The following is a 106978-nucleotide window of genomic DNA, read 5'->3' as shown; positions in this document are numbered from 1 at the left end:
AAGGCAAGATAAAAAGGAAAGGATGGCATGGGATGTCTCAACATAATGAAAGACCCATCTGGGCAATGACAAGTTTATCCAAAGTCATACAAACAAGAGTATCGAGAAAGTAAATGGTAACTGTTGACATAGAATAAATGGATGAACTATTTAGGCAGGGAACTGGGTTGCATCTAACTGGAAAGGCACCGAGAGACAGAGTCTGTTCAGTTTGCTCGCTTCTGATTTTGCCAAGCATGAAACACACCTGCGAGGTGGAATCTTGAGGTGACTGTGTGACAAGCAGGGGCAGGTGGTCTGAGCCAAGTAATGGCATGTGGCTCTCAGCACAAACCCTGAAGAGGAAGATGCATTCTAGCACAGAGCCCCTGGCCCCCACCCATGGCACTTAGTTACCAAATTCCCAAAAGGGCCTCTAATCAGGCGAGGTCTGCCGTAGTGCCACCCCAAAGATCCTGTATCAGCAGGGCCTGTTACAGCTTTCATTGGGAAACTAAACTGCTTCCCAAATGATTGGTGTCTAGAAAGAATCAACGACCACAACCATTATGGTGTTTGGCTCACAGAAAGCACTGAATACTCATCGAATGAACGAATGGTTGACTACAACCTCCCATGACCTGCATTGAGATCTAGTTATGCTGATGGTTTTATAAAGTGTCTTAGAACTAGCACGATCTTCCTTCATCATTCTACAAGCTATGACATAGCTACTATATGTTCAGTGTCACAAAACAAAAGAGAAAAGGCAGGGAGGAAGGAAGGAAATTTTCTTCAAAGTTGTTGAACAAAACACTGTTTAATTCCTCTGGTTAGAGAAGGGAGAGGGGAGCCTCCCCTGGCGGTCATTCCAGTGAGCTGGGCCACCAGCTTTCTGACTCATATTCCAAGCACTTCGGAGGCCAAGGCGGGCAGATCACCTCATCAGGTGTAGCCTAGGGGGCAGCTCCAGCCCAAGGCACCAGAGGCCGTGTATTAAGACTTAGACATAAACCTACACAGAAACCAGGACACAAAGGAGCAGAGAAATGGTGGGAGTTGGGGTCCTGGGCATAGGAGAAGTAAGTCAAGGTATGAAGACCCAGAGGAGTTCTGAAGGAAAGCTGAGGAAAGAAGAGCAATGGGCAAAACCAAGTCCTCAGGACAGACATGCTGTGAATTTCAAAAATAGTTTAAAAAGTAATGGCCTTTTTTCCTCCCTAAACCTATTTTCTCCCAACATTATTAATGTCTTCAAGTATACAGAGAAGTTGAAAATTTTAGTGAATTTACTCATCGCCTTCCTAGATTTCCCAGTGATCATTCCAGCATACTTGCCTTCTCACATGCTCTTTCATCTATCCATTCTTCTCCCCTTTTATCAATCCATTCTATTTTTTTATTTTATTTTTTATTTTTTGGAGATACGATTTCATTATGTTGGTCAGGCTGGTCTTGAACTTCTGACCTCAAGTGACTCCTGACACCTGCCTCGACCTCTCAAAGTGCTGGGATTACAGGTGTGAGCCACCATGCTGAGCCAAACATACTCCAAGATTTTTTTTTTCTTTTTTCTTTTTCCTTTTTTTTTTTTTAATAAAGACAGGGTTTCACCATATTGGTCAGGCTGGTCTTGAACTCCTGACCTAAGGTGATCTGCCTGCCTTGGCCTCCAAAGTGCTTGGATTACAGGTGTGAGCCACCATGCCTGGCCTATTTTTTGATATTTTTTTTTACAGTATTTTCTTATGAAACACAGCCTTATTGTTAAGGCTCATGATTTTTGTTATTTATATCAAGGTGAGTGTAGCTGGGGTGGCTAACTGTCCCACAATATATAGCTTCCCCTTTATCCATAGTAATTGAATTTAAAAATATGTACATAGAAATTCAGTATAAAGACTACATTTCCCAGCTCCTTTGCAGCTAGGTGTAGCTATGTGACTAAGTTCTGGCCAATTAAATAAGAGAAAGTATTATAAGACATCTTCCTGGACCCTTGTCTAAGAAGAAGCATGCCAGGGCCTGTACCCAATTTGCCTTCTTTTTCCTCTCTTCCTCCACTCTGCTGCCTGGAACACAACACATGATGGACATGTAAACACACAATTACAGTGCTCTGTGTGAGTTCTAGATCGGAGGTTACAGGGCCACAGACAAATTCAAGCACCTAAGTTGGGATTTGGTGCGGCTGAGCAAAGCCTCCCACATTCTGGCATTTCAGGGTGCTCTCCGCTCACTCTATCGTGAAACTGTCAGCCAAAGGACGTGTGTGCCAGCAACACTGACTGTGTAAACATAAAAACTACAGACTGAGCTGACAGAAGACAGAGGAGTTGAAGTAGAAAGAATTGAAGGTATGTGGCCTGATGACCTCATCTCACAAAGCAGGGAGACAAGAGATTTCATCTTTAGTTGATGGAAAAAGAAATGATAGAGTAAATAAAACCACATTTGCCAACAGGAACAATAGAGAGCCTAAAAGGGCGATAGACCTTTATTGGCAGAAGAATTCAAGAAAAGTAGAGGAGAGGCTCAAGGGAGCTGAAGTTGTTGCCATCTTGAGGATGAGGATAACAGCCTAAGGATGGCACTGTGGAGCCCTGAACTGGGGGAAGCCGGGGGCCCTAGGGCTCTGTACAACAAAGCCACCATAGCAGTCCTGAACTGCTTACCCCTGAGCTAAATTTACATGAGAAGACAATAAACATCTTTCTCATTTAAGCTATAATTTGCAGCATTCTGTCACTTGCTACTAAACTTAATTCTAACCAACGCAACAAGACTTAAAAATCTCCATAAGTGCAAAGAGCTTAGAAAGAAGAGCAATGAACAAATCCCAAAGCCTCCCCAGCCCTGCTCCAGAGGCAAACCCTTTTAAGTGGTTATTTCCACATCTCTAAACAATATGTTTCTATTTTTATTTCTCCATTTACCCATTTTAGGCACTGTCTATTGACTTCAGCTCCCTTGAGCCTCTCCCCTACTTCTTAATTCTTCTGCCAATAAAGTCTATCGCCCTTTTAGGCTCTCTATTGTTCCCCTTGGCAAATGTGGTTTTATTTACTCTATTATTTCTTTTTCCATCAACTAAAGATGAAATCTCTTGTCTCCCTGCTTTGTGAGATGAGGTCATTGGGCCACATACCTTCAATTCTTTCTACTTTGACTCCTCTGTCTTCTGTCATCTCAATCTCTATAGTTTCTATGTTCACACAGTCAATGTTGCTGGCACACACGTCCTTTGACAGTTTCACGATAGAGTGAGCGGAGAGCACCCTGAAATGCCAGAACGTGGGAGGCTTTGCTCAGCCGCACCAAATCCCAACTTAGGTGCTTGAATTTGTCTGTGGCCCTGTAACCTCCGATCTAGAACTCACACAGAGCACTGTAATTGTGTGTTTACGTGTCTATCACATCTGGGCCCTTTATTTTCAGCAACACACAGGTGTTCACACACGGAGCTGTAATGACCTAACAAAGTTTTCTGAGTGACAAGACTGAGCCAGAACCCAGGTAACTTACTTCATATTCATTGCTACTGAAAATTTCTTAATAATTCAGTGCTTGAGATCAATATGGCAGGCCACATTCTCCTGTAACATAATAAGTTATGTCACCTCTCAGCAGATTAAAGCTGAGTTTTTACAGGCACACTTGACACGCTGCATTTCCTCCAGGTTGTGGAGGCTCTGACAACCCTGCAGACCCACTGTTAACATCATCCATGTCTGAGCTGAAGAATTGTGGCTTGGCAGAGTTAGATTCAGGCTGAGAGCAGAGTGCCCACCGTGAGTATCTATTTGGTGGATCACAGAGGGAAGCTGTTGAAATCATAAGATACTGCTCCAGACGTGCTGTTGGTTCAATGCATGTCTTCTCTACAGAGAAACAGATGAGAATGCAGAAACACGTGTTCAGATGCATTTGGCTGAGAAGAATGGCAGCCCTGTCATGCATATTTTTGGCACAAAAATCTGAAACCATAATAAACACAAGAAGCACATGTTTATAGGAATCATTTTTAGCTTGGGGCTATCAAATTGAGGATAGAGATGAAAACTCTGAAAGTGTATTTTAAGTGTACTGATATGCCTTTCCTACATTGTTTCATGTCAGTTTAAATCTGTCTGACTTTATATTGCAGTTTTCAGTAGGAGGTTTTCGGATGATAAATTTGGAGATTTGGGAAGGTGATCGCATCCATTCTTTTTAACCAGGTCAAGGTCACATCTGAACCACCTCAGAAAGTCCGTAGCCCAGTGGTACTTCTTGGTAATACGGTTATACTGAAACCATTGGTAGTAGAGATTAGTGAGAAGAACTCATATAGGAAAATAGAAACAAGAGTCAAAAATCAATGAAGTGACGCCATATTGAATGAGCAAGGAATTCACATAGCAGAGAAAAATCCCAGACAGAACCAGGTTTTCCCAGAAAAGACACTAAGGTGCTAATGTGCCAGCCCCCAAACCATACTTTCCCCTACAATCCCACAGTCAGTGTGCCCACCATGCTGCAGCCCCCGCACCATGCCCCAGCGAACCCCAGGTCCCTGTCTTTGCTGGCCTCTTGTCACACTGCCCTCTTTACCATCCAGATGACAGGGGCCTCAGTGGTCAGCAGCTTTGTCTCCACTGCCATCAGCTAGCTGTCATTCCTGCCTTCACCTTACCCTCTCTCCCTTATGTGGCCAACACTGTCTTCCTCTGCTGTGTGGATGACAACATTGCTGTCCCTCCTAACCCACCCCTTAGATTGCCTTATTGTGCCCCTAACATTCTCTCTTTCTGCCTTTAATAATGGAATCCCCACATTTTTGCTGGTCACATGATAATGTAGCATTAAGACTACATTTCCCAGCCTCCTTTGCTAGCTGGGGTTACATCACTCAGTTAGGGTAGGAAGCTGGGTAAGTTTCAGGCCATGTCCTTCAAGAGAGCGGTTGTGCCTTCCCTCACTCTTTTCTCCTTCCTGCCTGCTAGACTGTAAAGCCATCGTTCACATCGGGGAGCCACCTGGACCAGAGGGATCCCCTAGGAGAAGGTGGGGTAACAAGGTGAAGAGCCTGGCTCCCTGCCACCATCAAGCCATGGCTGTAGTGCTGGATCACCTGCTCTTCCCTTGAATAAGAGAAAGAAGCTTGTTTCTCAGCCACCGCATTGAGTCTCTTTGCTATTGCAGTCCCTCCTGTATCTGAATGCAGCACTACTCCCATCTCTTTTCACCATGCAGGCTACCTGCTCCAAATGCCAAGGCTCTGCTCCCATATCCCTAGCACCCCGCAGAACCACTCCTCTGCGACCCTCCACAAAGTCCCAGCTTTCCCTGTGTTCACTTTCTTTTTGTGCACTGCAGGTGGAGTTCTCCATACGAGAGCAGTGGGTAGGACTTGGTGAGGCGGCTGCTACATTAAAGTAAACCAAAAGGCATTCTGCATCTTGTAGGGGAAAGGTAACTCCCAGTAGCTTCTTAGTCGGAATGAACCCCTGTTACAAAGGACAGATAAACAAGAGAAAAACAAACAGAAGTTGATTAACACTCATATTTTATGTATACATGGGAGATACGCAGAGAACTACCCTGAATTATTCTAGCACTTTATGGTGAATAAATGCTCTTACGAGCATCAGCCTAATCACAGAACTGTCTTGTAAGACAGTTGGGCCTGGCATATTATTCCGTTCTCCAGAGGGGGACACTGAGGCCCACAAAGCTTGTGACTGTGCTGGACAGAGGCCGAACAGGGCCTAGAACGCAGGACGTGCACTTCCTTCCTGCCACCTTGTCTTGGTTAGCATGTCACCGTTCCTTTGTCCCTTACTCACCCCCTTCCGCAAAGCAAGCTATGGAGAGACTATGGTAGATTCGCCTTTACAGAGAAAAAAACAAATCATGCTAGGTTTCAAAACATTATTTTGAAATGTTTTTTTAAAGGCATCCAGTCCTGTTAGCTAAGAAAGCTGTAAAAAAAATAAACCACAAAAGTTTAGTGGTTTGAATTCAGCTGAGGCTGGGAAAAATGCCATCAATGGCTTTTACTTAGGTGACCAAGCTGCCTACATTTTTCTAGCAACTTCGGGAGTTGGCCAATGTCCACATCTGAAAAACCATCCTGGGCCCCGAGAAACCTCCTGCTTGCCCAGCTCCACAGACAGAGAGACTGTGATGGGGCCCAAAACAGGATCAGCTGAGATCAAGGTCGCAGGAGCTGGCAGAGCAGGTGGGCTGCGCGTTGTGACGCCAGCAGGAACCCACACCAGGCACCCACAGGATGTGGGTTTCTGCAGGTGCCAGCCCATGTCCAACACCCTGTCCTTTATTCCTCTCTCTTCAAACCAGCTGGATCTCAAGCCTACCGACCTGGATGCCGAACTTTTTAGTTGAAAATGTACCGGCTACGAACAGGGAGTTTTTGTGCTGGATGTTTTTTTCCTGGATCATGGGTACAGGGGGCTGGGGATGGAAGGAGGACTCCAGTGAAGGCTTGAGTTGCTGAGGATTACTGAGAGGCCTAGGGCTGGCCTGGGAGCTAGCTGGAGAGGGAGAGAGTGGAGTGCTGGGTGCAGTGGGCGGAGGCTGGGAAGAGCTATCTGGGGCTGTTTTCGGGACCAGCTGCTCAGCTTCTGCGGCCTGTTGCCTGGGCTGGCCACAGGCGTTGAAAACCGGCCTAGCCCAACCTTGGCCAGCCAAACAGCCCTCGTAAAACCACAGACTCCTTTTAAAAAGCAATAAAAGGAGCCATGCCCGGAACACCAGATCAGGGCAGGACATGGAGCGAAGATGTGTGAGGGATAGAACTGGGGGAAGCAGTTCCAGGAACCTGCATCTGTGCACGTGATGGGGGAGTGCACGGGGTGTGTGTGTATGTGTATGTGTGTGTGTGTGTGTGTACGTGTAGAGAGAGAAAGAGAGTTCTTGTAGGGGGAAAACCAAGTGAGAGGATAGACCCTGGAGAATGGCAGACAATAATTCTACTGTCACCTCCCCTTCCTGTGGCCTAGTGTCCAGCCCAGGCCCGTGGGCCTTGTAAAGCCCCCCTCGTCCTGGACCCTCTCCTCCTTCCTCCCCAGCCCTGAACACCCAGGACTGCTCAGGCCCTCATCTCTACTTGCAGGCAGCAGCAGCCACCTGGCACTGTCGGGGAAGGCTGGGACACTCTAGACAGTCTTTTGGGTACCTTCCAAAACTATGCATGTAAGAAGAAACAGGGCTTATAAAAGAAGCCTTTAAGAATGAAGGCTCCCTCACCTTCCCTGAATAGGAACAGACTAAGACGTCTCTTCTGCAGCTTCCCTGGGTTTCTCTTTGGAGAGATGTATTTCCCCTGGCTGTCTGTCGGCAGGAGGGAGGTTTGGAAAGCCTGCAGGATAAGCAGCAGTGGGAACACAGCGCATTCACCCGCAGGAGGCCACCCACGGAGACGGCAGGGAACACACACACACTCACACACACAAATACACGCAAACACAAAGAAACCTCCATTCAGCCCATCTCTCAACATGAAGCAAACGCATGGCAAACATTGCAAAATCTCGGCTTTGCTGGGCTGGCCGCCGGGTCTTTAGTTGGGTATTAACGCAATTGGTAGTCATTAACCCATTGTGTGCTGCCTGCTGGTTTATTCTCCAGCTGAGAATGGAGGGAGAAACTGGGTTTTAAGAAAGTCTCAGAAGCAAACGATGTGATGGTGGATACTGTATGCAATTCAGGGAGAGAGGCAGCACACCAAACTGAGTACTGAATAATACTAAAATAAAGTTAATATCGCATTTTTAATGATGGTAATTGCAACATTGATTATTCAATGTTAATCCCAACTTTAATAAAAGTATAAGATGCTGTAAGGAAAGATACTAAGATGCAGTTGGGGAATTACTAGCTCGGGGCTTCTCAAACCTGAAGACCCACACAACCCTCTGGGGGTCTGGGAAAAATGCAGATTCGGATCCTGAGGTCTGGAGGGGGGCACTCCTAACAAGTGCCTAGGTGGCGATGACGCTGAGACTAGCAAGGTGTGGGTAGACATCTTCCTTCCTTATATCATAGCTTTTGGTATCTTACAATCTTCTGTAATGACCATGTTACTACTTAGGCAATCACGAAAATATTTTCCTTTTGAAGATAAGGTATTTGTAGCATAAGTCCCATGCCTCATCTGACCAGGGCCTGGAGGACTAGGGTATGAGGCTTATCAACAGGAAGGGCGATTCAGAGCTTTGATTCTCAGCCTAGAGTGGGGGTCGCTGGGGAATCCCCGGGAAGCTTTACAAAGCATTTGCCCCCTGAGGACTTGTCAGAATCTGGGGGAGGAGGAGGGCTGTGTAATTGGAGAGCTCCCTGGACCACACACCGCGCCAGTTGTCCAGGCCTGCGCCCCACCACTGCAGACTTCCCACTTCGCTGTCCTGTGCTGCATACCTCAGCCTGTTCTGATCCAGGCCTGGTCTGTAGCTGTCACTGGAGTGGCTGAGTGCAGGGTGAGAAACACAATTTGGTGTTTCAGCCAAAAGATCTAATGTTTCAGATGTTTATCTGGAGTAAAAAGGGTCATTTGCTGCTCAGACCCTTAGTATTTGTGCTAAAGAAACTATCACACAACTCACCTGTAGATCAGTGACTAAGAAGCAAAAGAATGGTGAGGACCTTGTTGCTGTCTTTAAGACGTTGTGCAAATGGGGACAGGTGAGCAGACAGTCCTCTCCGCTGTGGCTCTTAAGGTTTATGAAGTACCTCAGTGGCCCCAAGGGTCTGACAGTTGTAACAACAGACAAACTGGCAGCTTGGTGGGTCCTTCTGCCAGTGGGACAATAGTCAGGGAATGTCGCTGTGTAAAATGTTCCTTTTCTGTGGCACTGTGCCATTCAGAATGCCGTCGGAGATAATGTAATGTCAACTTAATCATCAGTGACATGTGGATAGACATCTTTTTGTTGGCTTGCATCAAGGAAAAGGGCCACGAGATGGGCTGCTTTGTAAGCTATATCCTCTGTGGATTATTGGATTAGAACTCTTCCTATTGCAACTGGCATAAGCAAGAAAATGGAAACTACTGTCTTACGTAACTGAAAATCCTACCTTCAGGCAGAGCTGGATCCAGGCACTCAGATGATGTCATCAGAACATTGCCTCAATTTTTCCATGTCTTCATTCAGCTTTCCTTCATGCAGGCTCTTTTATTAGGCAGCCTCATGATCCAGAGACAGATGCTGGAGGTTCAGGTTTATTCTCTAGCCTTGCAGAAAGTGCAGTAAAAGAAGAAAGCTTTTGTCACAACAATTCAAAGGAGCATCCCTAAATGGAGTCTTATCAGCTGGACTTGGATCACCTACAGGAATCTGGACCAATTGCTGTGACCTGGGGAATCCATGTGTCCAGTCCTGGCTCAGGTGCCCCTCCCTGAGCCAACTGGCAAGGTTATGGAGAATCCATCCTCTGAGTGGCCAGGCCTGGATCAGGTGTCCATCATGAACCAATCACTGAGGCAATGAAGAGTCCATGCCATGATTGGCCAGGCTGGAGTCAGGTGCCCAGTCCTGACCCGAATGTCCTTAGAGATTCAGGAGCAAGAAGTAAGAGCTCTTCTAGAAAAATATAGATTCTGTGACTAACAGAAGAGTAGTAAAGCCCAGGCAGGAAAAAGAATAAGTGTCCAAATCAGTATATAATTATCAACAGACAACACTCACAAGTGGTCTGTTTTGAACATTATAATTAAGGTTGATTAGCTGTGCCAATGCAGGTTTCCTGGGTCACATAGAAAGGTGTAATGTGTGGGAAGCATGCAAAAATGGGAAGGGGGGGTTGGGATTCTTTTTTTTTTTTAGATGGAGTTTTGCTCTTGTCACCCAGGCTGGGGCACAGTGGCTCAATCTCAGCTCACTACAATCTCTGCCTCCCAGGTTCAAGCGATTCTCCTGCCTCAGCCTCCAGAGAAGCTGAGATTACAGGCACCTGAGTAGAGACGAGGTTTCGCCATGTTATCCAGGCTGTTCTCGAACTCCTGACCCCAGGTGATCCACCCACCTCTGTCTCCCCAAGGGCTGGGATTACAGGCGTAAGCCATTGCGCCCAGCCAGGGGTTTGGGATACTAATAGAGGCTGTCTTAGTCTTTTTGGGCTGCTATAATGGAATGCCAAAGACTGGGTTGCTTATAAACAACAAATCTATTTTCCAGAATTCTGGAGTCTGGGAAGTCCAAGATCAAGATGCCACGTCTGGTGAAGGCCCACTTCCTGGTTCACAGACCTTAGTCTCATTGGAACATCACATGATGGAAGGGGCAAGGGAGGTCTGTTGGGCTTGTATAGGGGTACTAATCCCATTTGTGAGGGCTCTGCCCTCATGATCTAATCACTCCTCAAAGTCCTCACTTCCTAATACCATCACTTTGGGGGTCAGGATTTCAACACATGAATTTTTGGGGGACACAAACATTCTATCTATAGCAGGCTTCTCTGAGATTTATTGGTCAAGGACTCCAGACATTCCAAGGGCTGAGGGAGCAATAACTTGTACTGAGTCAGCTCTTAAGAAAGCTCTGTGTTAAGGCATAATACTGGTACTAACAATCCAGTGTGGGCATTTAAAAAAAAATTTTTTTTGAGAGGGAGTCTCACTCTGTTGCCCAGGCTGGAGTGCAGTGGCACCATTTCCACTGACCACAACCTCTGCCTCCTGGGTTCAAGGGATTCTCCTGCCTCAATCTTCTGAGTAGCTGGGATCACAGGTGCCTGCCACTGTGCCTGGCTAATTTTTGTATTTTAGTAGAGATGGTGTTTCACCATCTTAGCCAGGCTTGTCTTGAGCTCCTGGCCTCAGGTGATTTGCCTGCCTCAGCTTCCCAAAGTGCTAGGATTACAGGAGTGAGCCACCACACGCTTAATAAAAAATGTTCAATGCAGCACAGTTCAAACTTTATCGTATCCTAATACCTTTCCCCCCTTACCACACCCTACCTTGCCTCCCAAAAGACAATCGTTTATTGAGCAATTATTTATTGAGCACATGCTGTGCTCCAAACACTATTTTAGCTGCTTGGAACACATCAGTAAATCAGACAGACAAGGATTATTGCCTGGCAGAATTTCTTTTGAGTACATGTGGGTGGGTTGAGACAGACAATGTGCAATGAACATAATAAATCAGCAAATAATAAATCCCATTAGATGGTGGAAATGTTAGAGAAAAAATAGAACAAGGCAGGGAGGCTATCTGAAGAAGAGCTCAAGAGGCCGGGTGCGGTGGCTCACACCTGTTATCCCAACACTTTGGAAAGCCAAGGCGGGCAGATCACATGAGGTAAGGAGTTCTAGACCAGCCTGGCCAACGTGGTGAAACCCTGTCTCTACTTAATTAATTAATTAATTTTAAAAAATACAAAATTAGCTGGGCGTGGTGGCAGGTGCCTATAATTCCAGCTACTCGGGAGGCTGAGGCAGGAGAATCACTTGAACCTGGGAGGAGGAGGTTGCATTGAGCCAAGATTGCACCACTGCACTCCAGCCTGATCAAAAATAGTAAAACTCCTCCTCAAAAAAAAAAAAATCAGGAAATGCTTTTGCTTTTGTAGTTTCAGAGCTACCCCTGGTCCACAAATGTTAGGCAACTTAAGATTGGCTCATCTTGTTTTACAAAGGGTTTCAGTGCCCACTTCTGGGCATTAAGGCATATCTGAAATCTCTGACCTTGGGTCTACAGTGGCAAGAAAGGGTAAGGCTTTTGTGCAGGAGAACAGCTCTTTCCACGTAAGGCCAGCAGGCGTGTAGCGCTCTAGGTCTGGAAGGGACTGGGGTGCACCCTCTTGTGTTGCAGATGAGGGCTCACACTGCCACAGCAGCACAGCAGTAGCACCAGGCTGGCCTCTGACTCAGGGTCAGGGGTGAGAGGACAGAAGTCTCAGCTGGGCCTGTACTGTTATCTATCACTGCATAGCAAGTTACTTCAAAATTTAGTAGCTTAAAAGAATCCCATGTTTTGGACTCACAGTTCCTGTGGGTTAGGAATCTGGGTGTGTTTAGAGGACCCCCTCCCTCAGAGTCACTTGTAGGCTCCTGGTGTCCCATCCCACATGGCTGTCATAGAGACTCAGCTGGGGCAGGATCCACTTCCAGGCTTGCTCCAAAGTCAGCCTGCCAGTGGTGGCAGGACCTGGCCAGCTGTTGGCCAGAGGACACTCTCCGTCGGTTGCCATGTGGACCTCTCCAGTGTGGCAGCTGGCTCCATCAAAGCCCACAAGGGAGAAAGAATGTGGATGCTAGCAAGGTGGAAGTCACAGTCATTTGTAATTCATCCACAGGAGCAAGTTACTGGGTCTAGCCCATACCAGGTCAAGGGTGACATCGGGTGCATCTACCAGAAGGTGGTGATTGCAGGCCATCTTCAAAGTCAGTGTACCACGAGTTTCCGTAGCTCCTCTCACTCCATTTTCTACTAAGGGACAACACAGCCTGCCCTCATCACTTCTCCTTTTGTTCGAAACACTGGCGCACTCTTTCATTCTCACCCTGCCCTCCACCCTCCCAGGTTTCTCTGAGAGCAGAAACCATCCCCCACCCTCTTGCAGAAATGGACTGTATGTAGGCCAGGACCACACGGGCAATCCACAATCACTTACTCAGATGGTTTTAATTTCTCTTCAACCTTCTAGACCCAGCCAGACTCAACACCCACCACACCCTCTGAGATATTTGGGGAGAGGGAGTTTTCACCACAGGGAATTTGGAATAGGCAGCAGTTATCAGATTGAGAGGGGAGCCCCCGCAGGGAGGGTCAGTGGAAACAGTCGCTGGCACTGGCGGCTGCTACTGAGGCATTTGCTGAGAGGGAATGGTTTTTGGGTTTTTTTCCCTCCCTCCCTCCCTCCTTTCTTTCTTTTCTTTTCTTTCTTGAGACAGGCAATCTCAGCTCATTGCAACTTCAGCCTCCCAGGTTCAAGCGATTCTCCTGCCTCAGCCTCCTGAGTAGCTGGGACTAGAGGTGTATACCACCACATCTGGCTAATTTCTATATTTTTTAGTAGAGACAGGGTTTCAACATGTTGGCCAGGCTGGTCTCAAACTCCTGATCTCAAGTCATCACTCACCTCGGCCTTCCAAAGTGCTGGGATTACAGGTGTGAGCCGCCATGCCTGGCTGAGGGAATGGTTTCTAACAAGCTGTCAGATCAAGTGATGATAATGGAAGATTCTAAATTAAAGAAAATTCTAACGGCCTCACTCCAGTCCTGTCTATACAGGTCAGATTGCACTGCAAAGAAAAAGATACAATTGAGCTTTCTGAGATTCAAACAAGACAATTCCTCCATTCCACAATTAATAGGGCACAGTTTGGGAGGATGACTGCAGTCTGTGTCATATTCCATTCATAAGGGGATATTTACAACCATTGCAGTTTGTCTGCGGTGTACAAACCAACAGCACTCTGAATACATCCAAGTGCAAAGTAATCTGGGCTAACGCAGGCTGCCTTGGCCCCTCTGCTTTACCCCATCGTACAGGTTTTATTACGTATTTTCTTCACAGCTCCCCTTCTTACTTCGACATCCACCCACAGTGGCCATTTGAAACTGTCTGCTGAATGTTCGAGTTGCTTATTTTCCTCCCTCCTTTCCTCCTTCCCTCCTTCCCTTCTTCCCTCCTTCCCTCCTTCCCTTCCTTCCTTCTTGTCTTTTCTTTCTTTATCCTCTATGGTGCCATCCCTCTTGTAACCTTGAATGCCCTTTGTAAACTTCACTGCCTTTTCCAAAGCAGCTTCAGAACTCATCAGGAGGCCAGTGGTGGCTACAGTAGGAATGCATCTGCCGCAGCCCTGCGTGCCTCTCTCCAGCCTGAACCCTCCAAAGGCTGGTTGTGCTGAGCACAGTCAGCCTTCACAGCGAGATGTGTGCCTGTCTGGCCTTGTCAGGCCAGACACACTGCAATGTCCTAGGTGTATTCCTCTTGGGGGCTCCATGTTTCTTGAGAACGATTTCTCCTCGAATCCTTACAGCTAGTTTGTAAGGACAGTTTTCATTTCTGCATGGAGTCTCCAGGGCCTTGACCGCATCTCCTTTGCCTCATCCTTTTCAAGCACTTTTACTGGTTGTGGTGGTGGTTGTAGTTTTCTGTAACTACACGGCTGTGTACATGTATGTCTCTCCTTATTGAACAGCCATTGTATGAGTTTTCCAGGGCTGCCATAACAAAGTACCACAGACCAAGTGGTGTAGACAGCAGGCATGCATTTTCCTATAATTCTAAAGGACAGGGGTGTGAGATGACGGTGTGGGAGGGGCTGTTTTCTCCCGAGGCCTCTCTCCTTGGCTTGAGACAACCGTCTTCTCCTCCCTGTGTCTCCACGGCGTCTACCCTGTGTGCTAACGTGTCTGTGTCCTCATTTCTTTTTCTAAGGACACTGGTCATAGTGGATTAGGAGGGTCCACCCTCATTACCTCACTAAATTACCTTGTAAAGACCCTGTCTCCAAATATAGTCACATTCTGAGGCACCAGGGGTTAGGATTTCAACACATGAGTTGTGCAGGGGACGCAATTCAGCCCACACCAGTCATAATACAGAAATAAGTAAAGTAACAATAAAAAGTCATCTATGTCTCAGAGTATGTGACCTTCTAGTGGCTTCCAGTGATGCTTAGGGTCAATGCCAGCTCCTTGAGGTCAGCCACAACTCCCCACTCTCCCCGATTCTCCCCCTCCGACACCTCCTCCTGGATGTGCTCCGTGCACAGGCCCATGCTCATCCTATGGGGGCCTTTGCCCCTGCTGTGCCCAAACAGCTGCGTGCCCGTGGATGCAGCCAGATCTGAAAGGGCACAGAGTCCTCCCCCAGGCCCTCTCCCCAGGCATTTGAGAGCTACCTAGCACTCCGGCCATTTGCGGCTGGAGAATTCTTCGTTGCTGGGCTGTCCTGTGCATTGTAGGATGTTTTGCACCATCTCTGGCCTCTGCCCACTAGAAAGCGACAACACTTCCCCAGGTGTGACAACCTGAAGTACCCCCAGCATTGCCAGATGCCTCTAGAGTGATGGGCTAGGATAGTGCTGAAGAGCAGGGTGCCTCAACACCCTCATCGATAAAATGAGGATAAAATCATTCTAGTATGTTAGCTCATGCAATGTGAGTTAGCTTAGTTTAATAGGAGGTAGACTGTGGTGAGACTTCAATGAGAGAGAATATATTGAGCACGTGGAGGAGGGCCAGACCCAGAGGAGGTGTCCAGAGAGCTGGAGCCTTCTTATTCTTGCAGGACCCTGATATTTTATTTTTTTTTATTTATTTATTTATTGAGACATAGTCCCACTTTTTCACTCAGGCTGAGTGCAGTGGCACAATCTCAGCTCACTGCAACCTCTGCCTCCTGGGTTACAGCAATTGTCCTGCCTCAGCCTCCCGAGCAGCTGGAATTACAGGTACACACCACCTTGCTCAGCTAATTTTTGTGTTTTTAGTAGAGACGGAGTTTTACCATGTTGGCCAGGCTGGTCTTGAACTCCTGACCTCAGGAGATCCACCTGCCTTGGCTTCCCAAAGTGCTGGGATTATAGGCATGAGCCACCACACCCTGCTGACCCTGATAGTTTCCTGTACATATTTATTTATTTACAAATGTCACAAAGCAGGTGCCTAGAAGACTTCATGGCACATAGTAGGTGCTCGATATCCACATGCTGAATGAAGAAATGGAAGTGTGGCCCAACTATGGCAGAAGGCACTGTTTGTTCTGTTCCAGGATACAGCTTCAGTGCAGGTGACACACAGCACCTGGCACATAGTAGGTGTTCAACAAATGTGTTGATTGATGGCATATGACAAGTGAAGGAGATTGGTTGTAAACTCTGGCCCCTATAGCTTCATATTTCCTCTCCTTGGCTTTTATTATTGATGGCTCTTATTATTTTTCTTCTCTCCTATGAAGTTATGAAGAACTCAGAAAATAGATTTGGCCTTTTTTCTCCTGTGATGGGACCCCCAGATGCAGGTGACATTTAAGGTCTCTGACCAGCTTGTGAGTCCAAGTCCTTGTTTGACTTGTCTGACGTCCCCTTCCCCAAACCTTTTCCCGCACACAGGACTAGTGTCCCATCTCTGTTCGTGCCCAGGAGTGGCCACCATCTTACCTGCTTCATCAAAATGAATATGGCCTCCCCATTTCCACAGCTCACAGGTGAGTCTGCGGCCACCCCACCTACTAGGAGGGGCACTCGTTATTCGGGGCCCAGAGGTCACAACTGTTACCACACAAGACAGACCAAATACCTGTTTTCCAAGCATCTCAGCCATCAACCACACAGTGAAGGAAGGCTCCAATGAACTCTTCACAATGTCCACAAGTGGTGTCCGTGGTCTGGTTCTGGTTGCATTCTGCCACCATATGGCACCAGCACTCCCATGCCGTTTGTAACATGTCAGGGGGGAGAATGGAGTGCTGCTGATGAAAAAGTGACACCAAACCCACAGGTGCCATGTGGCCAGGCCCATTCCAACTGCTTTAGGGCCGCACCTCCCGAGTCCTCCAACAGCCCCACGAAATAGCTTACTATGACTGGCAAGGCACACGACAGGTGAGGAAGCTCAAGCTGGAGCGGTGAAGTAACTTGATTAAAGTCCAGGATGACCAGCTGGCCCCAGTTCACTTGGGTTTTTCTTGGCTTTAGCACCAGAAGTTCCACATCCAGAAAAGTCCCTCAGTCCCTGGCAGGCCAGGATGGTTGGTGACCCAAGCCAGGTCATCCAGATGATAAGAAGCAGAGCTGGGATTTGAATCAGTCAGTGGGACTCCAGTATCCACACTCCACTGCTGTAAAAGCAGCCATGGAGACACTGTGATGTATGTAACCCAGGAAAAATCAGTCCATCGGTTAATCAAATTCAGGGAGATACTCTGAAATGAATCTTACATCCATAATGACAAAAATAGGGTGAGTGTACACCAAAACCATGGGCACTACAGAGAAAATAATGCTGGTATTTCTCTTTTGTTTAAAAGTAACCAGGCCGGGGAGGATGGCTCATGCCTGTAATCCCAGTGTTTTCAGAGGCCAAGATGGGCAGATTGCTTGAGCCCAGGAATTCGAGACCAGCCTGGGCAACTTAGGAAGACCTCAACTCCACAATAAAAATAAGAAAACTAGCCAGGTGTGGTGGCATGCACCTGTAGTCCCAGCTACTCAAGAGGCTGAGATAGAAAGATCACTTGGACCTGAGAGGTCAAGGCTGCAGTGAGCTACGATCTCACAAGAGTAAAACCTGGTGCAAAAGAGTAAGACCTTGTCTCAAAAATAAAACAATCCAGTGTGCTGTCTCAATTTCCCCCTTTGTCACTGGCCGCAAAGACCTAGAAATTTAACACGATCTTGATGCAGAGGATGTCTTTATTTCTAAAAGCATGGGTCCGTCATCTCACAGGTGGAGACCGGGTAAACATGAAATGTCACCTGCTTTTAGTTCTTTCACTGTATCACACGCCTAGCGAAGATGAGAGTAAACCTCTCCTTAAGTATTTCCTTCTGCCAACAGGATTACTTCCCATAACCAATAATGCTGGCTTAGAATAACAGGGAATCGAAGATCCGCTTCAGACTGAGTTTAAGTCAATCATTAGAGGGCGAAAAAATCCCCACGGAGTTGGGTAGTGCCATGTGTCTCGCTCAGCACACAGCGAACTTGTCATAAAAATGCTGACACATCCCTCAGCCTTACCTTTCCCTGAAATTAAGAATGGCATTCTTGGCCTCTTTCTGACTGCAAATGTCTTAGTTAAAAACCAACTCAGTGCTCTTGGGCTGAGGGTTACTCTCAGCCTCTGTTCACTCAGTGCTGAGTGCTCCTGGGCCTGCTCCTCTGCTGACAGGGAGCATTCCTGATGTTTAAGACAATATGCAACCCAGGAGATTAGAGAAGAGCCGTCCTCCTTGGGACTCAGCCAAACTGTAGGACAAGTATCTGAGGGTTTACTATGCCTGAGAATTAACTAGGAAGTTTATCTAAAATTCCCTGGAGATTCTGGATCTGTATTTTTTCATCAGTAAAATGCAGGATTTGGGACATAAACCGCAAGGGTCTTTCCTGTTCTCGAATTCTCTGTAACGATAGCCCCCTGCCCCATCAGCAGACCATGAACCTTGGCAGACCTTTGATTTGTATTTATTGATTAGAGTCAGGAGAACATGAAACCTGCAGATTCTGATTCCATAGGCCCAGGGTGGGCCCAGGCATCTTCATTTTTACCAAGCTCCCCAAGTGATTTCCATGAGGTTTGAGACGTGTTACCCCAAATCTGGCACCTTGGCATTTGAGAAAATAGCAGAAGCAGGAAAGCCTTTCTCCCTTAATGAGGGTCCTACAACCTAGGAAGGTCACTCTCTGACTTTCTCCTGCCCTTCTCTCCTGAAGCCAGTCATAAGGCCCTCATTTGAGAGGTTCCCCCTATACCCAGAGGAGAAGAGTATCCTTATCTCAAAAATGCAGGACACAGAGAAGACCCTGAACAAACGCCCTGCAAGTCCCCTGAGGCTAGCACCACTATCTCTCCCCTGTCCAATCACACTTCCACACGCCTGACCACTCTTCATCAAACCTAAGCATAAAAGTATGCAGTTTTCCCATTTTCTTTGGATCTTCATTTTTGCAAGCTCTCACATCAGGTAAAACTTACATGAAATTAATGTGTAGGCTTCTCACTTGTTAAGCTGTCTTTTGTTATAGGAGCCTCAGCCATGAACCAGCAGTGAATGCGGAAAGAAATCTTCCTTCCCTACAATTCTGATGGGTTTTGCAATCACACTGTGAGAAACTCAATCCTGAGATGTCAAACTGAGGTTTGTCTCACAAATGTTTCCTTAAAATTTCCCATTTAAGAAAAACTAGAAGTCTAAAATTTAAAGCTATTTCCACATTTTCTCTTGGGTATGTTTTGTTTAACTTTCTAACCATGGGTGTTTGGGTGGGCAGGAATGTCATCACACGAGGTGTGGATATCAAGTAATCGGCCTTACTTTTTTTTTTTTTTTTTAAAGAATGCTATTGGCTCCAAGGTGCACAGTTTGGAAGACAACTGATCTGTACTCCAACCTTAAGGTCGTCTTTGAGGATGCCTCTACCTGACATCTTTGGGTATTTTCATCAGCCACATTTTTCTGAATAGGTTTCAGTGGTGATGCATCTTCACTTCTGGGGGGGGGCAGGTGCAAATGTTAGAAATAGTTCAAATGTCATTCAGAGCTGAGCCTGGTGGAGGTTAAGGCGAAGTTCACTTGAGCCCAGGAGTTCAAGACCAGTCTGGGCAACATAGGGAGGCCCCAACTCTACAAACCATAAAAAATTAGCTGAGAGTTGTGTCATATGCCTCTAGTCCCAGATACTTGGGAAGCTGAGACAGGAGGATTGCATGAGCCCAGGAGGTTGAGGCTACAGTGAGCTGTGATTGTGCCACTGCACGCCAGCTAGGGTGACAGAGTGAGATCCTGTCTCAAAAAAAAAAGGGAAAGAGTACCTTTGTTTATAAGAGGAGGTAAGATTGATAAAATAATTCCAGTTAAATTTCATATTCTTTGAAAAACCCTGTATCATTATGCTTTTCTAGAGAAAAAAAATAGCTAAACATCTGTCATCATTTGATCATAATACAGCAAATCATATTCCATAAAAACAGTAGCCTGGGCAACAGTGGGACCCCATCTCTACAAAAAAGTTAAAAATAGTCTGGCGTGGTGCTGTTCACCTGTGGACCCAGCTACTCCAGAAGCTGAGGCGGAAGGATCACTTGAGCCTGGGAGGTCAACTGGATGATAAAGTGAGACCCTGACTTCAATAAACACATAAATTAAAGATATGCTGAGGTTCATGTTCGGCTCATGGGGTGGGGACTGTTGTTACAGTGAATTCTAGAGCAGGAAAGAACCTTAAGGCTTATGTGCAAACCCTCCATTTTATGGACGAAGAAATACAGATCCAGAAAAATGTAGTGACCTGTCCAAATTCTCTTAGCCAGCTTGTGCCAGTGCTGGAGCTAGAACTCGGGAGTAGCCTGATTTGTTAAGAAAGAAACCAAGCCCTACAGTTTCATTACCTGTTACTATAAGGACACATGCCTGAGCTAGAAATCCATGTGAAGAGAGGGTCAGATATTTCCCTTGTGCAAAACTGCCAATTCAGGAATTTTTGCCATTTCTCCATGCTACAATTTTAATTTTTCTTACTTTCCTTTTTGCTTTGCTAAAATAAGGCAGTTTGATCTCAGCCTCATGGATCTCACAGTCTAGTAGGAGAAAGAGATATAAACATCAATTGAGAGAAATGAGTGTCCACTGTGCGGCCTAAAGGTTACATATTCAGGATTGGAATATGTAATCACCTGGATTGGAATCCTGGCTCTGCCCAGCTGTGTAGCCTTGCACAGGATATGCAACCTCTCAGGGCTTCAGTCTTCTGCATTCACTAGTGAGGATTAGGGCTGCTGGGAGGAGTAAGGTGACAGGAAGAGCACAGAGCCTGGCACATGGTAAGGAATCAAGAAATTAACATGGGCTAGTATTTTCATCATCGCATGCAGGGTCATGGACATGGAAGGAAGTCGTCTCAACCCTCTCTCCCAAAGTCTCCTACAGGTTCAGGGCTTCTTCTGTAAGGTGTTGGACTATTATGACTCCAAGTAACTCTTCTGTGTTAAGGAAAAAGAAAAGACATCATGTGTAAATCCTAAAACTGTGTATATAGTGCCATGAAATATAATCTGAGCATTTGATGATGATTGTTACTGCTATTTTGAAATAGAGCATGCTTGCAGAAAAATTGAGCGTATTTTCTCTAGAGTTTAACAAATAGTTACAAAACGAATATCTGTGGAGCCTCTGCCTGGGTTAAGAAGTAGAACCTTCCCAGCACCCCGTAAGTCCTCTCAATATCCACAGTCTTGACATTTATGGCAATCATTTTCTTGCTTTCGCTTTTGCCTGTTTTTGAGTTTTATAAAACCAGAACCCAATGGCATGCATAGTTTCATGTCTGGCTCCTTGCAATCAATGTGGTAAAATTCATTCCCAAGGAAGTCGCCTCAGACCTCTCTCTCAATGTCTTATACAGGTTCAGGGCCTCCTCTGCAAGTTGTTGGACTATTATGACTCCAGGTAACTCTTCTGTATCAAGGGAATATTGTTTAAAACTCTTCTGTGTCATGTTCTGTATGTATATGTCACGTGTGTAAGTGGTACCTGCTCATTTTCATCTCTGTATAGTGTTGCAGAATAAGAATGTACCACAATGAACATCTGGGTTGGTTCAGTTCTGAGCAATTATGAACAATGCCTTGATAAACATTTTTCTGTATGTGAGCTTTCTTTATAAGGTCCCATGTAAAGTGGGAAACCATCATTAAAAGGCCATCTGCAGCGAGCATCAAGCTGAATGCCACAGACTGGTTAGAAACACTGGTGCAAACAAGGGGACCCACAGGGCCGAGCAGATTTCTCTCTGCAGAGAGATAGACATGTCTAAATCAATCACTTTTTTTTTTTTTTTTTTTTTTTGAGATGGCGTTTCACTTCTGTTACCCAGGCTGGAGTGCAATGGCGCAATCTGGGCTCACCGCAACCTCCGCCTCCTGGGTTCAAGCAATTCTCCTGCCTCAGCCTCCTGAGTAGCTGGGATTACAGGCACGCACCACCATGCCCAGCTAATTTTTGTATTTTTAGTAGGGACGGGGTTTCACCATGTTGACCAGGATGGTCTTGATCTCCTGACCTTGTGATCCGCTTGCCTTGGCCTCCCAAAGAATCATCACCTTTCTTTTATTTTAATTTTAATAAATTCAAATAGAATAGAAAATAATTTTTAAAAGACTAGATTCAGGGTCAAAGAATATCTGAGCTGAAAAGTTCTAGGTAATCAATTGCAATTGTCTGAATGTTTGTGCCCCCACCCCCACAAAATGCATATGTTGATACCCAACCCCCAGTTGATGGTATTCAGAGGTGGGGCCTTTGGGAGGCTCATTACTGTGATGAATGCCCTTATGGAACAGGCCCAAGGAAGCTTGTTTGTCTCTTTGGCCACACGAGAACACAGCGAGAAGGTGCCATCCATGTGGCAAACAGAACCCTCACGAGATACCAAATCAGCTGGCACCTTGATCTTGGACTTCTCAGCCTCCAGAACTGTGAGCAATACATTTCCATTGTTATTTATCAATTACTCAATCTGTGCTGTTTTCATTAAAGCAGTTCTAACAGACTAAGATATCAATGTTCTAATTTCACAGATGAGGCCTTGTGGAGCGCAGGAATAAGCTTGAAAGAAAAAAAAAGTCTAAGGTGTTTCATCAGAAAAGCATTATTTCTAAGAGGTTGTTAAAACTGTGAACAAGCTGCGGAAGTCAAACAGCTGCTTTCAGTTATTTCTTTTTGACTTTTGTGTTTCCACATCCCTACACTTGAAATAAGGAAGGACAACTGGTGTTTCCATGTATGTCTGTCCTTCTTTCTTTCTTTCCTTCCTTCCTTCCTTCCTTCCTTCCTTCCTTCCTTCCTTCCTTCCTTCCTTCCTTCCTTCTCTTTCTTTCTCTCTTTCTTTCCTTTCTTGCTTGCTTGCTCTGGACCCAGGCTGGAGTGCAGTGATGCAATCTCTGCTCACTGCAACCTCCACCTCCCAGGTTCAAGTGATTCTCCTGCCTCAGCCTCCCAAATAGCAGGAATTACAGGCATGCACCACTATGTCCAGTTAAGTTTTTTTTTTTTTTTTTTTTTTTTTTTTTTAGTACAGACCGTGTTTCACCATGTTGGCCAGACTTGTCTTGAACTCCTGACCTCAAATGATCTGCCCACCTCGGCCTCCCAAAGTGCTGGGATTACAGACGTAAGCCTCCATGCCCAGACTCCATGTTTTCTCAGTACTGTGTCTGAGCTCTGCAGGCTGGATAATGTCAGCCACATCAGCGATGGAGCAAGGGATCAGTAGCCCAGCCAGGCCACAGTTCCTGGGGCTGAGTCTGAAGTGCGCCCCAAGAGGAAGATGTCCCAGCTACAGCCCAGGTCCGTGGCCACGAGGTAAGTACAATCTAAGAACTACACAATTCCCTCATTTTGGAGGGACAGTCCCTTAGACACACTCTAATAAGATGTCCCTTTCTTCACACGTTTGATACACAGTCAACAAACACTGAGCAAGTGTGAAGTGTCCGCACTGGGGGCACAAGGAGGAAGAGACACAGCCCCAGCCACGGGGCGCTCGCGGTCCCTGGGGCAAGTGGACAGCAAAGGACAGAAAACCAGGGCGTGGGAAGAAGGTCAGGTGCACACAAAGAGATAAGACGAGGAAATGAAAACTCTCTGCTGCCTCACAGTAAATGCCTCCATTTCTCACTTTCAGAAACCAGACATCTCTCTGGGTGAATGGAGGTCAATGACATTCTTTTGTTAATGTTTCTGTATGTTTGAAATATCTCATAATTAAAATTTGTTTTCATAAGTTCTGTATTCTCTGATGAGGATAATCTCAGCAGCCCAATGCTGAGCTGCAACCAGTCATCTGCTTCCTTGGACGGTTTCTCCCATGCATTCTCTCATCTCTTAAAAACAACTAATACGCACACTGGGTCTTCTTGGAGTTCAATGACTAGGTCTTTCCTCAGGGCTTTCTGGCAAGGCGCCTCCACGTGGGTCCTAAGTTATGCGTCTTTGCAGTGACTGGCACTTTTGCAGGCCCAGAGGCACCCAGTAGCCTTGCTCTGAGAATCAATGCAAGCGCGGAGTCCCAGACACAGGCCAGTGTGGCGGTGCCGGCCTGCGCATGCTCAGTGCGCTGGTGTCCCCGTCCCTCGGGAGCCAAGCTTTTCAAAGTAGATTGGAGCAACAATTTCAATTCTTAATTTGTCTTCGTCTGGGAAACAATACATATTACTTTTACAGTGGGCTGCTATAGCTTAACATATAGGCTAAAAAAAAAAAGTCCCACAGCTTTTTCATTTTTCATTGATTTACCTTTGCTTTTTTTCCTTCCTCAGAGGCTTAAGGTTCTGTCTGTAATAACCATATAAAACAGTGTTATTATTTTCATTTAAAACTGAAATAAGACAAAAGAGGGAATTAATGTCTTTGCATTGCTTTCTTTCTTTTTCTTTTTTTAAGAAAGGGTCTTACTGTATTGCCCATGCAAGACTTGAACTCCTAGGCTCAAGGGATCCTGACAAGTAGCTGGGACTTCAGGCACCTGGCTCTGTCTCTCCATTTCCTTGCAGTTTAACTTAATTTGTTTCAGACCTCTGTGGACATATTGATCTTTATGACTGGGCTCCTGGGAGAAAAAGATCATTAATATAGAGAAAGTGGTTTCATCAAGCCAGCTACTGGCCCCTTGCCTAGGGTTTTCCTCTGGTGAACAGAAATTCCTTGGGTAAAAGAGCAAAGTGCATTGACAGAAAATGCTAATTCTCCAGTAAATGAATAGAGATTGTCCCTTTCTCTCCTGTCAATTGGCTGTGGAGGAAGGAACGCCTAGTCAGAGGAGAGACACATGGTAACATCCTCTCAGCACTGCTTTCTTCTCCAATACTATGTCCTGTGCCCGTGATCCAGAGTAAGGAGGAGAGGAGGAATGGTTGAAGCAAACGGATTATACAATAGAGAATCCCAGCTAAGGGCTCCAGGGGAAAGCTGAAAAAAAATGCAAAGTCTCTGCCAAAAGGCTCTGTAGGGAAATTCCTTTCAGAACCCAAATTTGGCAAAAACTTAAACGCTGTAAAAATCGCCGTAGCTGGGTTTCTGATTTCATTTTCCCCTGAAACTCTATGGGATGTAGCTTGTTGCTGGCATGAATTTAAGAATAAAGTGAATTACTAACTTTGACTTTTAGCTACTTTGAGACCTTGCATAATCTGTGTGTTTTCCTTTCTCAAATATGTAAATAATGTTTTAACATGTATAAGGATTAATTTCACCTGAGAGTTATCTGGAAGAGGGGCCCATAAGTTTTACTTTCAGAAAATGCATAAAGTTTTCCCAAAGAGTCCGTTATCAAAAACTTCTAAATACTTTCTAATAAAGACAAAGAGTACAATTATACTGTCTCTTGTCTTTCAAAATTCCCTTTGTTTTGCCAAATAAAACACAGTGTAATTTTTTAACTTGGTAAGAAATGATTAATTTGATGTCTCAAATTTGTATACTTTTAAGAAAAAGGCAAAAATTTTTGTTTTTTTTGTTTTACTTTTAAAATAGTGGGCTAATAACATCTGGATATTTGTTTGTAAGAAGTTTGGTAGCAGAAAAAAGGATTAATAATACACATGTGTCAAAAAACTGACCCAAGGCATTGTGTAAGTTGTACAGAAGCAAAAGCTTGATACGAAAGAATTCTTGCATAAAAAGGCCAAAAGGGGATGGGAAGGAGAAAGAGAAAGTAATGGCCTTTAGCATCAGCTAGACCTGAATTCAAGTCCCAATTCACCCACTTACAAGCTGTGTGATCTTGGATAAATGTTCTAACCTCTCTGATCCTCAGTTTCTGAACCTGAAAAATGGGCATAATGACTGTCATAATCCTGCTGTTGCAGGCCTGTGGCCTAACAAGAGCATGCCCTTGGAAAGTGACAGCTAATGATGTATTTCATGGTCAGTGTCCACTATAATGCTCATTCCATCCTGGGACATTCCAGTTGCCCTTGAAGTGCTAGCAATCTAGGTGGGACACAGAGAAGCAGAAACACTTTTCAGCTCTAGTTCTGCCTTTCCGACTACTAACTGGGCATTTCTATTTGAATGTTTTGCCCCAAATGCAAGGTATATGATATGAAGCCTTCCTTTGATTCTTCAGGCCTTGCTAGCTTCTGTGGAAGGTGCTGCACCTTCCCAGTTGCTCAGCATTGGGCCTGGTCTTGCTGATTCTCCTCACTGAGCCCCTTGGTTCTTTCTTGAGGGTCTTTGCAGTCCCTCAGGGGCCCCCTCTCTACTCCAGCTGCCTCTGAGCTGCTCACTCTCATGCCTGGACCAGCAGCAGCCTCTACCTTGAGCACCTTACCTTTACACCAGACCTAACTGCCTGGAATCACTGCTTTCCAGTACTTCCTCATAAGAGATGACAAAGAAAAGACTAAGATCCTCACCAAGGACTCAAGCCCCTCACAATCTGATCATGATCTGCTCCCCCCAAGGTTAATATGCACAACTCCTTCCTGTTCTTTAGGACAGATAAATGGACTGTCCCTTGGAAAGCCACTGTGAATACCTGCTGCTGAGCATCAGGCCATGACATTCACCTGTGGGTTACCACTCAAGGTGGCCTTTCTCAAGTCAAATTTCCTCCTTGAAGCCCTCACCATCTCTCCAGACCCCTGTCCCTCCCTTGACTAAACCCTGGCAGCGTTTATTCCCTATAGGACAGCTGGCCTTTCCTATGTGGCCTTGACTAGCAGATAATCTTGTCTGAGATAAGGTTTATCTTCAGGGCAAGGATGAATCCCTTGAGGGTGGTTTGTACACCAAACTTCTGTAGCTTCCAGCAGTGCCTTAAGCCATAAGCATCCCTGGTGTCAAATAAGGACGTGGTGACAGAGAGAAGTTCAGATTCTTGGTGAACGTCACACAACCTAGTAGGAGTGCAGTGAATCGGGAACCAGAGTCCTGCAGGCCCCTGCCTGGCACCATTCCCACACTCAGACACTGCCAGAAATTAGAGATCTCTGAACACAGCACTAGTCACTCAGAGGCACGAGAAAGTGGTCACACCCAGCTCCAAGCTTTGGCTTCCCTGGGAAGACAAAGGCAGAAATCCCTTCCCACTGGGACGCAGGGCTGGACCAGCTGCCCCTGCCTGCTCCCCACTAAGCTGGTGAGAGAACCAGTGTGGTATCACTTTTGTTGTTTAAATGACAAGGTCCTCCTTCCCTGTTTTGCACATCATTTTCATTTCCAAAATTCTCCTTTGAGCCTTTTAATCCAATAGTTGCCAACTCAAGGTCATAAAGCAGTTTGCCACCACGCTGAGTTCTGGACATGCTGCTTCTGAGCGCCCCAGCGATCACAATTCTGGGTCTGCAGTGGCCTCAGGCTGTCACTTAGTGGTTTAGATGTAGCATCCCTCTGCTCAGGCTGTCACTTAGTGGTTTAGATGTAGCATCCCTCTGCTCACCTTCTCTTTTTGCAGGAAAAAACACCTCCTCCCCATTGTAAACTGAGAAGTGCTGCACACAGAAACTCACTTTTTAATCAGCTCAGAGCCAAACACTCTGTCAATGCATTTCCCTCAAAATGGAGATTTGAGATTCCAAAGTACATGAAATACTTTAGGGGCCTCCTAGCTTTGGAATTTTCTTTTGACACCTAAGCAGAGCTAAGGAGAAAGATCTGATGCCATGGAAGGCTGAAAGTGTCCAAGGCAGCTCTCCTTATCTGTGATCTAGATCAAGACCACAGACACAGCCCTTCACCAGACACCCCTCCCCACAAACAGCCATTTGGACATCCTGTAACCTGAAACACATACTTGCAAGCAGTTGAGAGTGGGTGCAAATGACAGTCAGCTACACAAATAATTTGCCCCCAAATGTTTATCAGCTCGCTGCCATGGCCCCTTCCCTTTATAGCTTATAAACTGTTATTAACTGGCTCCTTCCCATCTGATAGCTGGGCCCCAGAACAGGTGGTGAGAGTGGTGGGTGATTTGAGGCCTCCCTTCGAGTTGCTGTGTGTTTGCCTGTGGGTGGTCTTCCTGCCTGATCCCAGTGCCCACATGAGAAGACACTGCAGAAAGCCTCCAATTTAGGAGATAACAGTCTGCGTTGTCTGTTTGTGTAAAGCCCTGTCCAAGTTACAGCTGGCTTTGCTTTCTGGCCAGCAAACATTGCCAAGAAGGGCTGAAAGGTCAGCATAATCAGCCCCCCAAACACAATCCCTTCCCCCTCTGGCCTTTGCAGACCGCACGCAGTGGTCACTGGGTTCTTTTGGAGGTTTGATTGTAACTGAAAATGTTGCGCTACCTGCGGCTTTACACAAACCCCACCAGGAGACGGACGCCAGAGGGGTACGCCCAGTCAGAAGGAGGGAGGGCTTCTAGAGCTTAGGTCCTCTGTGATTTTCTTCTGTGCTAAAAACAGCTTTACAGGGCCCCACAACTTGCTTTTCTCAGAAACAGCTGCCTATGCAATAGACCACAGAGACACCAGACCTTGGTTCCCTTGGTGTTTCTTTAGGAGAGACCGCAGGAGAAATCGCTTAGGGTAGAGTTTCTGAATCTCAGCACTACTGACATCTGGGTTAGATGCGCCTTTCCTGTGGTGGGCCATACTGCGCATTTTAAATTTCACACCACCCCTGACCATCACCCACCAGATGCCAGTAGCACCCCCTTCTCAGTTGTGACCAAAATGTCTCCAGATATTGTCTTAAGAGCCATTGTGTTGAGTCTTTATGTACATTAACCAAAAACAACGTGCTGAAGGAGCCTAATAGGACAGACGGCAGAGGTCTGACAACACTAGAGCAGTCTCCCAACACTATGCAGAATAGACCAGCAGTAAATATTTTTCATCGGCCAATGAAATCCAGATTAACTTATCTCATGGGGGAAAAATGGCAATCAATGATCATAAAATTTAAAAAAGATTTTTAAAAAATCACTTCATGATGAAATTTTTTTTTTTTTTTTTTGGAGATGGAGTTTCACTCTTATTACCCAGGCTGGAGTGCAATGGCTCGATCTCGGCTCATCGCAACTTCCCACTCCTGGGTTCAAGCAATTCTCCTGCCTCAGCCTCCTGAGTAACTGGGATTACAGGCATGCGCCACCATGCTCAGCTAATTTTTGTATTTTTAGTAGAGACGGGTTTCACCATGTTGACCAGGATGGTCTCGATCTCTTGACCTCGTGATCCACCCACCTCGGCTTCCCAAGGTGCTGGTATTACAGGTGTGAGCCACGGTGCCCGGCCCATGATGAAAAAATTTTAAAGGACTCTGGTGATGATGCTGTGATGACTATAATGAAGATAACATTCGTGAGCACTTTCTATGGGAAAGGCACTGTGCTAAAATCTGCATTTGTTTTCCTTAGACCGCAAACATAGGGGAGGTAGGTGCTGGTATTATCTCCATTTTACAAATGCAGGGTCTGGGCCTGGCCCAACAGGGGTTCCAAAGTACTCTCCAGAAGGTTCTCTGACTCCAAACCTTTCCCCACTCCCTACTCCCCGCTCCCTGAATCCAAAACTAAGTTGAAGAGATGGCATGTACTTGGATAGTGGGCATTATGGAATGGGTTTTTAAAATCCCGAACTCAAAATAATAATACTGCTGCTATGTAACCATCGCTTGGGGGCGGCAGGTGCATCCTCCCTTTCAACCCTCGTAGTGGTCGTGGGTGAGGGACTTGCTGGCGGTGGCCCAGAGGCCAGAGCAGGATTTCAGGCCAGGAGCCGCTGCCCCCTGCCTCCTCCTGAGCCGAACTTAGCGCCGAGGGCCTCCAGGTGGGACCCCGGCCCGCTCCACGCGGTCCCCGGCTGCCTCCCTCCCCGCTCTCTTGTCTCCGCCACTCCAGGGAGGGGCTGGAAGGAGTCGCCAGCCTTGGGCTGAGCCCCCGCGCCAGGCAGTCACCGCCCCGGGGTGTCCGCTCCGAGGTCGGGAAGACCATCCTTGGCAGAGCCTGATCCCCCCGCACCCGCCGAGGGCCCGCTGAGGGCGGACCTGGCCGCCTTCCTGAGCTCCCCGGGTCGGTTCCGCGGGTGTCCAGCCTCGCTGGGCTTCTCCCCGGCAGTGCCCGCCTTCCCCACAGTTCTGCAAGATGATCTCCCCAGAGGCGCCACTCGGCCTCCCAGGTGCCCCCGCAGGTGGCTCCTGCGCTCCCCTCGCCTGGGAGTGAGGGGGACCCAGGCTGGGGGCCTCCCGCACTGGCGCCGCTCCAGCAGCCCGCTGCCAACCCCGCGCCAGGAGGCTCCCGTCGGTAAGAGGGCGGGGTACTTAGAGGGCGGCGGGAGGGGGGGGATAGATCGTGCGTGACGCGCCCCAAGCATCTGAGAAGGGGGTGATGACCTCGGCACACCCGAAAGGATGAACAGGTTAGCTACATTTTTACAGTGTTTAATGCGGCTCCTCCCCAGCTACCTGGCTGTGCGCAAGCTGCGCCTCTCGCTGTGGGTTCCCCGCTCAGCGCCCTCCCGCCCTCCCTCCCGCAGCTCGGGCTCCGTCCCTGCCCTCCCTCCCCACTCTACCTCCCGAAGCACAGGCTCAGTCCCCGCTCTCTCCTTCCCTCCGCCTTCTCCTTCCCTCCCCGCTCTATCCCGCAGTTCAAGCTCTGTCCCTCCCCTCCCTCCATCCCTTCCATCCCGCAACTCAGGCTCCCTCCCCTCCCCGCTTCTCCTCGCTCCTCCCCTCCCCGCTCCTCCTCGCTCCTCCCCTCCCCTCCCCCCCCCTTCCTTTCCCTTCCCTCCTCTCTCCTCCCCTTTGGAGTTTGTTTTTTTGAGACAGGGTCTCATTCCGTCGCCCAGGCTGGAGTGCAGTGGCACAATCTCCTCCTCGGATTTAGGTGATCCTCCTGCTTTAGTATCCCTGGAGTAGCTGGGACTACAGGCAGGCAACACCACACTTGGCTAGTTTTTTTGTGTTTTTTGTGGAGAAGGGTCTCTCTATATTGCTCAGGCTATTCTTGAACTCCTGGGCCAAGCAATCCACCCGCCTCAGCCTCTCAAAGTGCTGAGATTATGAGTGAATCCCTGCACCCAGTCAAAAGTGTTTTTTACATTTTTAAATAGTTGACAAGAAGTCAAAACAGAGAAATATCTACATGAAAACGATGTGAAACTCAAACTTCAATGTCCATTTGCTTATTTATTATCTGTGGCTGTCTATGTGCTGCAAGGACAAAGCGGGTAACTGTAACAGAAACCACGAGGCTAGCGAAGCCTGAAATACAGACTATTATGTTGTGCGAAAATAACTGCACCAACCTGAAGTATCTGGCTCTTTACAGAGGAAGTTTACCAATCCCTTATTAGACCGTAGAGGGATGAGGGTGGGAGCAGGGAGACCAACAGGGGTCTTGCAACAGTCCAGGTGAGGGAAGATGCTGGCTTGGACCAGAGAATAGAAGAGGCCATGAAAAGTGGTTGGATTTTGGATATACAGATAGTTCCCGACTAACGATGGCTTGAGTGATGATTTCTTTAACTTTACGACGGTGCAAAACAGATACACTTTGAGTGAAATCACGGTACACATTTTGAATTCTGATCCTTTCTTGGACTAGCGATATGCGGTATGACACTCTAGACGCTGGCTGCGACAGCAAGCCACAGCTCCCAGTGAGCCACGCAACCGCAATCGCTGTCACTTTACAATCAAGTGTCATTTATTAAAGCAGAAAAATTCATTTTGACTGAAAGATATGATTTGCATTCAGTAAACTATTTCATGAATGAGATAAAGTCTATGCTTAATGAAAAGATATTACCCCTCACAGTTTGAGCTCTGTCTCACTGTTTTAAATTTTAAATCCAAGCAAGACTGGAGATCTTCCTGAAGAACTCCATGCTGGCTAATCCATCGACAAGTGTGGATGCCCCAGGGCCTGCTACCAGCTATTCTTGAGGCTCATCAGAAGACAGACATGGATGACCCTGGATGGCATCCCATCATCCAATTAACTGTAGTTCACTGTGTCACGTGTCCTTCAGGCCCGGTGTGAGTTCAGCTGTGGCTGTCAGGCCCCATACAGCCCTTCCATTTTCTACTTACAGAACAGTACTGAATAAATTGCATGAGATAGTCAACACTTTATTGTAAAAGAAAGCAATAAAGGCTTTGTGTTAGATGACTCTTCCCAACTGCAGGCTAACCTAGGTGTTCTGAGCATGTTTAAGGCAGGCCAGGCTAAGCTATGTTGTTGGGTAGGTTAAATGTAATACATACATTTTTGACTTAATGATGTTTTCAATTTATGATGGGTTTGTTGGGACATAATCCCATTGTAAATTGGGGAGCATTCACTGATAAATCCAGTAAAATATGTGACAGCCAGAAAGGCCAAGGGTGTAGCTTGTACAGTTGGATGCTGGGGGCTGCTGTTTACTCAGATGGGGAGCCTCCAGGAGGAGCAGGAATGTTTTTTTGGTGGGAAGAGGTGGAGGATCAAGAATTTAGCGAGATCTTATCATAGTCCTGTTGTAGCAGTGAGGGTTGGGTATTCTTTTTCCTATTCACCTAGGTCAGCTCTGGTAGCTGCCTGGACCTATAGTAAATGGCTGGGTATAATCCTGAGTTCCTCCTACTCACTGCTGTGGAATCTAATGCCAGTTGTATGAGACTCAGGCTAAGCTAAGGGACGCCAATGGGAAACGGTGTCAATAAAATTAAAAACAACAATGATTAAGCGACATTGCGGTAGGTTGGGTTCCTCCAGAAGCTCAGTTTGAGACACAGATCACGTGCAAGAAGGTCATTTGGGAGCTAATCTCAGGAACCACTGGCAGGACAGGTGGGTAAGTGAGACTGTGGGGAGAGCGCTGCCTACACTCAACAGGTCGCTGTTATGAATATGGGGCTCCATCCCGCTAAGTCCCCGCTAGGGACCTCTAGAGACCTTATCAAACACCCTTCTGAGTTGTCTTACCAAAGGTGAGGTTGCTAGGGTATTTATCCTTCAGTTTCTCTCTATTATTGGCAAAGGGGATGGTAACTGCCTGGCCTTTCCACTTCCCACGTGTGAGTTCAGCATGTTTTTGTAGCTAGAGAAAACTCTTTAGTAAAGCTGCAGGTGCCACTGGTGTCATTGAGAAGGGCAAGTGCCCAGGAATTTGTGTTCCCAGTGAGAGAACAAAAGCATCTGATCAAACACAATAATCACGAAGTGCAGACACCTACCACCAACACTCACCTGTGATGCCCAGAGGCCTTGGGAAAGCTCGATTAATCCCCAGTCTTGTTTCAAACTACAGCCAAGGAGCTTTCTCAAAACCAGAGAAAGTTTTTGAATACCCAAGGCATGGTTGCCATGTTTGGCCCCGTTAAGTCAATTCAAGACCTTTTCTTAACCAGAGCTAAAATGTTTTTATGTGATGTATTTCCTAAATTGCTATCAACATTTTCAAGTATGTAGCTTCAGCATCAATCTTATTAGAAACAACGTGGATTTTCTTTTCATCGCTAATGAAAAGAGAAAGCATTACTTTATTTACTGAGAACAGTGGCAACATCTTCTAGGATACTGATCAAAAGTTGGGCTGACTACCATTTGTGTTAGCCAGAAATAGAAGCTTCAAAAGGCAGCCCAGGGATAGGCTGAGTTCTGTGAAATGAGAAAAGGATTTAGCAGGCAAAAAATACCTGGAGATGCTGATGCAGCTTTCATGGATGGCAAGGCTGACTTTCAGCTTCGACTTATAGGTATCTGAAAGACTGAACAGATCCCATTCACTCATGCTTCCTGATCTCTTTAGAAAGTGTTGGCCAGGCAAGGTGGCTCACACCTGTAATCCCAGCACTTTGGGAGGCCGAGGTGGGCGGATCACAAGGTCAAGAGATTGAGACCATCCTGGCCAACATGGTAAAACCCCATTTCTACTAAAAATACAAAAAAATTAGCCAGGCATGGTGGCACGTGCATGTGGTCCCAGCTACTTGGGAGGCTGAGGTGGAAGAATCGCTTGAACCTAGAAGGCAGAGGTTGCAGCGAGCCGAGATTGCGCCACTGCACTCCAGCCTGGTGACAGAGCAAGACTCCGTCTCAAAAGAAAATAAAAAGAAATTGTTCCAGTCCACCTACCGTGAGATATAAGGGAAATAACAATCAAGCTGTCTGCCTAGAGGGGTAAACAAATAAATGCAAGCCTTAGTATCACACAGCAGATGCTCTTAATGCCAAATAAGTTGCTAAGTGTCTATGAAATTCATGGGCTTAGTGCTAACTACAAGTTGCTTAGATATTTTCTGTTAAATCACCTGGATTATTTAAGGATTTTCATAATTTTCATACCAGTTAAGAGTGTACAATGTGCAGTGATTTAAAAAAAAAAAAAAAAAAAACAGAGCTGGCCATCCTGATGGCTCATGCTTGTAATCCCAGCACTTTGGGAGGCCAAGGTGGGAAGATTTCCTGAGGTCAGGAGTTCAAGATCAGTCTGGCCAATATGGCGAAACTTCATCTCTACTAAAAAATACAAAAATTAGCTGGACTTGGTGACAGGCGCCTGTAATCCCAGCTACTTGGGAGGCTAAGGCAGGAGAATTGCTTGAACCTGGGAGGTGGAGGTTACACTGAGCCAAGATCACTGCACTCCAACCTGGGTGACAGAGAGAGACTCTGTCTCAAAACAAAACAAAAACAACAACAACAAAAATGAAAACAGAACTCCCAGGTCCATGAAATTATGATGTTGGCACTAAAAAGATAGTCAATGTATGGAGGCAGGAAGATTTTGTCATCACACATCTCAGAGGCCATGAGCAACAGACCTCCTTGCTGCCTCTACTGCCAGATTATGCCTGGCCTTCAAAGGCTGAACACTTATTTTTCAGTATTTATTAGCTTTTTAAATACATCCTTGAATTGCCTATTTACAATTTTGCCCATTTTCCTGTTAAAGCATTTGTCTTTTTCATATTGCTTTGTAAGAGCTGTTTAAACAATTGAAAATGAACATTTATCTGTTGCAACTATTGCAAATATTCCTTTAGTTTTTCATTTCTAGAACTTTCTGTGGCATGTTATGACATGTAGCATTGTATACTTTGATGAAGTGATAGCCAAGGTCTTTAGTTTTATGATTTTTTTTTCTTGACTTTTATGTGACTAGATGAATATCCACCTACATTTTTCTAATTCCTTTAGGTTTTTATTTTGCATAAAACTCTTCAAACCATATGGGATGTATTTAGACAGGGGAAGGAAATGTAATATTTCTTCCCAAATTGTGAACCAGTAGTAGTGTCAGCCATCAATTACTAAATAATCCTTCCTTACTGATTTGTTAACAAGGTGGAGAATTTTATTCCCCAAAATGCTCTGTGAGTTTTCTGATGAAGTGAGAAACAGCTTTGCTTCCTAGCACTCTCATGTGCTTTTGCCCACAGGGCACCAGGGATGATCAGGTGATGAGGTGGTTCTAGTTGCTCTGGCTATCCTGGAGAGGTCTGGCATAGGGGCAAATGGAAACAGAAGTCCTAGGGGCAAATTCTGTGGTCCACTGTGGCACAGAGAAGAAGGAAACAGAGCATCTGAAGGAGAAAGTCAGTGGGGAAGCTATGAGAAAGCTGTGTGGGTGAGAGAAAGGAGAGACAGCTGGTAGCTACTGTGAGTACTGAAGTTTGGGGAACAGAAATATTTCTAAAGAAGATCTTTGGGAATTTTTCTAAAGATAAATTTCTTTGAGAAAATCTGTACCAAAATTTCTATCATTCTTCAAGTTGTCTTAAATACAATATGTTTTCTTGGAATGAGACTGCAAAAGCTGGACCACATGGGACATATATTTGGGTTACATTTGGAATGCTGCCTCACCTGTAAAGAAATTTTATATAATCTCTACTTAGGATGTATTGCTAAATTCTTAAATATCATAGTCTCTTTCTGAGATTCAGATGACATTATGTTCTTGTACTAGATCCTACTTATTTAAATGCTCATCCTTTTAACTTTCTCTGTTACTCCCCGTAAGAGATCTACATCCATCACAAATGATGCATCTAGATTATAGTAGAGTCTAGCCCCAGCTGATGAGAAACACAGCTGAAAATGCATACCTGATTTGCCAGGTAAGAGCCAAGGAGAACTCTTTACTTGATCTGAGTAGAACACCATCGATGCTGCTGGTCCTAGGAAACTCCTGGCTGCCAGAACCAGTGGGCTGTATGGGCAGCATGTCTGGCTGGAGCAGGCCGAAGGGTGAAGTGAGCAGGGGCAGAATATGCGGACCACAGCATGGCAGAGGCAATTCAGATAAGAGGCCTCAGGGACAGCATCCCGGGACAGAAACTTGGGAAGGAAGAGGAAAAAGTTTTATGTTGCTATTACCATCACTACAAAGTTTAAGGAATGGCCCTAAGACTGTGATGAACTTAGAAGAAATTCTGATTATTACTATGATCTGGAGTTATTCTGATTTTACATTATGTTATTCTTTTATTTGAGACTCTTCTTTTGCACAGGACTTTTATTATGTGGTTTTTAAACACATTGAGACTCAAAGATGGAATTTTAAATCTGAGTTTAAAAGAAAGTATGACAGTAGTAAATGTGGTGAAACCATTTCAGTAACAGTGCAGCAAGGATTCTTTTGTGTAGATGAATATCAAACGTGCTGTCGTTTTTATTGGTCATGCGCTATTTTACCATATAGATACTCAGTGAACGACCAAATCTGTCCTCTGATTACGGACAGTTGTTTTCTTTTGCCTTATTGGTTGCTATTGCAAACAAAGCTGGATTGAACACTTGTTTATAAGTTGAATCATACCAATCAACTGCTCTAAAATGATTATTGGCTCCCTGTTGCCCTCAGGATAATCCATCCGTTTACATCTGGCACACAAAGCTCATTATAACACAGCCAGAGTCTGCATTAGAGGCTCCTCTCCAGCCAGCTCCATTTCCCAGCCCCTCAAGACCCAGCTCATGTCCCCTTCTTTGTAAAACCTTTTCCAGGCCTGGTGACATGTCCTTGCTCTGAGAAATCACAGCACTGCATTCCCACTTCGATGAAAACAAGTATCACATCACAGCACAATTACTTGGGGGTTGCTGTTTCTTGACCTGGCCTTAGCATTCTCTGTTTTACTTGCTATTGCCTATCTAGCCCGATACTTGGCACCTAGCATAGTGCCTCACACGGAAAAATAGTTGTTCAATAAATGTTTGTTGAGAGATACATGATTAAGCAACAGAATGGAATTACACAATGGATGAAATGTTGTTGAATCACTGCTCTTTTTAACTGAATTTAAAATTCTCTCTTGGGCTTGAAATGATAGGATTTCATGCATCCCTTAAAAAAGTTAGTAGACTATGACCAGGAATGAACCGAAAACACCAGGTTTTGCCATCCTCTGGAGAGTTCTCTGGCCGGGAAGTGGAGCCCCAGTGAGAGACCTCTTATAGCTGCTACTAGAGCTTCACGTGGTCATTTCGAAGACTTCCCAGCAGTGGTGTAGTTGGTCTGGGGCTAGGGGGTGAGAGAACGTGCAGGAAGGAAAAAGAAAGGACAAAAGTTAATCATGGAAAACCATGAGATTAACCCAGGTCCACCTTTTCAAGTTTTCTAGCCAGCAGAATTGGCTGCCCACTTTATAGCCACTCCCTGCTGAATGGGCCAGGGAGTGGTCCAAGCACTCCCTTTTCTGAGGCCTGGAATCTCAGCAGGGGTAGAGATCTGAGGAGGGGTCGTGGTGAACAGCCCTCTGGGGTATAAAATTGGAATTGGAAACGATCTTGAGAAATTGGAAACCTGGAGATACACAAGGACCTGATGGCCAGCAGGGCCCCTGGATACCACCCCACTGAGGCCAAGCCCTCATGGTAAAAACTTACCTGTGAATTGAGGACTTTGCCCTTCAATAACCTTTGTTTCAGTGGCTTCACATTTTTTCAGTGATCCACAATAAGAAATACAGTTTACACCACAAGCCAATACACACATTCAATAAATAGGCACAACTGAAAAAAAGGTCTCAGATTTATTAGAGTCTATGCAGCATAGTCCGATATTTTCAATTCTGTTCGATTTCATTGTTGTTTAAGTTCTGGTCATGACCTTGGATTAATTTCAGTTTTCACTCTGCTTTGTGGAAACCACTGCACAAGGATAACTGCAGAAAGAACAGCCTCCCAATTTCATGAGACCTGGGAGAGGAGTGCTTAGCTGTCAGGTGTGAGGTTAGCAGCCAAGGGCACTGCCATGGGTCTCAGCCACCATCAATCTTAAGTAGGTGAAGAAGGCTTGGAGTTCTCAGTTGTTAGAAAAATACCAAGCATAACCTGGTAAGTATTATTTATGTTTGTGGAGGGGGAGAGAGAGAGGGAGATGGTAAGATACAGAGAGCGAGAGAGACCATGACTGGGAAGAGGAAAGGCCTTCCAAAACGTCTGTGCCTTTGCCCTGGGGCTGTCATGAGTGGACTGGTGGATGCCTCAGCAGAAAGATGTAAAAGACACAGCAGAATGCCAAAAGAGCTATTCTGAAAGAGAAATCACTCATACGCAGCTTTTTGTTAACCATACAAAATCAGAATTTGTTAGCCTAATTGAATTAATCTGGATGTCGAAGCTCATTCTTGGTCCAGAGAACTGATGGGATTATAGGTAAGAGCTAAGCGGACAGACTGAACTTTTTAATAACACAAAGTTCACAAATATTTTTCCTCCTACTCTTGGGAAAGTAGAAGGAAATAAATTAGAGGCACATGCCAGGACCTTCAACCTCCTTGCCTCCCACCAACGTCTAGAACAACTAAACATCTAGTGGCTTCCTCTGTGTGAACATGCATGAGCGATGGGAAAGAGATATACTTGGGGCCAGTGCATTTTTAACTCCCTGGGAGGTATTTTTTATCTAAACATGCCTTCATTTGAGCCTTCAAAGATGAAATAATGAAGCAACTTTCTCGAGTGCCATATCTTATTCTATCATCAGCTTTTTATAAACTTGAACACTACATCAGTTAACACCTTTTAACTCAGGACAAATTCCTCCTTTGGGAATAGGTCTACGGTAAAGGCAATGCAGATAAGGGAGGCCCGAAGCTGCACTGTAGTTGCGGATTTCGGCCCTGCCCTTTACCCAACACAGCAGTAATAAATTTTTTTTGGAGGGGGAGACATGGTCTCTCTCTGTCACCCAGGCTGAAGTGCAGTGGTGCAATCATGGCTCAGTGTAACCTCCACCTCCTGGGCTGAAGCAATCCTCCTCTGTCAGCCTTCTGAGTAGCTGGGACCATGAGTGCATGCCACTACACCTGGCTAGTGTTTTTTGTTTTGTAGAGACAGGGTTTCCCTGTGTTGCCCAGGCTGGTCTCAAACTTCTGGGCTCAAAATGATCCTCCTGCCTTGGCCTCCCAAAGTGCTGGGATTGTGGATGTGAGCAGGTCAACAGCAATAGGATTTTTCCATGCCTACAGAATATGCCACTCCCAGAGGCAGGTGTGTAACATTTTAAAACAGCCTTTTAAAAATTAAATAAAATATCATTTCTATGTGAAGACCCCATTCTGGCACATGGCAGAAGCTCAATCTTAGTCTATTTGGGATAAATTCATTTTAGCATTTTCCTTCTCCTCATTTCCCTCCAGGGTTGCATCTTATGCTTGATTCCTGGCTGTCAATGACTGTCTCCCACATCCTCTGAGATGTGCAAGCTCCCCGAACCTCCACCTCTGCCTAGCCCACCCACACTGCATCTCTGCTACCCACCCTCAGCTCAACAGTGAGTCTGGATAGGTCTTTCTTTCAGCGTCTATGCCTTTGTGGTATTATGGGAATATTCCACCACTCTGCATGGAAGCAGAAATCCTCATGAGATCCCCTGAAAACATGGTGGAAGCTCCAGGATGCTGTACTCCATACATATTTTTCAATAGGTTGAATGTGATCAGCAGGGAAGATGCTACTTCTTGGGTCCGAGTCAGCACCGTCACCTTGGGGCAGCGAGTGACTCCCAGCCGAGGTGTGTGGGTGTGCTGCGCCTTCTGGCCACACTCCCTTCCTGCCATGGTCTGGGCCCCCAACTAGCCTCTAAACAGGCCTCATCGGGCTTCCTGGCCCTCTGGCTGCAGTTTGGGTTAGCCAGAGAGCAGCACTGGCAGTACATCAAAGGGCAGGAGGAAGGGAGGTGGAGTTGTTGAACTTGCTGGCTCCCTTCTGAGTCACAGGTGGGCAGAGGCTGCATTCCTCCCCTGAAAGCCATATGTGGGCAGGGGTGAGGGGGCCGTCTCCTGCACACCCAGCTGCAGCGAGGGCTCCGACTCTCTCTGGCCTCGAGTGCCTGCTCCCCAACCTGCCCTTTCAGCCTGGACACGGTCACGGCTCTCCAATGTGTGGCCCCAAGACGTGTCACCATCCCTTATTGGCTTCCCTTCTCCCTGCCCATGGCTGTGTAAATAGCTCCTCCATTCAGCTGGCTCTGGTTACTCTGCCTGCAAGTGCCATCTGTTTTCTGCTGGGGCCTGCAGGAAGCAGTTCGTTTTACAGATGCTCACTTGTTGCACAGAGGATGCTCCTGCCTCTGGCCCTGGGGTAATATTCCTTCGATGTGGAGTGGGTCAGGCTTGGAGGGAACAAGGAGAACCATCCACACCCTGTGGTGTTACATCTGACACATGCAGCCCTTCAAGGAGACCGCCTTCCTCAGCCCCTGATGAAGAGGCAGCCCCGGGAGCCGTTTCTTTCCCCACCTGTCTCTGCTCTGCCTCTTACCCTTGGTCCCCATGTGCCTTCCCAAGACTGCCTCAGACATTCACACCTGAGCCAAGGAGAATATGTTCATAGCTTGGCCCACAACCTGTACCACACCCAGTTTAAAAAAATGAACTAGTCTGGGCCAGGTGGTTCACGTCTATAATCCCAACACTTTGTGGGTCAGGAGTTCAAGACCAGCCTGACCAACATGGAGAAACCCCGTCTCTACTAAATATACAAAATTACCCAGGCATAGTGGCATGTGCCTGTAATCCCAGCTACTTGAGAGTCTGAGGCAGGAGAATAGCTTGAACCTGGGAGGCGGAGGTTGCAGTGAGCCAACATCAGGCCATTGCACTCTAGCCTGGGCAGCAAAAGTGAAACTCCATCTCAAAAAAAAGAACGAGGCCTATCAGCATCTCCCTTCCAAAACCAGAATCAGGAAAAGTAAAAAAAACGAAGTGATTTGTGGCTGAGACTGAAGGGCACAGAGGAGAGAGAGGAACAGAGAGAGAGAGCAGCAGGGAGAATCCAGTCCATGGTGAGGGGGCCACAGGGGCCCTGGCCATCAAGGCCATGAGGAAAGTGGGCGCCCCGGGGAGCAGAAGCCATGAGGCAGAGGAAGAGAACATAATGGCAGCTGGAGATGGCAGAGCCCCTGGGGAGAGTGGCTAAGCAGGGGATGGCAGAGTCCCTGAGAACAGAGCCGTCTGAGGGTTCCATTGTCCGCGAAGAGGAGGCTGGGGCTGCCCTCCAGACTGCCTGCCAGGAACCTTGCGTTTGCAGGGCAAGAACATTGTATTTAGATGTGATGTCTATGCAGAGTGACTTGGGCTACATGGAGGGTCATTATGGTGGGTCCTGGCTGAGGTCCCTGAGAACCCCAAATTCCTCATGCCCTTGGGGCCCTGGATCCTGCCTGAACAGCCAGCCCATCCCGGCTTCCTGGGAGGCCGCCGAGCAGGTCATTAAGAGCATGGTCTCTGGAGCCAGCCTGTCTGGATTTCTATCCCAGATTTGCCACTTCTTAGTTCTGTGGCCTCTGGGCAAACTTCTAACCTTGCTGTCTGTTTTCTCATCTATAAAATGAGGATAATAATTGTATCCCCCTCACAGGGTCAATGTGAGGATTAAATGAGTTAATACATAGAGCAGTGATTGACACACGGTAAGGGCTGCCTAAAATTATTATTATTGCCACTTTAATAACCCGCCCTACCCCCCTTGCTCATTAAAAGCCAGGCGGGGGCGGTAAAACGAGGCGCCAGCGTCAGACCACCTGGCTTCACACCCTGCTAAGCTTTTTACCAGCTGCAGAACTTTGCAACTTACCTCATTGTCAGTTTCCCTACCTGCAAAATGGGAATAATGACGCTCCCTTTGGAAAGCTGTTGGCTGGGGCCTTGTGGCAGTGCAAAGGGAGGGCTTAGCAGAGCCTGGCCCCATGAGCTGTGAGTAGGGCTCAGGTGTGATCACTCCTGGAGTTGGGGGGACTCGAGCCTCTACACAAGGGCGGTCTTTCTATCTAATACAGGACTTTTTCATTGACACGAAGCTCTTCACCCTAAGGTGTTAACTCCATCTTCACAGTAGTTCTAAAGATGGATTTACCTTAATCCCTACCCAGGAAATAAAGAAAATTTATGTCAATTGTTGGCAAAAATTTGTATCAATTGGTGACTTCTATTACTAGATGTCTCCAAAATTTAAAATAAAGTAATATATTCACCAGCTCCTAGAGTTGAATATGAGCATTCCTGCCCTGTTCATTGAGTACCTGTGGGCCTTGATATAGGAACTAGTTTCATAGAGATGAGTAAGATCTTAATCCTGCCCACGAGGAGTTTATAGTTTACTGACAGAGATGGGCAGAGGAGCAGGTAATTCCCCTATAATGTGATGCTTCTTCCAAAAGGGGAACTCACAAAGAGGCAGTGATAGCTCAGAGGAAAGGGTTATCTCTGCCTCCAGGTACAGGTGGACGCAGCCTCTGAAGAAGCCTTGAGATACTACCTTTGAATTGGATCCTTAAAGGATGTATCGGAGTTCACCAGAAAGAGGAGATGGAAAGGAAGAAATGCATTCCAGGAGGAGCTGTGGTCCGCAGACCTGGAGCAGTGTGGGGAGAGGTAGGTGGTAGGAAGGGAGATGCCATCACAGCCAGATCAAGAAGGGCCTCCTAGGCAGTGCAAAGAAATTTCGACCTCATCTGCATGCAGTGGAGGAGTTTTTAAAGAGAAAGTGGCTACATTTGTGTTTCACTCTGGTGGTACAGCGGAGGAGTGATTGAAGCAGAAGATAAGAAAAGAGGACGTGGCATGCAAAATGGACCCCGTCCCAGCACACCTGGAATGCACAATACGTGGAGAACTCGAAAACATATCACTTTCAATAGGATGTTTGGGAGCCCCTCACGTGTGAAATTTTTAGAATCTGTCATGGATAAGAATGCTATTTGCAAAGGTAGAATGGAGTGTTTGCAGGACGGATAGGGAGAAGAATGGACTGAAGCCCCATTCCATGGCCTTGCTTTGGTCAGAAGCTCTGTTTCAAGCACCTTGCAACCAGGTGATGATTAACCCAAACCAAGCTCAAAGACACGCACCATAGCCGTGAGTAAGACCAACTATTGGGCCTCCTTTCTTAGGCTTAGACTTTGGGCTACTGTGTACAAATCTCCACTATTCTCACGAGTCATTTTTTTAGAGTTTCCAGGTCTGTGGAGCTCTGGATGGCCACAGACAACACGGAGGAAATGCTTTGGGGCAGCAGGGAAAGCCCCTGGAAAGGCAGAAATGCAAGTCCACTGGGCTTGTCCAGAGCATTCAGAAGCAAGGACGGCACACTTGTTTGCAGAAAGGTGGCTCCGCTCTGCTTACATTTCTCTGACGCCCAGCACAGCAGGAACCCAGTTCAGAGGAACTGTAACATCCTAAATGACTTTGGTGAACGCCATAAAGTCCAAAAGAAAAGGGCAAAATTCCAGAGTCCCCTTTCTTGCAGATGCAGAGTTTGACTGAATCTCCACCACGAGAAAGGTCCTCAGATGCTGCCCAGGGATGCTCACTGTTTTTCATCTTTATTCTTTAAATACACCACAAAACATATTAATATTGCAGAGGAAAATTCTCCACCATAGCTTACTGATAAGAAATGCCCGATACTGGGATGAGCCCTTTATGCTTATAAAGCGGACACTGGTAGCTATAGTTGCCATGGCAATCTAATTCCCAGCCATCAGGGACACACTCCCCACCCCTGGACTTTTTTTTATTGTTGTTTTTTTTTTCTATTTACTAGTCACTGATCCAAGACCTACCAGGTCATCTCCCAATTCCTACACTGCAGACAGCAGTTTCACATAGAAACAGCCCACGACTAGCTGAATGGACCCCACATTTAGCTTTAGACCTCTCACCAAAGGCTGCACATCGGTGCCACACATACACATCTGTGTCCCCATATCACAGCTGCATCAACAGAGGCTCAGGGCGGTTAAGGGACAGCCCCGGATCACCCAGCGAGCCCCCGTCTGCGCCAAGAATAAGATCTGGGCCTCATGACTCCTGCTTCATTCCCTTATTGCTCTCTGCCCTTATAAGGTGATTAAATGGTTCTTTTTCTCCTTAGAAAAAGGCAAGGAGGGAGTGGTGGGAAGTGGGGAGGAGGAGGGTAGAAGGGGGCAAAATTAATTTGAATGCAACTATTTTGCCCAAGTCTCAGAACACTGTAGTTCTTTTATTCGTTTGGAATGAGTGGGTATACAGAACAGCTTTGTTTTTCAATTCATTAACTTCCACAGAAAAAGACCATCCTTTCTGTTTATACTAAAGGAACTGGATGTCGGAGCCATCGCCATGTGTGTGGTGTAAATAAGAAAGGCCACCAATGGAGACCCGTCCCTTTCATGATGAGAAAATAAAAGTTACTTGGTTCCAGGGGAAGTTTCTTTCTTACCAGATGTCAGCTTTTATTTTTCTGTTTTCAAGAAGTAGGTAAAATAGCTGTGGTTTTAAATTCATTCCCTTTAATTTTTAGAGCCCCAGTGACTTCTAAAGCACTTCTCTGGACATAAATGCTTTCTTTAATGGAAAAAGAAGGCATCCAGAAAATGCAGCAGAGATGAGACATTCAGAGAACAAAGTGCCCCAGGTTATCATGGGGTAATTACCTCCCTGCAGCAGGAGCACAGAGATCGGTGTCAGTGATTTTCCTACCAAGATAAGTAGGCCCCCCAAGGGGTTCTGTTATTGCTGTTGTAACATTTCCGTAGTAAAAGAATGTGTTATTTGGATATAACTGTTGCAAGAAGATGATTCTATTTGTGCACTTTGGCCAGAGGTGACAAAGGGACATGAATATCAGATCTGGGCCTTTCAAATTCTCCATCTGGACATTTTCTCCAGTCCCTGTTCTTGAGTACTCTTGCCCCAAACAGCAATGTTTGGCAAGCTTTGCAGTGAAGACAATGGTGTTGCTCATTTCATCTGTCTCGAAAACGCTAAAAACAAAACTCCTAACTGCAGTGTTTATTACTCATTTCCAGTTATACTTGCATAATTAAAATATATAACAAAGAAAACATTTCCTCTTGTCAGTGATGACCTTTGAACTGTTGCTTTGCTCCATCAGTGTTGTTTGATTTACAAGGAAGTGACAGTTTGTTTCTGTCTTGAGCTTGTAATTTTCACCCGAGTCCAGCAGTGACCTCAAAGGCACAGGCCAACTTCTTGGGATCAGGGGTGGATCAGCAACTCAGACAAACAGGCTTTATTTCCAAGTAAAAACTCAGGAACCAAAACTTCTTCCAGGCTGGAAGTTCAGAGGCCCAGTGGTTTACTCTAAATTTTAAACTGATTTTGGAATTAGCTTCACCTGAGACCAAAGATACCATACTACCTAAAATGGGTGAGGATTTGAGGAATGTCTCTTCCTTTCACTACATAAAGTCTCGTTTCCTTCATTCTCTTGTTTCCTGTTTTTTCCTGGTTGCTCCTAGCCAATGGAGGTGGCTTATCAATGGACCTCTACTTCTGTTGAACTTCATTAGGGAGCAAATACAGAAAAACCTGGTCTGAGACACCCATCTTCTTGTTCTGTGGCTCTTCACTTTGATCCTAAACAAGAAGCTTCATTAACAACTGGAAGCCCTGGTCTCCATGGATTTGAGAGGCTCCCATGACTTCTGCATGGATAGGACCCTGTGGCCCATGATACTCAGTGTTAACTATTTTACTGGAGCATACCCTTCTTCCTCAGCCCCCACACCCAGTCCTTTGCCAGATGATTTACTAAATCGAATTCACAACTTGTAATGTGACTCCCACAGTTCCTGATAATCCGGAGCTGCCCGAGTGCTCTCACCAATGACCCTGGACCACAGCACCACCACATGCCCCCTGGATTCGTGGGATTCCCATGCACTGTGCCATCTGCCAGGAATGCTCTTCCTCCTATTTCTATGCCTGGAGAAAACCCACTCATGAATCAAGTATCAGCTGAGAGTCCCCTTTTTAATGGCAGTATTTCTTAAACACTCCCTGCGCCTGCAAACACAGCTTTTTATCCACTTCAGCAGTTCTTTATCTCTTTCATGGCACATCTCATGACTTGTCATTATGTTTTTGTGTCATTATTAGATAAATACCAGTCTCCCTCTGTGGCTGTCTCCCAATATCCATTATCCTCTTCTTTAATGAAAGCACCCCAACTTTTATCTGGGCGCATTGTTACCCACCTAAAAAGTCCACATTCCTCACCCTCTCTTATGGTTAGATGTGACCAGGAAATGAAATTCTGATCAATGTCATGTGCCCTTTCTTTTTTTTTTTTTGCTGACTGGAATGGAGATGATGGGGAGGGCTGCAGTTTGGTAGCCATGTTGGATCACGAGGTGGAAATCAGGATAAGAAGGTTGCCACCGAAAGAAAGGAGCCTGGGTTCCTGGGGATACCACAGAGCTTCCACACCAGCCTTGGAGTGTCACATGTTAGTCTCCTCTTCCTGTAAAAGAAAGAAACTGAAATCAACGTTCTTCTTGTTTAAGCTACTTCTGTTGTCGCTGACCTAAGTCAAATGAATAGTTTCAGTAGCAATGGCTGCCCCTGCATTTTGCACGAGAGACGAATAGCTGAGCACATCCTACATGTTCTCCAGTGTGAGCCGGGGAAGGAGGCAGACACACCCGCAAGGTTCTAGGTCATCAGTTTTGATTCTTCCACATGCCATGGAGTTAGGATCTATTCAACATCTTTTTAGTCTCACAAGAAATCTTTTGGCAAAGATTTCCTTTCCTTGAAAAAGAAATTTCACTTTGCTTCCTTTTTTTTTTTTTTTTTTTGAGATGGAGTCTGGCTCTGTTGCCCATGCTAGAGTGCAGCGGCAATCTCGGCTCACTGCAACCTCCAACTCCCGGGTTCAAGCGATCCTCCTGCCTCAGCCTCCTGAGTAGCTGGGATTACAGGCACCTGCCACCCTGCCCAGCTAATATTTGTATTTTTAGTAAAGACGGAGTTTCATCATCTTGGCCAGGCTGGTCTTGAAGTCCTGATCTCCTGATCCACCTGCCTTGGCCTCCCAAAGTGCTGGGATTACAGGCATGAGCCACTGCGTCCGGCCTTTGCTTCTTATCATCACCTGCCTGTCAATGAGGGCATCAAATTTATGGAGTCAACTTTTCAGAGTTCATATGAGTTAAGAATCTCGGGTGATGTTATATTTGAAGATGCTGTAACTGTCGCTTCATTACTTGAACCAGTGATCTTGCGAAGAGAACACCTCAATGAATGTGCCCTGCAGAACACGTGCCTTAAGAAGGTCCCAGACAAGGAAATGGATTTGCAAAAAGTAACGGGCCTTATCCATTGCAGGATTCATATTGGCTAGGAAATGAAGCTTTAAGGCCAACAGAAAGGAAACAAGAGATAGTGCCTCTAGGATCATCACCTACAGGAAGAAACCCCATAGAAGAATGCTTTAAAAAAAAAAAATAGAAAATAATTCCTGACACCAAGAAAAATAATACTACTGTTTTAGAAGGTTACATCATGGGTGGGTAAACTGTGACCCACAGTTTTGTAAATAAAGCTTTATTGAAGCACAGCCGCGCCCATAACTTTCCGCACATTCTGTGGCTGCTTTAGAACTCGAACTCCAGCTGTTGTGACAGAGACCCTATGGCCCGCAAAGCCAAAATTATTTCCTCTCTGGCACTGTGTAGAGAAAGATTTCTGACCTGTGGCTTCTGTGATAGGGACGCGTCTTTCTCAGCTCCTGTTTCATGGCCCTGATGACCAGGGAGCCAAATGTCCTCCCACACACCGAGGCACGCCTCGGCCTTCAGCTGCTCACCCAGCATTTCCAAGGGGGCCTGCGTGGGGCCTTTGCTGCCTCTGGCGGAGCCTGGCTCCCCTCTCCCCCGGGGGGCTGCGGGAGGGCGGTGCGGGCCTCCCAGGCTGAGCTCCCACCGCCTCCTAGACGGCGGCCTAGTCTTCCCCAAGCGAACCCGCAAGCCGTTTGGTGAAGATGGAGACGTTTCCGACGGCGGGCGGGGAGGCCCTGGAGACCGCGCCCTCCGCTGCGGCTCCTCCCCTCCCTGCAGCGCCGCGGGACCCGGGATGGGGAGGCGCAGGGAGCGCGCTGGTCTCCAGCCCCACGAGCTCCCGCAGGGCCCTCCCCGGGGCGCCTCCTCCCGGCTGCCAGGGCGCCCCTGGGGCTCTCGCAGGGTCCGGGCTGGCGTGGGGCTGCCGGCCCCCTTCTCCACGATCACGCACCCCGCGTCACAGTAAGGCTTAATTCCCTTCCCACTGTGTCCAGCCCACGCACCAATGCAAAGCAGTTAGAAGGCGCCCTGCCCCCTACCACGAAAATGAAGCCCTGTCCCGAGGGACACCTCAACGTCTCCCTTAGCTGAAAACCAGAGACAGCTGCTCTCTTTGTCCTCCGTTCCCGGCTCCTTCCCGCACGCAGGGACCGCGCCCCGCTCTCCACTGATGGCTTTGTGGGCGCTGGGTCTCATCCTCCAGGCTGGGCCGGCGTGACTGACCTTCGCTGGTCGCTTTCACTTGGCCTGGGTTCTTCCGCACTGCCATGTCCAGGAAAGGGTCAGCAAGGAGCCTTCCTAGGTGACCAAAGGCCGCCTTCATGTACCCCCTCTTCTAACGCCCACTCTTGGGAAGGTTATCTAGTCAATTACGTCCCCTTGACTTCAGCAGATGCTCCTGGCAAAAAACGTAGAAGCAGATTTACATAAGGACCTGGGACGATGGCTGAGCATGCATGCAGATAATAATAACAGCTAACGTTTGCTCAAGGTTTACAGCGTCAGGCTTGCATATTTTCTGTCACTTGACGCACAATACAACTTCATGGTTGTAGGACCTAGCATTATCTATAATCGTAGGGAAATTCTACAGAGACACAGAGATTAAACGATCTTCCAGGGTGGACTCAAACTCCAGAAATCTGACTGCCGATCCCGGCTTTAAGCAGCTGGCTCTGCCTATCATAACAGAGTCCTGCGGCAGGCCGCCGCTGCTGGACAGTGGTGCAGTTTTCCCAGGCAGTCCCTCATGAGTGCCTTTCAAAAGCGTTTGGCTTACAAGTTCCATATCTTGGAAATTTTCCAACCCAAATAATGGAAGGTGTGGGTAAAGATGTATGTACAAGAAGGTTCATTAAAAAAAATTTTTTTAGCAACGTGAAAAATTAGTAACAAGCTGAATGTCCAACAACAGGGGACTAATTAAGTACACTGTAGAATATATTTATGATAGACTATCACAAAAGCATTAAAAATTATTTGTTGAAAATACTGAAATGGTATATTGTTTAGTCTATATTGCTAAATGAATGTAGCAGGTTATATAACAGTATTCCATAATCACAGGAAAATGCACATCTGAATACAAAAAACACTGGAAGGTCATCATCATACCCAAAAATTGTTAACTGTGAGTTTTCTCTGGGTGATGGTATTTGGGAACTATTTTTTTTTAAATGATGTTACATGTTTTCCAAGTTTTCTGAAATAAAATTTGAAAAACTCAATACAAATATGTATGCTTATATGTATAATTGAGATAGAGGTCCACTTTCACATTTCTACATGGAATTGCTCTATCACTCACTTTCACCTCCATGTAACTCACCATCAAGTTTGGAAGATGAAAGTCTCTGGATTCTACATGGGCAATTGTCTTTTTTCCTCAACTTGAAAACATAGAAATAGGTTTCTCATTGGTTAAAATAACTTTATAGTTGGGGTTGAAGAATAAAACCAAATAGCCTCCACCATCAAAGATACATAATGTCATCCATCTACTCTGGCCTAGCTCAGCCAGAACTGCCATTACTCAAAACTGGCTTCATCTACTTACACAAAATATATGCAAAAAGAGAGAAGCGTTTCAGAAGATATATGGATTCCATGCCTCTGTTTCTCTAGTGTTTATTTCAACAATAAATATCAGTGCCACCAAGCTAGATCTCATGAGGAAAAGCTCATAAACACAAATGGTTGCGAAGATGTTGTTTGAGAAGATTGAGCTCTGAGTAGAACTGGCAGAAAAAGGAGAAGGAGGGGGAGGAGGAGGAGGAGTGGAGGAAGAGGAAAGACAACAGGTGTGGGGAGAAGTGGAGGATCCAAGGATATAGGGACCCAACCTGGATTTCCACAAGGGAGCTGAACTGACTTTGAGACTTTCCAAAGGTCTGACACCTCACTTCCTCCACCAACAGCAGCGACATCACCTGAGAGCTTGATAGAAATGTAGACCCTCAGGCCTCACCCAAGACCTACTGGATCAGAATCTGCACAGAACCGCCAGATTATTCATATGCTCATTAAAGTTAGAGAGGCACTAACCTGGTATGTTGTTCAAAGCCCATGGTTATTTTGGAATTATTTAAACAAGATTGAGACTGTCTCCCATCTCTCTTTAGTGACCCCTAGTGGTAAACCCAAACGGTAACAAGATCTGTGTTACAGGATGACTCAATTTTGATCTCCAGCCTAAACCAGCAACTGCCTCCAGCCTTCAGCCAGTTGACCTATCCAAGGTCCAAGCAGTTGGAAGATTAGGATCCTAGCTGGCCATCCTGGTTTAGAAAACCTTAGGTAGTCCAATCCGAGTTGGAGGGTAGTGTTTTTCTGCATATTGCTGCCATCAGAACTCAAAGACAATGTTCCTGAGTGAGTCTGAAAAGCACTGATCATGGTAACTTCGGATCTCTTGATGGGAGACACATCAAGATGGGCCATTATTAATTTCACTGAGTATACCTCATGTACTGCCTCTTGGACTATCCCTCATTGAGAAGGTGTTAACTAAAAAAAGAAAGAAAAAAGTGATGCTCCCTTACAGGCTTCTCAGTGTTCAACTGGCCTTTCAATTTATATTAGAGTTTGAGTTCTGTAAGAAAAGAGGAAAAATTCAGGCTATTGTAGAGGTGAAAGAACTACCCTAGGTATCATCTAGAACATTTCCCAAATGTGTTTCATCTGTAGAATATGACTAGAAGTTACAAATAAGGGTTCCAGAGTCAAACTAGTTTGGGAAACACTGGATTGAACAAGTCGGAAAGGTTTCTTTACTGCAGGATGTCTAAGGACTTTACAGCGCTTTGTAAATTTCTTGAGCTATTTTCTCACAGAAAACATCCCCCAACACTCTCTCACACACACACACACACACACACACACACACACACACATACACACTTTTTTTTGACTTCTGGGGAAATGTGATCTTCAGAGCCTCAGAGCTATAAAGTATCTCAGTATCTCACCCCCAGTGGTCATTCTTAGAGCAGTGCCCAAGCCTCCTGTTCCTCCATCTGTCACCCTGTGCATGCTGTTATGCTGCGCCCTAAAATTTATTCCCATTCATTTCAACTCTGGTCTTATCCATCAACCCATCCACCATTTTGTGCTCTATGGATAAATGTAGCAATGTGGAGGGGGGAAATCAGGAATAAAAGAAGGGGAAACATAAATGATAGGAAAAAAGAAGAGAAGGTACAAGGAGAACTTTGCATTCATTTAGAAGTGAGGACTTGAAAATAAAACAACAAAATGGTGACCTGATTTTCCTCCATGCTTTCCTTCTCAAGCAGTGAACTGGTCAATTGGCCACAGTGCTCATTCACATCAGACCCTTCATGCTCTGGTACAAGGGGTCTGAATTACTACCCCATGTTGACAGACACATAACATCCATTTCTTCAATTTGTGGGCAGGCTGCAGACAGCTTCCACATGTATCACGTCTGAGCTCTTCAGGACTCTTGGCAGTGTGTCTTTGGTGCTGGGGTCTGTGGTCTTCAAAGGGAGTCCATCTACCATAACCATTTTCCAGGGGAATGTTTGGTGATTGAAAACACCATGTCGTCTGGCATTTATGCCTTTTCCACCAGATGATTTTGGGTCTGCCCACTGGGGGCTAGATTATTCCATTGTCAACCTATATGGTTCCAGGTTTAAGTTGACAAAAGTGACTCTGCATGACACTTTAGGAGGCAGAAGAGAAACCACAGCCACTGTCCTGAAGGTCATTGTTGAGTGTGGGGCCGGAAGTGCTAGAGAGTTCCAGTGTGTCCTCACCCCTTCCCACTCCATATCCATCTGTCCTTCCAACCACCAGCGCTGCTGCCCAGTGGCAATGCCAGCCCTACCCCCACCAGAGGCACTGCATGTGGACTCACACAGGCGGTAGCTTCAAAGAGCCAATGACCTTGGGATTGATACCAACCTCTTGTCAGCTTCTCAGTGTAGATGCTCCATGTGCTTTGATTCAAGATTTCCTACAAATTCTGACTCAGTCACCAACACTAGGGCTGCCTAATGGCTTTTATCCAAATATTCAACACCATTTTCAGGCACTTCCTTCCCCATCTTTGCCCACAAGGTCTAACGTCTATATTAAATATTTAGTTCTAAAATGTTCATAGTGGATCTGCTTCTCTGAGCCCTGTCTGATACACCTATGAACTCGGGATGTTACATTCTTCTGCTCATATTCTGGGGTTTCCTGTCGGGACACCTTACTATCAGATTCTGCTTGCACCTCACTTGGCTTTCCTTTGGGGACCATCTGGATTCTGCCCATCCTTCTTTTTTGCTTTGAGCCTCTTGTCCTGGAAGTGGCATCTTTAGATACTGCTTCCTGCCACAACCCAAGACTGACTCTATTTCTCACCCTCTCACCAGCGTTTGACAAAGGTTGCTAGTCACAAAGAAAGCAGGTCACCGAATGTTGTATTTATGCTACTAAAGAATTTAAGGCAGTATGAAGAAGGCTTTGCTTTCTGTGGCTGGAAACTTAAAGATGGGGTTTGCAGGGGAAATAAAGATAAAAGAGCCATAGTTCAAAGAGCAGTGACTCTTGCTGGAGCCATGAGAACAATAATTATAGGTTGTAGGTTAGCCTGCTTTGGGTGCCAATTTCTAGCTCATAATCGTATGTGATGTTATGAATGCTTCTTTTCAATCTTGGTACGGTGGAAGAATGCTAGTTTCTAAACCTCCTTGGGATGATCATATGGTCATAAAATCCTGGCAATAAAATGAGCACTCTGATATTTTTACAGTTAATGTACTGTGTACACTATTTATTTATTATTATTTTTGTGAGACAGAGTTTGCTCTGTCGCCCAGGCTGGAGTGCAGTGGCACAATCTCGGCTCACAGCAACCTCTGCTTCCCAGGTTCAAGCGATTTTCCTGCCTCAGCCTCCCAGAGTAGCTGGGATTAGAGGTATGTGCCACCACTCCTGGCCAATTTTTTGTATTTTTAGTAGAGATGGGGTTTCTCCATGTTAGTCAGGCTGGTCTCAAACTGCTGATCACAGGTGATCCACCTGCCTCATCCTTCCAAAGTGCTGGGATTACAGGCATGAGCCATTGCGCCAGGTCATACACTATTTTCTAAAGGAGGGGGGGATATAGGGCGTTTTATCAGTTCAGCGTTTCTAGACATGTACTTTTGACTTCCTATTGGCAGCTCTGTAAGGGTAGAAGTTGATTAAAAAAAAGACTGATAGCAACATAAATAATTCTTGTTAGAGAATAATGGAAATGATTCCAGCTCATCATAATGCAAATGGATTTTGTCTGGTAGAGATGCAATTTATTTTCCTCTAATAGAAAAGATAACCCCCAAACATTATAGTTTGTTACTATTTAGAATATTAAAGTTTTACATTTGTTGGCAAGTTTATTTCAGCATTTTTTTGACTGACCATATGAATCTGTTTCTTTAAATAATTTTGAATTTTATTTTAGATTCAGGGGTACACATGCAGGTTTGTTACACGGTTATCTTGCATGACACAGAGGTTCGGGGTGTGAGTGGTCCCATCACCCAGGTGGTGAGTATGGTACCCCATAGTCAGTTTTTCAGTCCTTGCCCCACTCCCTCTCTTCTGCCTCTAGTAGACTCCAGTGTTTAAATCTGTTCTTCAAATTCTCTTTTGAACCAGTGTTAACATTTTACAGGTTCCCTCATGAATTAATGAGTCACATATAATTTTGACATGGATATGATTTCTATTTCTTTGAGAGTCATGTTTTTAACTTTTTTTTTTTTTTTGAGACAGTCTTGCTCTGTCATACAGGCTGGAGCACAGTTGCATGACTTCGGCTCATTGCAACCTCCACCTCCCTGGTTCAAGTGATGCTCCTGCCTCAGTCTCCCAAGTAGCTAGGATTATAGGCACCTGCTGCCACACCCAGCTGATTTTTGTATTTTTAGTAGAGATGGAGTTTCGCACATTGGCCAGGCTGGTCTCAAACTCCTGACCTCAGATGATCCACCCGCCTCAGCCTCCTAAAGTGCCGAGATTACAGGTGCAAGCCACCGTGCCTAGCCTTTAACTTTTTGAAAAGCTCATTTCATTCACATTTGTTTGATGGTATTTATGTGATGTGAAGACAACTGAGTTTGAGGTTTTAACTGTAAACCCAATTTCAAAGTGCAGCTCTCTTAGTCTTAACTTCTCTTCATACATACGCTAAAACATTTGGATGTCTTAACACTGACTGTGCTTGGCTCTCCTGACACGGATGAGGATATGCAGAAACTCCTGGGATTTGGAGAACCAAATCTTTTGGCTCTTTTTTAAAGATAAAATGGTAAGAAGAGGGGACCGGGCAACCACCAGTGACTTATTACAGTAGAACCAATGGTTAAGAAGTAGCACAGGATTTATTTTATAAAAACAGATGAAGAAAACAAATCAATTACACAATTGCACAAGAGAACTAAAACCATGAGGATTCATTCCTAATTCCTCTCTTTGCTTGTTCAATGGATCTTATTATCCAATTATTTACCAGACTTATTTATGATTGGGCGTTGTGCAGTCTTTCTACGGAAGTCCCTTGATGGGGGGATCTCCCATAGTGCCTCACATCCCAGTATTCTTGCAGTCTCTTCCCTTCCCTTCTTCCATGTCCCTGAAGGTGACCTGCTTTTTCTCCACTGTCTGGAAAGTTCAGCGTGAGTGTACACTTGCGGAGGCACGGGCACACACTCACACAGGCACCCACAGACACAAGCACACGCTCCTCCATGACTCCTGCTCATCCTTCGGCTCAGACAGCATTTCTCAAGGAAGCTTTGAGGCCACTCCAGCCCAGAGCAGGCCTTCCTGTTTAGCACCACACAGACTCTCTGCTTTTCCTTCTGAGCTCTTGTATGTGATCATTTGTCTCTCTCCCCCATTGTCAATAAAATCCGGGATCATTGTATCACTGCTGTATCCCCAGACCTGGCAGGATGCCTAGTACATAGAAGGTGTTCTTGAATGAATTAATAAGAACTCAATGCCTGTTTGTTACAGTGATGAATAGATGGCTGTTTGGTCTGTTATGGTCCCAAAAAGCAAAAGAAGCTGTTAAAATAGTGTGACTCCGACTTACTGTTCATGTCTGAATAAAGGAAACCATTCAAATTTTGGACTGAGTTTGACAATCTGCTATGTTGGTGAATTGTGAGGAATCATTTCCATACATTTCTAAGGGGAACTGGTAAACCTGGGAGAAGAATTTGGCAAAAGCTTTAAAGATTACAGATTTAAAAACCTTTTGACCCAATAATTTTACTTTCAGAAGCATTTCTCTACTTACGTTTGCACGTTCATAAAATTTTCTGTGTTCCAGGATGTCTACTGAACATTCCGCAGGATGTTTCTGGAAGTATCTGCAATAAACTGGTGGCAGCAGTTGCTTTGGGAAGGGGAGGGATGTGGCTGAAGGGCAGGGGTGAGGCGGAGACTTGGGTTTCACAACATGTATATTTTTAAATTTGTAATTTTGTGCCTTGATCATGCATGACCTAGTCCAGAAACTCACAAGTGTAAAAAAGTTACTATGTAATAACTACAAAAAATACTTATTCACGGGAGTTAGATCTGGATTAAGTTTTACTGATGTTCCTTTGATTTTGTCAATCCCAAATTTTCACACATGTACTGTCAATGTATCATTGGCTTAAGCAGACCCTGAAGCTCATTCCTTCTCTCCTCATCACCCCAAACCTTTCGGTCTTTGCAGCACTCCCAAAGTCTTTTCTAATTTGGAAACAGGAGACTCCTTCTATGTGAGGTCCAGAGACAAGATTGCATCTAGATGCACATTGAGGTCCGTGACATAAAATCTCACCACTCTCACGAAACCTGCCCAGTGCATCCTGGTCTCCTGTATTGACCTTCACATCCTTGCCGGCCTTGTCATGCCAATAATGTTAGAAGGTTATTGCAACTAAATTGAATGAGCATGTGGCTATGTCCTCCAAATGTTTTCTGATACAGTTAAGTGGAAAACTGTAGGTTACATTTGTTTATTTTGTGATAAACCCTTTGTTTCTGTTGCTGGTGATCCAGAAAAAGTGGTCTCCTGCAACACGCCACACCCTAAACAAGGACAAGTTGAATTACTCTTTCATTTACCATAGGAGACTCTCCACCATGTGTTTAGCAGCAGTGATTTCTGACATAGATTAAGAAATGATAAATTACACCCAACGGAAACAAAGAGAAACTCAGAATTTTATAGCGGATAATTGTAAAGAAAACAGTTATTTGCATCTCTGTCTCCCACATTTGTGAAAGACAATGTACTTGAAACGAAAATGACCCAAGAATAGTAAAAACAATTTCATTTTCATCTTATAATTGGAAACATTTGGAGAAAGCACTTTATCTACTCAGGCTGCATATTTATGGCTTCGTTTTACAAGGGGAATGTTACCATACCTTTGCCTCTCACTTCATTGTTACTGCAGTTTTCACAAATGACCTATATTATGTCATTTAAAAAAATGTCACAAGTCCAGCAGCACTCCTGTACATGCAGACACCAATATGGTTGGCCTTTGTGTTGAAAGACATTCTATGGTGTGCTAACCTTGTCTGCAAGGTCATATAGAAGTGGGAGGCAAAGATAGCCTGCTTTCCACATCGTTTTCAGTGATAATAACAATTTTGTGGCCAAGTTACATGAGGAAAACATGAACTTCTGGTTATACAAAACCATCATAAAAATCCAGATTGGTATGAAAACACTCACAGGGTATTCATACCTCGAAGGACAACTTTTTAAAATACAGGTTGACAGTTCTGAATCCTCCTTTTCCTTCAAATTATCTCTTAATTATTTAAAACAGCATTGAAAAATCAAATGTATGTTACTTTATCAATGAGACAAATGCTTTTATTGTTAAGAACAAGGAACAATTTCTACTTTCAGAAACATTGACTTTAGAATTGTATGAACATTTTGAAAACTATTATCATTATTTTTAACAGTTTCCAGAATTTGTTCCACTCATGTTGACTAACCTCAAGCTGCAGATACATTAATTTAATGATCCGGGAACACATTCTCCAGCTCAATTACCCCAGCAGGTTCACTGACAAGCCATGTTTTTTTCAAATCAGTTGATCCAAGATAGGGATACTGAAGCTCTATGGGTAATTAATTATTTCTGTTTAAAAAGTTTTACTCATCAAAACCACCTTAGCCAGGGTTCATGGCATTCTTCTCTGAGAACTCAATTAAGCAGTTACTCGCATGTGGTGGTTTACTGAAAATTCTGACTCCACGCGGGCCCCGCTCCTGCTCACCTCTGAACTCGTTTTCCTGACTGGACTCCTCGTTTTCACCACAGAGTGTTAATCTCACCCACCACTTCTCCACTTGTTTAAAGTTCACAAATTCTCTCCTTACACTGGTAGAAGGCAAACCATTTTCAACAGCAAGAAGTACAAAGTCTCACTTCCAGAAGCATGGCGATACAGTTATGTCACTGCTTACTTGATAAGACTCTGCCTAAGAATCTGCAGGAGGGCTGCCTCTAGAGTGCACTGCCAGCTCCACAGCAGCAAGGACCCACACTCACTGTTTTCTGTCTTGACCCTCTCGGCTAGTTGGCTTTTCAGTTGCATTTCTATTTCTTACCACGCGATAGCTACCATTGCAGCAGCCATCACATTCAGGTTCAACACGGGAAGGAAGAAGAGGCCATAGCAACACCTTTCTCCTCACATCATTCACTTTGTCACTAGAGACAAAGATTTCCTAGGAGCTCCCAAACCTATTTCCCCTTAGTCTTTTTGACTACATCTATGTCATCTGGCCACTCCTCGCTGCAAGGAAGCCTAGGAAATGCACCATCAGGCTTTCATTTTTAAAAGAGAGGCAAAGGAAATGGGGTTGGGAGTAGCTATTGAGTTAGCCAAGTAATGAATGGCCGCCTCAACAGCAATCCGGCAAACGGATTGCTGGAGCTCCTGAGCCTGGTCAGAGCACCAGCCTGAGCTCATCTCCCCTCCAGCTTATGTGTGGCCGGGCATTGTTTCCACTCATCCCGAGACTCTGACATCTAGCTTTGAGACCTGCTGAATCACTAAAGATCACGTTTCTGCCCTTTGCAGAATCACTGTCGCTTACTTCAGTAGCAGTACTGCACCCAGAACTTTCATGGACTCTCTTATACTGCAGGACCCAGGCCCATGAAAGCTACTATGGAGCTCTGCTGTAATGATCTTGTTGAGAACCGTTTCCACGCACTGCTCACTGCTCCTTACTGCCATAGATAAGCCATGAGAGTTTTCTTTCAGAATTTGGTGCTGGGAAAGATTTGCTTCCTCTGGGGCAAGTCTGTCCAACCCACGGCCTGCTGGTTGCATGCAGCCCCGGTTAGCTTCCAATGCAACCCAACACAAATTCGTAAACTTTCTTAAAACATTATGCAATTTTTTTTTCTCATCAGCTATCATTAGTGTTGGTATATATATATATATTTCTTGAGACGGAGTCTTGTTCTTGTTGCCAGGCTGGAGCGCAGTAGCGCAATCTCAGCTCACTGCAACCTCTGCCTCCTGGGTTCAAGCGATTCTTCTGCCTCAGCCTCCCTAGTAGCTGGGATCACAGGTGCACGCCACCACGCCCGGCTAATTTTTGTATTTTTAGTAGAGACAGGGTTTCATCATGTTGGCCAGGATGGTCTTGATGTCTTGACCTCGTGATCCGCCTGCCTCGGCCTCCCAAAGTGCTGGGATTACAGGCGTGAGCCACCATGCCCGGCCAGTGTTGGTATATTTTATGTGTGGCCCAAGACAATTTTTCTTCTTCCAGTGTGTCCCAGAGAAGCCACCATGCTCTAGGGAAATTAGTGCACCATCTTCTTCCTGATAACACAGATAACGTAAAGCGTGGTCTCTTTCCTATCCTTGGGCTCCAGGAAGCGCAGATCCAAGTTTGAACCACAGCTGTAATGAGTGTGCTGCACCCCGCAACCCGGATCTGTTTGTCTTCTCGTTCTTCAGGATCTGGGGTTCATTTTGCTATTTTTTTTTGTTGACTTTATTTTGTTATAACCCATCACACATTTTCTATAGAGAAGGGGTAATCAGTAGATGGGGAAGAAACAGAGAAACATTTATTTCAGCACATTTTATGAAAGCAAACTCCGAGTGCTGAAATAATCACAACAGTAAATCAAAGGGGCCATTGGTGGAGAGTAGGTTGACTGCGAATAGACATTATTTCTCAGTCTATAAAATACTTCCAGTATAAGTGGATCTCTACCAACCAAAGGTTGGGTTCTAAAATCTTCATTTTTATATTTGTTGTACTATTTCTCACTGTTGATATTTTTGTTTTTAATTTCCCTTTCTTTTCACTAATTTAATGCTTATAAAATGCCAAATGATCAATAATGACATATGTTGATTTTCAAGACTGGCCAGTTGCCCATCAAATACGCATCCTTTTCTTCTGTGTGGACAAAACCTCGATTTAGTTGGGGATGCCAAAGTGCCCACCTAAAAAGCCTGTATTTCCCAGCTCCCCTTACAGTTAGGATTGACCACTTGACCTGATTCTGGCTCTGAGATTAGCTGGAATTTGCTAGGAGGGATTCCTGGGAAAACCCTTCAAATGGGCAGATGCAGCTGATACCTTAGGTTGAGTTCCCTCGAGAAGGGGCTTGAGACAAACTTGGGTGCAGGTGGTTTATCTGGGAGGTGGTCCCAGATAACAGAAATGAGGAGAGAGAGGGAAAAAAGAAGAGAGAAAAGCAGTGAAAGAGGCATTAATAAGCCAGTTGCCAGGGAGTGCCTCAGTCTGGTTGGGACCCTGCAAGGAGTGCTGTGGGCCATGGCTCGCGATCATGTCAGTGGAGGACAGATCACGAGGTCAGCAGTTCAAGACCAGCCTGGCCAACATGATGAAACCCCATCTCTACTAAAAATGCAAAAATTAGCCAGGTATGGTGGCAGATGCTACTTGGGAGGCAGAGGTTACAGTGAGCCAAGATTGCTCCAATGCACTCCAGCCTGGGTGACAGAGCAAGACTCCATCTCAAAAAAAAAAAAAAAAAGCTTCTAAGGAAACCTCCCAATAGTGACCCAGGCCAGGAGAGTCCCACTACCATGGTCTTGAGACATGTGCTCCCACCCTTCAAAAATTGCTTTTACTCATTGTGAACCTTTGCGTTTTAAAGTTTACACCGGGAGATTTTCATAATAAATTTGTCATTGTGAAGGATGTCATTTCTGGCATATGATAGACACTGAAATTTGTGGTGGTCACCAGACAATGCTCCACCCAGACCCCTCATCAAGAAAAGACTTGTCCCCACTCCCTGTACTGCTAGAAGCATTGCCAGCTTGCTGCTGGGTTAGGGTGGCCTCAGGTGCAGAGCTGCCTGGCCCTGGCTCATGCCCTTCCCCAGGCAGCCCCGCTCAATGACTGGCTGTGGTGGGAGTACAAGGCTTGAGGCAGGGGCAGGGCAATACTGATGACCTTTTCAGTGGCAGAGCTCCCATGGAGCTGTCAAGTCTGCAGGGGACCTGCATTGCAGCAAACGTCTCCCTCTCCCCAACTCCTGCTTCCTTCCCCTTTCTTTCTCAGGGGTTCCTCTCAAAGGCACCCCCCCACAGACATTCTACGCATGAAACTCCAGTCTACAGTTCTCTTCCCAGAGACCCACCCTACAGCAGCTTTCCAAAATGAAATGGTCATCCTGTTCTGCTGCAGCAGATATACATAAATACATGCAAATTAACTTAAAAACAATCCTTAGTACCATAAGCTTTCAAGCTATTAAAGTGTGTCCTGAATTAAGTTGTCATTTCAAGTTGATGTCAAACATTATTGAAAAGAAAAGGTAATTTTGGGGGGAAATGTATCTGTGATGGACAGGAAGTTTTATGCTCCCTAGAAGGAAAGACCAACACTGGGGCACCAATGTTTGGATTACGTCCTTGTTGGGCACTCTGAAGGCTTTTCTACCCTGAAGCAATTCCCTTAAGAATATTCAGGAAGGATAAAGATATGCCTTGCTTTTGTAAAGTGGGAAAAGGCCAATTTTAAAAGTAAAGAAAGAAAAATCAACATACTACCGCCTGACCAATTTTAGAAAAGAGTACAGCTGCCAGTTCATTCTCCAAAACGCATCCAGGTCTGGATCGCAAATCGCAGAGCTATTAGGAAATGTGTGCAACCCCCATTTGAAGATCGTGTCCACTGTACAGAATCCTTCCACCCTGCATACTTTTCCTATTTTTGTTTCAGACATGTTGGTCATGTCAATCAATCACAAAGCACTCCCTGCAGGAACACTCCTTCTGTGGTGCCTTCTGAAGTGGCGCCCCTCTGCCATTGTGCACTGCACCTGCCGCAGTGGATTGGACCAGGGCCGGCCTCTGATTTCAGTCTGTCTTCGTTGCCCAGGCTGGAGTGCAGGGGTGCAATCATAGCTCACTGTAGCCTCCAACTCCCGGGCTCAGTTGGAGTTCCTCCCAGTTCAGTCACCCAAGTAACTGGGATTACAAGCATGAATCACTGTACCCAGCTGTCATCTGATTTGAAAACCAGCAATGTATACGCCAGCCAGTGATAGATGCTTGCACAAAACGATGCATTGAGCCAATCAGACGCTCCGTTTTGGAGGATTCTGCGTTGTGGACGTGGAGAATACCATGCAGTTAGAGAAGAAAGCAGGAGGTGAGTGGACCCAGGAGAGGAGCCAAAGGCCAGAGTCACAGCCACATAGGCCACTAGGTGGACGGGGGTGAGCCTCTAAGAAAAGGGAGATGGGGAGAGAAGTCCTGCTATCCTGGCTCCCAGGAGCTCAGCATGCTGGGCACCAAGGTCTCCTGGATGCCACAGGCACCTGCATGCGTGACTGTCCCTAGTTACCATGGTATCCATAGGGATGGTGGCCATCTCCTGCTGTGTAACCAACCACCCTCAAAATGGGGTGGCTTAAAACACCAAGAATCATGTATACTGTGTATGTATCTGCAATTCAGGCAGGGCTTGTTGGGACCACATTTTCCTGCTCACAATGCACCTTAGCTGGGATGGCTGGGGGCTCAGATCCCAGAGCCAGTGGCCCAAAGTCAGGTCCCTCGACCTGTCCAGTGCCCCTCTCAACCCAGGTTGCTTCTTGGGTGAAGGGTGGACGTCAGTGGTACCTGCAAGTTGCTGAGTCCTATTGCCCCTTCATTGTTCTCCCTGGAGCCATTTCTCACCAGAGGCTTCCTTCTCATGGCCAGCATAGAGCTCCCTAGTCCTGAAGGATTCAGGATAAAACAGCAGTTCAGTCCAATTGTCTGCAGTTTGACCTGAATGGGCTGATTCAGGGCACGGATGGAGACCACACCCTATGGGTGGTCCAGGGCCGTTACTTCAATTTAGAAGGTGGCCACATGAGCTACCACTCACTGGAAGAATTAGCAGTGGACATTCCTGGGCACCAAGGAAAGAATACGGAAAATTCTGTAGTATACACAGTGCTCCATAAAGATGTCTCAATCATCTTTTCATCCAGATGCTCGAACTGCTGGCTTACAGAAAAAAAATACAGCTTATACGTATATTTATCTTGCTTGGCCCCTACTCTGCTTTAAAAAAATTCTCTACTTTTAAAACCTGGGAGAGTTTGTGTTTAACAGTGGCTTTCTGGCTGGGCGTGGTGGCTCATGCCTACAATCCCAACACATTGGGAGGCCAAGGTGGGCAGATTTCTTGAGCCCAGGAGTTGGAGACTGGTCAGGAAAACAGGGTGAGACCCAATCTCTATGAAAAATACAACAAAATAGCCAAGCATGGTGGTGCACACCTGTGGTCCCAGCTACTTGGGAGGCTGAGGGTGAGGGGGTCACTGGAGCCTGGAGGGTGGAGGTGAGCTGAGATTGTGCTACTGCACTCCCATGTGGGTGACAGAGCGAGGCTCTGCCTCAAAAAGAAAAAAAAAAGGCCTTGTGACTTCTGTTGAAGAGACTGAAGGCCGTGGAGATGGGAGATGCCAGGTCACTTTCTCCCATGGTGCCCAGTGTGACTGAGTGGTTCCAGACATCCCGTGGCCTGGCCCCCTGCCTGGCTCCTTCAGGCTTCTGAGTCTGAGGTCCCCATGTCTTTCAGGGGAAACACAGTGGCAGGCAGTGCCTGGAAACGGTGTGTGTAGCGACATTTTAGTCCTGCATTTCACAGACTGCCTTGCCAGTCCCCTGTTAGTTTTGAACTGTGTTGTTTCAAGGCTTGAGCTGACACACGAGACAGGGTTGAGACTGACAGAACAAGAAGGGAGCTGGCCTAGGGATTCAGCCAGAGGCTGCGGACTCCGCGCCGTCAAGCGCAGGCTGCTGCTCTCCAATGACACCTAGTGAACCTGGAGAACTGCAGGTTAGCTGGGTGACGGTCCCAGGTGAGTAGGGCTACGAGGGTGGCAGTTTAGCATAAAGATTGTTTCCCAAATGCCGGGACAGAAGATCCTGCCAGTGTAAAGGAAGCATATTTGTCAAGGCTTCCCCTCCACACTGATAACATTTTTACTGCATGTCTCATAATCATTTTATTACCTATTAAATGCAAGTTCCCAGGTCCTAGTGCTTCTCCCTGCAATGGCATTGTTGTCACAGCAGGCCATTTCAGTCAGGACTGCTGCCTGCTGGAGAGGCGTCCTGAGTCAAGGCGCAAACTTTGTTCTCAATATAACATCACCCCAGGCCCCAGAAAAGCCAGGAGGCCTGGGAACTGAATGTTGAAGCGCAGTCTTCTCCCGGGGTCTGGTCCTCAGCCTGGAGTGCCTGCAAGGGCAGCCTGTGTCTCCTCGGGGCATTCTAGCAGGGGTAGATGTCACATCATTGTATTTCTCTGGCTCTACCGCCACTAGAAGAACCCCAGGCCTCTCAGGTGCTGCCTGGCATCTGCCGTCTTCCCTCTCTGATGCTGCTTCTGCCTGCTGATCCCTGCAGAGGCCACACAGGCTCCAGGGAGGCTGGCACGCCTGCACAACCACATCTGGACCTCTGGCACCCTGGCCATGTGTGGCCTCCAACAGGGACCCCAGGCTGTCCTTACGGCCCACCCCACTGCTGCTGCCCTTTAGGCACAGTTATCAGCCACAGCAGAGCTGCCTGGGCCCCTCACCTGGAGCTCTGAGTGTCACTGATCTTTGCAACTTCGTCTTCAGGGCTCAGCTCTGGTCCATGGGGCTGGGGCTGAGGATGACCCAAGCGACCGACACCATGGGGCGGGTTTTGCTTGCACATTGTTCATGAGTGTGAACTCCTTCTGCCATTTACCTGAATAAATAATGTTAATAAAAATAATAAAATAATAATAAAAATATATAATTTAAATAAAAAATTTAGACCCCCAAACTGGTCTGGTTCCTAGGCCTGAACACAGCTCAGGTTCCCACTGGGACCCTGGACACGGGGCCGCACACGGGCTAACCCAGAACATCAGCTGCACAGGGTGTTTTCCTGACCCCTCAGATAAAATAGGGCCCCACCCCTCTTGGCAACCCTCTCAGTCCCTTCCTCTGCTTATGTTTGCTTCTTATTGCTTCCTGTTCTATTTTACTTTATTTTTTATTTATTTTCTGTCTCTGGTCACGAGAACATAAACACTTTGAGAGGAGTAACTTTGATGTTGCTGAGCACTGTATTCCTAGCACCCCGAATGGTGCCGGGCACACAGTTGGTGCATAATAAATGTGCTGAGTTAAAAGGTAAGAGCGGAGAGGGGTTGGTTTTCTATTCTATGACATGACTTCTTCCTTTCACTTATTAGACACGGCTAAGGAACCGAAGACACAGGGAGCGAAAGATACTCTAGGAGAGACATGCTGGGCTCTGCTTTCTGTAATCTGCCTTGGCAATAAAAATGGCCAAGGAGAGGGAAGATGCTATGGTTCTTTCCAAGCTGGTACAGGCTTGATCACTTTGAATGACAAAGACATTCCTAGGAGATGAGGAAACAGCTAGAGCTCCTGGCCCAAGTGTAGCAGATTGTTCTGAGTCAGATTGTGCCTTCTCTAGCATGGACACGCCATGTCTTCTACTCGGCCTACTCAGCATCAATCAATATCCATAGTAGAAGGATAATGTGCCTGGCACTATACTAGGCGCTGGGTAGAGAATGACAGATGACATTTGGGATTGAGACAAGAAATTATTAAACAAATGAAGATAATTTCAGCTAGTGACAAGTTCTTTATAGACAATCACAGCAGGTGACGTGACGGGTTGGCATCTTGTGGATATTGATGTATGCCCACTGTGAAAGGATGTCTATTGGATATCTGACTCTGGGTTTTCAGAAGACTATAGAACTAAGCCTTTTACATTGAATTTTAAAATATCTAAACCCAACCAGGGGACTAAGAGAGCTTAATCTGGAAGGTTTCACTGCACTTACGAATTTACTGAAAATTCCCCACCACCTGTTATTTTCCTGTTGAAGATGGTTTATATGTCAAATCTGGGTTCGTGATTCTATCCCACTTACCTTTCTTACTCATTTCCAATTTTTAACTGTCTTGGTTCTAATAAGTATTTATTAAGAGTTTGCCATGTGTCAAGCTTAGGAGCAAGAGATGCTGAAATGAATGTGACAAAGGCAAGTGGGTCTTCTTAGTGGCTGAGGACGGAGGCTGTGGAATCAGGCAGGTCTGGGCTCAAATCCTAGCTCCTGCCCTTCCTCCCTAGCAGCTAGCTCCTGGTTATTAGAGACGTTTTCTTTTTTTGTAAAATGGGACCAATCATCTCCAACTTGCAAAGTTGTTTAAATGAGATAAATGTGGTCTCCCACAGAATATGTTTGATAAAGGGAAGCCATTTCTCGCCTGAGACACCTGGTTTCCAGGAACAAGCCGGACCCTGAGGCGATTCAATGAGGCTTTCTCCTGAACGGGGACCTCACAGTTAAGGAACTGGTGCAAACAGAGGCTCCAAATGCTGTCTAATGTCCCAGAATAGTGTGGCACAGAAGGCCAGGGTGGTGACTAGGGATGGTACATTCTCTGTGCATGGGACATGGGCACTTCATGTGCGAGCAGCTGGCTTCTCTGAGGGCTGTGGCTCCTTTTGGACACAGTTATTAAACCTCGTGACAATGTGGAAGATCTAATAATAGTGTTTTCCACCCCAAGAGCAGGGGGCTGCTTTGCATATTTTGCGAACTTTGTAGATCCCTAACTGACTTGGGAATGTGAAACATGCCTACGGAGAGCCTTGCTTTGTTTGTTCTTATGCTTTCACGCAAACATTGAGCAAGAGGAATTTGCCATAAATAGGTTGCAATTATTTAGTGAAAAAATAGAAAAATAAAGTTGGGCGGGCACTAGTCAGACTTCTGGACAAATGCAAGCTTTCTCAACGAACGGTCAAGCGGAATGGCACGCCATAGATGCTGGCTACGGACCTATGTTCATCCCAACTCAACTCTGCGCCAAGTCTGCCTCCAGGGCCTCATGCCTATGAGCGCCTTGGAATCACGGATGAGTGAAAAACCCACCCACTGGGACACATTCACCCACATGAAGGGTCAGCCTTAGACAGATTTTGGGGAGTAATTCTCAGCTTTAGGAGGCCAGGGGGGAAAACTAAGAAATTCTGCAAAAGGATTAGTGTGGAACTTTAATCTAGGTTTTTCTCTGTAATTGCTGGTCTTTCACGTTTAGAAGATGCAAGCTCAGTGTGGCAAGCTCGTGAAAGGCCATCTACTCTTTCTGCCACTTCCCTCATCACCAGGAATCTACTGTTCCTGTGCATGTGTGTGTGCACACGCATGCTTGTGTGTGTGATGAAGAACCTTTTCTTATGACTCCGTTATGGTGCTATTTCTGGAAAGTCACTACAGTAAGAGAAAAGTCTTGATTTGTGTATTCAGTAAGCTACTGTGACAGAAGAACACAGGGAGTCGATCTTTCCAGAGGCCCGTGGGACTGTCCAGGTGCAGGATACTTTGCTAATGGTGTTGATACCATTTTTTATAAACACATTCTTCTTTGTACTGCAATTTGCATACGACATTTCCATGATTCTGCAGAATTCATGAGTTGAAATCTCAATTGTTATAAACTTTGCAAGCTACTTTAGAAATAATTATATAAACTCAGCAGAAGCTAGATTTCCATTCTTGCTTTATCAGTTTTCTGGTCTCCGCTGGGACCGCCTCATGAATATTTGATGTATCCATGGTCCACAGGTAAGGAGACGAGCATGTTCTGCTGTAGATGAAGTGGGAGGTTTTTCTTTCCACAAATGGAACCTGAGAGGAGCTATTTTCCCCTACCTTCTTTCTCAAATGGAGCCACCGTGCAAAAGATGTAAATGACACAATTGTCTGCATGCTGTGTGCACATGTGTGTTTTGACTAACCGTGGGAATACTGTTCAGGTATTTTTTAGATTGATTACTTCTACCCGCAGATTTGGTGTCAGCTCTGGGCCTTTCATCAGCGGCCTTTCTGGTTGAATGAGAAAAGCAAGGCAGCAATGCACTGTGTGGAGAGAACATGTGCTTTCTGCTCACCGACGGGGAGAGGGTCTGTCACCCCAAAATGACAACATGAAGACAAGGCAAACACAGTCTCCTCTTTCTAGCCATACCCATTAGCTTTGGAAAATTTGTCTTCTGAAATTCTACCTCCTCCCACCCTGCCATCCAAATAAGGGTTCTTTCCAAGAAAAACATCAGCAGTTCCAGTTCCGCTTCCAGTATCTTGCATGGGAAGTCTCTGTTTTAACAGGGGGCTGCTGGGTGTGTTTCAGTGTTTCCAAGGGTATAATAAAGCGGTGTGCACGCTATCGACCTTATTAGAAGCTGATGACAGGTATTTGGGATCCATGGAGAAGCGTGTAAAGATGGAGGAGACTGAACCAGATTCCCGTGGTACTTTAATAATGAAACACATCCCTAACACAACTCACACAGGCTGAGTTTGTCACCTCCTCCTCTGCTCCCAGAGGTTTCTATCATATTGCAACTATGGAACTCATATGTTAACATGACTACCTAGGCCTCATAGCCTGGAGCTCTGAAACCTAAGGACATGACTTGCTGACTTTGGATCCTCAGTGCTTAGAGCAACATTTAGGTAATAAAATAGTAGCTACTGATTAAGTGGTTGATTTCAACTGCTTTATCATTAACAAGGATTCCCATATGCATTAGCTTATCTATCTGAAGATTCTGGATGTTCTGTCCCTTCAAGGTCTCTCTGAATCTTCAGTTCAGCCCTATGTTGACCAAAATCATAGTTCAACATCATGAACCAAACAACTAATCAATTAACTTACCACTCTTTAATCAATTGACTTTACACTGTATGTATTTAAAATCAATCATTTATAAACACAAGCAGCTCTAAAATTGCTTTGGCATCTTGGGTTTTAATCTTTAAGAAAAATGGAATCATCTTTGAAGGAAAATGAGAAGAAAAAAACATTTTACATATTCCATATTATCTGAATTTTTCTGAATCAAAGGGCTTTTTTATCAAAACTCACCTATTTGGACAGAAGATAAAGAAATGATTAAGAGGCCGGGCGCGGTGGCTCAAGCCTGTAATCCCAGCACTTTGGGAAGCCGAGGTGGGTGGATCACAAGGTCAACAGATCGAGACCATCCTGGTCAACATGGTGAAACCCCGTCTCTACTAAAAATTACAAAAAATTAGCTGGGCGTGGTGGCACGTGCCTGTAATCCCAGCTACTCAGGAGGCTGAGGCAGGAGAATTGCCTGAACCCAGGGGGCAGAGGTTGCGGTGAGCCGAGATTGCGCAATTGCACTCCAGCCTGGGTAACAAGAGCGAAACTCTGTCTCAAAAAAAAAAAAAAAAGAAATGATTAAGAGGAGAATGCACAGTTAGCCTGCATATGGGATTCTCACACTTTAAGGCAACACCTAAACAGAAAAATATGTCTGGGTGGGATCCAAAAACTTTCTGTTCCAGCAAGTTCCCCAGTGATGGTGACAATGATAATAATGGTGATGGTGATGCTGGTAATGGTGGTGATGGTGACAGTGGTGCTGGTGGTCATGATGCATGATGGTGATGATGGGGTGCTGTTGGTAGTGGTGATGGTAGTAATGATGGTGGTGGTGGTGGCGGCAGTGGTGGTGGTGGTGATGGTGGTGGTGGTGGTGGTGGTGGTGATGGTAGTGGTGGTGGTAGTGGTGGTGGTGGTGGTGGTCATAGCAGTGGTCATGGTGGTGATGGTAGTGGTGGTGTTGGTAGTGGTAGTGGTGGTGGTGGTCATGGTAGTGGTGGTGGTGGTCATGGTAGTGGTCATGGTGGTGATGGTAGTGGTGGTGGTGGTAGTGGTGGTGGTGGTAGTGCTGGTGGTGGTAGTGGTGGTCATGGTAGTGGTGGTGGTGGTAGTGGTGGTGGTGGTAGTGGTGGTCATGGTAGTGGTGGTCATGGTAGTGGTGGTGGTGGTAGTGGTGGTGGTCATGGTAGTGGTGGTGGCAGTGGTGATGGTAGTGGTGGTGGTCATAGCAGTGGTTATGGTGGTGATGGTAGTGGTGGTGTTGGTAGTGGTGGTGGTGATCATGGTAATGGTGGTGGTGGTCATGGTAGTGGTCATGGTGGTAATGGTGGTGGTGGTGGTAGTGGTGGTGGTGGTGGTGGTGATGGTAGTGGTGGTGGTGATGGTAGTGGTGGTGGTAGTAATGGTAGTGGTGGTGGCAGTGGTATTGGTTGTGGTGGTGGTGGTGGTGACAGTAGTGGTGGTGGTGGTGGTGCTGGTGGTGATGGTTGTGGTGGTGATGGTGTGGTAGTGATGATGATGGTGGTGGTGGTCATGGTCATGGCCACAGTCATGGTGGTACTGGTGGTGTTGGTGGTGATAGTAGTAGTGGTGATGGTAGTGGTAGTGATGGTAGTGGTTATGGTGGTGGTGGTAATGATAATGGTGATGGTGGTGGTGGTGATGGTCATGGTCATGGTGGTTTTGGTAGTGGTGGTGGTGGTGCTGGTGGTGATGGTAGTGGTAGTGGTGATGATGATAGTGGTCGTAGTAGTGGTGGTAATGATGGTGGTAGTGGTGATGATAATGGTGAGGTGGTAGTGGTGGGTGGTGATGGTGGTGGTGGTGATTATAATGCTAAGTGGTGATGATGGTGATGGTGATAATGGTGGTGGCAATGCTATTGGCCTGGACACCACACTTGGAGAACCCTGAATTCAATCAGAGAAGGAATATAAACGTTTGGAATTGAATTTATCCATTGTTAGATGTGATACAATCAGGTGGATGTCTTGTCATTGGACAAAGTTTCTCTTTCTATATGTCTTACTGCTTTTCCCTATTAAAAAAAAATCTGGACCAGGTGCAGTGGCTCATGCCTATAATCCCAGTATTTTGGGAGGCTGAAGAGGGTGGATCACTTGAGCCCAGGAGTTTGAGACCAGCATGGGCAATGTGGCAAAACCCCCCTCTACCAAACAATTTAAAAATGAGCTGGGCACGGTAGTACATACCTGTAGTCCTTGCTATTACGAAGGCTGACGTTCTCCTGAGCCCAGGAGGTCGAGGCTGCGGTGAGCCATGATGGCACCACTGCACTCCAACCTGAATGACAGAGGGAGACCCTGTCTCAAAGAAACAAAAAACAAAACTTCTGTATATATTTGACAAAGACACCAGATTGGGAGGACGGCAGAATAGTGGAGTATTGAACAACCAGCTCTCAGCAATAATAACAACAAAAGCCCTGATTTGCAGCATTTGCCTCTGGGGTGCATCTCGCTCTCCTGTGGTCACCCTCAAGCTGCAGCATGAATTCAGGGGGCCAGGAGTTGGGGAGGGCTAGCGGCACACACTTTGAATTAGACACATGCCCAGCCCTATTTCCTAAAGCCACGTGTTACCTTCTGGTCATGTGGCCTAATCTCCTTAAGGATCCTTTTTCTTACCTGTAAAACAGAGATAGTAACAGCCCCTTGGGAGCTGGAAAAGTAAGCAAGCCCAGCTGCCCAGAGCCTGGCTCCAGCACTCCACAGCAGTAGCCGGGAGGTCCGGGCAAAGTACTGCCCGGTCTCGGCCACCTGTGCGGAAGTGGACAAAGCCTGTTTGAAATAAGTCCTTTTGTAAAATGCTGTCTCATCATCTTCATCTCTATTGTATAAACCTTCCTGTGGGATGTTCCGTAAGTCTGCTTCCACATGATTACCGAATTTGCTGCAAGAACAAATTTAATTTCTCTTCAATTTGTTCACTTGTTTCTTTGTTCTAGTACCCAGAAGCTTTTGTCTTTGGGACGCTAGAAGACTACACCATATGGATCACTGGGGTTTTAAAACCATTGATTCCCTCATTTTCTTGGGCAAATTCATAATCTGAACCTGGGTCGGGTACTTGGATTGTAAGCTTTCTTGCATTCCTTCTGCACATCCGTGAGCTAACGTGTTGGCAACTTGTGAGCAGTGAAAAGTAGGCATGGGATATATAATGGTGAAACAGACTGGAAGCAAGGCAGGGGTTGGTGAGTAAAGTTTACCTCATCACAGGATGCCCCTCACACAGCCATCAAAAATGACTTTTGGGAAGTGTTTCTAAGAACATAAAAAATTCTATGACTTGTGTGACAAAAGCAGTACACACACACAGACACACACACATACATATACGTAGATGACTCTTGAACAATGTGGTGGTGAGGGGTGCTGACCCCACAAAGTCGAAAATCGGTGAATAACTTTTGACTCCCTCCAAACTTAATGATAACTCAGAGTACAGTATATAAATCAGTGTCCCTATGAGCTGAGAACTCACACTGCAGCCGTCTCCACTCGCCACGCAGGCGATTATCTGAGCATGCCTGGTAACCCACAAGTCTTTGCATGCCTCTGTCATCCTACACACCGAATGTTATTGTAACAACATATTTATGCATCTGTTTCATATGTTAGACCAGAGGTTCCTGGAGGGCAGGACTGTGTCTTCTTTTTTGTACCCCTGGCACATGGATTTGTTCAGAACGTATGTGAATGACCTTATCTCAGGAATGGAGAGGCCAGTCATACAGTGCAGGCCACAGAGGGGTCCTGAGCCCTTTGAGACACAATGTTCTTAAAGCTCCTTGTGAGTTAATCTGTCGGACAAAAAATTCTTTCTTATGTCCCAGCAAACCCGTTTGGGCTTTAATGTAAATCCCCTTTTTCACAGTACCGAAGACCTCGAAGAGTACTGATTAGTATTTGTTACATAAAAACACTGATGTCCCTATATATGTGCTTATACCTCTCTTATAGTAAAAAGGATTTCAGTTGACTTATAAATCTCCATGAAATAACATGAAAGCAGCAATAAAAAGAAATAAAAGCCAGTGGAGCACGATGGGGACACAAGCAACTAAGCCTCAAGGAACTGGAACACAGAGCTCAGCCTGCCAAGATGTTCATTCCACCTGCAGCTTTTTGCATTTTAGCTTACCTCGCTCAGGCTGGCTTTGTCCACATGGTGACTAAGATGTTTCCAGGCTCCCATATACCTCTTATCTCTCAGCATCACATCAGAGAGTGATCAAATCTTTTTCTCTGGTTGCACTTTAACAAATCCCAGGGAAGGATGTGATGAGTCAGGATTAGGTCAGGTGCCCACCCAGAAGCAATCGACCATAGGTGGATGAATGTGGGAGGGACCCTAAGACTGACTGACTGCTAGTCAGGGTACTTCCCTAGTCAACAGAGTCTGACCCAAGAAATGAGGTTGCGTAAGAACTTGGAAGCCGCATTTGAAACCTAAGGCTGGAGAGGTGGAAGCAGCTCTTCTTTGATGAAGAGGGGAGAAAGCTGAACAAACAGACACAGATGTCCTTCACAGCTCCTAACCCCGCAGGGATCACATGGGCGGCAGTCACAGCGGAGTAGTCAGGGCGAGCAGATAGCATATTACAAAGCAACTTATTTACTGATCAGATACTATGGCCCCCAGAAGCTCAAGGTATGGGAAAGACAGAGGCAGGAACCCTATAGCCCAAAGACCACACTGTCTTCATTCATATATAGAGTTCATTCATAGGGTCTTCTTTCTCAATTATTCTTAGGAAGCAAATAACAAATATAAGGTCAAAATAAGGAAATGTTTAAATCTGTTTTTATATGCTACAGAAACTATATAAATTTATATGCAGCAAACAATAAAAATATGGTAGTGAAATCATTTTTAAAGATTGCTTGACTGGGTGTGGTGGCTCATGCCATTAATCCCAGTACTTTGGGAGGCAGAGGCAGGTGGATCCCAAGGTCAGGAGTTCCAGATCAGCCTAGCCAAGATGGTGAAACCTCATCTTTACTAAACACACAAAAAATAGGCAGGCATGGTGGCAGGCACCTGTAATCCCAGCTACTCGGGAGGCTGAGGCAGAGAATTGCTTGAACCAGGGAGGCAGAGGTTGCAGTGAGCTGAAATCACTCCACTGCATTCCAGCATGTGGAACAGAGGGAGACTCCATCTCAAAAATAATAATAATAATAATAACTGCTCTACAATAAATGCATTTTAAGTATTTAATAAAAATGATAATCCTTAATAACTCTCAGTCCTTAGTTTTGTGGCTTCTTTGTGACCTCCTGCAGCTCTGCCAGGTTTCACAAGACCTTGATGCTACAGGGTTGGCAGCTTCTGTCACCATTTAAGAATAATAGAGGGCATACATGATCTGGGTCAGGCACTGTGCTAAGTGCTACAGGTACAGTGCTGAGCAAGACAAAATCTGCCCCTGCCCTCACAGAGCTTATGTATCAGTTTGTTCTCACACTGCTAGAAAGAAATACCTGAGACTGGGTAATTTATAAAGAAAAGAGGTTTAATTGACTCATGGTTCCACATGGCTGGGAAGACCTCGGGAAACTTACAATCATGGCAGAAGGGGAAGGGGAAGCAGGACCTTCTTCACATGGTAACAGAAGAGGAAAGAGTGAAGAATGAAGTTGCAAGAGCCCCTTATAAAACCATGAGATCTCATAAGAACTCATTCTTGTCAGAACAGCATGGGGGAAACCACCCCCATGATCCAGTTACCTCCCACCCAGTCTCTCCCTAGACCATATCAGCTTACATTCTAATGGGTGGTTCAACTACAAACAAGCATTATAGATGTTGTCTTAAGGACAAAACATTCAGGGAACCATAAAAGTTTCAAATAAATGAACCTATGGCCACAGAGCAAAAGGATTCATACCATAGAAATGGACTCCAGGGCCGGGTTACCTAGAAATACAGAGGAGGGGAGGGCTCCAGGCACACACAGACCAATTGGAATAGGGGTTAGAGAGCTGGAAGGGTAAGATGTGGATTTTCCTTCTCTGTAGCAATTTGTATCTTTTGGTTTCCAAAATAAAAATAAAATTAAGCAGGGTGTGGAGGCATGCGCATATAGTTCTAGCTTCTTAGGAGGCTGAGGTGGGAGGATCACATGAGCCCAGGAGGTTCCCTGAGCTATGATTCCTCCACCTAACGCCAGCCTGGGCAACAGGGTGAGACCCTGTCTTTAAAATAAATGAATAAATAGTCAACTTTTAAAAAAACCATAGATGGGATAGTTCTCATTTAGTTCCAACAAAAATGCCTTATACCTGGTAACTATGTTTAATTCATTGACATACTGCAAGAGAAGCAGAAGAAAACTCTTCTCTCTTGTATTTACGGGAGTGAATTATTACCTTTTTAATTCAAGATTAAAAAGAAAAAAATGCTGGGTGTGGTGACTCATGCCTGTAATCCCGGCACTTTGGGAGGCCGAGCTGGTGGATTACCTGAGGTCAGGAATTGGAGACAAGCCAGGCCAACATGGTGAAACTTCGTCTCTACTAAAAATAAAAATGTTAGCTGGGCTTGGTGGCACATGCCTGTATTCCCAGCTACTATGGAGGCTGGGGCAGGAGAATTACTTGAACCCAGGAGGCAGAGGTTGAAAAACTCCCTAAGCTCATTATAAACAAACAAATAACAGCTGAACTAGAACACTAGTTAAGAAAACATAAAGCTGCATTAGGAATGTGAGACGTCTTTATAAATGCCATAAAGGAGATGGGTGTTTTTGAAAGATTGCTCATTTTTAAAGAATAACTGTATCAGTCAGGATAGGTCTAGGTTACGCTGCAGTAACAACGATCCTGAAAATCTCAGTGGCTTAAATAACAGTAGGTTGTTTCATACTCATGCTACATAGACATCACATGTTGGCAGGGGGTTCGACCCCTCATAGTCCCTCAGGTTTGGAGGTTCCAAACTGCACCACCATTTCTACAGTAAGGTGCTTGGTGAATCATGCATTTACTTAAAGCTTCTGCATGGAAATGACACACATCACTTAACTTACCTTTGACCTACTTTAAGTGGGGCAAGAGAGTGCAATACTGCAGCAGTGATTGGCTTCACAAAAAATAAGAATCATTGGAGTGTTATTCTTAAGCATAGGGAATCTATCTAAGCTACATTTAATTCCATAAGTTTTACTTTTTAGAAGATATTTTCCAAGGCTTTAATCATCTTCACTTGAATTCATAGAGGAATGGAGTCTAATTTCTCTCCTTTTGAATCTAGGCTGAAATTAGTAAACCCTGGAGCAATAGAAAGTGGCAGAAGTGATGTTCTGGGAATTCTGAGGTTAAGTCTTCAGAAGCCTTGCAGCTTCTTGCCAGCTCTTAAGAACCTGTGATGGGAAGTGTCTTCTGCCCACCTGGGATGCACTGGCAGTGAGAGGCATTTGCTCCTGCAGCCCCAAGCTGCTGTATAACCACACCAGCTACACTGAAGCAACCGAGCTAGGGAGGCCACGGGAAGAGACCACATAGAGTGGCCCAGAAACTACACGAGGAGAGAAGTGCCTCCAGCTGGAGATGAGTTTACTTCTTTGGTTTGAGTCTTTTGACTCGAATAAATGTATTTCTGACTTCTAACTGTTGTATGAAGATATGAGTATCCCTAGGAGTAGTTGTGCCTCTAATTGATTTCTTTGGACTCTAGTTCCATGTGTGAATTAGTGGATCAGAAGATGTTTTTTTCTTGGGAGGTGAGAGCCCTGGGGGAAAGGAGTCATGGTTCTCAAAAAGAAAAGAGAGGAGAGGAATAATTCTAAGGCTCGAGTTGCTGTCTAGGAAGGCACATGCTTGTGTGGCTGGGATACTCACAGGGTGGCCAGCAACCAGCTCAGAAATGGAGCACACCCAGAAGCCCAAGAGCAGGGTCCCTGGAGGACCTCCTACCTGCACCTGCACCCCATCTTGCCAGGACGACCCTGAGCTGGTAGCAGGCTGGGCTCTGAGCAGCTGTGAGATATGCCATTAATTCAGTCTTGACTCCTGGAAACCTGCAGCCTTCCCATGGAATCTGCTTGGGTCTTTTGAGGAGAAATACATAGAAGCCACCCTCTTCCCTACCTAAGTTGTAAAAATATGGACCAAAATTTCTCCCAAAATGCAGCTGAACTGGAAACTGAAAGAGCACATTGATTCTGTTAAAGCTGATGATGTCGAGAAGGCACCTTCAGGTCTTTGAGCCTCATGGGCTTACCCTATGAACCCAGAATTAGGCAGACTTCTTCACCTGGTCACAGACAGCATTGGGTGACAGTGGGACACCTGATGTGAACACAACTTCAGACACAGAGGAGCATAGGAAAACACATGCTTCCTGTGAGCCTCTCTCCCCCGAAAGAGATTAGAGAGGGATTGAAATGAACAAGCCCAATGTATTTCTCCCAAATTTGCAAAAAAGAAAGTCTTTCACCATTCCTGGGATGCAGTAAATAAAGTTGCAGAGGGAGACTGGCAGTGTCACACTAACTAAGCTCTCTCCCCATGGAAGCAAATGGTAACAGTGGAGAGGAGCATCTCCCCCAGTGGTGGAGTTGACAGTACCTTGCAGGACGGGCATGCACCTTCACCTCTAGCAACACAGCACTGGGCAATTGCATTGGTCTGGAGAGCCTGGCAGCTTCACCAGGTCTTAAACTTGCTTGGCATGTCACACCAGCTCTCATTGATTAGATGTCTGCTGTAAATATCTCTCTTGGTTGTGTGATCCTCCCTCTCAGAACCTATATTAGTGAAGATACAGGGGAGCTGTTATAATGCAAAGGCTCTATGCCAAGCACTCAACCAGGTTCTGGAATAAGAAGATGAATAAGAAAAATATTCTGTTATGAAGGAGCTGTCTATTCAGTGAATGAGCCAGGAAAGTAGATAGACTATTCTAGAACAACGGTAGCGCTATCCCCGGGCCACATTCTCAACATCACAGAAGTAAAGAAGCCATCAGCTCTGCCTGAGAGGCTGGAGGAGGCACACTGAGGAGGTGAGGGCTGAACGAAGAGTGGTAGGAACTTGCCGAGACTGGGGGAAGGCAGAGCACTGGGAAAGAGAAAGCCCTGTGCCCAGACTACAGCAGCTTCTCTCATCCCACAGGTAATGAAACACTCCTGCCATCAGATTTAGGGATTCAGTGTTAAACGAGGTAGGCACGATCCCTGTCATTGGGGAATTTATCATCTCACTCTATACAGAAAAGGGGGTCATAGGAGACAAGGCTGGAAAGGTGGGCAGGGCCAGATCATGGAAGGTCTTATGTGTCATGCTGTGGAGGCTGGGGTTTCCTCAAACCCTTTTCCTTCTCTGCTATTATCCACACCATACTGCAGAGCCAGCTCACGACGAGGACATGCCACATCCCAGCTCAGAGGCCAAAGTGGCCACGGGTGATGGAAAACAGAACGTCCAGCCTAGCAATGGCCTTTTATGTTCTAGCAATTCTAGAAGAATAAGAAATCTCTTACTTTTTCCCCAAGCCAAGTCAAAAAGCACCGGGAAAAGAAGCTGAAGTTAAAATAAGGATTTGTATCATTATTACCCTTAACAATGGGAAACTTTTAGCAAGTCTTTTGAAAGTACCATAGGATTAAGTCAAGTCTCAGAAAAGAATGGCTTCCTGGCCCACAGAGAAAGAGAAAAGGAGGGAGCTGATGATTGACTGCAAAGGTCTATCCAGATTTCTTCTAGTTTTCAGGATTCTATTATACATTTTTTCTTTATTTAGGCTCAGGAGATGCTTAGACTGCCTTGAAAGATTGTTCCTTGGAGAAGGTTAGAAGGAAAACCAATTCAACAACAAATAATTATTGGGCACCTGTACACTCTACCCTTGGTACTACAGCATGTGAGAAAAGTACGTTATGTCTTTAGTGAATATTTAGTGTTTAGAGCTGAATAAATAAAACTTCATTATGCTCAGCCTAAATATGTCCCTGAAAGTAAAGTTTCAGTCCCTTTAGTTTTTAAGAGAGGAAAATGGGCATGCCTTCTTTGGAAAGAAGTTAATCTGAATCAATTGTGGGGACAGATTGCTTAAGTGTTTTATGAATAAATATAAGCCCTTGAGCAAGTTTCAAGTTTTTCTGATGCCCCAGGGATAAATCTTGGTTTTGAAGAGAGAATTAATCCCTTCTGATTGGGGAAACAAAGATAATGATGGAAATTTATATTGCTGACCTGAAAACGTAGTTCTTAGTGTAATTGTCTCTCTGTTCTGGTTTTCTTCAAGCTGCAGGGAAGGCAGAAGTGTGGGTGTTGAGGTTTTCATTTCAGTTATTAAGCAAAAACGATAGGCATCACTTCATTTATTCACAAATATTACCCCAGGATATTGAGGTGACTGTTAGGATATTTCACAAATGTCCCAATTGCCCGCTCTGTCCGGCTCAGGGCAAGTATGAGCCTCCCCTCACTCTGAAGTTAGGTGTGGCCAGTGTCTTGGTTTGGAGTCAGTCCTGTTTGGGGAGCTAGCAAGTTCCTTACCGTATGACCTTCTCCCTGCACAAACCCTCTGGGAAGGTAGCACCTCTGTCCCTCATTTTTTTTTTTTTTTTTGAGACAAGAGTCTTGCAGTGGCAGGATCTCAGCTCACTGCAACCTCCGCCAACCTGGTTCAAGCGATTCTTCTGCCTCATCCTCCCAAGTAGCTGGGATCACAGGTGCCCACCACCATGCCTGGCTATTTTTTGTATTTTTAGTAGAGATTGGTTTCAGCATATTGGCCAAGCTGGTCTGAAACTCCTGACCTCAGATGATCTGCCCACCTCAACCTCCCAGATTGTTGGGATTACAATGTGAGCCACCACACCTGGCCACAGTCCCTTAAGTAATTCTATGAGGAAAGCCTCTTAGCAAAAATAAACTCATTGCCTTAGGTCACTAGATGTGTTATTCTAGCATAAGGGCCTATGCTGGCTCTCCCAGAAGTTCGCATGTACCCACCCTCATGCCAGACTCTGAGGGAACAAAGGTGTCAGCACCGTGCTCTCCTGGGAGAGCTTCTGTGGCAGGGGGAAGAGAGTCAGGAAAACAACTCTGAGAGAGCCCACCTCCAGAGGGGAGAGGAAATCCAGCCTCAGAGGAACTCAGAAAAGAAAGGTGGTGAGATAAGTCTCTTTTTCTTAAAACAGGGCGGGGGAATGGATTAGGAAAAGCTCTCCTGTGTATTCAGTTACAACCTGTTCTATACTCAGTTACAGTCTGTGTTATTTATGGTGAAGTGATGGGATTGTTTATACACTAGCAGAAAGCTCAATATTCTACTTAATATATTTAAGAGTTTCTATGGAAATTCAGTTTGAAGATGGCAAATGGGAGTCATATGTTGCATTGTCTCTGACTGATAAGTAGTGGCTGCCTGGCATTTTACTCAAGAAAGATTATGATGCTGCATCCAAGCTTGGGAGAAGAGTGATGTGATTGATTAGCAATGTCTGTTTTCTGTTTAGGAGACAGGACTAGAAACCTATATGTTACTATTTGCCAACCTACATCTATCTGAAACAAAATAGTTGACAGTTTATCATAATTGCCCACCCTCCAAAAAGATAGAATTCATCTTGAAACTCACGTGTATAAACCTGGGCAATAACAAGAAATCTACTATGCAATTTCAGCCCCCACCGTCAATAGCTAGATAGTTACATAAATAAGGCTAACATGTGAAAACCTTCAACGCTCTTTCTTGTGTGTCTTAACTCTATGTACCTGCGATAGTTAGACAATGGGCTAAGCTGCTGTAACAAAAAGACCTCAAATGAAATGGCATTATTTCTCCCTCCTCATGCAGTCCATGAACATCTCTGCCATTCTTGTCAGGCAGCTTAAATGGAGAGGCAGCTGCTCCAGGTGGCCTGGTCTGCAGGGCTGATAAGAGGCCCTAGAGGAGGTCTAGGGGAAGACTTTATCTCTAAAAGAGCAGGTGTCAGCTCCACTAACATTCCATTGGCCCCAGGTTGCTCTAGGATCACACCTAGATTTGGGGATATCTGGAAAATGTAATCCCTCACTAGGCAGCCATGTGCTGAGCTCAGCCTCGGGGTGTTCTATTACTGAAAGAAAGGAAAGAGAATGTACCCATGGGATAATTAGCAGTCGCCATCCTTACAGGAGGAGACCAATTTGTGCTGAAGTCATCAGTACAACGAGCCTCTTCATGAAAGAAGGAAGAGTAAAAGCAGTATGGGCCCAGATTCGAGGAGGAGGTAGGAATGAGACTCAGAAGTACGACTTTCTAAATGTTCCTTTAGTTAACACCATGAATAATTAGACACATCGACTTCATGTGCCTTTGATATGATGGACTGAGAAGGGGACAGCATCACCTTGCAGTTTGGCCAAAAGTTCATGGCATCAATCTCATCGTGAGAAAAGGTTACAAAAATCCCAAATGAGGGGCATGTGATGAAACAGCTAGCCAATACTCTTCCCGAGTTTCAAGGTCATGCAGCATAAGGACAGGCTGAGGGGCTGGCCCAAATTGGAGGCAGTGAGGAGACGTGGCGATGAAATGCAGTGTGGGATCCTGGACTAAATCCTGGGCCAGAAAAGGGACATTAGTGGGAAAAACAAAATTTAACGAGGTATATAGATTGGTTACGGATGTTTTAGCAAAATGAATGTCCTGGTTTTGATAACTGTACTCTACATTTGGAAGATGTTTGTTTTAGGGAAAGCTGGATGAGTACTACATGGGAACACACTACTAATTTGCATTTTTTTCTGTAAGTCTAAAATTATTTCAAAATGAAAAGTTTTTTTAAAATCCCGTCATTTCTTAGCAACACTTTTGTCCTGAAAGGCTAATGAAAAGCGTGGAGTCAGAGGCCTAGGCCCGGTGAAGGGCACCCATCTCCTCTCTGTCCTGGGCTGTTCCAGTCATTATGTAACTCATCTCCAGGTCTTCATTCTCCTCCCAGCCCCACAGCCTGCCTGGTCCATTTCCCATACAGGCCAGATTATCTCAATGTCCCACACAAAACCCAGCAGGGGCTCCCCATTGACTAGTAGAGAAACCCCAAACCATTTTTTTTCTAATTTTCTTTTAGGTTCAGGGGTAGATGTGCACATTTGTTATACAGGTAAATTACATCTCACAGGGGTTTGCTGTACAAATCATTTCATCACTCAGGTAGGCTTATGTATAGTACCCAACAGGTAGTTTTCCTATGCTCTCTCTCCTCCCATCATTCACCCAGAAGTAGGCCCTGACATCTGTTCTTCACTTCTTCGTGACCATGACTACACAGTGTTTAGCTCCCATTTATAAGTGAGAACATACAGTATTTGTTTTTCTGTTCCTGTGTTAGTTTGCTTAGGATTATGGCCTCCAGATCCAACCATGTTGCTGCGAAGAACATGACCTCGTTCTTTTTTATGGCTACCTAGTATTCCATGGTCTACATGCACCACATTTTCTTTATCGAGTCTACCACTGATGGACATTTAGATTGATTGCATGACTTCCCTATTGTGAATAGTGCTGCAATGAACATACACATTGGTGTGTCTTTATGATAGAACAATTTATATTCGTTTTGTAGATAACCAGTAAAGGGATTGCTGGGTTGAATGGGCCTTCTGTTTTAAGTTCTTTGAGAAAGTGCCAAACTGCTTTCCACAATGGCTCAACTACTTTACATTGCTACCAGTAGTGCATAAGTGTTCTCTTTTCTTCTCAACCTCAGCAGCATCTGTTGTTGTTTTTTTGAGTTTTTAATTATAGCCATTCTGACCAGTGTGAAATTGTATTTCATTGTGGTTTTGATTTGCATTTCTCTAACAATTAGTGATATTGAGCATTTTTTCGTATGCTTGTAGGCTGTGAGTATGTCTTCTTTGGAAAAGTGTCTGTTCATTTCCTTTGCCCACATTTTAACGGTGTTATTTGTTTTTGCTTGTAAATTTCAATCCTTACAATGGCCTACATGGCATTTAATGGTCCAGCCCAAACTTAGCTCTCCATTCTTAACTTCTGCCCCTTCCAGACATTCCTTATCCTCTCAACCCAACAGAACTTTTTACCTAGTTTTAAAGATTCCATTTCAGGCCTTACCTCCCAGAATTCATACGTATTCTTCTGGGTGCCTGGAATGTCTCCCTCAGCCTCTCCTCCTTCTGAGATTTCTGGGTGAATTCCTATGTTTTCTTAGAGATCCAGCCTAAACATTACTTCCCCTTCAATACTCTGCACGATTTTTAAAAAACTCTTCTAGGTCTTATTATTAATATTATGATTCATCCAGTCTGTCTTGGTCAGGAATTGTGCTTGGGTTTCAGATAACAAAGTCAAAGGACAGAATAGCCCTTGCTTCCTAGGAGCTCCAGGTAGGGGGCAAGGTTGGTGGGGAGACAGCAGCTGTAGTACAGTGTGATGAATGGTGTGACGGGGTCAGCACAAAGTGGTTCCTCCTAGTGGGAGCATGCAGGAAGGCTCTCTGGGGACGTTATTCAAGAATTGATTCTTGAAGGGTGAATGAGGATTCTCAATTCTCCTTCCACTTAAAGGTCAACTCTTCCCTCCTCTTACTGCTCTCCTTCTTCGGCTATTCATACTTTATCTGGTCCATCACAGTTCAATTACCAGTTCAATTTAGTTCAACAACTTCCCCATACAGTCTATTATGAAAAGCATGAAAATTAATGACAAAAGTTAACCTGTTTATGCTTAAATATGGATGAGGTCTTCAAAACTATCGGAGACAGAGAACTACTTGTCTTGAGCCTAGGTACCAACAGAGTGGACGTTTTTCTGATAAAAAAAAAAAAAGTGTTACAGCCAGTCAGAACATTTAGACATCAAAGAATAACACAATGAAGCACAGCTTTCAAAATAACTACTTAAGGGTGATAAAGATTGTCACTGTTAATGATGAACCAAGGGTGTTTATTAACATTGCTTAAACCTGTGGTTATCAACCTGTGTATCCAGGTACTCAGGGTACCACAGTGAACATCCAAGAATATGACAGCTTTTTCTTTTTTGAGACAGAGTCTCACTCTGTCATCCATGCTGGGGTGCAGTGGCATGACCTCAGCTCACTGCAACCTCCATCTCCTGGACTCAAGTGATCCTCCCATCTCAGCTTACTGAGTAGCTGGGACTACAGGTACATTACACCACACCTGACTTTTTTTTTTTTGCTGTAGAGACAGGGTTTTGCCATGTTACCCAGGCTGGTCTCAAACTCATGAGCTCAAGCGATCTGGCTGCCTTGACTGCAAAAAGTGCTGGGATTACAGGCATAAGCCACTGTGCCCAACCAACAGAAAAGTTCAGATTTTTGAAGGAAACGCAAAGCTACTTAACATCTGTCAGATGCTTGGTGAACTAATAGATGAACAGAATTCATAGCTTCAATATGAAATTATGCTAGATTCCTTTTGATATCATATCTTTGCAGAAACTAGGTTTCCAGTGGTTTCTGTAACAAAAAGCCAGTACTGCATGAAAACCAGTGTGGAAGAGGAAATGATTGGGAGATGGTCAATCTCATTACAAGATTTGGGAAGTCAGGCATTGCCAAGAGGCTCACACATCCCATAAATAATTGTAGTTATTAAAGAATGAAATAAAATGTTATTTTTTTCTTTCAATCTATGTGTTTTGTTTTTTCAAACAGCCACTGAGTTGTTAGAACATAAATATAATAATATTTATATTTTGTGTTTGGACTTACTTCATAAAACTATTGGCCATTTCTTTTGGCCTTAAGTGTCACCAGAAAACTTACTGGGAAATTAAGGGAGCCACAAACTAAGAAAGTTCGAGAACTTCTGACCTATACTGCTATTGAACTGGCAGTGATGTTGTTCCTTTTATAACTGTTTCATCTGAAAGTCACTGAATACCTTGGATTCGAAGGATTTTGTGAGTCTTCAAGTGTGAAGACAGAAACACAAAGGTCTCATGCAAGAAATATATAATAAAAGGAAACATGAAGGACCTGGTTTATTTACTGGTGAGTTCTCGCAACTTAAAATGTGCCCATTCTACAGATTCAGATGCCATTCCTGAGCCTCATCAGGAAGATATGACAATGGATTTGTGCTATCTTGCCCTGTCTACTTGTGACAGAACAAATAGGTTTGCCTTCAGCATTCCAGCTGGAAAGCCAGGTTTGGGATTGCTTGCTGTGAATGATCATGATACAGAGAAATCTTTTCTTATTTTTCCTTTTTTGATACTATTTGCCTCGTTCAGCTTTAAAACCAGTACCTTGACCTCATCGGCACTGAGACTGCTATGATTTTAACCCTGGAAACCATCCAGCTCTTCTCTGTAGCTGTCCTGGCCATGCAATCTTACGTGAGCATCACCAGCCACCAGAGAGAATTGGGTTTGGGATTGGCGTAGGAAGGGGAGACGTTAAGTGCATTTGATTCACCAAGAGTGGGTTAAGAATATTACCTTCTTCCTGTGAAAATGGAAATAAGCAAATTTACAATCAATGGAATAAAGAACCTGTGTTCTAACAGTTCCTTAATTTTTTAAAGCTAAAACAAATATTGAATACTAATATTTCTATATTATCGGCACCTGTGTTGCTGGCTAATAGATACCCATTGTTTTTGTACCCAGAGGGCTCACTGTATCAGGAAATTTACTTGCTCATTGGTTTCCATCCAGAACACTTGCTGACAGTTTTTGAGAACCTGCCATGTGCCAAGCACTGCACAAGGTCACACTGCATGCTGGCAAACCTGGGGTTGGGGAAAGGACGTGAGTCCAGTTAGCCTCATCTTTCTTGCCCAATAATGAAAATGTAGGGAATTACACTGTGGTTACTAACACAGTTTCTTCTGTAGATCAAAGAAGGGCATTTTCCCCATGGGGCTCAATGACACACAGATCTGGGCAATGGCAGAAAGAGTATGTTCTTCCTTGGCTTAGAGGGATCTGTCCACATATCATAAGAGCACTTGTCATGAGAGGCCACCACTGATGAACTGTGGGATTGTCCAAATGTTCCTCGTATCTTGGAACCACATCCTGTTTCTGAAGATCCAGGCAGCAAATTAAATGAAGAGTTCATCATTTATGTCTCTCCAGGCTCTTATTCATTTGTGTTCAAATTAGGATTGATAGATATTTATGAATAAATGATATTATATAAGCATGACTATTAGTCTTTTATAAAATACATATGGATAAAGTAGACTGTGTCATTCCAGGTTATGAAAACCTGGAGTTGATTTCCTTCAACTATTTCTTTCAAATAGTCTCAGTTATACCAGAGAAGGTCCTTGGGAGGACAGTGATAGAAAGCCCAGGCCAGAATGCTTTAAGTAAGAAGGAAAGACACTGGAGCGCACAACTGAAAGGTTGGTGGCAAGAGTGGGCTTCAGGCAGGACCTCAAAAGGTGGACACTGCCACCAGGCCCCGGTGATGCTCCTCCATCCCTCAAGGCTGGGCCCTCGGAGCTGCTTTGCTTGCCAGTGTTTGGGCTCTTGTGGTGATAAAATGGAAGCAGCAACTCCAGTCTTTGTTTTCTAATAAATTTTATTCTGTATATTTAAGTGTGTATAACATGATGTTATAAGAGACACAAATTATATAGTAAAATGTCTATGACAGTAAACAAATTAATTTATCCGTCACCTCACATAGTTACCCATTTTACTCCACATGGCAAGAGCAGCTATAATCTACTCACTTAGCAAAAATCCTGAATGCATTATGCTGTCATTAACCACCATCTGCATGTTGCACCTTAGATCTTTTTTTTTTTTGAGATGGAGTCTTGCAGGCTGGAGTGCAGTGGTACTATCTCAGCTCACTGCAACCTCCACTTCCTCGGTTCAAGCAATTCTCTTGCCCCTGCCTTCTGAATAGCTGGGATTACAGGAGCCTGACACCACACCTGTCTAATTTTTTTTGTATTTTTGGTAGAGACTGGATTTTACCATGTTGACCAGGCTAGTCTCAAACTTGTGAACTCATGATCCACCCACCTTGGCCTCTCCAAGTACTGGGATTACAGGTCATCCTATACATTGCTACTTTGTGTCCCTTAACCCGTATCTTCCCATTTCCTAACCCACCAACCCTAGTAACCCCTGTTTCCTTTTTTATCTCTATATATCTGACCTTTTTTTTTTTTAAGATTCTGCATATAAGTGAGATCATGTAGTATTTCTCTTTCTATGTCTGGTTTATTTCACTTAGCATCATATCTTCCAGGTTCATCCATGTTGTGGCAAATGACAGAATCTCCTCCTTCTACAGCTTTAGTAATATTCCATTTTATATAATGGATTTATGCATACATGCACACATACACCACACCAGTTTCTTTATCCCTTCATCCATTGATAGACACCTATGCTGTTTCCATATTGGCCCTTGTGAGTAGTGCTGCAATGAACACAAGAGTGCAGACATCTTTGCAGGGTAGTGATGTCATTTCCCTTGGGTGTATACCCAGCTGTGGAATTGCTGGATTCTCTGATAGTTCTACTTTGGGATTTTTGAGACAATCCCATACTGTGTTTCATGATGGCTGTAATAACTTGTATTCCAACAATGTGTATATTAGTTCCTTTTTCTCCACATCCTCTCCAGCATTTGGTATTATTTGTCTTTTTTGCAATTGTCATCCTAACAGGTGTGAGATGACATCTCAACATGCTTTTCATTTGTATTTCTCTGATAATTCGTGATGTTGAACACCTTTTCCTATATCTGTTGGCCATTTTGACGTCATATGTGAATAAAGGTCTATTTAGGTCTTCTGTCCTTTTTTTAAAATCAGATCATATGTTTTCCTGCTATTGAATTGTATCAGCTCTTTATAAATCTTGAATCTGTAAATTTTTTTCCCAAGTGGTAGAGTGTTTTAATTTTGGTGATTGTTTCTTTTGCTGTACAGAAGCTTTTTAGCTTTATGTAGTCTCATTTACTGATTTTTCTTTTGTAGCTTGATATTTCAGTGTGATATTCAAGATATTAATCCCAAGGCCAATGTCAAGATTTCCTCCTGTGACTTCTTCTAGGAGTTTTATGGTTTCAGATCTTACATTAGGTCTTTTAACCACTATGAGTTTATTTTTCTTCATGGTATAAGATAAGGATTCATTTTCATTCATTTGCATGTAGAAATCCAATTTTCCTAGCACCATTTATTGAAGAGACTATCCTTTCCCCACTGTATTTTCTTTATGCCCTTGTCAAAAATTAGATGACCATATATATTTGAATTTAGTTCTGGGCTCTCTATTCGGTTCCATTGGCCTAAGTGTCTGTTTTTATGCCACTGAGCATCTCTAATCTAACATTTTCTCATTCAATTCCGTTGATAAAGCAAACATCTCTCCTCTGGAAGTTTCAGCAAAAGTCTCGCAGCATCATCATGCCACAGGGGCCACGTCCCCACACCTGAACCAGTTACTCCAGCCGGAGGAAGACAATGCTCTGATGGGCTTTGGCCTATAACAAGCTTCGCCTCTGACCCAGGAGTGAACACCAACCAAAGCCCCAGGCTGTTGATGAAGGACAAAACGTTGCGCAAACAGAAGGCAGAATTAGGATGCAATTACCCGGTGAAAGGTAAATGGAAGCAGCAAGCCACATGCTCACTGCAGAAATGAAACTCATCTCCTTTTCCAAGGAGCCATCTTCATAGATTGTGTGGAGTCCAGAAGTGAATGTCTTAGACTAGCAGCCCAGCCTCAACTGATGAGTCCTGAAAACTATGATATGAGCAGAGGGCTAGGAAGTGTTTGACGACAACTTTCTTGGGGGATGATTTGTAGCATCTGCTGATTCCCATGTGTAAATACTCCCACCATGGCTGATGTCAAGCTACCAAAATGGCGACACTGACCATGGGTTTGGGAGGAGATGCAGCCAGCTCTCATGAGCCAGTGAGAGCTGATGAAAGCTGCCTCCTGCACTGGCAATTAGTGATATTCACAAAAGTTTTACACATTTTAATACCTTACTTATGCTACCAAAACCATCATTGGCTGGTTATATCACCACACTAAAATAGTCTTCCTCACTTGTCATAAAATGTTGAAGAAAAACAGCAATTATGTGACTGCAATTGCCTCCATCGCCGTGAACTGCTGCATAGTCAAGCATTCCTGCACACACGTCTTCTCCCAAGATGTCCCTTACTCCTCAGAGGGGTCTCCCAGGTTCAAAACTTTCTGGCCACAGAAGACACATCTGTTTGTTGCTATTTTTCTAAACTGCTCATCTCAGGAACCCTATGATTTTCCATTCTGGTGAATGAACAAAAACAAGGCCCTCTGTCAACACTGTGGTTCAGAATATGCCGGCTCGATCCAAATGCAGAAATAACCACAAGGGATAAGCCTAAGGTAAAACGCTCGCTAAGAAAAATGCAACTGAAAGGGTTAGGTTTGCCCTTTGAGGTCAGCTACTCCGACTGTACACTAAGTGGAAATGGCAGAACTTGTCCTCAGCTTTATTTGGGGGTAAGAATAACTTCCCCTTTAAAATTTTTCTGGAAAACTAACTTTCTTCGGCAGATCGTGGGTCCAGATCCTGCTTATTAGAGTTTGAGGTGGGACTGACCTCAGGAAGAGAGCAAAGTTCCTTGATTTGCTTCAGTTTTTGTCATGTTGGGCCCTGCTTTGGGGACATCTGGGTCATAGATCAGGCTGATTAGCAGGAAGGATACATAGCAGGAAGGAAAAAAACTAAAAGTTTTCAAGATTTCATTTTCCTTCTCTTTCAATGAAGATGCTAGTTGGGGGAATGCCCAAATGTAATGACACAGCTCTAAATATTTGCCTTTGCATTTCAAATTCCAGAGCACCAAACTCTGAGAAAATCATCAAATTCTTCTCCAGATGGCTAAGAATCACATAAACTGCAGATTTACTAAAAAAATAATATTTAGTGTATATCAGAATGCCATATGGGGGGAACCTGGAATTAAAATCCTTTTCACCTACCAAAGATAGGATATTAATAAGCTTTTTAGTACATCAAAAGTCACACCCATCCCAACTCTCATGTAATTCAGAGTCAATCTACAAAAACAATCTTATAACTGATAGTAACAATGGCAGCAGTGGCCGACCTGGAACAGCTGCTGCCAGGACACTGGCTGCAGCATGGGAAGTGCAGCTGGGCTAAAGGCTCCACAGAGCCTGCAGGAGCTAGGAGCAGTCAGGAGCCCCGCCCTCCGGATGTAGCTGCAGCTGCCCAAGCAGGGCTGTGGACCCAGGCCTCCCTGTGCCCTTGAGGGCCTGGAGCAGGCAGGAGCCCCACCCAGGGCCCAGCTGCAGCTACCCAAGCTGCCACTGCTGACCCAGACATCTCTGCACTCTCAAGGGCCTGGGAAGGCCCCCTTGTCTGGGCAGGCATAGAGGTGTCTACTTCTGCTGCCTGGCTTCTCCATGCACCCACTCTCCTTGCACCACCAGCTCCCTGCTGCCTTGGCCCACTCTGGACTTTGGATGCTGAGGCTCATGGGAGGGAGACTGAGCCGGGAGTTGAGGACAGCTCAGTGCTGGCCTGCAGAATCACCTGGGCACTAACAGCCTGGGCATCATGAATGGTGGCAGGAGGCAGACAGGCTCCTAAATGGAAGGGGGCGGGTCCTTGGTGAAGCCCCACCTTCAAGCCTGGGAGGACCTGAAGCCTGGGGGCAGGGCTGCCAGTCCCACAGACTGGAGTGAGAATTTGTGGTGCTTTTTCCAGGGCTGTTCATAGCTGCCCATGGACCAATCAGCATGCACGTCCTCCCCTCTCAGGCCCATAAAAGCCCTGGACTTAGCCAGACCCTAAGACACAACAGGAGGATCAGCTGCAGAGAGGAGCTACCCACTCCAGGGTCTCCTTTCTGAGAGATGAACACCGCTCACTGGAGAGGAGTACCCAATGTGGATGGCTTTGAGGTGTTCTGTAGGTCAATGAATCTCCCTTTGCCTTGCTCACACTCCACTTGTCTACATACCTCATTCTTCCTGAATGCAGGAAAAGAACTCGGGACTTGCCAAATGGCAGGGCCAACAGAGCTATAACACAAACAAGGCTGAAACATGCCCCTTGCTTGCCACATTTTAGGCAATGAGAAGGAAAGAAGGAGAGAAGAGCTGCAGCTTTCAGGAAGCCCAGACCTAGGAGCTCCAAGCCAGGGCTGTGACACCCTCTTTGGGGCTCAGCAGTTCCTAGTGTCTCCAAGCTTCTGGGTATCATGGCATTCCTCAGTGTCAACCTCAGTGGAAGCTGCCTGTGGTACTCCTGGTTCAGCTGCAGCCTTGCAGGGAGCCAGCACCCATGCTGGTGCCTGGAGCTGCCTGCCCCACACAGCCAGCATGCCCAGCTGCACACAATGGCTGAACCTCACCCTCGCTCAAACATCCCCCACCTCTCTGTGCCTGGCTCACCCTTGCCTGGCATGGGTTCTGGTCCAGTAGGGCTAGCCGAGCACACCCTGCCAGGTTGAGTGGGCCAAATGAAGGCAGCAGGCCCACGCAAAACTCAGGCAAAGGCGCCACTGGCCACAGAGGTTTCCAGCTGGCAAAACAACACCCCAAGAATCCCATGATAGTAATAATAGCTAACTTAGTTTACAAGTATACTTAAGGGGGGATCAAAATATCTTAACTCTTACAACAACCCATCAGGTAGGTTGTATTGTCCCCATTTCATAGACAAAGAAACTGAGGCTTAAGAATATTTAGTTATTGGAACAAAGGTCACAAAACTAATACATGTCAGAGACAAAGATTGAAATCTGAGTTTTTTGTTTGTTTGTTTCTTTGTTTCTTAGAGACGAAGTCTCGCTCTGTCACCCAGGCTGGAGTGCAGTGGCACAATCTCTGCTCACTACAACCTCTGCCTCTCAAGTTCCAGCAATTCTCATGCCTCAGCTTCCCAAGTAGCTGGGGCTACAGGTACCTCCCACCATGCCTGGCTAGTTTTTGTATTTTTAGTAGAGACAGGGTTTCACCATATTGGCCAAATTGGTCTTGAACTCCTGACCTCAGGTGATCTGCCTGTCTTGGCCTCCCAAAGCTGAGTCTTAATTATACTGATTTTCCAAGTCAATTTCCAAAACTTGCAAAGTACGTAGAAAATCAAAGAATGAAAGAAAAATAGAGTATTTTGGATGCAATACAGCTATAAACATAAAAACAATTCAAACTTCGGATTTAGAATGAAAGTAATAATTATTTTAATATTTGGATAGCATGTCAGAATTTGAAAAATATCTTCATGTGCATTTGATTTTCATAGCAGTTCTGGAAAGCAGAAAAAGATCTGTGGTTCTCATTCTGCAGAAGCAAAGATCAAGCCTCAGTCAATGACTGAGGAAAACAGATCATTGTTGTGCTATTCTAGGCCACTGAGAAGGATAAAGAGCCTCTCAGCTCATTTTGAAATCTACGCCATAATACACAAATCAGATAAAGACAGACTAATACTACACATGAATTTCACTTATAAATACAAATTCTAAGTCAAACATTTCAAATTAATATAAATGCAAAATTTCTAAAGAAAATATTTTCAAATAGAATCCAGAAGCATATGAAATAATTACCTGCCACAACTGCTGCTATAGTTTGGGTGTTTGTGCCCTCCAAAACTTATGTTGACACTGGGTAGCCAGGGTGACAGTGTTGGCAGGTGGGGCCTAAGGGGAGGGGATTGGATCTTGAGGGTAGAGCTCTCATGCATGAATCAATGTGGTTATCATAGGAGGGGGTTGTTATAAAGTGAACTTGGCCTCTCCTGCTTTCTCCTTTTTGCTTGCCCTCCCACCTTTCTGCAATGGGATGACACAGCACAAAGACCCTCACCAAGATGTCAGCCTGTGGACCTTGGATTTCCCCACCTTCCAGAACCAAGAGCTAAATAAACTTCTATTCTTTATAAATTACCCAGGCTGTGGTATTCAGTTATAACAACAGACAATGAACAAAGACAGCTCCCTAGGGTATATCCTAAGACTTCAAAAATGATCCACATAAGGAATTCTCATAACATACCATATACATATGTTATACCTCCAAATTAAGGTAGGAAAGTATAAGCCAGTTTCCTAAACAGACATTAAATAAAATTGAGCAGCCATTTTTAATAAGTTAGGGAAAATTATGAAATGGCTACTGAAAGCCTAGTACTATGTCTTATAATGCATAATAAGTCTTCAAGTATTTGTTAAATCAAATACTTGTGCTCTAGATAAGAGAAGAAAAATGAGCTATTCACTTCAACCACATCTGGAGGGACAAATACACTATATATCTGAAATGTATGCATAATTTACCTGAATGGAAAGCCTGCAAATAAAGCCAGTGAAATAACAGGCTGCAACCTTGCTCAGCCCTTCCCATCACAACCACTTGTCTGTAGAAAGGTTCAGGGAAGCATCCAGCTCTATCACCAACTTTCTCTGATGGCGAACTGAAGTTGGGTCAGTCTAAAGTCTAATAGCCATGTTTTCTGGTTTAACCAACTAACTTATTTCTCCTCTAAACAACTAATCTAACTAACTTATCTCACGTACTGATGAAGCCCTAATCATCCCATGAGGAGAGGACATGGAAGCAGCTCTTATTGGAGGGGGTACACCAGCAGCCTCCTCAGTCACTAGCCCCTAAAGGTTAAAGTCACGGGTGGTAGAGAAGATGGTGACAACCTTCATTCCCTGGTGGAGAGTGGTGAGATCCCCACCAGATCACACCCTTTAAAGCCCATAGTAGCTCTGCCTGGTTGTGCAACAAGTGCAAGTAGCCTTCATCTTCACAATCACAGCTCTGCCACAGAGCACCCAGCTGGACCCCGGGGGAAATGGACAGGGCCAGCTTTGAGGCCAGTCATCCCCTCCACATGTAGGCTGCTGTATTTGCAGAGTTAAGAGAGCACAGCCTTGTGCACAGGTGTTTTACACTAAAGTCTGTAGATGAAACAGATCACTGCACCATCTTTCCTAGGGTGTAGGAAATGAACTAGGCAGTGTGTCCTAAGGGGTCTTGAGCCAAAGTCCCAGCTCCATTTTGGAATATTGTTAGCCCATTAGAATGTTGAAAGAATGGGAAAAGCCAACCCAAATGCCCATCGATGATGGACTGGGTAAAGAAAACGTGTTACATATACAACATGGAATACTATGCAGCCATAAAAAAGGATGAGATAGTGTCCTTTGTCAGGACATGGATGAAGCTGGAAACCATCATTCTCAGCAAACTAACACAAGAACAGAAAACCAAACACTGCATGTTCTTACTCATAAGTGGGAGTTGAACGATGAGAACACATGGATACAGGAAGGGGAATATCACACACAGGGGCCTGTCAAGGGGTGGGGGGCTAGGGAAGGAATACCATTAGGAGAAATACCTAATGTAGATGACGGGGTGATGGATGCAGCAAACCACCATGGCACGTGTACACCTATGTAACAAACCGCACGTTCTGCACGTGTACCCCAGAACTTAAAGTATAATCAAAATAAATTAATTTTAAAAATTTGTTTAATGGCAAAAAAGAATGGGAAGAGCAATAAGTATAAAATAAGCAATATTTTCTAACCTCCTCCTCCCCTACGTCAATATAGAATACCAAAAATCTCCACCTGGTCCACAATTTTTATTTTAAAATGCCGACCAGGAAAGCTATGTGTCTTCTCTGAGACTCCTAGAAAGGAAACCTCCAGAAAACCAGTAGCTGCCTAGTCATTACACTAATGATTGAACTTTAACAAAGGTAAATTCTTCATTTTTTTAATGCAATAGACTTTTCCAAAATTAAAACTGAACAAAGTAGCTTTGGCGAAATAGAGAACGTTGTTTCTTTAGATTCAGGTTGAAATACAAGCCTTATGTTGCCTTCTACTTTACTTGTGTATAATCTTTTAATTTTCGTATGAGGTTCCTTTGGTGCATTTTGATCTCTGTGTAGAACTGTGAGCCTAACCCATGTGGCAGCATGCCTGTTCCAATTGGCATGTTTTATTTTACTAACCTCTGTGTGTCCTTAGATGTTCAATTAGCTGAGCCAAAACAGCAGAGGCTATTCTAAATGGCATGACCCAACTGTTTTAGCTTAGCAATGTTACAAATCTAAAAAGGCAATACTGCCAATCAGACTAAAACAGATACAGAAAAGTGATTCATTAAACTTGTATGTGTTTTTATTTACTAAATTAATTAAAATAGATAACACGTTTAAAAAATGTGCCCAGAAGCAAGTTCTTTTTTTTTTATTTTGAGACTTGAATATTAAAAACATCTTGTCAATTAATGATAGTCTAGTGTGGAGTGACAGTGTTGCATTTGCTATGGGCATAATTTATGTGTTGGAAACAATCCCCAAAGCAACAGTGTTGAGAGGTGAGTCCTAATGAAAGGTGCTTAGGTCATGAAGGCTCTGCCCTCATGAATGGACCAATACCATTCTAGAAAGAGCTGATGTGAGCGGGTTCAGTCTCTTCCAATCTTCTGCCACTTGGGGGAACAGCATTCCTGTCCTCGGGAGGATGCAGCATTCAAGGTGCCATCTTAGACGTGAAGACTATGCCCCTCACTAGACACCAAACCTGCCAGCATCTTGATCTTGGACTTCCCAGCCTCCAGAACTGTGAGAAACAAATTTCTGTTCCTTATAAATTACTCAGTCTCAAATATTCTATTATAGCAGCATAAAGCAGATTAAGACAACATTTCACTTTTCTCAGTTAGAAAATGGATTAATTTATGCTAATTATGTCCACTTGCTAATTTGCTTCCTAGAAGATTTAATATATCCCAAATCTACTCTTGTATTTATTTTTAAATTACCTCAAAGACACAAAGTTAAAATAAAATTCAGTGTTGAAAAGGCTCTTTGTAGGGAGGCCAATATTTTCTATGCTAGAGGGAAAGTATTATGTTTGTTGTGGAATTTGAAACCCCAGTTAAAGTAGAACAATAATACTAATTACCTGAGTCTGTTTGTGGTTCATCCTTTTCAAACTATGAGAGTGCCTCTCTTCACACATATTATGATATGCACATTTACACAAGACTGTACATTTACAGAGTTTAAATATCAAGAGGAGTGCAGGGAAATAGTTGACCAGCAGCATGGAGATAACCAAATTCAATGAATCCAGCTTTGATTAAGTGTTCCCATCAACTCCCATGAACTGGAGAGCAGAATGCTCCCTTCTTAGATGTACCCAGAATGAAAAACAAGCTGAAGTTACATGAACAAAAAAAAAAAAAAACTTACAAAAATATGAGAGCCATTCATGAAAATTTTGAAAAAGCGAGTGAGAGGCTCTGGTGCGTTGGGGAGTTACAAGACATCTGAAAAACTGAATCTGATCACCATACACATACATAGCCTTTTTTTTCACATGGTCTGTTTCCCCCTCAGACATCCCCTGAGTTGTATGCAAGCAGGTCACAAGGCAGACCTCAGCACTTATTCAAACATTTAACAATTTTGAGACACCTAGTAATACATACACAAGCAGGCTCTGTGCAGATAGAGGGGATACAGGGATAAACAAGGAATCTCTGATCAGAATACCTGGCAGTTAAATCAATGATCATCACACAACGTGATAATTTGTTATAAAATGAGAAACAAGAGAATGAAAGAGAATCGTGATCTCTGAGGAGAAAAGACGACATCACAGAAGAAGTGAGCTGAGTTGTTCAAAAATGAAGATGCATAAAAGAGGGAAGTAATAATTATCACCCTGGGGTCATCCTTCAGCCAAGAGCAGAAGAATCTTAATGGCCACAGGAAATTAGGGGTCCTGTCTTTATGTTCTGGTCGAGAGTAAATGCAGTGCTGAGAAACGGTTGTCAGAAACAGATTTATAGACATTAGAGTAAAATGATGGCTTGGGATTTGGATGACAGGGTTATGGACTGTAGGGTCAGGCCATGCAAGTTTAGACAACGTTAAGGATGATGGTCTTCTTTTGCTTTCAGTCAAGTACACGAAAATTGAGACACATTGACTGCATTGATTTTAGCTTGGTTAGGGACGGACCTTCCTTAGCCTTCCTTTACCGTGCCCTCCAGTCTTTTTTTAATATATATAATTTCAACTTTTATTTTAGAATCTGTGTTCTGTGGAACAGTTTATTTTTCTTTGGATATATACCCAGTAATGTGTACCCTCCAGTCTTTGGCATCAATTAAATAGTTAAGATGAGTATTCCATGAGTAGATTTTTGTGACAATTACAGAAGCTACTAAAGAAAGAAGAAATTCACATGGTGTCCAGAATAATAAACATCTCTTTAAAGGTTATAACATTTCCATAAACTTGATTTTGAGATTTTGCCTTCACCTTCTTGCAAGCTTCTATCAAATCCCAAAGCATCATCATTTGACCCTGTGATTCCATTTGTACAAGAAGGTTTACTGTTTATGGCAAGATCGTTTATGATAACAAAACATTTGAAACATATAGGACAAATGGGAAATATTCAAATACACCGTCTGATAGAACAATATGCTATCATTGTAAAATCATCTTACCTTTAAAGATATGAGAAACTTCGTAATGTGAAGAGAACAAATGTTTACAAGATTTATCCAAGGAAGACTACAAAGCAATAGCCCAGGGCTTACCAGAGATTCTCTCTAGTCAACGCAATTATGGATGAATTTAATGTTCTCTCTATACTTTGCATCACTTTCTAATTGTTCTTCAATTAATCTTCATTCACTATATAATCAGAGAAGTGCTTTAAAATGTTCTTTAATTGAATAATTAGGAAAATAAGTATGCTCACAACACTACTTGCAAAAGAAGTCCTGGAATTCTAGAGACAACCAAGTAGTACTCAGTAGGGTATGGTATGGGATATGGTTTGTGCTGTTAGGATAAAGGTCCTCCCATTCTTCCCCAGACAATGAAGAAACAGTGCATTTGTGGTGACTGAAGTTGGTGATACTAATGACTGTCCACTAAGGTCTCCAAAGTAATGGGGGAACCATGAAAATCAGACCAAGCAACATGAATTCCAGGTGCAAAGTGAACTTTAAATATTTAAAATCTTTCAATTTATTGAACTAAAAACAGTTGCAAAATCAAGAGATGACCTCAGAACAGTTGCAAAATCAAGAGTTACCCCTCTAACTGCAAGAGTAAAGTATCTCAACAGTGCTTTGGAAAGGCCACAGGGCATTAAGACTTACTTGGCAAAGAAAGTCTTGAATGCGGAGCTAAAGCCTAAGGTGGGAATTGTTCAGAAAAGGGAATTCGAGAAATCAGGATGTAGAACTGGAAGGAGGAAGGAGGACAGACGCAGGAAAGATCATTATCTAAAATGGAGATTACCTGGTGAAAAAAAATCAATGTAGGAGGAAAAAAAACGAAAAGTTAGACCCAGAAATGAAAATGACAGATATCGACAGGGAAGGCCAGAGGAATCTAGATCACTAGAAATAAGTAAGAACCAGGAGTGGAATTTTTTTTTCCAGAAATGGACAGAAATTAGAATAAATTGCTTGCATTTAATTTCATCCATTAGCCTTTAAAATGCTTTATCCAAATGAAATTTACAGCACTTGCCGATTTTTAATGGTGTTCCCTAAGCAGAGCACGATCAAAGTTGGCTTTCTCCTGGTAGCTGGAAGCCAAAACCAGGTTGGGAGAATGACACAAAAAACTAAAAGCCTCCAGGCGGAAGAGGTGGTCCCCGCGCTCTCCCGGAGGGGAGGTCAGACATCTGGTGGCCACACCTGGCCTGCAGTGAGGAGGTCCAGACGGCAGCGCCACGTGCAGATGGTTAGGGGCGCACCTCCCGAGGAGGAAGGCACCGGACTGGACCGGGCAGAGAGGAGTATGTGGGCAGATTGCTTCAGGCTCGGGGAGAGCTCGAAGGAACAGCGGCTGCGCCAGTCACAAACATCTTTTAAAGGATGAGGGCACAGCCTTCCCATGGAAGGAGATTCTTTATTCTAAGAAATCTCACTTGAAGACCTAAAAGCTGTCGAAACCGGTTGTTTTATTTTAAACAAAACACGTATTCAATTTATCTCCCTCCCTTCCCTTATGACTGTTAAAAAAAAAAAAGTAAAAAGCCTGTGAACTGATTTTTAAAGCATTCTAGTAACTTTCTAAACCATAAGTTTTGGGATTTTACTGTCACTATGGGGAATGTTTTCCATTTACTCACTCTCCCCCAGCCACCCCGACCCCACGCGCCCGTCCTGGGCAACCCTTCCAGTGCCAGCGCTCAGCTTCGCAAATCGGCGGTAGCTGCAGGACTCCATCCTCCCGTTCTCCCGGAGACCTGCAACCCGCTGACCCTTCCCCTGCCTCTTTCCTCTCCAGTGCTCCGAGTCTAGGATGGTCATGGTACTCACTCCTCTGGCTGTCCCTCCCCTCTCGCGCGCTCCTCATCTTGCCCCACCCCCCATGTAAATGTAGGGTGCGCCACGGTGGCCACCGTTCAAGATGGTTGTGCTCACTCTCCCAACTGCCAGATCATTGCTGCTGAAGACTCATAGCTCACTTGTTCTCTTGGAAATGCCTTTGGCAAAAGGAGTTGTCCTCTCCAAAGTAACACCTCATCTCCAGAGGCAGCCTGAATCCAATGACAGGGCTACAAAAGCAGGGCCGGTGGCCTCGATCTCGTGCAGCTCTGGAACAGCCCTCCAGGCTCCAGGATCCCAGCAGATCAGCCCTGGCTGTGGCTGCAGCTGCCTGGAAGTTCAGCTTCTCCCTCTGTCTAATGCGGTTCTCCCAGACCTTTATGAGTTTTCTTCCAAAAAGCACTCACCGATAAACCTCCTGCTGGCAAATCTCCTCCGGGTCTCTTTCCAGGGAGCCCAGGTTATCCTGGGTCCCAGAACCAGAAGGCACAGTGGTCACCAAAGAGAGTTCACAGTTTAGAAGGGCTCCAGCAAGGTTGAGCAGAACAATGAGGGTTGCTGAAATATGCAGGGAACAGGAACAGGGCTGATACGGAAGAACTATTATTCTGCATTCTTTAGTTCTTTAGTGATTCTAAATATAAGTCAAACTAACGAAAAATGAACATTCATTTCAGCTCTACAAAAAAGATCAATTAAATCTAAGCGATATTTATTGAGTAACTACTATGCATAAAATTATCTGCTAGGCACAGCACACCACCAAAATAGCCAGGTTAACGACAGAACAACTCCAACCTTCAGCAAATTATTTTGGCTATGTGACGCTGGTTGATTTGAAAATGATATATACTGATTCAACACATTCTTTTGGAATCCAGTAAACAAAGCCATAACAAAGCACACATAACTAGCACACAGTTTTTCATACAAGATTAAATCTAATCACAAGGATAAAACTGTCTTGCAGGTATTTCTTTTAATCCACCAATCCATGTAAATATATTGAACACCATAAAAGAGAAAGCTCCTTCTCTCCATCACCTCCCACTTCCTGTCAAATCTTTTATTTCATACTACTCAACACTTTACTTCTTAATTCATAAAGAAATCGTCCAACTACATTTATGTTAAAATTTGGGGACTTGACTGAGGATTGTATTTTTTAAAGAGGAAGTTGTATTCTCATAAAAGCTCTAGTATTTATTAACAGCCACTTGAGTGACTTGGCAACACCCAATGTATCAATTTCATTAACGATATCATTGTAGTGTTCAAAGGGGAATGTCCATTTTCATACATTTGTTTTCTCAATGCTATTATTTCTGACTTCACTGCTGGAAGACGCTCAATATCTGTTCATCACTCAATTAAATAGAATTTCCTATGTGTGTTTTATGTCCAAGGCTGTGGAGCACTGGGAAGGTCAAAAACGTGGAACTACGATGGGGAAATGACACAGACACTTAAATACTGAGAGACAGGGACAGACCCTCGTCTTCAGACTCTGCCAAAACCCGTCCCATTCCACTCACCTCAGAGAGGTAATTCGCTAGAATCATAGACAGAGGAACCATATTTTTCTTGTCTTCACCACCTGATTTCCAGAGAGAATATTTTAAATCTGTGCCCTGGAGGGAACATTTTAGAAGAGGCCTGCCAATCTCTGTTAATTGCAAAGCAAACAGGTCTTTCCTACAGAGCTAAAGCCTGCGTTGGGATGATTGTTGGGATGATTTGTTCCTAGTCTTAGTATGCACATGTGCATCCGTTTAAAAAGGGAAGAGAAATTTGAAGTGAAATTTAAAGTTAAAAAATGATGAGACAGTTCCCTAAAAATACACATTTTATGCTAAGTCAGAAGACAAGTCTCAGCAAATTTCAGTGGCTTGAAATCTGACCACAACAGAATTGAATTAAAAATCAGTAACAATAAGATGTTTAAAGACTTAGCTAGAAAATAGCCAAGTATTTGGAAAATAAGTACACATTTCCAAATAAGACATGCCATTTTTTAAAAAAGGGAAAGTCTTTAAGGAACTAGAAAATATTTCAAACTGAATGATAATAAACACTCAGTGGGTTCAAGTTTGTAGCATCCACCTTACACAATCCTTAGAGAAAAATGTATTCTTTTAAATGTCTGTATTAAAAAAGGAAAAAGGCTTTTAACAACAAGCCTTTGAAGTTGTTGGAGTTGTTCTCTTGTTACCTTAGAATCACTGTTCTAAGTTTCCACCTTATAAAGCCAGAATAAGAAGAGCAAATTAAACCCATGGTAGGGGAAGGCAAATAAGGTAAATATAGACAAAGACAGAAATCAAAGAAATAGAAAAGAAACACACAGAAAATCAACAAAGCCAGATGTTGGTTCTTTGAAAAGCTTACTTAAAAAAATAGTCAGCAGATACGTACAGATATAACACATTCCACTCATATACTTTATTAGGAAAATAAATAAATATATCACTTCAGGAAGATTAGAAGCCATTAATACTTCCTTCTTTTAAAAGCAGGAGAAGGTCATGTTTGTGCATGCCACAAGCACAGTTTGGTTTCATATGTCTAGTCAAATGTAATAGCCACAGAAAAAGCCCTCTCCATCATTTACATTGAAATACACACATATATGTGTGATATAAGGAAATTTTCTGAAAATATTCCTACTTCTGTTAGAAAAATAAGGTCCAAAACTGCTTTGAAACAGAGAGGATTGTTACTCCTCCGAGTGCCTCTGCAATCGGGCTGTTTGCATTCTCTTGCAGCCACAGACACTTTCCTCTCCCTCCTATTATGGACCTCACACTGCGTAATTTTTTAGTGCAAAAGCTCTGCTTAACTAAAAAAGTTTCCCAGCCTCTGTTAATGGCATACTTGTTATGAATAATACAGTCAATATGTATATTTATAAATCAAGAATGTTGAAGCCCCTTAGACTTCAGCCTGATGGGACACTGTTCATATTCATTCTGAGGATCCTGGTACACACAGGGGCTTTCCAAAAATCCAGCTAACTGCAGGCTAGTGGCAATCGCTCAGCTTCATGGGAGGTCATTGTCGTCACAGTAACTGGCTGGGTGCCCTGGGCAGGCTGATTCTCCTGGATTGCGGGAGAAAGACAGAGAGGAGGAGGGACAAATATTATGGGAAGCTTAGCTGTGGTGTTGACAGCTAGGAAAGAGCAGGTCTCTCAGGAGACCCAGGCCTCCCTGCACTCCTTTCATCCCAGCCCAAAGGCAGGGAACAGATGATCCAGGACAGAAGGAGCAGGGAGATGAGACTCCAGGACCTGGAGCAACTCAGGGACAAGCCTCAAGGCAAAGGTAAGCCGGAGGTGGCCTTCCAATGGACTCCACACACAGGACCCAACAGTGCCCTGCCGGGCCATTCTGTCACATTGCCAGCATCCGTAAGTTAGGAGAAACAGCAAGTTTATTGACAGCTGTGCACAATAAATTCCCTTTTACATGTATTTACTATATCAACAAATATTTATTGATGGTCTACATGCACCAGTTCCTGCCCTGGGCATGGAGACAATTAGGACAAGCTTTCACGAAGTTCACATTCTCGTGGTGAACAACGAAACCAGAAAGCAGGTTAAAGGGATCATTCCAGAACATAGTATTGTTCTAAGGGACATAAAACAGGGAGGCGTGATGGGGCGCGATGGGGCGCGATGGGGCGCGATGGGGCGTGATGGGGTGCAATGGGGCTATTTTGGATAAGAGGATCAAAGCAGGTCACTGAGACAGGGCTGGCTTCACAGGCATATGACTTGCCTAGTCATGCAAAGTCCCACACTCAAAAGAAGCCTCGTACATGGAGACTAACACTCTTCAGTAGCCATGTTGAAATTCTTTATAAATTTATCTTTGATTTTGTGTTTTGCAAGTGGCCTCTGATGGGACAATGGTACCTGCTCTGGGAGTCCCCCAGGACAAGTTCTCAGCCACCTACTGCCAGCAACTGTCCAGCAGCTGTTACTGTCCTCTGCACCCTGAAGGGGCCAGGGCACCAGTGGCGCGTGGGACAGGTTCCATGTATTTCCCAGGAGCCTGGGAAGATCTATACTTGCCCCAGAAGTGTCCTGTGCCCAAGAAAGCATGGCATTGAATAGCTAATTTAAAACACCATGAAAGGCTGGGCACAGTGGCCCATACCTGTAATCTCAGCACTTTGGGAAACTGAGGTGGGAGAATAATTTGAACTCAGGAGTTCGAGACCAGCCTCGACAACACAGCAAGACCTCATCGCTACAAAAAAATGCAAAAGTTAGCTGTGCATGGTGGTGCACACCTGTGGTCCCAGCTACTCAGAAGGCTGAGAGTAGGAGTATCACTTGAGCCTGAGAAGTCAAGACCTCAGTGGGCCATGATCATGCCACTGCACTCCAGCCTGGGCAACAGAGCAAGACCCTGTCTCAATCAATCAATCGATCAATCAATAAAACACTATGACAGTCAAGAGAGACTACAGAAGAAAGAAACAAGCATCTTCTGTGCTTTTTACACAAGAAACTTCCATGTTCATTTTGCATGGGCCCCAAAAATTACATTGCAGGTTCGCCTCTGAGAAAGTGGCATTTGGACTAGAGGCAGGCGCATTCCAGGAAGAGAGAGCTGCAAATGCAAAGGCTCGGGATGGAACAAGCTTGGTGCGTTCCATCGTGGAACAGACACAAGACAGTGGCCAGAGCCCCATGAGCAGGGCCCAGCCTGGAACCAGGGGCAGGAAGGAGAACGCAGATCCAAGGGACTGAGAAAGGAGGAGCCCTGGGAAGCCCAGCCTGGGCTGTAAGCAAGCTGGAGTCCAGGTGTTGGTGCTGAGGAGGAGAGCACAGACACAGGCCTTAGAGGGAAGGGGACGTGCGGGGGAAGGGAGGAACGTCACTGCTGAAGACTCCGCACACTTCACTTCCTGACTTTGCCTATTAAGTCCTGGAGGACCACCACACAACCAGAAGGCATTCTGGCTTGGCTCTGGAAGCCAGGAACTTTTTCTTCTATTCCCAACCCTGCCCTGAACTGTGGGTGTTTCTGGTTTTCGCCTTTGCCACTGCGTGATAGGCACTAAGAGGTGCAGACCGTGTCTCTGGGCTGACACCTGTGTTCTGCGTGCAGCTCCCCAGACCTTCATGCCACGCTCACAGGCCCTCCTGCCCGTTTCAGACAGGCCACCGTCCCCCTCATCCTGGGCTGGCCATACCCAGCCAACTCTGCTCCCCTCTCTAGACTCTGCCTAAGTGTCCCTTCCTCAGAGCCCCATGCCAAACCCTCAGCCGAGCTGAGGTCTCTCGGTCTTGGTCTACTTCTTTTATAGCAAAGGTACATTTCTGTGTGTGTTTGTTTCATCAATGTCTGCCTCGCCAAACATACTAAGAGGTCCTCGAGGGCACGGGGTGGGTCTGCTTTGCCTGCAATGGTGTCCTGAGCACCCACCCAGAGCCTGGTACAGGGCAGGCTCTCAGTCAGGAAGGGCTGAGGGAGTACAGGAGAGAGGTGACCAAGCCCTGCCAGGGAAGCTGGTGACCTCCATGCTGGGCCTTTGGAAATGAAAGGAATAGTCTGAGGAAAGAAAAGATCCTGCCTAAGTTTAGATGTTTAAATTTTTTTTGAGACAGAGTCTTGCTCTGTCACTCAGGCTGCAAGTGCACAATGGTGGCTCACTACAGCCTCGATCTCCTGGGCTCAAGCAGTCCTCTGGCCTCAGCCTCCCCAATAGCTGGAACCACAGGCACGTGCCACCACACGACATTAATTCTTTATTTTTTGTAGAGTTGAGGTTTCGCCACGTTGGCCAGGTTGGTCTCAAACTCCTGGCCTCAAGTGATCTGCCCGCCTCAGCCTCCCAAAATGCAGGGATTACAGGTGTGAGCCACTGTGCCTGACCTAAGTATACAATTGACCCAAGTGTGAAGGCAGAGAGGAGGAAAGAAATGAACAAGAGAAAGCTTTCCCTGCGTCAGGAAGATCGTGAGTGTGAGAGGGGCCTGCCGGCCTGGGACAGCTACCTGCCAATCTCCACCCTCAGCCCTTGCAGACCCCTCACCAAACTTTCTGGTATTGTTCCATTTGCCCTATCAAAAGTGGTATACCAGGGCTGGGTGCAGTGGTTCAGGCTTGTCATCACAGCACTTTGAGAGGCTAAGGTGGGCAGATTACTTGAGCTCAGGAGTTCAAAACCAGTGTGGGCAATATGGCGAAACCCCACCTCTACAAAAAATACAAAAATTAGCTGAGCTTGGTGGCATGCACCTGTGGTCTCAACTGCTTGGAAGGCTGAAGTGAGAAGGATCCATTGACCCCAGGAGGCTGAGGCTGCAGTTAGTCAAGTCACCAGCACTGCACTCCAGCCTGAGTGACAGAGCCAGACACTGTCCCCCAAAAAAAGTATACCAAGGTTTCTCCTGTGAACACTGGGGTGAAATCCAATGCCCTGGGCATTGAGACACACTTTTAGGAAAGTAGCCATTAAGTATCTTATCACTCTGATAAGAGCAGAAATGAAGAAGAAAATAACCCAGTGTGGCAGGCAGCCTCTAGAATGGACTCAGAACCCCCACCTCTGAGTAAGCCACACTCTTTCATGGTTCCTCCCACTGAATGTGAGCTAAACTTATTGACTTGCTTCTAAAAACTAGAATATGGCAAAAGTGATGAGGTTGAAGTGACCAGTCTAATATTAAGCTATAAAATATTGTGGTGACTGCCCTAGGCCTCCTCTTCTACTCAGCCTAAGGGAAAGCAGCTGTGCTGTCCTGAGGCAGTGACTCTATGGAGAAGACCACATGGCAAGGGGTTGAGGCCTGCCAGCAACCAGGTAAGGGAGCTCAGAAGCAGGCTGAGCTCCCTGAAGTCGAACCTTCAGATGAGACTGCGGCCCTGGCTGACAGCTTGACAGCAGCCTCATGAAGACTTTGAAGCAGAGGCAACCGGTTAAGAGAAACCCAGGTTTTCACCCACAGAAACGGTGAGACAAGTAATGTGTGTCGTGTTAAACCACTGAAATAATTTGTTACCCAAAACTAGGTAGCAGGCACTGTGGCGGCAGTTCTCAGCCCCACACCTGTGCTGGGACTTGGTCCTTGAGCAGCAGCAATGTGCTGGACATGTGGGCACATGGCACAGTGTTCGCTGGGACCCCTGCCCAGGGCGGCTCAGTGAATGACAAAGGCAAACAAAAATAATTTCTGGCTGAGAAGATTTTACAGCACTGGTTTTGTCAAGCAGCATTTATGAATCTGTAACAATTACCAAAATCCCCTTCCTTAAAAAAGAAACTTAGAGAAGAGAAAGGAATTTGGGAGTTTTGACTCCTTTTTAAAGAATCTACTGAAGCATGTGTCCACAATATGTAATGTCAGGTTGACTTGACCAGTTCTTTCTTATCCCGTATTTACAAATTGTGAATAATCCATTATATACATGGCCTTTGAAGTTTCTTTCTTTCTCCTCTCTTTTTCCCTCATTCTTCCATCCTTCCTTCCTTTCTTCCTCCCTCTCTTTCCTCTATCATTTCTTCCTTTCTTCCTTAATATTATAGGCAAAACATTAGTAGCCTTTTGTTCACTGAATAAAATGTCCCTTAATTTTGGCAATCCTCAACTTACCTTTCAAACTTGGACATCACTCGTAAAGTGTATGTATAAAGAATCTTTTATAAAAGTAAGAAAACTTATCCCAAATCATATTAACTTAGCACTAATGGAGCTGGGCAGCCATTAATTCAGTTCCTTTGCATGGTGCTTCTCAGGCTTGATTTCTACAAATCACTTGGAAACCTAGTTAAAATGGAGTTTCTGATTCCATAGGTCCGGGAGGGCTGTGACTTTGCATTTCTAACAAGCTTGCACCCTTTGAGGAGCAAGGCCTTAGATGTAGTCATTTATTATTTCTGGGCCTGAGTATCTGCAACCTGAAAGTGAAGGGGTTGGACTCACTGATGTTTTTTTGGTTTTTTTTGAGACGGAGTTTCGCTCTTGTTACCCAGGCTGGAGTGCAATGGTGCAATTTTGTCTCACCACAACCTCCGCCTCCTGGGTTCAGGCAATTCTCCTGCCTCAGCCTCCAGAGTAGCTGGGATTACAGGCACGCACCACCATGCCCAGCTAATTTTTTGTATCTTTAGTAGAGATGGGGTCTCACCATGTTGACCAAGATGGTCTCGATCTCTTGACCTCATGATCCACCCGCCTCGGCCTCCAAAAGT

The 106978-nt window shown here is 45.0% G+C and overlaps 3 long non-coding RNA genes across 4 annotated transcripts; all 3 read right to left on the bottom strand.

The window, feature by feature from the left end:
- Positions 1-46142: 46142 nt before the first annotated feature.
- Positions 46143-48055, bottom strand: LOC144579156 (uncharacterized). 2 transcript variants are annotated; one of them, XR_013526086.1, is made up of 2 exons: positions 47571-48055; positions 46143-46339 (listed from the first exon to the last, which is right to left on the bottom strand). It is a non-coding gene; the product is annotated as an uncharacterized LOC144579156 (long non-coding RNA). The 2 variants fall into 2 exon arrangements; XR_013526083.1 differs by having other exon boundaries at positions 47687-48055.
- Positions 48056-56362: 8307 nt separating this feature from the next.
- On the bottom strand, positions 56363-92039 carry LOC118153802 (uncharacterized). Its single transcript, XR_013526080.1, has 4 exons — positions 91981-92039; positions 70621-70731; positions 64276-64430; positions 56363-59228 (listed from the first exon to the last, which is right to left on the bottom strand). It is a non-coding gene; the product is annotated as an uncharacterized LOC118153802 (long non-coding RNA).
- A 5394-nt stretch (positions 92040-97433) lies between these two features.
- On the bottom strand, positions 97434-100489 carry LOC144579150 (uncharacterized). Its single transcript, XR_013526072.1, has 2 exons — positions 100303-100489; positions 97434-99325 (listed from the first exon to the last, which is right to left on the bottom strand). It is a non-coding gene; the product is annotated as an uncharacterized LOC144579150 (long non-coding RNA).
- Positions 100490-106978: the final 6489 nt, after the last annotated feature.

Source organism: Callithrix jacchus, chromosome 1 (assembly GCF_049354715.1).
Source record: "Callithrix jacchus isolate 240 chromosome 1, calJac240_pri, whole genome shotgun sequence".
In the NCBI taxonomy this organism is placed as follows: Eukaryota; Metazoa; Chordata; class Mammalia; order Primates; family Cebidae; genus Callithrix; species Callithrix jacchus.
Note: the sequence above shows the minus strand (reverse complement) of the source record. Positions and strands in the feature narration are given on the sequence as shown.